This window comes from Canis lupus, chromosome 34 (genome assembly GCF_048164855.1).
Source record: "Canis lupus baileyi chromosome 34, mCanLup2.hap1, whole genome shotgun sequence".
NCBI classification, from domain to species: domain Eukaryota; kingdom Metazoa; phylum Chordata; class Mammalia; order Carnivora; family Canidae; genus Canis; species Canis lupus.
The window spans coordinates 12,327,833-12,471,689 of NC_132871.1; the positions used below are offsets into that span (position 1 = coordinate 12,327,833).

General features: G+C 40.2%; 4 protein-coding genes and 1 long non-coding RNA gene across 10 annotated transcripts; 2 read left to right on the top strand and 3 right to left on the bottom strand.

Moving 5' to 3' along the window:
- Nucleotides 1-342: 342 nt before the first annotated feature.
- On the top strand, nucleotides 343-43,865 carry GPR155 (G protein-coupled receptor 155). Of its 3 annotated transcripts, none has more exons than XM_072810984.1 (16): nucleotides 343-594; nucleotides 4,891-5,387; nucleotides 12,775-13,174; nucleotides 15,260-15,425; nucleotides 16,627-16,782; nucleotides 18,586-18,669; nucleotides 19,229-19,346; nucleotides 23,155-23,239; nucleotides 23,329-23,419; nucleotides 24,480-24,690; nucleotides 29,036-29,140; nucleotides 33,892-34,028; nucleotides 36,096-36,191; nucleotides 38,126-38,190; nucleotides 39,467-39,604; nucleotides 41,880-43,865. In XM_072810984.1, exons 2-16 carry the CDS (start codon nucleotides 4,922-4,924, stop codon nucleotides 41,923-41,925), a joined length of 2,364 nt encoding a protein of 787 aa, XP_072667085.1. In that variant the 5' UTR covers nucleotides 343-594; nucleotides 4,891-4,921; the 3' UTR covers nucleotides 41,926-43,865. The 3 variants fall into 3 exon arrangements, with proteins under 3 accessions (XP_072667085.1, XP_072667083.1, XP_072667084.1); XM_072810982.1 differs by having other exon boundaries at nucleotides 41,933-43,865; XM_072810983.1 differs by lacking the exon at nucleotides 343-594 and adding an exon at nucleotides 1,020-1,261 and having other exon boundaries at nucleotides 41,933-43,865.
- Nucleotides 43,866-49,064: 5,199 nt separating this feature from the next.
- Nucleotides 49,065-72,404, bottom strand: SCRN3 (secernin 3). 2 transcript variants are annotated; one of them, XR_012023753.1, is made up of 9 exons: nucleotides 72,151-72,368; nucleotides 69,435-69,608; nucleotides 66,835-67,016; nucleotides 65,380-65,579; nucleotides 64,722-64,934; nucleotides 57,616-57,778; nucleotides 56,463-56,643; nucleotides 54,979-55,146; nucleotides 51,238-51,395 (listed from the first exon to the last, which is right to left on the bottom strand). XR_012023753.1 is itself a non-coding variant. In XM_072811023.1 (8 exons), exons 2-8 carry the CDS (start codon nucleotides 69,591-69,593, stop codon nucleotides 51,225-51,227), a joined length of 1,269 nt encoding a protein of 422 aa, XP_072667124.1. In that variant the 5' UTR covers nucleotides 69,594-69,608; nucleotides 72,151-72,404; the 3' UTR covers nucleotides 49,065-51,224. The 2 variants fall into 2 exon arrangements, 1 of the variants encoding a protein (XP_072667124.1); XM_072811023.1 differs by lacking the exon at nucleotides 54,979-55,146 and having other exon boundaries at nucleotides 49,065-51,395; nucleotides 72,151-72,404.
- Nucleotides 72,405-72,429: 25 nt separating this feature from the next.
- Nucleotides 72,430-111,735, top strand: CIRSR (corepressor of RBPJ and splicing regulator). 3 transcript variants are annotated; one of them, XM_072811026.1, is made up of 10 exons: nucleotides 72,430-72,611; nucleotides 77,060-77,154; nucleotides 83,470-83,543; nucleotides 84,458-84,522; nucleotides 84,908-84,956; nucleotides 86,068-86,185; nucleotides 96,909-97,004; nucleotides 107,784-107,890; nucleotides 109,211-109,296; nucleotides 110,685-111,735. In XM_072811026.1, exons 3-10 carry the CDS (start codon nucleotides 83,499-83,501, stop codon nucleotides 111,430-111,432), a joined length of 1,314 nt encoding a protein of 437 aa, XP_072667127.1. In that variant the 5' UTR covers nucleotides 72,430-72,611; nucleotides 77,060-77,154; nucleotides 83,470-83,498; the 3' UTR covers nucleotides 111,433-111,735. The 3 variants fall into 3 exon arrangements, with proteins under 3 accessions (XP_072667127.1, XP_072667128.1, XP_072667129.1); XM_072811028.1 differs by lacking the exon at nucleotides 96,909-97,004 and adding an exon at nucleotides 84,361-84,371 and having other exon boundaries at nucleotides 72,435-72,611; XM_072811027.1 differs by lacking the exon at nucleotides 96,909-97,004.
- A 9,118-nt stretch (nucleotides 111,736-120,853) lies between these two features.
- Nucleotides 120,854-124,757, bottom strand: SP9 (Sp9 transcription factor). Its single transcript, XM_072811037.1, has 2 exons — nucleotides 124,590-124,757; nucleotides 120,854-123,521 (listed from the first exon to the last, which is right to left on the bottom strand). The coding sequence occupies exons 1-2, from the start codon at nucleotides 124,608-124,610 to the stop codon at nucleotides 122,079-122,081; spliced, it is 1,464 nt and encodes a 487-aa protein (XP_072667138.1). The 5' UTR covers nucleotides 124,611-124,757; the 3' UTR covers nucleotides 120,854-122,078.
- Nucleotides 124,758-130,057: 5,300 nt separating this feature from the next.
- Nucleotides 130,058-132,206, bottom strand: LOC140624306 (uncharacterized). Its single transcript, XR_012023799.1, has 3 exons — nucleotides 132,070-132,206; nucleotides 131,513-131,650; nucleotides 130,058-131,263 (listed from the first exon to the last, which is right to left on the bottom strand). It is a non-coding gene; the product is annotated as an uncharacterized lncRNA (long non-coding RNA).
- Between the last annotated feature and the right edge of the window lie 11,651 nt (nucleotides 132,207-143,857).

The following is a 143,857-nucleotide window of genomic DNA, read 5'->3' on the forward strand; positions in this document are numbered from 1 at the left end:
AGCCTAGCAGGGTCCCCGCGGCAGCCGCCATGTTGGGAGCGCCGGCGGCCGGAAGTGTCGGCGGCGAGCGCTGGGAGGTGGCGGCGCGGGGGCGGAGCCGGGGATCTGTGTTCCCCCCCACACCCCCGAGCCCCTCCCCTCCTCCCGCCCCCGCCACATCCCGGCTGCCGGGGGCGGAGCCTCAGGGCGGGACCGGGGACCCTGCGGCTCCGAGCCCCGCGGCAGGGGCGGGGCCTCGTGGCGGGGGCGGGGCCTGGAGGCGGGACCCGCGCTGCGAGGCTCGGAGGTGCCCTGGCGGCGCGGCTTGCGGCCTGGGGCGGGGGCGGGGCCCGATGGAGGGGCGGGGCCTGGTGGAGGGGCGGGGCCTAGGGCGGGGCGGGGCCGCGCGGCGGGCGCGGGGAGGAGCTGACCCGGTCCCCGCGCTCCTGCACCTCGCTTTCTCGGAACGTGACAGAGCTGCTGTAGCCGGCCGCCAGCAGCCCGCAGCTCTCGGAGGAGAGAGCTGGGGTGGGAGATGACGGTGATTTCCTCCCTGCTCGGCCCATCACGAGCATCGACTCCCTTCTTGCGGCCTCGGGGCTGCAGACGTAGCAGGTGAGATGGGGCCCCGGGGGCGCCCCCGCCCCGCCCCGCCCCGCTCGGCCTGGCGTACCCTGGATGCCCCCATCCTCGCCCCGCGGGCCTGGGCCGGGGTGGGGGGGCAGTGCCCCGCCCTTAGCACCCCGGCGTGCAGCCCGCGGCCGGAGCCTACCCGCTGTTAGGACCCCGGGAGCCACCCAAGAAGACTTAGCCTAGGGGAAGGGACCGCTTGTCCCCTCCAGCGACAAGCGCGGAGCCCAGTTCGAGGAGCGCCTCCTTGCACAGCCACGCGTGTCATTCTCGGACTCTGCCTTTTATCCCGAGGGGGCGGCCTCAGTATCTGCCCTCCTGGGAGCTCCTGCCCGGTACCTGGAGCGCTGCACCAGATTTTCTCCCTTGCCCCTTTTTGGAGCATGTCAGGTACCGTGACGTTGTGACCTCCACGCCCCGGGGGAGCTGAGAGACCAACTTTCTATCCCAGGCGCAGACCCCAGGCGGCCTTTCCGCTGCCACCGCTGGCTGCCCGGGCCCTGGGTGGCAGCCGGTCTCGGGGCAGGCTGTTTGGTTAAGGACGCTCCGCATCCTTATCTTGGGGGGCCAAAGTCTGCCCCTGCCGACGCGGGAAGAGGCCGTGCTTGGCTCCCACCCGAGGTCTCTAGGGAGGACATTTGGTCCTCTGCAGGTAGGTGGGAGTGGGCGGGTGGTGTGACTGCTGATGTGCAAGATGCTGTAATAATACCAGGCTGTGTTAGGTTTGTTCCCCCGCAGGATAATGGATATTGGCTGTTTGAGGACAGACAGGCTAAGAGTTTAAAGCTTTCTCTGCAATAAATCAGAACCCTCTTCCCCATTTTCACTTAACAGGGGGTAGTGTTTACGGTTTCCTTCGTGTTATCGCCACCAACTGTCAGTGGCTGGCAGCCCTTTGTATATAGCATTTCTCTCCTCCTCATCCCACTAAGCGGCCACCGAGCAGTCTTTTTTATCGGGACAGGTCAACTTGTGCCATTAGCAACTCTTGTTTTTAACGAGATGAAAAGACTGGATACAATTTTTTAAAAACTTCCATTGCTTGTGGTTCCTGTTCATGTTCACAGAATGCTTTAAAAAGCTTATACTCTTCCCTATTGGGGGCAAAAAAAAAAAAAAAAAGAAAGAAAAGAGAGAGATGAGAAACCTTTGTAAGTGCTATTTTGGTTGTTTCGACATTCCCTCTATTGACAAGTATTGCTTTTATACTGTTGAGGAACATTAAAAGAATATTTCGGGGATGGGACAGGTTACTTTTCAAAGTTTTTCTCTTTAATTTTTAACTAACTTAAAGTTAATCCTGGGCAGTCCTACAACTATTTGACCATCACCTTGATAAAAATGAAGAACTCTCCCTTCCCTGCTAAAAACTGTTTTAAGTTCAGACTGGATTAAATTGAATTCCTTTTAGTTGTTCCGTATAAAAGAGAAGCTGTTAATCTATGACCCTTCCCATTTCTCTTATTTTCTTGGAGGATCTTTAATGCCAAGTTTGAAGAGTGGGCATAAGGCATTGAATTATATTTAATGTGTTACCAGTCTCATTATGACCACACTCCTAAGGTTGAAGAAGCTAAGTTTCAGAGAGGATATTTAATTTGCCCAAAGAGTTGATAAGTGATAGGGCCCCAAATTGGGTTCAGGTCTATTGACGCTTTGAAATGAACAATTGCTATTTTTTTTTAAGATTTTATTTATTTATTCATGAGAGACACAGAGAGAGAGGAGTGAGGCAGAGACGTAGGCAGAGGGAGCAGCAGGCTTCCTGAGAGGAACCGATGCGGGACTTGATCCTAGGACCCCCGGATCACAACCTGAGCCAAAGGCAGACAGACACTCAACCACTGAGCCATCCACGTGCCCTGAACAACTGCTATGTTAGTTAAAACTTGGTTAAAAAATTATTGTAATAATTGATTTGTACTACATACAATACTACATATCAATTATTACAAATAAGGGGTAGTGAACAGTATGAGTTACTAATATTCCAGGCGAAGAAATATAGGGAACTTTAAAAAATAATGTAAGACTGCAAAAGTTCATCACCTTATTTTTTAACTTGCCTTTTCAAGTCCACACCTTTTTGGGCTCCAAATGTTTAACACCTTTGTTTACCAGCTTCTTACTTCAACTAATGGTACCTGTCCCAACCATTAGCTTCCCCAGGATATAATTTGATGCTTATTTGGTAAACTTCAAGTATGTGATTATTGTAGGTTTATGTATATTAACCACTCCTATCTAATCCTGGTAGAAAAATACTTGTGCTGATCCAGATTAATTGTAAGGTTTTAAATGGTTCAGTTTATACGAGGGTAGCACAGAGAAAATTATCTTGTCCACACCCCATGTATCAGTTGTTGCTGGTTGGTCTCTGGCCTGCTACCTGAGTCTTTTTTATGTCCTGTGGGTGTTTGAAAACTTACCCGTTGGCATTGTAAATTTCAGGAATCATGAGTGTTTTTACTTTCTACATTATATAAGGCCACTTTAGACGGTTAACCCAGAATAATCACTTAGAAATTGACAATTGTCACCATATTAATTTCAAGTTACTAATTAAGGCTGATTAGTTGTGAAGTTGCCCAAACCTCATATTCATTGTGACCCTGGCAGCAAGAAGGGAGTCTGATAAGTATTGTAATGCTAACATAAAATTTTTTTCCTGCTTTAGCATTTTCTGAACATCGTTAAAGCATTTTACAACACATTTTGTGTTCTTTAACATTTTATGAACAGCTTTAGAACACTTTAGAACACATCTTGTGGTCCTGAGTCTGTTGCTATAGTGAAAGCTTATGATGCTTTATTATTCAGGAAAAAGATTTCTGTCCATGAACTAGAAAGTTCCTAAAAGAGGACATTGGTCCACTAAAAGGTGAGAGATTTAAAAGCAGATTAATATTTTAATCATTCATCAAAAATATATATATCTATTTTTTAATATTTTTTTATTTATTCATGAGAGACATAGAGAGAGAGAGGCAGAGACACAGGCAGAGGGAGAAGCAGGCTCCATGCAGGGAGCCCACCATGGGACTTGATCCCGGGTTTCCAGGATCAGGCCCTGAGCTGAAGGCGGCATTAAACCGTTGAGCCACCAGGCTGCCCAAAATTATATATATTTTATATATAGGTATATATATATATATACCCACACACTCTAACATATATGTTTGTGTCTCCTGTGTACCAGGCACTGTGATAGGTGTTAGGGCTACAATAGTGAGCAAAAATATGCAGAGTCCGTACTTCTGTGGCACTTAAAGTCTAATGAAAAGATAGATGGACATAAATTAAATAGTCACTCTCATGCATGGTATAATTACAAAGTAAGAAAAGTAGCCTGCAGGTAAGGAACATGATTCTACTTGAGAAAGCCCTAGCTATGGGATTAGTGAAGCCTCATGTGGTAAAGCAATTCCTGAACTATATGATTTAGAGGGTGAACAGGTATTATTATATAGACAGTGGCAAGGAGAGAAGAGACTATTTTATACTGAACTGCATGTACAAAGTCCCAGTGACACAAAGGGACTATGGGACATTCAAGAAGCCAAATATATAAGACCGCTATAAAAGGAGCTAAGGGTACCCTGGTGGGATGCCATCACTTTTTTAAAGTTCTCTTTTAATGGGCTACCAAACGTTGTATTTAACTTTTTTTAAGTGATTACTTTGTGCCAGATGTGATTATAAGGACTTGAATAACCTCAAGTCCCAATGAGATAGGTACTATTATTGCCATTTCACAGATGAGGAAAGTTACTGAATAAAGTTACTCTGTGATACTCTTCTATATTCTTCTTCCTGTCCTATATTCAGGTATGACCAGAGAGACAGAACTCTCCTATCCTAAGGTAGTCTTGATAATTGAAATTTCCAGAGAATTTGGATGCAGGTAGACATTCAGGAGAAGCTCTCTGGGTGCCATGCTCTTACCCACAAGGTGGAGCTCAAGTGTGGATCATGGAGAGAGCCATGGGGTATCACTGCAACTGTCGTATTTGTGGATCTTATTTTATTCATGTTTGATACTGAAAATAGGACAGCAACATAAATATTTTGACCCACCTTTGAGAGTAAAGAGGTTATTATTACCAAACACTCACTTTTTTTTTTTCCATTGTATTTTTCTCTGGTGGTTGTTGAAAGAAAATACGTGTATTTCTTTGGCTATTTGATATGTCTGGGCTTACCAGTATATACTTTCAACTAGAATTCTTCTCATTATTGTTTGTCTGAATTGGTTGACTGAATCTTTTCCTTTCTTTCCAGAGATCTGGTTGGAGTTGGAGGGTGAAAGAAAATGGATTCTTTTTCTGATTTACCTGCAGAGAACCTAACCATTGCAGTCAATATCACCAAGACTTTGTCCTCAACAGCAATGCATAGATTTAATTCCACTAATGACCCACCTTCAATGTCAATAACAAGGCTTTTTCCAGCCTTACTAGAATGTTTTGGCATAGTCCTTTGTGGCTACATAGCAGGAAGAGCCAATGTCATAACATCAACACAGGCCAAAGGACTAGGAAATTTTGTCTCCAGATTTGCACTTCCAGCTTTATTATTCAAAAATATGGTTGTACTTAATTTTTCCAATGTGGATTGGTCTTTCCTATATAGCATTTTGATTGCCAAAGCTTCTGTATTTTTCATTGTATGTGTATTAACCTTATTGGTTGCCAGTCCAGACAGTCGATTTAGCAAAGCTGGACTATTCCCTATTTTTGCTACACAAAGTAATGACTTTGCATTGGGATATCCTATAGGTAAGTTATTTTTTTTTCAAGTTTTTAAAAAAATTCAAGTGTTTTAGGAAGTAGCAAAATATAATCCTTTAATTTGTCTAAGCATTTTTTAGTGACAGATATTTACTTATATCTAAAAAAAAGAAAAATCTCTTGGGGCACCTGACTGGCTCAGTTGGTAGAGCATGTGACTTGACCTTGGGGCCTGTGAATTTGAGCGCCATGTTAGAGGTAGAGTTTACTTTAAAAAAAAACAAAAGTCACAAAGCCTCATTCCAAATCTCTGTACTTTGTACCACCCCACAATGCCTACCCCCAAAAGGGACTAAATCTTAAAAAAAATTCAAATAAAAAGATCTCTTATATTTTTTCTTAAATATTTCTTACATTAGGGTGAATTCTATTTTTTCCTCAAACTCAAGAGTTTGAAGCTCTTTCAGATGTTGATCTAAAATAAAGAGTCATACCTAAATAAACTCTATAAATCATCCTTCTAATACATTCTTTTTCTTCTCAGCAACCACATGAAAGAAGTTTAGGTTCCAGAAGGGATTAGAGTCTGATTTAAATTATACTAGAAAGATAGACACATGTCTGTATAAAAATAGTTATTAAATGTTAGCAGTGCAAATTTACGAGACTTTTCTCCCCTCCATCATTTTTCTTGCCATCCAGAATATATATTGCTTTACATTAAATCTTGTTGTTGAGTTTATTATTTAAAATGTCCGTGTATTTCCATTGAAGTTAATTTCTTGTATAAGAACAAAAATGGTGAGAGCTTTGCACCTTTTCAACAATTCCTTCCTAGCCTTTCCAACTCTTTAGGCAGCCTAATTTTATGTTTCTATGTGTGTTTTCCTGATGAAACCTTTGGGATGGTGAGATATCGTGAATGTATTCTTTTTTTCCAAAACACTCTATCACTAAGAACATATCTACCTAGTAGCTACTTTTTATATTTTTATATTTATTTTTTTTAAAGATTTATTTATTTATTTATGATACACGGAGAGAGAGAGAGAGAGAGGCAGAGACACAGGAGGAGGGAGAAGCAGGCTCCATGCCGGGAGCCCGATGCGGGACTCGATCCCGGGACTCCAGGATCGTGCCCTGGGCCAAAGGCAGGCGCTAAACTGCTGAGCCACCCAGGGATCCCCAATATTTTTCCCCCAATATATTTTTATATTTAAATTAAAGTTTATGTTGTACTTTGACCACGTGTCATGATATGAGGACTTGAATATTATGGATGTAGTCATTCATTCATTCACGCATTCATAGGGACCTGTTACATATTAACGATTGTGCTAACAGATGGGAATATACCAGTCAACAAAGTTCTCAAACATTTTGAACTTACATCTTAATGTGAAAATAAAAGAAAAATTAAAATAAATCAGGTAATGACAAGAGTCATAAAAATAAAGTAGCATAGAGGGCTAGGAATGACGAGGTACTATCTGACATAAGGGTCAGTAAAGACCTCTCTGATATATCTTCTGAGCAGAGACTGAAAGAAATTTATTGAAATGGACAGCTGAAAACCACCATTAACTCCCAGATTCCTTATTCAGTAGTTTTAAAACTTTCTCCTCACCCAAACTGTTAATTATTTCCCTTTTCTCCTCCTTTGCCCTTCCTCCATCTCACTAACCAGAAATAGAGCTAAATTATAGAAATTAAATGCTAGGAGTAAAGCAGGAAGTTTATGAGAGAAGAGAAACTGGGCTCTTAGATGAGTGAGCTATAAATAGTAACTATAAAGGTGTTCCTTTAAGGTTATTGAATTTTAAAATTAAGGATGAACCAAGCATTTAAATAAAGACTTTGGAAATAAAATAAGTCCATCTCCTCAGGAGCATTAATAATGTAGATTTGTCAAGGTATTTATGACATAAAGACCTTATAAGTGGCTCGGTATCATAGTGTTAAGTATTTAACAAATATTACATTATCTTAATTTAGTCATGAACTATAAGTATATAGTTTCAGGTTCTCGTAGATTAGTAAGTACATAACTAAACAACTAACATTTGTAACTTAATACTTTATAGAGTATTTTCTTATATACTTAGGTAGGGCAGATACTTTTAATCCTCATTTTCAAATAAGGACACAGGCCTTCAGAGAATTTAATTGTTATATCCCAGGTCACACAGCTAATGTGACTGAGATCCAAACCTAGGTCTTTTGGTTCTAAATCCTAGGCATTCTCTTATGCCACACAGTTATATAACATGCCCATTTAATCTTCGGAAGACCTAACTAGCCTGTAACTCATAAATATCAGAGGGAATCAAACATTTTTTTATCTTTAGATTATTCTAAAGGTATTCCATAAAATGAATAGCAGTGGAAAAAGATGTATTAGATGAGCTTATGCATTTTCATGTTAAAGCAGCATCTCCAAATCAAAATGTAGTCAGCCGTTTTCATTACTGTTTTTCTTATGTCCCACCTTGGATCACTGAATCTGGCAATAATCATGTTCCCAGCAGTGTGCTAGTCCAATTTCCCTGATGATTATCCTTCTAAATTTTGAGTAGTCATTTTTTGTTTTTAAGTCACAAATAATATAAGAGCTCTTGTAACATTAGGTTGCAGACAATAACCTTACCAGAAACCAACAGTATACACAAAAGTGCTTACTTATATATCTGCAGATTGGAAGGTGTGGTACAGAACTGTAGGGCTGTGTATCTGCTCCAGTGAGCTTATTTATTATTGCTGCCCATGCCCATCTGCCTTCTGGGGCTTTTCAGGATGAACAGAGAAGACTGTGTCTCTAGAGAGAAGACCCGTTCTTTCTGTTTGTTACGTGATGTCTCCCAGGAATTCCCACTCTCTTGTTAACAGATAAGCATCATAGCTTATGAGAAATGTCCTTTTTAAGACTGCTTTTGTTCCACAGAATCAGTCCAATTTACAGGTGACTCGGGAGAAGGCAGATAAGTTAATGATAAAGAAAAAGGACATTCAAGTTTCCTTTTTCTCTATATTCTGACAGTTATAACAGCCTGTAATATTATATTAAAATGGTGTATCTATATTCAAGTGGAAGAAGGCTGCAGTGCATTTAACAGAGTAAGAGAGAAGCTCGCTGTTTTTTAGAACAATTCTTTTCAAAGGTACTTTAAGAAATACGAGTTCGAGAAGAAACCAAGAATCTACCACGGTGAAATGTTGATTTCAGCAAGTCAGAATGGTTCCCTACCTCTGTCATCAAAAGATACTAATAAGGCATAGTTAAGTCCTATAATTTATTCTTCAAACAATGCTGATAGCATAAGTGCCTCGACTAATCATAATTATGCTCTAGTGCTTGAGCTGTAAACAGAAAGGAAATGAAGCATTTAACTATATGCCATTAAATAATAGGATGATCTTGTCTGGGTCTTTGTGTTATTTGCTAGGGATTGAAGCCCGGCAGGAATCAAAATAGGAGCCGCAGTGGGTGGTTAATTTTGTCTCTTAGTTTCTCATAGTGGGATTCTCTCCTCCTCCCCCCCACCAAGAGCTTTATTTGTAAGTGTTAATTAATTAGAACTTAATAGTTGATATAATCATTATAAATCTAATTTGTTAGTATAGGTCACTGGTTTTCATATGTGGTTTTCATATTTGAAAAATCATCTTTTGATTGGTGATAAAAGCACTGCCAATTCATAGATAAATATGTAACTTTAATTATGCAAACGAATGGCAGAAGTGTACTGAAATCTCCACACTGAACCCTGTTCTAGTGATTTAACAAGTATTTATTAATTCCCAATTTTTGCTCTCCCACTAGATTGGACCTTTTTTACCTTCATATACTTATTCAACTGACTCAAAATACCCTAATAGTAACTAACCTGCTTCATAAGTATTCAGAATATGAAAAAAGAAAAAAATCGGATATAAAAAGAAACAAGTCTAAGAGAGAACAATTAGATATAAATTGCTGTGTGTTACAAAATACATTTTTACTTTGAAAACTTTGACATTCGTTGATGTGATAATTCCATTCAGGGAGTATTTTCAGATTTGCTCAGCCCTGCGCGAGGGACTGGGTGGGAGTTCTGAAGAGATGCCTTCAAGGGACATTGTGATGAGGTGGCACTAGTAGGACACAAGGTGCCAGAGCCATCCAGAAGAGAGGAGATCCATGATATAGATTGAAGACTTGGTGGAGGCATTGGTACCTGACACAGGCCTTAAACTGTAGGCAAGATTTAAGTAAGAGAGGAGAGACTTCAAGAAGTTGGGGAATGATGATCAGCACGTAGAACGGGTGGTTACGAACCTGGTGTTAGTCCGGCATAACTGCCATCTTTGGCTGGTGGAGGCTTTGCCTTAAGGAATAGTGAGAGATGAACTGAGTAAGTAAAGGACCACTTGTGGAGACTGGACTGTGAATGTCAAAAGAAAGGCTTTATTGCTGTTCTTGTGGGAGGTGAGAACTGTGGGAAAATCCTAAGTTTGGAAAGTTAAAATTTAGATGATATTGTCAGCAGCGAATAGAATGGATCCAGGGAGTGGTCAAGAAAAACCAAAAGAATATAAATTGGCAAACACAATTAATCCAATTTTGAGATTTCTGACTAGTGGTTCAAGAGAAAATACAAAAGATCCTGAAAGAAGACAATAGTTGGTGATTGGTTCAACATAGATCATAAAAGACTGCTGCTCAAATTTGCATTGAGCTTTTAAAACAATCTAAAGTCCATTATCAGATGGTGATTAAGTATTAAGAGTGCCGGGAAAGTAAATTTCTGGAAAAAGGCATTGACTTAAGGGACTTTGTGTGCTGAAAGTTGTTAAAGGAAACACCTTATGCATTTAATTTTGGCCACTTGGGAAAGTATCTGTACTCAGATTGAAAACACAAGGCTTTTCCAAAAATTTGCTATTTTAAAAATTGAGTGGTGGGCAGGTATGGAAGGCTTGCTCTTAGAGATGGAATGTCTGATCAGAAGGAGGGGAGCTGTCTAGAAATAGTTACCAAAAAAAAAAAATGATGCTTTTTTGTACTTTAAAAGATGAAACCTTAATGAAACATGAAAGAAAACCAGTAGGAGATATACAGCTCGGATATCTAATTTGGAAATCAGTGGAAAGAATTCGTGAAATTTTATGTAATCAAATAGGTTTTGTTTAGCCACTGCTTCATTTCGGGGATATTATAGACCTCTGTATGTGCTTAGCTGAGAAAAAAAAAGGGGAATCGAATCCTACACAAAAGTAGGTTTTAGCTAATGAGAGCCAGGTAAATTTCTAAAGGTTATATAATCTTGTTACATAACTTTAACAGGACATGTGCATGACATTAACTGAACTTATGTATCCTGAGTAAGTAAACTAATATATTTTCCTACCTGTGGAACTTTATCTTAATGTAAATTGAGAAATCTAATCTTTTACATTTTTTCACACGATCGCTTCTGTCTTTGCGAATGATTGTGGCTGTTTTTGTTGTTTTTAATCTTTCTTTCTCAACCTTCAATCATCTATGAATCATCCTTTATATGTATTAGGTTGAATTTCACACCTCGTTGCCAAAAAATGTGCCTAAAGACCAGGTTGGTTACTCTAAGGCTCTAGGTTGCTCTGATCAACCCAAGACCAGGCCACCAACTCTCATGTCCATCAACAAACAGCTAAAAGGCTGATCCAACCTACCTGCCCCCTTCCAAGGAGACTCTTTTATTTTATTTTATTTTATTTTATTTTATTTTATTTTATTTTATTTTATTATTTTTATTTTAATTTTTTTTAGGAGACTCATTTTATGCACTGGTTAGGTTCTAAAGTCATCATGTATAGTCAAATCCTTGAAAATCCCTTAAATCACCCACAAAATGCAACGCACATACTTTGTGCATTTTGTACCATTTCTCATAAGTCTAGCAGCCAGATTTGTTTTTCTCTAGCGTTTTTCTTCAATGAACAGGTGAAATAATTAGTTTGCATTTGGGAACATGCCTGATGGGGGAGAAAATAAATCTTTTGTTTTCCTAAGAGTGTATAGTTGAGTTTGTGTTAGTTAAATATGCATTGACATGACTCTATTCCCTTCCCGAATATTCCTTAGACCCACCTTTTCATTCCTAATTCTTCAGCATCCTCACAGGTCTTCCTAAGGCATTCATTCCTTGTTTCTCTCAAATGGAGGCTGTTTATTTTCTCTTCACCTGCATCCCACGTGAGCAATAGTACAATAGGTGATAGGTGGAGCCGGCATCCTCATAGCCATCTAGTACCTCTGCTAGGCCATTATTCTCTGCTCTTTTGTAGGAACTGCTTCTTCGGGGTACGTACTGCCTACCTAGACTGTTCATCCTCCTTGCTGTCATCACTGACCTCATTCTGATCATTCTTCCTCATTTAGTGAAGATTTTAATATATGGCTCATTGTCATCTCGACTTCCAAGTTTTGCCATTATCTTGTTTGAATTTAGCATCAATGGGAACTACCCGTTAAATCCTCCCCTTTCTCAGTTCCCTGACTTCTCCATCTCCAGTGATGTTTTCCTCTGCTCCCTTTCAGCCACCAACTCCTACAGCACATCCTGGACCTCAGCATCTAGGAAAAATTAAATTCAGTAGGTCAACTATCTGACTTTGAACTCCTGACCTTCCAACTACTTGTCATCTTTGGATTTTGGAGGGACTCCAGTCCCTGACTCCTCTGCTTTTTATCTGAGAGCCACCTCCCATCTTCATTTCTTTTCCATTAGAGCTTGGACTCTATGCCTCCAGTGCTACTCCCTTCTCTAACCTTTGTAGTCTGGTTTTGGTTCCCTACTCCAGTGCAACCTCTCTCAAGGGAACCAAACCACCTTGTTGCTATTACTACTTGTATAATTTCTTACTAGATTTGTACTTGGAATTGTTTCTTTTAAGAATTCTGCCCCTTTACTGAGACTAGTCTTAGCCTCTACATATTAAAAATTAGTGGGTTTCACTAACAGTGATTTTTTTTAAAGATTTTATTTATTTATTTATTTATTTATTTATTTGAGAGAAAGAGGGAGAGGGAGGAAGGGGGAGGGGCAGAGGGAGAAGCAGGATCCCCGCTGAGCAGGGAGCCCAACTGAGGGCTCAATCCCCCAGGACCCTGAGATCATGACCTGAGCATAAGTCAGGTGCTTAACTGACTGAGCCACCCAGGGATCCCCACTAACAATAATATTTTAAGTTGATTATTATTTTATAAGCTAAATACCATTTAATATAGTGTGCTTTTCTTCCTTTTCACCTTTATTTCTAAAATTTACTTTTCCAAAGTAGGCTAATGAGGTCATTGTGCACTATTTATATTAATTTAAAATATGTTATAATTAAGCATAGAAAACATTATGTAATTTATTAATGCATTTCTGTGGTGATCATTTTTAAAACACTTTTAATTCATGTTTTGCAGTTGAAGCTTTATATCAAACTACATACCCAGAATATCTCCAGTACATTTACTTGGTGGCACCAATATCTCTTATGATGTTAAACCCTATAGGGTTTATCTTCTGTGAAATCCAGAAGTGGAAAGACACTCAAAATGCGTCTCAAAACAAAGTGAAAATTGTGGGACTTGGACTTCTGCGTGTATTACAGAACCCAATAGTATTTATGGTTTTCATTGGTATTGCCTTCAATTTTATTCTTGATCAAAAGGTGCCCGTATATATGGAAAATTTTCTTGATGGACTTGCAAATTCTTTTTCGGGATCAGCTCTATTTTATCTTGGTCTTACAATGGTGGGAAAAATCAAGAAACTGAAGAAGTCAGCATTTGTTGTGCTAATTCTTCTCATCACAGCTAAACTGTAAGTTTAATTTATTTAACTTGGGAGCTGTATTTTGGGAAAGCCTTATTTAGCCAGTTCATTAGATGTGTCTGCAACTATTTTCTCATTTAAATACTCTGGTAGTAATACTCCCTCCTGAGTAGTTGTGATTTAAAGGAAAATGATGTTGGTATATTGTGGAAAGTTATTGCCTTATTCTGTATAGGCTATTCTTTCCATTTTATTGCCAGAAGATAAAGACTGTTGGCTTCCCCTTAACTTTTATATAGTTTTACTTAGTATCTCCTAATATCCCAGTTTGATCATATATTTAAAGGCAATTTTAGGACAGCCCGGGTGGCTCAGTGGTTTAGTGCCACCTTCAGCCCAGGGCGTGATCCTGGAGATCTGGGATCCAGTCCCACATCAGGCTCCCTGCATGGAGCCTGCTTCTCCCTCTGCCTGTGCCTCTGCCTCTCTCTCTATGTCTCTCATGCATAAATAAATAAAATCTTAAATAAATAAATAAATAAATAAATAAATAAATAAATAAATAAATGCAATTTTACAGGATTTCTGAATCTTCCAAATCTTTTAAAACCCTATTAGTAATGATGAAAACAATAATTTTGAATATAAGCTTTTTTTTCATGCATTTTGGAGAAATATTCTATAATTTTGTGGGTAATTGAACTTTCTAAATAGGGAAGTCCGTACAAATGATTATTACTATCTGATCATAGCCTATCAAATGAAGTTTTTATCAGCTCCTTAGTTAACAGTTCCTTAGCTTATTTAGCTCATTAGCCATAGAACTACACTTCATGGTGCAGGTGACATAATTTTACTGCGACACTACCCCAAGGAACTTGGGGCATACTTAAATATCAGAATTAGCTCTTGTATAGACAGTTAAATTCATGAAAGCAGTGCAATATGAAATAGTATCTATATTTTCAAAATAACAAAAATGAATATAACTTTTGAAAATTTTTTATAATGTGGTGTTATGCTCCTTGGAAACAAAGTTTTTTTTTTTTAAGATTTTTATGTATTTATTTATGAGAGACACAGAGAGAGACAGAGACATAGGCATGTAGGACTCAATCCCAGGACCCCAGGATCACAATCTGAGCCGAAGGCACTCAACCCCTGAGCCACCCAAGTGCCCTGGAAACAAAGTATTAATTAGAATTGCCTCAGTAATGAACATGATTCTAATGTTAATAGTGTTGTCAACTTCAACTGAAATATTCTCATTTTAAAAATTTTTTTGTCTTAAAAAATGTTTTTTTTCTGGATCTTTGATCCCTATTAGATATTTTTAATCTTTTTCCTTAACTAAAAATACATATAAGAGCAGTTTCGTATTTCATACTAGAGCATATCTCTAGGTGCTGCTATGACAATGTTATCAACCCTGGCCTCATTCTTCTTAAAGGAAAGCTTCATTAGCTCAGCTTCCCTTTTATTCTCTTTCTATGGAATCCTGAAAGATTTGTTTAATAATTGACTCTTCACCAGGTCTGGATTTCACTACTTTTCTGCTCTATCTTGGTTGTTTCAGTTACTTCTTTTTGTCTTTATAGTGATGAAGAGGTAATTGTAAGATGTCGATTTTTCTCGTGGCTTTCAGAATCTAATGGAGCCACATTGTTATCAATACCTGAACAATTTAAACCCCAAATCAAAATAAAGATCAGGGTTCTTTCCAAAAAGAAGTTTAGTAATTTTCTTGAAAAAAGTTTACTCAGATTATCAGTCTTTTTCTTTTAACATTTCAATTTTCTAGTAGAGGAAACAAAAATAGCAGTTACAGTTAAAACTTCTAAAAAATTTTTTAAGAAAATTATTTGTAGAACCAAAGCTGAGTTTGTTTCCTCCTAATCCTTGATGTTGAAAGTATTTCTTAGAATATTGTTACATCTAAATGACTTTAGTTGAATTCTTGATTCTTTCAAAATGTTCGCAAGTAGGCATGCAGAGACTCCGTGCATGCAAATAGATATACCTTCTGGGGAAAAGAGGAATATAACCTAATGCCAGGTTCACTAGAACAGTCTCCCCCTTGGGGACCACTGTGCTTTAATATCAAGTGAATGACACGTTACTTGTTTTTTTCAGCCTGGTGCTGCCACTTCTGTGCAGAGAAATGGTGGAACTCTTGGACAAGGGCGACAGTGTAGTGAACCATACAAGTTTATCAAATTATGCATTTTTGTATGGTGTCTTTCCTGTAGCACCAGGAGTGGCTATCTTTGCAACACAGTTCAACATGGAAGTAGAGATTGTATGTATATTACTACTTTCTAAGTTTGATTGTACAGTTAGTAGAAAAAATGAATTTTTAAAACACAGAGATCAGCATTCTTTAATGAGAATTTGATAAGTGAAAGCTACTTCATTGTAAATAAGGAGGCATCATGTAACATCAGGTAATAATAGAGTTATTTAATCTGGGGTCTTTTTTTAGCCATAACTTTTTTTGTTAGTCTTTTTTTGTTTAAGGATTTTATTGTTACGCTAAAGCTTAAAGATTTATTTATAAAGAATGATAACTTTTGAAGTTTTGGGTAAAAATAATCTGATTCATTCACTGATAATTCACCAGATGCAGAACACTACATAATCAATTGCAGTAAATAGCTATAATCAATTAACACTATATTATTAGCTGTGTCTAAGCATATTGTACATGTTATCTATACCATTAAATGTTTTTGAAATATAACATGAAGGAACTTCATTTGTTCTAAATTGTTTAACAAAGGATAGTTCCATTATTTAATCTGTAAAATATTTATGTGGTAATTTTTTTCAAATTGATTTTATTGCTTTATATTTTATGAAATAGTGTGGAAGGAAACTGGCCATCAGTTTTTTTTAAAATTTATTTTTTATTGGTGTTCAATTTACCAACATACAGAATAACCCCCAGTGCCCGTCACCCATTCACTCCCACCCCCCGCCCTCCTCCCCTTCTACCACCCCTAGTTTGTTTCCCAGAGTTAGCAGTCTTTACGTTCTGTCTCCCTTTCTGATATTTCCCACACATTTCTTCTCCCTTCCCTTATATTCCCTTTCACTATTATTTATATTCCCCACATGAATGAGAACATATAATGTTTGTCCTTCTCCGACTGACTTACTTCACTCAGCGTAATACCCTCCAGTGGCCGTCAGTTTAGTTAGATCATTAATATGGCTTACTTTTGAGAACCTAGAAGATAACCATTAGCTTGGGATGTCTAGTTCTGGCTATGTGCAAATATTAATTGAGCATGGATTGGGAGAGGAATCAAAGGAACTTTCTTTTAAGAACTCTCAGAAAGGGGGAGAATGGTATTAGAGAACATGCTGGAATTTAGAATGTCTTTTTATTTATTGACTCTTGCTTTTATTTTAGAATGTACTGTGGCTATTTAAAATTTAGGGTCATTGTTTAATTGAGGCTATGAGTCTTTTCTCAATTTGATTTCATTTTTTTGCAGATAACCTCAGGGATGGTAATTAGCACGTTTGTGTCTGCACCAATCATGTATGTTTCTGCCTGGTTACTAACCTTTCCCACTATGGACCCTAAGCCATTGGCATATGCCATCCAGAATGTTAGTTTTGATATAAGTATTATCAGCCTTGTCTCCTTGGTAAGTACGTTTCAGTGTAAATATGAGTGAAAACAGAATGAGTTTGAAAATAGCTTGGTAACCAGAAAGTTAGGGATTTAAAAATCTATTTTTAAAAATCTCTTATGCCATAGAGAAAGCTAAAGCCTGCCCGTAAAATATAATACCAGCCTTCTGAGTTGTGTCTTTCGTTTTGAGAGTTAGAGTCATGTAGCAGACAAGGCATGAGATTTAGTCAGACCTGGATTGGCTCTTGGCCCTATCACAAACTAGCTGTATGTCTCAGCCTTTCTAAGCTCCAGTTTTCTCAGGTAGGAGCTAGGGATACTAAGTTTACCTATTTCCACAGGTTGTTTTAAGGATTACCTAATGACGATATATGTGAAAAGCATCTGCAAGTGGCAAATCACTATACAAATACTACTAGTATTAGCTAATTGTAGAAGCATGGGGTTGGAAGAAATCGTCCAACCACCCATTTAATGTTAATGAAACTTTCTGGATAGATCTAGTTCAAATTAAATACTTAAACATTTGATGACTAGAGTATCTTGTAGCTCGAGTTGCCTGTGGAGTTCAAGCAATATTCTGGTTGAAAAACAAAAACAACACCTTGTTAAAGGAAGGAGGTAGGGATGAACATGTATATGGACAATGAATAAATGTGTGTCTAATGTATTTTTTAGGAAATTTTACTTCTGTTACATATTCTTAAAATCTGTGTTCTTTGATAAGAGGACAGTCTGGGGAGAGAAGTGATATAAATTTTAATTGATAAGGAGGGGAGAAGAAAGAAAGACATCAACCAGTATACTTAGCTGGGCACTTCAGAAGGAGAATAGAAACTCCATCCTTTTAAATATGAGGAGTGCAAGGCAATTCATCTTAACGTGGGCAATATGTATTGTTTGAAGAAAGACTGCCTGGAATTTAGATACCTCATGAACCAATGGTGGAATCAAAAGAAGAAAACTTAGAAGAGGACTTGTAACTGTATCTCACACTAAAGATCTTTTCCTGAATAGTTGACACTGAGCCTGTGTCCTAACCGAGCCACACAAGTACGGGAAGTCAGAACGTGGCCTTGGTCAAGACATTAGTTCTTAAAGACCTTGTCATTTCTAAACAGTTAATTTATGATAGGATCTCTCCAAAATACAATGACATGTAATTATTAGGTCTTAAAGACCTTGTCATTTCTAAACAGTTAATTTATGATAGGATCTTCCCAAAATACAATGACATGTAATTATTAGTTTCAGGAGAATATCATAGTGATTCAATGTCTTTATACATTATGAAGTGATCCTCATGATACGTCAAGTTACCGTTTGTCACTTATTGAAGTTATTACGATGTTACTATATTCCCTATGCTGTACATTACATCCCCAGGACTTACTTATTTTATAAGTGTACTTCTCAGTCCCTCTCTACCCTTCACCTGCCACCCAACTCCTCCCCTTTCTGGTGACCAGCAGTTTCCTGTATCTATGAGTCTGTTTCTGTTTTGTTTTGTTGGTTTATTTGCACACAGAAGTGAAATCATAGAGTATTTGTGTTTCTCTCTCTATTTCACTTAGCATAATACCTCCTAGGTCCATCCATGTTACTGCATCTCCATGCTATTTATTTTACTTTGGATATAGTAATTTACCTTAATATTCTGTTGGGAACTAGGCAGATTAACATTAAGTAAAATATTGGAATTTCTTTCTGAGCCAAGATAAAGAGAATCCTTTAAAGAAGCTAATCAATGAGTTATTTGATAAGTAGCTATAAAAGTTAAGAAACCTGAATAACTTTTGAACCTTTTGTCTTTAAGATCTGGTCTCTGGCTATTCTTCTTTTGAGTAAGAAATATAAACAGCTCCCACATATGCTCACAACTAATTTACTCATCGCTCAGGTTAGTAAACCTACAGATACTTAGAACTATGCTTTTTTCATTGACTGTTCTACTATAGAGGGGAAAATTATTTTCCTGGGTTTTTCCAGTTATAAGTTTGAAAGTATTTTTTATGAAATGCAATCAATCACAGCTTGATTACAATGAATTTATGCCTAACTTATTATATACCACAGTAGGGCTTGAACTAATAATGTCGTTCAGTGATCACTTTGCATTTTTTAATAGAAACAATTAAGTCCTTAAAAATTGAACTCTCACAATCTTATTCTTCTAGTCAAATCTTTGCAAGTCTCAGTTTATGATGGAAAGAGGTTTAGCATTTTTCATGTAAACCATTACTAAATATAAGGTTAATATTTAGAATGTTTGTTTCAATTGAATATGTATACTGTTAAAGACTATAAGAAGGGCTTTTATCATAAAACTTGAACGTTTAGTATAACTAGCATGATAATCATTCAGCAATCTTTTAAGAAGAATAATTATAATAAATTTGCTGCAAATCAAACATTTGTCTGACTCACATGAATGACTGACTTTGTAATTTTTTCTTTAGTCTATTGTCTGTGCTGGAATGATGATATGGAATTTCGTTAAAGAAAAAAATTTTGTTGGACAAATTCTGGTGTTTGTTCTATTGTACAGCTCCCTCTATAGTACCTACCTGTGGACAGGTAAGATGGATAATTATTGGAAATTTAGGTCTTCTATCATTAGAAGCTATTTGAAATCTGGCAATCCAGGACTAACACATTCTCTCAGGCTCTTACGCTCACTACCATAGGCAGTCTGCAAAGTCAAGTTCTGTTTCCATGATATAGAGAAATAGTACTCTATTTCTGCCTGGGTTTGGGGTTTCCAGTCACATGGTCTTTTTCCTCAGGATCTTTGGCTCTTGGCCACAGTCAGCACAGCTCCCTTTTGGAAACACCAAGATATTTGGTACTAGAAGCAAGTCGAGAAAGGAGGGAGAGAATGGGAGAGAAGTGGGAGATATGTCCCAGAGCTCACTATGAGAATCCAACTGAACTGAGTGAAAAATTCTGACTCTGCTGTCAGCAAACAGTTTAGCTTTTGAAATCTCAGTTTCCTCATCCATGAGACAGGATTATCACACCTTTCAGTTACTTTGAGAGCTAAATGAGATAAGGGGATTTATGCCTGGTACACAGTAGGCAGTCAACAACTGAAACTGTATTATTAAACAGAGGGGAAATGATTACACAAGAACAAGAAAAGTAAGGACTACAAGGGAATGGAAATACAAGAGTACCCAGTAAGAAACTATTTCTCGTTTCAACTGGCTCCAAAAAAAGATACTCAAATATTTTAGCTTATTGTCATTTTGAAGTATAATATTTATTTGGAGGCATACATTCTGGTATGTTTGCCAAACAATCTGTGTGGCTGTTTTGTATTCAGACCACAAACGTGAACCTATAAAATGGCACATAAAAGGAAATTGTAGCATGGTAGGGCTGGTGATAGCCACTTTTGGGAGGCAGGTGTCAGGAAATGGCTTCGAGGGACAGGCCTTTGATTTCATGCCTTCGAGATCAAAAGCAGGGCCCATCTAAGTCAATAGCCTTTTGAGGTGAAGCAACAATGTGGGGAGGAATAATAGAATGAAAAATTCAGTGCTAACAGGAGAAGGTGTGTGCTTTTTAAAGGCAGTACATCTGTAACCAAACCAACGTTGAGTTGGCTCCTTGGTGAGTCACAGATAGAAACCACCAGGTGAGTTGTCGCACAAAGGAAACTTTATTTGCAGCAAATAAGGAGACCACAGGGAATAGCTTCCAAAGCTGTGACTCCCCAAGCAAGGGTGAATGGGTTCCTTTTGTCTAGGGTTAGGGTGAATATTTAGATAGGGAAGCCTTGTCATCATATGTAGAGGCGGACATAAGGTCACGCATGCTCCTTAAGGATATGTGGCTGTACATGCATTGTATGCCCTGTAAATGAGGCTTGTGCTCCTCCTTGGGTGGAGATTTTAGTGTTAGAATGAGGTAAAGGTAAAAGTAGGTCACCCCAGAGGTCACTCCGTAGTCTTTCTGCACGGGTGCATGCAAGTCGGGGATTTTGCTCAAACTGGTGTGGGTGGCCTGGGCCACAAAGCTCTTCCTCTGTTGCTTGAGGGGTAGTTTTGGTTTGCATCAGGCAATGTTATCCCTGGTCCTTTGTCTGAGTTAAGTTGGGAAGAAGAACTTAAGGGAAAATGTGGGACAAAGATCTGTGGGTACAAGCAGATGAGCAGTAAATAACAAAGGTCTTGGGATCTAGCTGGTGACACATCTTGCATAGCATAAGAGTTCTCATGAGATGTCAAGTAAAAGAGCTTAAAGACTTTTATTTCCAAATACACATGGATAACTTGATCTCTAATACTTAGGCTTATCAAGGCTAAATTGATCATATGAATAGGAGAGCAGCCAGTAGATCAGTGTATCAAAAATCCCCAAGGATCCCTGAAATCCTCCTTATGCACACATGCCAAAATCTATCCAGAGACCTTGTTCTGAATTCCTGGATCCCAATGAAGGTACCCTTTAACCTTGAGCTTATTATGCTGAAACAGAATTTTAGACTTACAGTGTCATTTTAAATCATCCTATTCAGCCATTTTTAGTTTCGCTCGTTCGCATACGGTCTTCACAATTTTTGCCGTATCTGTGTACCACTTGTACTTTTTTAAAAAATTTTTCCCCAGAAATTTACTCACTTTTTAAATTTTAATAAATCGAGCCTTATATTAATAAAATCCCAGGGTTCGTGTGCTAGTTTTTCACGCATATGTTAAAATAAACACCCTTATACCACCTATAGTCTCTACACTTCGGAAACACTGGTGTAGTTTACATCCTTTATTTTTCAAGTGTGTTAAATGCAGCTGAAAGAGTTTAACTGATTCAGGCAGGAAGTCTCACCGCTTCCATCTGCAACCCAAGAGAGATCCAGGGCTAGCCTGGGCCTATTTGTCTGTCAGTCTTTTCATAAAGCAAGAACTTTAAAGAGTGCCCACACTACTGGAACAATTGGCACACCGTTGTGTACCTTGTTTCCCTGGCACTTTGAAAACCTACAACTATAGAGTGCACAAAATATATTTAGGAAGGAGCAGTGGTAGTTAAGTGCCTCTTGAACTTGAGTAAGGTGTGGGTTCCCTGCAACGAAAAACAATCTTCAAGAGCCTTGGTGTTGATTTGTATTATTCTAGCACAGTGTTACTTAATCTGTCCAATCCTAGGTCTGGGTATGAATTCCTCATATACAGCTAATACACAACTTTAAAACCGAAGCAGATTCACAGATGAGAGTCCCAATTACAAACTCAGTAATTCTGATTAGCAACGTTCACTGACCTGACGTAATCTGAATCACAACCTTGAAATGTAAAATGGAACTCCTTTCTCTGGTTAGGATTTTTTTTTTTTTTTTTTTTTTTTTTTTTTGCCTGGTTTGCCTTTACTTTCAGGTGTGGGCTTAGGACCTGGTTCATCTCACTGCTTTTCTCTCTTCAAACTACCACAGAACCTTCACGTGGACAGTGTGTTATGATATCATTTGGCCCTCACTTGGCTCAAACTTAATGTAAAACCAAATGTTAGCTCTGAGATCATGAGACTGTGCTTTGGTTATAAGATAGGCATCTAGATGATTATCATTGAAAATGTACCAATAGACTTAAGATTTCTCACAGAGATTTCCAGATCCTGCAGAATAGGTCTCAAGAACCCGAGGGAGCCATGGTTCTGAGTCTTAGAAACACTGAGAGAGTTGGACTTACCTTGAATCAGGTTGGGTTTGTAGTCCTGCTCTGCCCTCTGCTGGCTATGTGACTTGGGCAAACCCTTGTTTCCATATCTATTAAATGAAGGTGTTAATTTAAAAGTGATTCCTTCCAACTCTGAAGTTCTAAGATTCTGTAACTCTGTAGAATTTATTAAATAAGATATTACTTGTATAAATAATTGGGTTTAAGGTATAAGAAGCCCTCAAAAGTTTTTAAATATCTAAATATCTGTGTGAAGTTCACATTATATTTGTATTAAGTTCTGTCATTTAGACTTGAGGCATTTTCCAAAAATTAAACCTGGGTAAGAATTGCCTATACTTTCTTAGCACCAGCAAATGAGGATGTTCTTATTTTTGAGACTTGCTCTGTATCCAGTTGGATTTTTTTTTTTTTAACAAATATACTTAGATTCCTAACATATCAGACCAAAGAATAAACTGATTTGGGCCTTTGAAGACATCCTCATGTATAAAACAAGGAGATATATGAGTAAAGAAATAATACAGGAGGGAAAACATGAATGACTTTGAGTCAAACTGGCTTCAAAATATTGGGGACAGCATTTATTTGGAAAGAGTAAATTCTAGGGCCCAAACCATAGACTACCATTGAAATAAGCATGGTTAAAGTTCTATGAGGTCTGATCAACATCGAGAATCATTTCAATATCTATCTCTTGTTCCTAGGCCTTCTGGCAATTTCTTTGTTTCTTTTGAAAAAGAGAGAGAGTGTACAAATTCCTGTTGGAATCATCATCATATCTGGCTGGGGGTAAGTTGATAGTTTTCTGTTTGCTTACATGTTTTCCATATATTCAGTTACTATTCATCCTCTTTTTCTCTCTCTAAACCTTATTACAGAATTCCTGCTCTCCTTGTTGGTGTTCTTCTGATAACTGGAAAACATAATGGAGATAGCATTGACTCAGCTTTCTTTTATGGAAAGGAGCAGGTAAGAAGAGTTTATTGACAGTTCAGTTCGTGGGAACATCTCTCTTTAGTTTGTTCCTAGGTTCTGCTATACTTACATTAGAAGAACAGATTTAAAAATCTGTTCCAAAAAAAAAAAATCTGTTCCAATTTATTGCATATCCCACTGGTGATCCTATATCACTTTAAGTCACACCTCAAAATGTGGTAAAGATTTTATAGGTCTATATTCATTTTTAGCTGAGGATTTCCAAATGCTTGAGACTTATCGGGTCTTCTTAAACCCAATAAGTGAGTAAAGAAATAATACAGGAGGGAAAACTTATGAATTATGTTTCCTCTACCGGAAGAGCGATTAATTTAAAGATATTTAATGAGTTAGCAGTAATAATAAAAGCCATGTTCTTGACTTTCAATCCTATTATAAATATAAATTTCAGAATAGTAAGTATCTGGGGAAAAGTGTGCTTAAGAAGCTGTAGTATATCAGCTGATCAGAATTCTCTAGGGGTAGGACCCAAACATGTGTGTTTAAAAAAAAAAAAACCTTCAAAAGATTTTTTTTATTTCTTATCCTCTTTTTTCTGTTTTATAATTTTGAATGTTATTGGGTTGTCATGAGAATAAATAAGATTATACATATAAAAGACTTCGACTGGTGCTGGCATATGTTAGTACTCAATTAGTATTAGCCAGAATTATTTATGTTTAATATTATTACCATTGCAGAGTCTCTAGTTGGAGTATGGTTGAACTGCATATTAAAGCAAGGAAAAACTTTGAAATAAAAAAGGTCTGTAAGCAGTCCTTCAGACTCCTTATTAGAGGAAACCAATGACATTGGTGTATAGTGAAAGAAGCATCTAGAAGTCGTATGATTCCAAGCAAATCCTGATTTCTCTTCAAGTAACTTACATGCCTTTCATACTCTTACTCTTTCTTGAGAACCACGGTTCGGGAGCATTTATAGCTGTGGAGATAATGCATTTCCCACCAAACAGCAGTTCCCTTAAGCTACTCTACTAAGATTATCGACCTGGGATTGTGAAAAGTGGCCTAATGTCTTTTTGCGATGTTGGCAGATGATCATCACAGCAGTCACCCTGTTCTGCAGCATTGTGATAGCTGGCATCTCACTCATGTGTATGAACCGCACCACCCAAGCAGGACGTTATGAAGGTTTCGACCAGTCTCAGAATGACAAAGCAGCAGAGCCTGGGAACGCCGCTTTTGAGGAGAGTTCAGTGCCAGTAAATGAACCGGAACCTTTTACAAGTTCTATCCCAGAAACAAGTATGATCCTTACATATAAAGAAACTCTTACATGCCTGTATAGCATGTCTTGTAAATGTTTGGCTTCGGGGAATTTCCTTGAACTATCTTGAATATCACGTGTATTTGTCAAGTGAGGGGCTTGAATAATAGTAATAGAAAGAGCTTGCAAGTTCTTCTTTAGAGTCGACTTCATAAATCTTTGGTGAGAATAATCTTATGTGAATAATCTTATGTTAAATCCTAAAATGGCTTTGGACCTGAGAGTTTAGGAGAAAGTGACAACTGAAGGACGTCCCTTTGTAGGGAAAGAAGGCACTTCAAACACATGCTAATCTGACAATATTGTCTCAGGTGAGCACCATCAACCAAGTGAGCTGAAGGCCTGTTTTGGCAGAATTAATAGTCAGGAATCGACAAACTATAGTCTACAGGCCAAATCTGAGCCACCACCTGCTCTTATATGGCCCCAGAGCTAAGACTAGTTTGTACATTTTTAAAGCCTTGAAGAAAAATTTCTAAAAAAATATTTTGTGACATTTGGAAGTTATATGAACTTTAAATTTTGATTTTCATGATGTTTCATTCGAACCCACTTGGGCTCATACATTTACGTATTGTGTCTGGCTGCTTTCAGACTATGTTGGTAGGGTTAAGTCATTCACCAGAGACCCGGGGGCCTGCAAAGCCTCATCTGGTCCTTTACAGAAAATGTTTGCCAATCCTGTAAGTGCAAATATGTTCCTAACTAGTAAGTTGGTTAAAAAGTGTTAACAATTGTTGTGGGATTGGCTTCAATTCAGGAAGGGAACTCAACAATAGAGTGTGCATTTTGGATTCACTGGTAGATGTGGAGATTTCATGGACCGAAAACATTGTGCCAGGAAGTCTATGCCTGTTTTGTTCAGAGACTTTGTGGAGAAGAGGGATGACTATCTCAAAACTGTTAATTGTAAATATCAGTAAGAAGTAAATGATTTTAAAAAAAGAGAAAGTTTTGAAAAGTTTAACTATCTTTGTCTTAAAAAGAAGAAGATCCCACAAATCTTACCATTTCATATTGCTTCCTCCTCACACCCTCCCTTCCTTCATCCCAGCCTGGAAGTATAGAGCACAGTGGCTAAAAGTGGAGACTGGAGCCTGACTTCCTGGATTCAGATCCTGACTCCTTGATTTGGAGTTACTTACTTACTGCTTACTGTTCCGTGATTTGAGCAAGTTCCCTGTGCCTCAGTTTCCATATCTGACGCTGATGATCCTTACCTCATGGGACAATAGGGTCCTACCACATAGGACTGTAGGTTGCCAACTCCTGACTTAGACCATCCCATCCCTGCTTCTGTCAGGACTCCTTTAGTTCATATTATTAATGGTCCTCGCTCATTTTTCATTTTTCAGCATTCAGAAATTCATTCTTTTGAGCCCTCTTCAACATTTTCCCTTTTATTTTTTTTTATTTTTTTAAAGATTTTATTTACTTATTCATGAGAGACACAGAGAGAAAGAGAGAGAGAGAGATAGGCAGAGACACAGGCAGAGGGAGAAGCAGGCTCCATGCAGGGAGCCTGATGTGGGACTCGATCCCAGGTCTCCAGGATCACGCCCTGGACTGAAGGCGGTGCTAAACCGCTGAGCCACCGGGCTGCCCCAACATTTTCCCTTTTAAAATGGAGATTCAAGCATGTTACTTATGATGTTTTCACTAAAATTTTAAAAGTTGCTTTCCCTAAGTCTGGAGTACTTTTCTGATCCTGCCCAGCACCCTCTTCCTCCTCACTTCCCCTGTGGACACCTAGAATGATCCTATAAAGGATCCTGTAGACTACCACTCTGGCTGGCTCTTTGTGTCTTCGTCCCCCACGAGTGTTTTAGAACTGGCAACAGAAGGCCTGATAATGTGTGTGGGGAACACAAAGTGTCTTAAGCCCAGAGCCTCGTGCTGCCACCGCTACCTGTATTTTATTTTTAAAGATTTATTTATTTTGAGAGAGACAGTGTGAGAAAGCAAGCACATGGGGGAGGGGAGTTGTGCAGGGAGAGGGAAAGAATCTCAAGCAGACTCCTCCCTGAGCACTGAGCCTGGCATGGAGCTCGATCTCACAACCCTGAGATCATGACCTGAGCTGAAATAGAGCCGGTTGCTCAACTGACTGAGCCACCCAGGCACTCTTCTATCTGTATTTTAAAAATAACAAATAAAGTGCACCATTGATGTTCTTTAAACTCAGCCATCATTATCTCCAACAGGAAAACTAGCTTGTCCTGTAATGTAAATAAATAAAGAGCCAAAGGACAGCTATTGCTTGGTTCCACAGGAAATCCTCTGCAGTGTTTCTGTTTTCCTCTCCTCACATCTCACTGTTTTATAATTGCTTTTATTTTATTTTTTTATTTTTTAAAGATTTTATTTATGTATTCATGAGAGACACAGAGAGAGGCAGAGATATAGGCAGAGGGAGAAGCAGGCTCCCTGTGGGAAGCCCGATGTGGGTCTGGATCCCAGGACCAGGACCCCAGGGTCACAACCTGAGCCGAAGGCAGTTGCTCAACCACTGAGCCACCCAGGTGCCCCACATCAGTCTTATTTTCAGTGTTCAGTAATATTTGTTAAATGGATGGGCAGATGCCTGGAAGCTACCCTGCAAATTGCCATAGCAAAGTACTTGTTTATATCCCTACTGACCCATGTTGCTAGGGGGGAAGATCTGTGTGGTTATTCTCCTTCCTCAAATCCTGCTCTCTTCTGCTTCACTAGTAGTGTTAACATGTAACACATTTGATGTCCAGCCTGGCCTCCCCAAATCTCTTTCCAAAATAGTTGACTCACCTCTATCCCTTGCTACACATTTGTCAGAGACCCATGACTTGTGCATGTTATAAGTATGGAATTATGATTGAAAGGGAAATTAACCTATTTTTTTTTTTGAAATTAACCTATTTTAATATGAGATCAAAAGTTTATTTATAGAAGAAAAAGCTAACAGGCTAGTTATTTATCCCTCTTATGTTAGAAGATAAAAACTGCCATAGCACTTCTCATGGTGGCTGTAATCATGTGTGTGTGTGTATTCGCATGCATGCCCTGTATGTATGTCATCGGAATGCGCTGGCTTCATATCTGTTTTCTGAACAATTTCATCTTAGCTGAATTAAGTCTTCCAAGTTTCTGAAGATAGGTGGGCTGAGCCAGATGATCTCTGTATTTTCTTTTCTATCATTCTGTGGTTCCATTTTAACCTTGAGATGGTGTCATTATCTTAAATTTAGTAAGACACTTGTAATAGCTTATTATAGGTTATAATTTTTATACTTTGAAATCTTTTTCTGTTAAGAACACTGCTGAAGATTTAAATCATATTATCAATGAAAGTTTCAGCCTAGGCATTATTCCTTTCTCTGTAGCATATTAAATTTCAATACAGTTTATCACTGAAGTTATTATTCTATTAGAGTCCATGTCAAAAAAAAAAAAAAAAAGCAACCAGAATCCATGTCGAGGAGTATCATGTCTTATATGTGTGAAATGTTTAAAGGACACTGAATGCATTCTCTGACTATGTAGAGGAATAACTGCAGCTTTATAGCAGATGTCTCAGTGCGACTTCTGTAAACCAATCTACCTATAAAAGCAGAGAGAGATTTTTAGCAGTATATATTTGAAAAGACAAAAGAATAGAATTTTCTGTACTGCATTTTCTAGACTAGCAAGAAACACTTTCTTGAAAGAGGCAAGTCTTGGGCTGAACAAAAAGGAAGCAAGGATTTCAAAGAATTAACAAGAGTGGGAATCCCACGCATGTCTAACTAAGTCTGCAGACCCAAAGAGGCATGGGATTCGTGGAGGACACTAAAGAATTGTCCTGAAAGAAGAGAGAGGCCTTGTTGGATAGTTGGGGTGGTTGGATAGGGAGAGAGGAGCCAAGTCCTTGAGAGCTTTCGAGTTCAGGCCAAGGAGTTTGAATTAACTACAGTAAACAATAGAGCATTAATGCATGTTTTTAAGGAGTGATGAAATAAAACCCATATTTGAAGAAAGTGTTCAAATTCTTAGTTCTCAAAGCACAGTGGTAACTAGCATGAATAAAAACACTCTTCCTTGTCTCATGCAATGAGGAGACAATACATAAAGGAGCCGGTCCTTTGTCTGCTGCTCTTTAAATGTTAGCTTCCGTGTAAACACATGTAAAATCTTCTCAATAGGCATCATGTAAAAACATTCCCATTGTGACAGCATGGGAAATTTGTGTGTGTGTATGAGTGGGTTGGTTGTTTGGTTTGGTTTGAGGTTGTTTTGTTTGGCATCTCTTGAAGTTGTCTGTTTTGTTGTGGTTGGGCCTTAATCTCCTATGTTGTTTCATTTATATAGGTTGCTGCTCCTGCTCCATGGGAAATGGCGGATTACACTGCCAATCCACCGAGCCAGTAGCAAACACAAGCACCAGTGGGCTTGTGACTCCTTCATTTGAGAAAAGTAAGTGCCTCCAGGCTATGAGGATGGGCCAGAGGAACAGAAGATTCCTCTCCTTATACCTTAAAAGAGTTCAGCTTAGGATTTCATTGAAGCTGCAGTGCTTATGTATTCTCAAATAAGATAGGGAAAAGTGCTACTAAGATAACAATTGTGCATAGAGTACTCCTTTTAAAAACTAAAGTTAAAAAAAAATAAAAAATAAAAAATAAAGTTCAGGGAACCTGGGTGGCTCAGTTAAATATCTGACTCTTGATCTCAGCTCGAGTATTAGTGTCAGGGTTATGAGTTCAAACCCTGAGTTGGGCTCCATACTGGACATGGAGCCTACTTAAAATAATAATAATGATAATAATAATAAAATAGAGTAATTGGTACTATTAAACACATATTTTCCAATAGATTTAACCCATGTGGTAATTCTGAGAAGTTTGCCTCAAACACCATTCTTTTAGGTTTTTTTCTTATTTTAGCAGCTGAGACTTTTCCCCCAATCATTTCCCCCAGGGCCAGAACCAATTGGTGCTTAATTATATTTTGAATTTATATATTTTAAATATATTCCTTCATATAAAACAAGAAAAAACGTTGAAAGTAATAACCTTTGACATATAGGGTAAGAGACTGAATTACATTTGTGGTCTGAATTTCAGGTTATCTGTTTATTTGACCTAGAATTGGTACGTGACATTATATTAGTGTAAGGTATATAACATAAAAATTCAATATTTGTAAACATTACACAATGATCACCACAATAAGTCTAGTTGCCATCCGTGACCATACAATTGACCCCCTTTACTCTTTTCACCCTCCCCCTCCCCCCTTCTCTGATAACCGCCTTGCCCTAGCTCTTGGTTGTCTCTAGACCCTTTGTGATTATCTAAGTAGCCTGATTTTTTTCTTGATAGTTCCAGTTTTTGGGAGTGTGTTAGGGCCCATCCAAAGGGAGGGACCTAGATTCAGGCTGACTGGGAAGCCAGATCCTCAGGCAGCAGCTTTTAAAGTACATAAATATATACAATCCTGCTGGACCGTGGTCCTAGACCCTGCTGACCTCTAGGCCAGGAGATCTGAAGGTATCCCCTGGGTGACAATTGCCAAGAATCGGGGCTTCAGACAAGTGTAAACGATCCTTTCTGGAAGATACCAGTGAGCTGCAACAAGGCCCGGGTTGGGGTGGGGTGCGCACAGTTGGTGCCTCCCTGCCTGCATCCTCTGAGAGTGCTTCTGTAGCCTGTAGAGGTGGGGAAAGCCTGCAGCTCATCCCTCAGGTTAAAGCTCCTGGACAATTAAATGGGTCATTTTCATGGGCACCCTGGGCGTATACTTCAGTTTGCTATCTGTGTATTGCCCAGGGTATGGTATCCTGTCCAGAACTATCTTCCCAGTTGTTACAGACAGTGGAGCCCAGAAGCCCAAGCCTCCTCGGCCACCAGAACCAGGCAGTAGAGTGTCCTCCATGTGGACTGAGTTCACCCACCAGCTTTAGCAAGGTTGTGAGAAGAGTGTTGGGTGTGGGGCATGCCTGTCCAGTGAAAGAGCATTCGGGGCAGGGCACACCTGCAATTTTAGCAAGGCTGGAGAAGAGCTTTCTGGGATGGACATGCCTTGGTTTTAGCCCTGTTACATTTGCATACACCTGCCTGCCCCAGCAAGGGAGAGGGAGAGTGCAACAATTGGCACTCTCCAGCAGCTCCCCCTGCAAGGAAAAGTCCAGTGAATCTTTAAGATTAGCACTTGAATCTCCTTCACATATAATCCAGTCACCTCTCAAACTGCTGCCTGCCTTTTTGCTGCTTCCCCAGACGGGTGAGTCCACACATGAGCCCTCAAAAGGAGTATCTCAGATCCCCATAGCCCTGGGGTCCCCTGGACGTAAGCCCCATGTTTCCAAAGCCAGACTTTTTTGGGGCCTCATCTGTCTGGTGCAGGTCCCAAGGCTTGGGTGCCTGATGTGGAGCACAAGCCCCTCACTCCCCAGAGAGTTCTAGGCCTGTCAGATCCTTCCCTATCGTGTGTCACTGCGCCCAGAGTGAGCTTTGTGGTGGGACGGCATTTCTGCCTTTCCTACCTGGCTCCATGTGGCCATTTTTCCCGTTGTTGTGGAGGAAGCTGTTCAGCCAGTTTTCAGTTCTTTTTAGGTGGGAGTGATTCCATATATAGTGGTGGGTTTGGTGTGTCTGAGGGAGATGAGTTCAGGGTCTTCCTGCGTCGCCATCTCAGACCATCCTCATGCACACACCAGTGGAACTCAAATTATTTAAAACAACTGAACACACTTATATGAAATTGCAATGTACTTTAGTTGATTATGCTCATTTGTAATCAGGTTAGAAAGGGAAACCCCTGAAAGTCATCTTCATGATAAAGCATATGTCAACTGTATTGTTGCCAAGGCATTTCATTTTTATATACGAAATGTGAGGATTATGAAAACGAAGTATGCAAATCACTTAGCACAGTGTGGGGAATACGTAGTAAATGCTCATTAAACATGCAGTTGCAGTAGTAGTGGTGTTATCAGTCAAACAGGGTTTATATTTGGCTGCTATCTGCTAAGAATGAATCTTGAATAGTGGAATTCACATTTCTGTAGAAAGAAGTGAAAATATATCAGATGTTGGGCCTTCACTGACTTTCTGCTGGGAAACCCCATTTGGCATTCAGTTAAACTGCCTTTCACTTTTTGTATGCCACTGTCCTGAACTAATGTTTCTTTACATCAAAATTCCCAAGGATTTCCTCCTTATGTTTTCTCCCTACACAGTGCACCTAACAGGAAAGTCTGTCGACAAATTCAATATGTAATTTAATATTTTTTTCTCTGAAAATTATGTTATGCTTTTCTTATCTGTCATTTTCTTAATGAGCAATGCTGATTTCTGAAAATTCTTCTATAGGAGCTTCTTAGATTTTCTGATCCTATTTTGCAAAAATTATGAAGATGAAATCCATATACAAAGAAAGCCATTGTATATGGACTTCATTTACTCACATAACTTAGTGTCATTCCTAAGCCTAAAATAAAGACAGGCTGAAGGGAATCAAACCATGAATAAGTGAGAATTTTTAGAATTTAGCAATATAATTAATTCCTCATCCTCAAAACACTGGCACAGCACAAAGGCAACATCAATATGCAATGTGTGAAAAAGGCAAATGAAAGATAATAAGATGTATTTTTATCCATTTTTGTAATATCTGTACACAGTTTTTTAAGGCTGGATTTATTATACATGTACTCATTGAACTTTTCTACACCAAAATATATACAAATAATTTTTATTGAGGTAGGATCACACTACAGAGACAGTTTGGCAGCCTGCTTTCTTTTCACTTAGCAGCACTGCACACCCCCCATGCCGTTAGCCGTCATGTTACACCATGGTTAATGACAGCATATGTCCTTTTCTGGAAAGCAACTCTCAGAAATACAAACTTTTATTGTTACCTTAAGGGCTGAGACCTATAAAATTGTAATTTTCATCTTTTACTTTTTAAAGTCAGACTGTACGTTAAACTAGACATCCATTTGGTAAAAAATGTTTGCCCCCTGCTTTTGAGGCTATATATGTTGTGGAGCTGAGGCGGGAGAATGAAGGTTTCTCGGGAGAGGCCCCTCCCATCTACTCCAGGCCAGAGAAGGCTCATTCATACCTGTGATTTGGACTTGGTTCTGCGTGTGAACAGAATGGTGTATAATAGCTTTTATTTGATTTCTTGAAGGTCTTTTTTTTTTTTTTTTTAAGATTTTATTTATTTATTCATGAGACACAGAGAGAGACAGGCAGAGACACAGGCAGAGGGAGAAGCAGGCTCCATGCAGGGAGCCCGACATGGGACTCAATCCCAGGACTCCAGGATCGGGCCCTGGACCAAAGGTGGCGCTAAACCACTGAGCCACCCAGGCTGCCCTTGAAGGCCTTTTCTAAGGCAGATTTTAAACTCTTTAATGAAAGGCAGCGGGGAGTAGTAAATTTGTGTTACAGTTGGCCAAACTGGGGTATCTGTGACCAGTATGTAGATTTGTTATAGATGAAACATGAGATATTAATTTAGTTTTTAAAAAAGAAATTAAGGGCAGCCCGGGTGGCTCAGTGGTTTAGCACCGCCTTCAGCCCAGGGCCTGATCCTGGAGACCCGGGATCGAGTCCCATGTCGGGCTCCCTGCATGGAGCCTGCTTCTCCCTCTGCCTGTGTCTCTGCCTCTCTCTCTCCCTGTATCTCTCGTGAATAAATAAATAAAATCTTAAAAAATAATAATAAAAATAAAAAAGAAATTAAGATATATATATTTGTAATATATAGTTAATGGCTATAATAACAGCTAATGGCATGAGGGAAGTACCCAGTGTTGGTAAGTTAAAAAAAAAAAAAAAAAAAGACTGCCAAATTGTCTCTGTAATATGATCCTACTTTAATAAAAAGTATTTGTGTATATCTTGGTGTGGAAAAATTCTATAAGCATATATAGTAAACACGGTCTTAAAAAAAAATATATATATATATATTGAATAGTGTAGAAGGGAACTATTGCATCCTACTTGTATTTTTTCAGATGAAAACACTTGACAAGTAGAACTCTTGTGAGACCACAGGAAGGAGCCTTCCTCAGATTTCATCTAAAATAATATACTGATGCTGAGCTGAATGTGCATATGTGCTGGTTTTGCTTAGAAAGTCATTATAAATTTAAAATGCATTCAAATAAAAAGCTCTGATTACAAATTGTTGTACTTACTGTCTTATAGATGATCATTGTGTGAGTCGCTGTAACTCCCAGAGCTGCATGTTAGTCCAGGAAGAGGAACAGTATCTACAGAGTGGAGACCAGCAACTGACTCGACATGTGTTGCTGTGTTTACTTCTCATTATTGGCCTGTTTGCTGTAAATGTTTCTTCTGATTTTTGTTTTAGGGCCATTTCCTTAAATGTTTGGCAAAGATTTGATTCAAGCATCTGGGAGAAACTTGGTTGCTGCTTCCGGGGTGGGGGTGGGGGGTGGCAACTAGGCCAACCTGAATCCTGATCTTGAGCTGTTCTGAGGAGAAAAGGGAATGAAGAGGGACACCTGGGTGGCTCAGTGATTGAGCTTCTGCCTTTGGTTCGGGTCGTGACCTCAGGGTTCTGGATGGAGTCCCACATCCTGCTTCTCCCTCTACCTATGTCTCTGCCTTCCTCTCTGTGTGTCTCATGAATAAATAAGTTAAATATTTAAAAAGAGAAGAGGGAATGAAGAATTCACAGCACTCTGTTGCCTAGCTGCCCCAATAGCCTATTTTGCTTAGAGTCACTTACTTGCTCTATTTTCTGAACCTAGAATTTGGTAAGACCAGGTATCTCCACACCATGCGCAGAGCCGCTTATTCAAACGTATTCCTTCTGTGACTGACCTTGGTAGATAAATGCCCACGTGGTCTCACAGAAGATATTCCTCAGATAAATACACTTTTTTTTAAAATTTTTATTTATTTATGATAGGCACACAGTGAGAGAGAGAGAGGCAGAGACACAGGCAGAGGGAGAAGCAGGCTCCATGCACCGGGAGCCCGACGTGGGATTCGATCCCGGATCTCCAGGATCGCGCCCTGGGCCAAAGGCAGGCGCCAAACCGCTGCGCCACCCAGGGATCCCAGATAAATACACTTTTAAAAAGAATTTTTCATTTTGAAAATAACACAACCACTTCATACAATAGATAGTTATAAAATTGCTGCCTTCTATTTTAAATACATTTTTCATGGTTCTAATTGTCATACAGATTGATACCCTGTTTTGTCACTTATGTCATCCATTTTCGTGTTGCTTGCTACATAGTCGTTCATAACTGTTACTTTAAATGGCTCCTCAATAAACTATAGAGGAGATACATTATAATTTACTCAACCACTTTCTAATGGATGATTATTCCTAGTTTTTCAAAATGCTTAAATAAACATCTCCATGCAATATTTCCATATGATAGATTCTCAAAGTTGGGAAATCTGGATCAAAGAGTATAAATATTTCTGTGCCTTTGGATGCATTCTACTAAATTGTTTTCTGAAGGAGTAGTATAGGTTTGTAAAAGTACTCTCACCAGCACTGAACATTATAAATTTTAAAATTTGATGATTTTATTTAATTTATTTTTTTGAAAAGATTTATTTATTCATGAGAGACACAGAGAGAGAGAGAAAGAGAGGCAGAGACACAGGCAGAGGGAGAAGCAGGCTCCATGCAGGGAGCCCGATATGGGACTCGATCCCAAGTCTCCAGGATCACACCCCGGACTGCAGGCAGAGCTAAACCGCTGTGCCAACAGGGCTGCCCAAAATTTGATAATTTTATAAGTGAAATATAGCACTTTATTTTTCCAATGCATTTCCCTGATTACGGGGTTTTTTTAAAATTAGTTTTATGTCCTCTTTTGTGAATTATCAGTTATTATTATATAATTCTTTGAGATGGTTCAGGTGTAACTTGCCTAGAGATGGGAGATAGGCCAAATAACCTATAAAGGAACTTTTTTACATGGGGATGCTCGTTACATAGAATACTATCAACCAGCACCATTTTAACTGCTATTTAAGAACAAAAATCAAAAAGTAAGAAATGCTGCCAAGAACTGCTGCTTAGTGATGTGATTGTTTTCATTGTGTAGAACTAATTTTAAAATCAGTCCTGTCTTAGGCTAGTCGGCAGTCCTGATGTATTATGTAAGCTTCTGTATTATGGCGCATGTCTTCTTGCTTCAAGTCTGATCAAATTAATTGCTGTTTGAATGACATCTGTCAAAAGGAGAGGTTGAAACCTCTTGTTCAAAAGACAAAGCCTCCATATTCTCTCGGTGTTTTTCCTTTTAGTCTTTTTCTGCCTAATTATTAAGCAGATAAGTTATTGTACTGTGTTCTGGGTAGAGAGAAATGATTTAGCTAGCTTCATTTTAAAACACTATTTTCACCTTCCTTCCCAGAATCTTTCCAGTTGTTTATGGTGGCTATTCAACCAAGAACCTGGAAGACTCTATGTCGAGTTACAGTTTTTCTGTGCTGTGTTTAACTTTGGCCAGGTATTTATTTCCTGGGAATTTTGAGAGCTTTTTTATTTTCCTGGATGGGCTGTTTGGGGGGGTAGCTGTGCGGATCTTGTTGTTTTCTTTTGAATCAAAAGGGTTTAGTTGGTTTGCCAGCTGCTAGCGTGACAGCTGACAGCTGTTGGTCTCCCTGTTGGCTCAAGTCATCAGAATGCACACGGAGTGTTTCAGTCAGAAATACCAAGTCGTTTTTTGCTTTGGTTTTAAAATAAAGAGTGATTATTTAAGCAGGGACAAGATGTTCCCGCTTCTTTTTAAACTTTGTGATAGTCTTAAGAAGTCACTTTGGGAAAAAGACCTACCTTCTCTGAGCCTTTGGTTTAGTCACTTAAATTGAACATCATTTCATTTCAGTGTTTCTTGGACAACAGGTACTTAAATCATTTTTAGAAAATCATGTGGTAGATAAATAAATTTTGGCCAAGGATTGAAGTTACCATACCTTGAGGGCCTCCTATTATATGCCAGCCATTATTAAGCATTTTACATTAGTCATCTTACTTAAACATTGCAAGAATACTTACAAAGTAGACGTTATCATTCTCATGTTTAAAAATTAGAAACTAAAATTCCATGAAAATCTAATAGAATAGGTGCTGTTGTTTTAATGTCACTATTAAAATGGATATTTAAGGATAAGTGATGTTTTATGTATTGGGAAGATATTTTTCTGTGTAAAGTTCAAATTATGATTTTGTTTGCAATCTTTACTTTTTAATTAGGGAATATTAGTCCCCAGATTAAGTATCAGGTTGAAAAAAATACTGTGTTTGAAATCACTGGTTTTAATAATTGAGTCAGTTAATATTTAACAGTAAACACTCCTACACATTGTACCCTAACATTAATTTCTTGAACTATTTCCAGTTTGTTTTACCATTATTGTGGGAGCAAAATGACTATGTCCAGATAGAGAAGTGACCTATTATTACAGGTAGACTTGAGTATCCCAAAGCTACTTGATGCCCACCTCAGTTTGTGATTCTGTATAAAATACTAGGTTGAAAACTCATAGTCTGACTCAGCATTTTGTATTCAGGAAAGACACTCCAGGCTGAGTCACCTCAAGACTGGGACTGAGAAAGCTTCACAAAGAAGCTCATGCCAGGAATGTTGCATTTGAAATGATGCCCCATGACTAATGCCCTAAATATTTCAAGAGAGAGAGAGAGAGAGAAATAAAATCCTCCCCCACAACCACATCCCATATAGGTATTATAGTAAGATCATTCCTTTTTGGTTGTTTCTAGTTTGGGTGAAGAAAGGTAGATCCTTCATGCAATATATTACGTTGCCCATCCCACTTCCCACCAACCTGCATTTAGATCCTTTTCCCATTGAGCCTGACAAATGGCAGTTCCCAACCTCCTGCCCCCCCAAGCTGTCCCAGTTGTCCCAATCTCTGGGTGACTTCTGATGCCAGTTTGCTTCATCACCCCTAAATCCTTCAAACCCTTTCCCTAAGCACCTATCCAATTTCATCTCACATAAAGTTTGTTCAGTTACTTCATTATAATCAGATACTATATAATTCTATAATTTCTGAAGTGTTAACAGAAAAATAATAAATACTTAAGTACAATAGAAGGTAACATCTTTTTTAAAAGGGAAAAAAAGACAAAGGTCATAAATATTTTCATTTTTCTTCAATAAGCTAACATGCAGATGTGGTCGCTCAATACTGGTTTAAACCAGTTATCCAACATAATTAGTAGAATAGGTGACTGGAAAAAGGCAGCCAAATATCATATTGCCTCCAGGCACTAAACTTTTAGAAGGTCTGCTTTGTGTGTTCCATTTAAAATATTGTTCTAATCACTATGGGTTTACTAAATATGGTGGCTTCCATAATCTCGCAGTCTTAACATTCTAGTGTTGAATTCATAACTGCAACTTTTCTTCTTCCATAGGGATTTATTTCCTTTGGCATCTTTGGATTGGACAAACATTTAATCATTCTGCCTTTCAAAAGAAGGTAAATTTAGTTTTGAAATAAATCTATATCTGTCAAGGCAATAATGTCAAGGCCATTCTAGCCATTCTAGTAAGATACTGATATTTTTAAACCTTTAGTAACTGCTAGGAGACCACAGAAAGCTTAAACTAAACACTACAGAAAGGTTATATGTTGATTCACATATTTGTTGTAAATAATTGCAGAGAAAATATTGGAAGAACTCTTAAAAATTCAACATTGTCATTTGCATTTTAACAAAAATTGATGGATGCAGACTTCTATCTATCCCATTAACTACATAAAGCAAAATGACCCTGAAAGTGTATTTAGAAATGGAAATAGTAGATGGTGTGCCCCCAAAGGCCTATATTTGACAATATAGGTTCTCCCTTGACAGTAGGATTTCTCTATCAAACTGACAATTTATAGAAAACTCAAGTTCTCTCCTTTCTAAATTTTTGTTTTTTATATGCTTGGTAAAGAGTTTCTTTGGATTCAGATTAGGAATTTCTTTATAATAATAATGATAGTGTGAATATAAAAATGAAGTGAGAATTCTCCAACTTGGGAGTGGCAGGAAGGGGGGCACAAATATTTGTATATCCTCATTTGTTTTCAAAGTCAAAATTAGTAGAAATGAGAAATGCTAATGGAACTTATCGAACCAGGTATATAAAAAGTGCCCAGTATTTGGTCACTCTTCTTTCTCCTCCTTCTTCTTTTTTGTCATCAACATCATCACATTATAAAGATATACTTGCTGGGTCATAATCACTTCATTAAGGGGGAAAAGTGTAATAGGAAAGTCACTAAACTTAGTTATCAGCTTCATAATGTTGATCAGATAAAATAGTCAACACATCTATTGTCTGAGCTGGAAGAAACAGAATTCTGCTGTATTCCAGATCCCAGTATTGGTCTCTGTGGTACTGAAATTGGAAAATGATTAAATAAAATACTTGATCTCTGTGAGTTATTTTTGCAACTTAAAACAGTAGAATGTAGAACAAGAAAAGAACTTCATTTGTTGGCAGAAACTGAAATGGATCAAATATGTCAGGAAGGTTTATAAAATGTTCAAATCTCCTACCCCACCTCACCTTACCCCCACCCTACCTGCTTGGACCAGGAAACCAAGGGCAGGTTATGTCTTTGCTTTCGAGATTAAAAATATCTGGATGTTGTAGATGGTAGCTTTGGAAAACACATGTTGATGGGGGTAATAGGCAAGAAGGGGTTTTCTCTCCGTGTTTTCCTTTCCTTAAAAGTGGTATCCATAAATTTTGATTTTTAGACTTGAATTCCTATGGAATAATAAAGAGACAGCAGAAAACAGGGGTTCTCCTGTTCCTGAGGAAATAAAAATGACCTGTCAACAGTTTATCCATTATCACCGTGACCTCTGTATCCGAAACATTGTCAAGGAAAGAAGGTAAGTACAATTTCCAGATAATTATATTTTAGATATTAATTTTGGTTTGTAACAGGCTGAGTAATGTGGTTGTAACTAACTGCATGGTTGTTATTTTCAGTAGCACTTTTACATGTAAAAGTTAAAATAGCTTTATAGTTTAAGAAATAACATATATAAGATTTTTACACTTTCTAAATGTTATATAACTTCCAATGTCCATATAAAATGTGAAAACTAATTTAGAATGAACCAAAATGTAGTAAAATATTAACATTCACTTTATGTTGGCCATCACAAAACTATGAGAGACACTGGATTTAGGGTGGCTTTCTATTCTCCTGTCTCCTAGCGGTACATTATTTCATATTATTAATTACATTGTCAAGAAAATGAAATGAAATTTCTGTCTTTTAATTACTTCTGCTGCTTATTTTCCCTTTCAAGTCCTAATCTTCAGTCTATGACATCATATTTATTCTTCTAATTCTCAAGATACAGAACATGCAGCAGGAAATGAATGAATCAGTGCCATGATGTTTGGTTGTCATAAAAGAGGGAAAAAAAACATTAAAAAAACCAAATACTTTTATGTCTATAACTGCAGATTTGAAAATTTATGAAGATTACCATTTAGGATGATATATTTACACATTTTATGCCAGTATATTTTATTATAACCAAAAGGTAGCCTGGAACAGCTAGTGGAAAGGGGACTCACTGGTTGGGCACCGAAACTAGGAGCCAGCCCCTGAGTTTGCCACATATTAGCTACATGACATTGGGGCAGTTCAATTCTCTAAACCTTAGTTTTCCTCTTCTTTAAAATTAGATAACCTGTCCTTGAATCAGATGGCAAAACCTACATAATAGGCCCAGCTCAGGTTCTGGTAAACTATGAAGGAAAGCTTCTTACCCTTAAAGAGCCAAAGTTCCATCTATGGATAGTTTCAACAATTTACAATTGTTTTTTGAAATTAAGAAAGGCCCCCTGTGATCACCTGCTGTCAGAAGCATGGCTCTTGCGCTCTGCAGGGCTGCCAGTGGGCCTCAGTCCTGGATGGCTGAACGGGCGCTGGCTGGCAGTGGTGCTCTGCATCCTATATGGCGGCACATTCTCTGCCACTCGGCACAGTCCCATGGGCTGTGATTGCAGCTGCCTGGTCAGTCAGCAGGAAGCAATATTATTCAATTGGTGTCTGGGATATAAGGTGTTGGGCCATAAATTAAAAATCAACAAGCAGGAAGAAGGATCAGACATAGGTTGTAATGTTCATTCAGGCTTTCTGTTCAAAGTGATAGAGTTTGTAGTTGCAAAACATAAATTAAGACATCTTATTACTAAGCAAAACACTGATGTTAAAATATATTGATTTATGTACTTGAGAAGATTTTTCATGTATATTAACCTCTTTTCTAATTTTTATATGAAATGCTGTATTCATTGGTGGTTAAATGTTCTAAAATTTTTGTCGCCTATTTCTCATTTCATCTTGATTTTCATCCGCTGTTTTCCTGTTGTCAAGCACTTCAGGTGTTACAGCTTGACTAATGCTTGTGGACAGATTCATGTTGTCTCTTACATATTTGTATGAAAATGTACAGACTTCATGTAATTGGTTCTTTTACATTTCTCTTCCCTTTGTTTATTTGTTGATATGTGAGGAACCCCACATTTGCATTAGGAAGACAGATTTTAAATTTTAAATTATCAAGAAATAGATTCATCATCAAAGTACATTTTAAAGACCTTAGATTTGTAGCAAGACAGATCACACTTATTCTTTCCTTACTTCCTAATGCAGCAAATTCTTGACAAATACATCAGTAGGATTGTTTTGCTGCTGAAGGCAAGAAGAAAGACTATTTGTGGGCACTGTGAGAAACAGAAAATAATGATGTTCAATTTGAGTAGTTTAGTAAAAATAATTACTTCCTAAGAGCTTGTAAAAAATATTATTTAATGTTCCTAAGACAATTAAATTACTTATTATACCTATGAATATAATATAAAATAAATAATATCCAGCTGTCTACAGAATGGATCTGAGCATAAAAGGCCAGCTACTATAAAAAGAATGCTTCTTTGTAGATGCACTTACATCATTTTTTTTTACATGTTTCTGTTTTCACAAGCATTATTGGCATATTTTATTTTTTTCTGGTGGATCTTTCTAGGGTCAGGTGAGTTTAACAGACCCTTTATATCAGAAAAGTTTCATTCCTGCCACACTTTTAACTGTCATGCTGTGTTTCCCTGTCTCCTGTTTTTCCTTGCTTGTCCTCTATCATGCAGTGCTCATACCAGGTTTACAGAACATATGGGTGAATCATTCCTTTGACATACAGGTGTGGTGCAAAGACATCTACTGGGACTTTCTGTGGCTGTGACCTGGTGAACTGGCTCATTGAAGTCGGCCTTGCCTCTGACCGTGGTGAAGCTGTGATATATGGAGATAGACTGGTGCAAGGGGGAGTCATCCAACATATTACCAATGAGTATGAATTTCGGGATGAATACTTGTTTTATAGATTTCTTCAAAAGAGTCCTGAGCAGAGTCCTCCTGCTATTAATGCCAACACTCCCCCACAGGAAAGATATAAAGAGATTGAGCATTCATCTCCATCCCCTAAGACCTAAATGATGAAGGAGACAACCCTGGGCCATATTCTAGCCCCAGGTCTGTTTCTTATTAGTTGAGTGACCTTGGGCAAATCACAACATCTCTGAGCATCAGTTGCCTCTTCTGTAAAATTTGATGAGATGTGTTCCTACCCCATGCTAACATTTTGTGATTTCATGTGTATGGAAAACACACAGGAAAACTGACTTAGGAAAAAAGAGAAAACCAAGTCAAAATGTAAAGTCCTAATAAATGTAATAATTACTATAAACTAATTATGCCAACATTTTAAGACATTGCTCCCTGCACCTGTTTGCTATAATTTCAAAGTCAACATCCAACATATTGCTTTAAACTGCCAAATTTGGCAAGTATACTGCTAGCAGGAAATGGACCTTAAATTATGACAACTTTGCACTTATTGATAGCACCTCCTGAAAAAGAATTTTAATGATTCTGATAAAAGACCTTCTTACTCTATTTTCCTGTTTTCTTAACAAATAGTAATTAAAAACTAGAGGCAATATTTTTTTAAAGTTTATCTTTTCTTGCTTTTCTAGCCAAAGTACTAATCTGTGCCACAGGAGGCAAATAAGAACCACCATAAATATTATCTCCAAAATCCCTCAACAGAAGTATAATTTTAACTTTTGTACTAAAAATAATTTCAGCAGTTTTGTTTAAATTTTAGCAAGAATATTATTGTCATATATCAATTCTGGTATTTGCACAAAGCATCACAGTGCAGAAGCATAGCCCTATTAATTTCCTGCAGTTAAAAAGAAAAAAACTATATAGTTCAAGTTGATTAAAAAATTCTAAACCTAACATCCAACTTTTACACCTAGAATTTAGTCTTTTTAAGTATCCATGTATAAAAATCTATAAACTTGAAAATTATTCAGTGTTGCCCTCATGTAAGCTTTATCTTCAGTAAATTAAAAAGAGATCTATTCACATGACCTTTGAACCTCTACTTAATTTTATTAGGTGTCAGTGCTGGTTTAACTTATTTAAAACATGTTTTAAGTATTTATTTTTCTCATACTTTTAATGTGTCATGGAAAAGCCATTTAGAAAATGATTTATAAAGTTAAATCATTGCCCTTTTAATGAAACAAATAGATAATTTTTTTAAAAACCTGCATGGAAGCCTAGTGTATTTAACAAGCAAATTACACTTTATTGTGTAGTATTAACCTGTACCAACTTCATGTTATGATGAGGGAATGGGGATGTTTTTCAGCAGAACTGTCTTGCTGCAAGACCTTTTTTTTTTTTACATGACCACATTATAACTTTCAGATTGCTCAGGAGTAAGCAAAACGCTTCATTGTTATAGCAGGAGACTTTTATAGTCACAGAAATGCAGATATTAATTCACATGCATGCAGGCAACTCAAACTGGAGAATTTGTTTTGTGAACAAGTCATACTACACATGTTCAGTTATTTGCATGAAGGGAATAAGCAGCATCTTTTTCCACAGAAAACACTAAGAGAAAACCCTGGATCTGAATGATCTGAGGTTTCAGATAAACAAAGGCTTTAAGGGATGTTTTTAGGATTACGGATATGCTAATTTTATTAAATGAAAATATTTGTAACTTTTACTCTGACAAAGCAAGTTTCTCAATAAAATGCCTATTTTAACTTGCATTGGCAACATCTTTTCTTTGAGTAAACTGAAAAATGCAGAAGCCATCATAGAGGTCTTTTCTATGTTTTCTAAGTTTACATGTTTTGTTTTGTTTTGTTTAATATTTTATTTAGGGCACCTGGGTGGCTCAGTGGGTAAAGCATCTACCTTTGGCTCAGGTCATGATCCCAGGGTCTTGGGATTGAGTCCTGTATCGGTCTCCCTGCTCCACGGGGAGTCTGCTTGCTTCTCCCTCTGTCCCTCCTCCTGCTTGTCCTCTCTCTCTTTAAGATTTTATTTATTTTTTGAGAGAAAGAAAGAGCACAAGCGGAGGGAGTGGGAAGAAAGACACACAGACTCTCCACTGAGTGGAGAGCCTAATGCAGGGGTGGATCCCAGGACCCTGAGATCATGACCCAAGCCACCCAGGCGCCCCTCAAGGTTTTCTTAAATGGGTCTCCTGAGATTGTTCCATTCTTCATGATCTATGCATAGGGATCTATATGCACAGGATCTTGCTCAACTATTCACTCAGTAAGCACTTTTTATTAATAAAAAATGTGACAAGAGTCCTTTTCACATTTCATAATTTTTAATATGCAGGGTCACAGCTGGGAAAATTACCTGATAGAATTCTGGTTAAAATCTACCCCTTTTAGCCTGGCTGGCTCAGTCGGTAGGGCATTTGTCTCTTGATCACGGGGTAGTCAGTTCAAGCCCCAGGTTAGTTGTAGAGATTACCTAAAAAGAAAAAACTACCCCTTTTAGGCTAATATTCAGTATGGTAAGTTCTTTTCTTTGTTCTGATAAATTTCATGACTAGCTTTTATTTAAACTTCAATATTTTAAAAATAAGGTAAAGTGTGCTTGGCATTTTAAGAATAACAATTAATGACAGTAAGTTTGTAAAAGCAAGAAAAATGTAAAACTATTATTTTACATGTTTGCTATGCAGAATAGAGCTCTTATAGTTTTTGCCCCTTCAATTTTCATATGATGTAAAATATTAAATTGCCTTAGACCACTGGACACAGGTAGTCAAGTGATGTCTGATGGTTGGAACACAGTTCAGGATCAGAAGTGTTATCACCATTCTTCAGGAAAAGGTGAGATGAGAAATTTCTATGATTGGTGTGATAAAGCCTGAAGTAATTAAAGAGAGAAAACATTCACTCCATTGAATCAATTTTTGGCAAATTACACAAGTAGGAACTAAACTTCCAAAATTCTAGATTACATAATTGTTTCTGGGACAAGATTTTTGGTTGACCATGAAAATTAAAAGACAACCTACTGAATGGTGAGAAGATATTTGCAAATCACATAATTGAAAAAGAGTTAGTATCCAAAATATATAAAGAACTTCTACAACTCAACACACACACACACACACACAAATCAGTCCAATTAAAAAATGGGCAGAAGATGCAAACAGACATTTCTCCAAAGAAGACATACAGATGGTCAACAGGCACGTGAAAAGATGCTCAACATCACTCACTATCAGGAAAAATGCAAATCAAAACCACAATGAGATGTCACCTCACCTGTCAGAGTGGCTAAAATCAAAAAAAGAAACAAGTGTTGGCAAGGATATGGAGAAAAAGGAACCCTCTTACACTGTTGGTGGGAATGCAAACTGGTGCAGCCACTGTGGAAAACAGTATGGAGGGTCCTCAAAAAATTAAAAATTAAAAATAGAAAAAAAATTAAAAATAGAACTACCATATGATCTAGTAATCACACTACTAGATATTTAACCAAAGAATACAAAAACACTAATTCAAAAATCTATATGCATCCCTGTGTTTATTACAGCATTATTTGCAATAGCTAACCAATTGTCCATCAACAGATGAATGGATAAAGAAGATGTGGATAAAGAAGATATGTATATATATATATATATACATATATACACAATGGAATATTATTCAGCCATAAGAATGAAATCTTGCCATTTACAACAATAGGGATGGATCTAGAGAGTATAATGCTAAGCAAAATAAGTCAGAGAAAGACAAATACCATATGATTTCACTTATGTGTGAAATTCAAGAAAAAAACAAAAAAAAAAAAACAAAAGACAAACTGTTAACTATAGAGAACAAACAGATGGTGGGAGAGTGATGGTGGTGGGAATTGATGGGTGAAACAGGTGAATAGGATTAAAAGTATACTTATCTTGATGAGCACTAATATCTGGAATTGTTGAATCACTATATTGTACACCTGAAACTAATGTAAAACTGTTAACTGGAATTAGAATAAAAAATAAAATTGTTTTGGTTGAAGATTAATACATAAATTGATGTTTTCACCAAAGATCAAACTATCTTTCTCTAAAGTGCTCAGTTCATTAGATTATTGATTTATTACATCATAGTAAATAATAACCACATCATTTGAGGGTTAACCAAAAACAAAACAAAACAAAAAAAAGCTTAATTTTGGCTACTATATTTTTTACTTAAGAAACACATGAATTTTAAGAAAACCTTAAATTTTCTAAAATATGCCACCAGGGATTAATTACCCACATAATTACCAAAATGCAAATACCATATCAGATTTATGAAGTGAAAGTCTCCCAAACTTTTTTTTTTCTTAAGATTTTATTTATTTATTCATAGAGACAGAGAGAGAGAGAGAGAGAGAGAAAGGCAGAGACACAGGCAGAGGGAGAAGCAGGCTCCATGCAGAGAGCCCGACATGGGACTCGATCCAGGGTCTCCAGGATCATGCCCTGGGCTGCAGGCAGCGCTAAACCGCTGCGCCACCAGGGCTGCCCCCAAACTTTTTTTTAAAGAATTTTTTTATTTTTTAGATTTTATTTATTTATTCACGAGAGACACAGAGGCAGAGACACAGGCAGAGGGAGAAGCAGGGGAGCCTGACGTAGGACTCGATCCCGAGTCTCCAGGATCACACCCTGGGCTGAAGGTGGCACTAAACCGCTGAGCCACCCGGGCTGCCCATCCCAAACTGTTTCTTAGTTAACTCATATATCCTTCTAATAATCCTTGTATTTAGGGAGCTGTTATTCCCATTTTGTTTTTTTTTTTTTTTTTTTTTTTTTTTTTTTCCCATTTTGAATATGGAAAAAGGCAACAGGTTGACCTGTGACTTAACAAAGGTACTAAGTTGTACAGGTAGATTGTCAAGGTAATTTGCTCAACTTTACAGAGGACTATATAAATTATTTCCATGAGCACTTGAATGCTCATTTAACAAATATTTATTGAGCATCTAGCTTGTGCCAACACAATGTTGACTACTGAGCACACAATAGTGGGAACAAAGACAGTTCCTAACCTTATAAAGCTTCTATTATACTGTGAAAGACAGATGTTAGACCTATAATTACACTTGTGATCAGGATCACATGTGACTCTGAGAGTGTGTAACAACAGACTTAACCTTGTGGTGTGGAGAAAACTTTCCTGAGGAACTCATGTTTCAGCAAAATTCTAAAGGAATTTACATAAAGGAATTACATAAAGTGGAGCACATGAAATGAATGGTGCAAACAGGGTACAGCCATTGTGAAGGAGTTGGGCACATTAGAGGATTGGAAAGAGCAGCATAGGAAGAGCTTTTTAAAAGGCACCAGCTGGGGCACCTGGGTGGCTCAGTTGGTTAAGTGTCTGCCTTTGGCTTTGGTCATTATCTTAGTGTCTAGGGATGGAGCCCTGCTTTGGGCTCCCTGCCCAGTGAGGAGTCTGCTTCCCTTCTGCCCCTCCCCACCCCCACTCATGCTCAAGCGTGCTATCTCTCTCTCTCTCTCAAATAGTCTTAAAAAAAAAAAAAAAACCGGGATCCCTGGGTGGCGCAGCGGTTTGGCGCCTGCCTTTGGCCCAGGGCACGATCCTGGAGACCCGGGATCGAATCCCACGTCGGGCTCCCGGCATGGAGCCTGCTTCTCCCTCTGCCTGTGTCTCTGCCTCTCTCTCTCTCTGTGTGTGACTATCATAAATAAATAAAAATTAAAAAAAAAAACAACAAAATTTAAAAAAAAAGGCAACAGTGTACAAGGGTTCCTTTTACACTGTCAGTGGGAATACAAATTGATGCAGGCACTGTGGAAAACAGTATGGAGTTTCCTTCAAAAGTTAAAAATAGAATTACCATAGGACCCAGTAATTCAATGACTGGGTATGTACCCAAAGAAAACAAAAACACTAATTCAAAAAGATATATGTACCCCTCTGTTTATTGCAGTATTATTTACAATAGTCAAAATGTGGAAGCAACCCACGTGTCCAATCATAGATGAATGGATAAAAAAGATGTGGTATATGTATACAATGGAACATTATTCAGCCATAAGAATGAAATCTTGCCATTTGCACCAACATGGATGGACCCAGAGGGTATTATGCTAAGTGAAATAAGTCAGGAAGAGAAAGATAAACATCTTATGATTTCATTTATATGTAGAATTTAAGAAACAAAATAAACGAACACCAAAAAGAAGAAATGGACAGAGAACTGGTGGCTGCCAAAAGGGAGGTGAATGGGGAGATGGGTGAGGGATTAGAAAAAAAATGGATAAAAGTGTAGTAAGATATAGATGGGAAAGATCAGCAGGATCTTGTTGATAGTTGTAAAGGATTGGAACTCATCTCAATGACTCTTGAGTTTTAGACTCAACAATAAGAAAATGAACAACCTGATTTTTAAAATGAGCAAATGATCTGAACAGATTATCTCACTAAAGAAGACATACAGATGGCAAATAAGCATATTAAAAGATGCTCTGGGGACCCCTGGCTGGCTCAGTGGTTAAGTGTCTGCCTTCAGCCCAGGGCGTAATCCTGGAGTCCCAGATCAAGTCCCACATCAAGCTCCCTGCATGAAGTCTGCTACTCCCTCTGCCTGTGGCTCTGCCTCTCTCTCTCTGTCCCTCGTGAATAAATAAATAAAATCTTTAAAAAAAATGAAAGACGCTCTGCATCGTATGTTATCATCAAATTAAAACAAGGTACTACTATACACCTATGAGACGGCCACAATCCAGAACACTGACAATACCAAATGACAAGGATGTGAAGCAACAGAAACTCTCATTCACTGCTGGTGGGAATGCAAAATGGCAGTCACTCTGGAAAATAGTGTGGCCGTTTCTTATAAAACTAAACATACTCTTCCCATACCATCCAGCGCTCATGCTGCTGGGTATTTACCCAAATAAAATGAAAAACAGTCTACACAAAAACTGGCATGCAGATGTTTATAGCAGCTTTATTCATAATTGCCAAAACATGGAAGCAACTAAGATGTCCTTCATAGTGGATATCAGCAACCAAGATACCCAATGTAATATTACTTGGCACTAAAAAGAAATGAGCTCTCAAGCCATAAAAAGACATGGAGGACTCTTAAATGCATATCACTAAGTAAGTTAAAGAGCAAATCTGAAAAGGCTATATTCTGTATGATTCCAACTATATGATATTCTAGAAAAGGCAAAACTATGGAGACAGTAAAAAAGTAGTTGTCAGGGTTAAGCAGAGGGAGAGATGTATAGGTGGAACACAGATGATATTTAGAGCCGTGAAACTACTCTGTATGATACTATGATCATTAATACATATGATTATATATTCGTCCAAACCCATAGAAGGTACCATGAGTGAACCTGATGTAGACTATGGATTTGAGGTGATAATGATATGTTAGTATAGGTTCCTATATGTTAATATAGGTTCCTTGCTATATATAGCAAATATACCATTCTAGTGTGGGATGTTGCTAGCGGGGGAAATTGGAGGTGGGACAGGAGGTATGTGGGAACTCTGTACTCTCTGTTCAGTTTTGCTCTAAATCTTAAATTTGCTATAAAAAATATTTTCTTAAAAATTTCCAGGACAGCAATTCATGATTAGATTTACACTTCTAAGAGATCACCTGGGCTGCAGTGATCTGTATGAATAGAGATAAAAAACAAAAATGGGTGTAGAAAACAGCTGAAATTGTCCAAGTAAGAGATGGTGGTAGTTGAGTCTAGTTTGGTGTGGGAGGAGAAAGGGAAAACATGCTGGCCCAAGGGAGAGAGTAAGATTCAAGTATGTGTCTCTAGATAAATGAACAGCCTGCTTAGTTTCCTCATATTAAAAGAGAGATAAGAGGTGCAGGGGTTGGCCAAGGGTTTTCATGATTTGGAGAGAACCTAACACTGAACCATAACTGAGTACCTGAGATAAGTCTCTCTTTTGTAATGGCAGCCCTCAATTAAACAAGAGCAATATCAGGCAGATTATGGTTTTTATGAGGGAACTTTTTAAGAAACTTCCTGGGCACTCTTTAAATATAATGATTTACTGCTTTAGTAATAATCCTAATTACAATGATAGAAACCAGTAAATATAATATAATCAAGTACCTAAAAGAGATATTTATAGAAACCAATAAATAGTGTTATTTGGAGTTGGAATTTTCTTTTGTTTTAAATTTGCAACTTTGAGTCTTATTTGTAATCTCTATGTGACTTTAACAAAGTTTTATAAGCTTTGGGTAGATATTACTCAGTTACAATGCTTATAATACATTATACACTATAATGTTCTTAATGTTCATAATACACTAACAATTCTATTTCGTTGCCACTCTCACTCGTGTTGCTGTTTTCAAGTGAATAGAAATAAAATTTGAGAAAGATTCAAGACACAGAAAGAGTATTTCCTAAGGTCTTGGTTCCCTTAGCCATTTCCTAATCTCCAGATAAGCTCTTCTAAAAATATTAACATAAAAGCCTTTAAAGGTGCATAGCATAGCTGAAAAACTTTGATAATTAGAGGTAATCGCTCACTGGTCAGCCAAACTTTTTTTTTTTTTTTTTTTTGGTCAGCCAAATCTTGACAAAAAGCATGTTTGAGTTTAATAAAAGTGCATTTGCAGAATTAATACACTGTAATAAGACAATGTATAAACCTATAAAATTTTGCTAGATATGATTAGTATTTGCCTAATGAGAAAAAACTCATTACTCAAGAAACAATAATTTCCATTACTAAAGAAAAATCTGCTTTCTCGCTGTAATTGAGAAAATTATTTGAGGGCTATAATAAACATAAATCCATGCATTATTTCAATGTTTTATACTTTGTAGAATATTTAATTATTTTAATTTTTAAAAGGCATTATGGCTAAAAAAAAACCCACAAAATATCTGAAATACATCCTGACTATCCCATGATATATGTGACTAATTCCAATGTTTTTTTCTTTCTTAATATTTCAGCAAAGCTATATGTAGTTTTAATAGGCCATTAACATAAATTCTATTAAAGAATAATCAGATCTGCTCAAGCTAGGTTCTATCATTTACCAAAGTGATAGATTCAGACTTTGAAGATTGCTGACCATTTATATGACCACTAAGGACTAATGTTTGACTTATAAATTCTAATTTCATCTTTTACACACTGAGGAAAGAGATTAACAATTTTATCCCCATCAAGGTGCTTGTTTTGAAGAATTGATTCTATCTCTTTGAATAGTTCTTTCTCCAGTTTCCTCATGTTATCCAACAATGTTTTGGCTTTTTCCTGAAAAATTAAAAAATAAAAATAAATAAACACACACAAATGTACAAGTCTAACCAAATTCCAACTCACTTCTACAGGCAAGATTTGTTCATTCTAGTTTTCACTTCTATTTTAGTTCCCCTCCTCATATTCTTTAAATATAGAAGGAATGAAATTCTTTGGGAAAAATCATTGTTCTAGATTAAGTTAATGGATTAACCCAAATTTATTAGTTTTTTTTTTAAGATTTTATTTATTTATTCATGAGAGACACAGAGAGAGAGAGAGAGAGGCAGAGACACAGGCAGAGGGAGAAGCAGGCTCTATGTAGGGAGCCTGATGTGGGACTCAATCCCGGGTCTCTAGGATCAGGCCCTGGGCTGAAGGCAGCACTAAACCACAGAGCCACCCAGGGATACCCCTATTAGGTATTTTTAATAGAAAAGATAATAATTGTGTAGGATTAGTCTATAAGCAAGAAACCTAAAAGACAACAAGGACCATTGAAATTATGATGTTGTACATGGGGAAAGTTGCTGAAAATTGAGGCTAGGATATTTTTATGAAGTTAGATCTTCTATTTTTTTTTAAAGATTCTATTTATTTATTCATGAGAGACACAGAGAGAGAGAGAGAGGCAGAGACACAGGCAGAGGGAGAAGCAGGCTCCATGCAGGGAGCCCGACATGGGACTCGATCCTGGGTCTCCAGGATCACACCCTGGGCCAAAGGCAGCGCTAAACCACTGAGCCACCCAGGGATCCCAGATCTTCTATATTTAAAACCAGTTTTATCAGATTAAACAAAAGAAAAAGAACAGCAGTATTCAAGGCAAAGAACAACTAAAAGAAAAGACATTTTCTCTATGATTCTTCCATTTCAAGAAGTGGGGGTGGGGGAAGGCCATGGTTCTTACAGAATGAAGCAATTTTTAAGTTATTGATGAATTACCATGACCAGTTATAGGGTAGGTACTGAGAGAAAAAGTATAGAAGAAGAAAGTTATTAGAAAGTGAGCATAATTTTAAAACTGTGAACCATTATAGGGCAGAACTCCACAAAACAAAGATTCTTAACCTTAATGTATACTTTAAAATCAATTGTACCGACTTTTTCTGAAGAAATGCTACATTACATATCAGTAGGGAAAATGTATTTTGTCCACAAATGGTATTGAAATAATTGGTCAGCTCCTAGAAAACAAAGTTAGAATCCCTATTTCAGGGCAGCCTGGTGGCTAAGCAGTTTAGCGCCTCCTTCAGCCCAGGGCATGATCCTGGAGACCTGGGATGGAGTCCCTCATCTGGCTCCCTGCATGGAGCCTGCTTCTCCCTCTGCCTGTGTCTCTGTCTCTCTCTGTGTCTCTCATGAATAAATAAATAAAATCTTAAAAAAAAAATCCCTATTTCATAACATACACAAAAATAAACTTCAGACAAATTAAAGAACTAATTTTTTTTCAAATACACACATATACTAGAATAAAATACAGAAGTTATATTTATTTTGAGGTGAGGCTGGCCTTTTGAAGCATGAAATCAAGATGCCTTAAAGGTGAAGACTAACAAATATAATTGACTAGACTTAAGACTTCTGACAAAAAAGTTAATAAACTGAGATGAAAATTTTGCAGTATAACAAAGACTCAAAATTCACATATTTTTTTTCTTTTGAGGCAAAGACAAAAACAACCAAGAAACAGTTGAAAAATAGGCTATGGAAAAAAAAGCAAGTCATTTGAGAGGAAATACTAATGGCCAATAAACATATGAGAAGATTTTTAACTTCTTAGTAATCAAGAAATGTAAATTAAAACTACCAGTAGCATTAACCCTATCTAAGACATAAAAATAGAGGGACACTTGCGTGACTCAGTGGTTGGGCATCTGCCTTTGGCTCAGGACGTGATCCTGGAGTTCCGGGATCAAGTCCCTCATTGAGTCCCTCATTGGGCTCCTGGTGTGGAACCTGTTTCTCCTCCCCCTGCCTGTCTCTGCCTCTCTCTCTCTGTGTCTCATGAATAAATAAAGTCTTTTAAAAAAAAGACATAAGAGTAGAAACCGAGAAAGACAAATACCATATGATTTCACTTAGATGTGGAATCTAAAAAACATTGTAAACAAAAAGCAGAAACAGACCCATAAATACAGAGCAAACAGATTGATGGTTGTCAGAGAGTAAGGGAGTGGGCAAAATGGATAAAGAGGAGAGGGAAATAAATGTGTCCAGTTATGGAATGAAGAAGTCATGGGGATAACAGGCACATAAAGAATATAGTTAATGATACTGTAATAGTGTAGGGTGACAGATGGTAGCTACACTTGGGGTGAGCATAGTATAGGGTTGTCCAGTCACTATATTGTACACCTGAAACTAATGTTAACACTGTGTGTCAACTATAGTTCAATTAAAAATAAGTAGACTAGAACCCAGCTCTTTTACACTTCTTCCCTCAAATTCCATTGTTTTTCTACAACTTTCTGCTATCAATCAATATTTAATGCCTGCTAAATAAAGTCTAAAATAGTAACAACAGCTTTTAAATTTTAATTTCAGAATTAATTGGAAAAATGTCAATGAGCAATTTAACAAATATTTAATAAAAAAGTGTACAAAACCAACCTCCCAGAAGCAATTGTGGGGAAAAGGAAGCTGATAATTCTTGAGAGCTACAGTAAGCAATGAGTGCAGTATGGAGGCTGCTCAAGGAGGAATGAAGGAAAATCCCTCCAGAGCAGACACTCTGGAAACATATCACTCAGGAACTTGAGCAAAGGCTAGAAGAACCAGTGGACTCATCATTTTTCACAGGGGTGTGCTGAGTCTGGAGGGTAAGCCAAGCCCATGCAATGTATGACACCACGGCCACTGGAGTGGGCTCTCATCAGCACATTTAATGGGCTCCTAGAACAAATTGTTTGCCTCTCACTCCATGCCACCAGGCTACAAAAGTGTTTTGGCTCTAAGCTTCTTGTTGGTGTTGTTGTTTTAAAGATTTACTGGCTGGGTAGGGGCAGAGGGAGAAGAAGAGAAACTCTTAAGCAGACTCTGCACTGAGCAGGGGGCCCACACGTGGCCAATGCTACGCTCCATGTCAGGCTCAATCTTATGACCCTGAGATCATGACCTGAGCCAAAACCAAGAGTCAGACACTTAACTGACTGTGTCACCCAGGAGCCCCTATGCTCTAAGTTTTAAGTTAAAACAAAGATAAAACAAAAATAGTGTCAAGAATTCACAGCAAGGGGATCCCTGGGTGGCTCAGCGGTTTAGCACCTGCCTTCAGCCCAGGGCCTGATCCTGGAGTCCCAGGATAGTCCGACATCGGGCTCCCTGCATGGAGCTTGCTTCTCCTTCTGCCTGTGTCTCTGCCTCTCTCTGTGTGTCTCTCATGAATAAATAAATAAACTCTTTAAATAATAAAAAAAAAAAAAGAATTCACAGTAAATAGGTCTGGACAGAACTCTCTGCTTTAAGCATAAGGAAAGCAGGGGGGGGGGAATGGCAACCATTCTAACATACCACAGACAAAAGTAAATAAATAATTACCTGGAGGACAATTAATTTAATTCACTTTATGTGGAAAAAATGTAAATGTATATACCTTGATGAAGTTAAAGGAATTATAGGCAACAGAAATCAGGAGCTGGTATAAACAGGTGAGAAAAGGTATAAAATGGCCAATCTTTTCCTTCATTGAGGGAAATCAGTTGATAGTTCTTTAAAAAACCTTTAGGGTGCTCTTCCATTTCCTTCTAGTCTATTTTTATCTCTGGGGGAGAGAGGGAAGAGGATAAGAGGACTGAAGAGGTATGGATATTATAAAATTGTCAATCTATCCATGTATCTGTCCCCCCAAAAATGTATCTGCTTATTTCTAGAGATGAGATTTTGCATATGTTAATCTCCTATAATACCTACATTTAAAAAACACAAGCATTTATCTTTTTTTTTTAACTCCAACTCATTATTATTATTTTAAGTCTAAGAGGTGTTAAGCACTTTGCATTAAAATTCATCTACGGCTATATGATTAAGAACGTTAACTGCCCTCCAATAGCTTTGTTAGGAGATATAAACTAAGCAAACTGCTTAAACTCCATAAGTCTCAAATTCCTTATCAGCAAAATAGACATAGTAATAGTAGTTACTCTTTTTTTTTAATTCTACAGTTTTATTTTTTTATTTTTATTTTTATTTATTTATTCATAAAGACAGAGAGAGAGGCAGAGACACAGGCAGAGGGAGAAGCAGGCATCATACAGAAAGCCTGATGTGGCACTCGATCCAGGGTCTCCAGGATCACGCCCTAGGCTGCAGGCGGCGCTAAACCGTTGCGCCACTGGGGCTACCCAGTAGCTATTCTTAAACTGGTTGTGAAGATTAAATAAAATACTCTGTGTAACAGTACCACGGTGCTGAGTGGATAGTAAATGCTCAGTAAATATTAGATACTGTTATTACACTTAATATACTAAATTTCCCTATAAGACTCAATGCATTCTTAACCATTATTTTTAACCTTTGGTTATAGCTCTCCTAGAATCTAAACTATTTTTAGCATCTAAAGCACCTAAACTTTTTTTTTTTTTGAGACAGAGAGACAGACAGACAGACAGACAGGCAGAGGGAGAAGTAGGCTCCATGCAGGGTCTGACATGGGACTCCATCCTGGGTTTCCAGGATCACACCCTGGGCTGAAGGTGGCGCTAAACCGCTGAGCCACCCGGAATGCCCATCTAAACTATTTTTAGGGATCCCTGGGTGGCGCAGCGGTTTAGCGCCTGCCTTTGGCCCAGGGCGTGATCCTGGAGACCCGGGATCGAATCCCACATTGGGCTCCCGCTGCATGGAGCCTGCTTCTCCCTCTGCCTATGTCTCTGCCTCTCTCTCTCTCTCTCTCTCTCTCTCTCTGTGTGACTATCATACATAAATAAAAAAAATAAAAAAATAAAAAAAATAAACTATTTTTAAACCTATTTTTACATAAAGGAAGGAAAGAAAGCTGAGATTCCAAAGTTCAAAATATGGATTGAATCACATTTGAAACTCTTCTTAATGATAAAACAGAATCTAATTTAGTCATACCTCCTTTTTATCTATTACTTCCAATGCCTGTTGATGCTTTTGGTAGAGTGGGTGCCTTCTGTCAGGCTTATGCTGGAAACGTGGCTTCTTCTTAACTGGATCTTCAAGTCCAAATGTTGGTGAACTGGTATCCAATAGTTGTGAAATATTTGGCACAAATATGAAAGGCTTAAAAACGGACCTAGAAGAAAATGTCTTCATTAAATTGGCTTGCGGTGATATAAAAGTATTAAGCATTATTCTAAATCTTTTAAGATTCCCTCTAGTTAGAAGTTTCTATTAATTTGTTACATACTAACTGTTCCTGTCATACTAGCTATACTCACATCGGTCTTTCCTGGTACACTGGGCTCTCTCCTTTGGGGCTGGGGATCGTACTTTCTTTAGCCCTGTATTTCCACGAACCTAACAAAGGGCCTGGCACAGAAACAGTGTCAAATGAAAACACAGCTCATCATTTTCTACTGCAAACTCCACAGGTGAACGGTAAGAGCAACCCACAATGTTATAGATTGAGGATTGGGATTTGGAATGAAAATCAACAGCAGTATTAATAAAGCATTCACAAGTCTCATTCCATCTTCTTGAAAATATCTTTAATAACATGAAAGACTATAACACTAGGAAATAGTGAACATAAGATCATTTCTAATGTCATGTGCATTGAGTTCTGTGGGAGACATTAATGACTAAAGATAGTCTGTATAAATCCGACTTTAGATATAACTTCAGCTACTGATAGTTTAAATTTTATATGCATGTATTTTCTAGATATGAGTAGATAAGTAACCATCTAAATCCGGCACAACTACATCATTTTATCTTTTTACTGTTATTAATCATCTAATATTGTAATGCTGAATCTGCAAAAGAAAACCATCTTCTTTTCTTGACAATTTTAAATATATTTGGAGAAAGAGAGTAGGGATAACTGCATACAAGAAACTATTAACATTTTTGTCCTATAAAAATGAGAATAGTTATGGCAATTATACACATATGGAAATGGCAGGCTACAACTTGAACAGAAAATGCTTCCAAAAATTATTGTCATTTTTGTGTAAGAAATATTTAGCCTGGCAAAATCACCAACAGACTAGTGACTACCCTACTCCCTGAGCCCTTGTTGGTTTACAGTATTTTATGACTTTACCTCTCAGGATCAGGAGTCCCTGTAAAGAAGTGAATGCAAGGAAGGCTGGAGTCTTGAGGTAAAATAGAAACCATGCTTGCAGTGGTCAGGAATTCTCCTTCCATATTAATGCCACTTGGTTTATCTCGGAGAATTTCCATCATTGTTTCAAAAGTTATATTTCCTAGGGAAATCATTTTAAAAATCACCAAATACATACGAATTTGCATACTGACGTAGTGTAAATACTAACTGCTTTCTTTCAATAATATATAACATGAGATAATGGTCTAGGTATAAATTAAATTAGAGATTGACTATAAACAAACATTGTATCATAACTATTAGTTTCATTCCACTGTCGTAGAAAGATTTTTTAGAAAAATATAAAATACAAAGTCTCAAAAACCATTACATCAAATAAAATCTGTAACTTCCTCAGAAGGAATAAAAAAATGCAAAATACATTCAATCTGGTTGCTCTTACAAAAATCTTTAAGGTGTATTTAGTTAGCATTACTGACAATATTCAGTAACTATTATCTGAGTGTATCCATTCTTTTTAAATCTTTAAAAAATTTTTTTTAGATTCTATTTATGTATTTAAGAGAGAGCGAGCACAAGCACAGGGAGTGGCAGGCAGAGGGAAAGGGAGAAAGAGGCTTCCCACTGAGCAGGGAGCCAGCCATAGGACTTGATTCCAAGACCCTGGGATCATGACCTGAACCAAAGGCAGACAACTGAGCCACCTAGGTGCCCTGCTTACCCTTGCTTCTATGGGAGAACATTTTTTTCAACCTGAAGAACGACCTTTAGTATTTCTTTATGCCAATTAGTGACAACTTCTGTTTTATTTCAACTTCATTTTTGGAGGAGATTTTCACTGGGTATAGAGCTCTAAATAGGTAATCATTGTTTTTCTTCTTCACTTTAAAGGCATCCTTTACAGTCTTCTGGATTCTTTTCCTTCTGTTGAAAAGTTATTTGTCAGTCCTATATTTGCCCCTTTGTAGCTTTCCCTCACTGCTTTTAAGATTTTCTCTCTTACTGCTTTTAAGATTTTCTCTCTATTGGTTGTTGTTTGGGTTTTTTTTTTCCTTCAGAAATCTCACTAGGATGTGCCCGGGTATGGTTTCTTTTTATTTCTTCTTGTGGTCTGTAGAGCTCGAAGCTGGGGATTAATGACTTTTATTAGTTTGGGAAAATTCTTGGCCAGTATCTCTTCAAATATTGATTTTGCCCCTTCATATTCTCTCTTTCCTTCCCTGCCGGGACTCCAACTCCATATGTGAGATCTTTTCACCAAGTCTGAGAAGGCTCTCACACACTTGTCTACATTTTCTAAACTTTTCTCTCTCCATTTCAACCAAGATAGTTTCTACTGACCTTCCAATTCACTAATTTCTTCTGCTATGTCTATTCTGTTATTAAACCAATTGGTATCTGTTGAATTCTTAACTTCAGTTATTAGAATGTTACAGTTCTATTATTTCCATTTGATTATCTTCATAAACTCCAGTTCTGTAATGAAATTCTCCATCACTTCATCTAATTTTTTGAATATCTAAAATATACTAATTTAAGTCTGTCTGATGAAGCTAGTTTATGGATACCAGTGGATCAGTTTCTACTGTCCACTTTCTCTTGGTTTTTAGTCATTTAGTCTAATACCTTGGCATGTCTGATAATTTTTTATTGAATGTTAGACACTATGGATGAAAATTTGTAGCAGCTCTTCATGTTTTCCTCAACAGAGGATTTAATTTTCTTCTGGCAAACAAACAGAATATAAGTAGATTACCTATTGGTCCAGTTGAGACTGGCCTAGTACCTGTTTCTTCTTACTCCTAAGGTGTAGCTTTCCTGGGGTGTTTCTTAGGCCTGGTTGACTATTAGATCTAAGTTTTGTCCCTAAGGCCTTGTGAGATTCCCAAATCTTACATAGCTTTTTAGACTTTTAGCAACTACTTTTGTCTTGATTTCTCAATGTCTCATTCTACATTTGTGCTACTTACAAGTCAACAATTGCTTTCAGGAGAAATTGTGACATAGAAGGTCAGGTGCTTCTCAAAGTGTAGCTAGTCATTGCTCCATCTCTTGGATCTAGGCCCTCATGTCCTGTCTTGGGTGCTCACCTATGTCTTCATATTTTATAGTTTTTATAGTTATTCTTTGGGGGGGGGGGGAGGTTAGCCTACGACCACTTATTCCTTGATAACCAGAAACAGAAATCCGGCTCAGTGCTTTTAACCACTCCACTATTGTGCCTCCCATCAGTCTCTTTTTAGCCTCAAATAGTATCAATTTTCCAATAATAGTAACAAACATGATAGGCCCATATTGTAACAAGCACAGTTAAAAAAAAATTTCCTGCCATCAGATATTTTCAGATACTTTATATTGGAAACATTTAACTACTGCATTAAAACTATTTCTAAAGAAACAAATAACTTTCATTTAACACAGTTGGTTGACCACAGGTATTTGTTTCCTCTCTCCTAATACCCTATGACAATGACTGTAAAGGAATAAAATATGAAATAACTCACAAAGACAAAGAGAGCATGAAAAGCAAGAATTTCCCCCTACCCCATTCCCATGATATATGGGAATAATTAAAAGGAAAAAAGCTTACAGAAAGTCTGTACTCAAAATGTGATTCTATGACATTTCAAATTAAAATAAAATTGACTTCCATATAAAATAATCTAATGTAACGCCCTCAATCATTACATGTTACCAACTGTTTTATGTTAATAGCAAATTTTCTGTTTCTCTTTAGGAGAGCTATGACTTCCAATTCAAGAAAAATAATTTATACATAACTTGTTATAAGAGCAAATTTTTCTGTTAATTTTGAGAAAATGCAGGGGAAAAAAAAAACAAGACTGCACCTGAAAACAGCCTTTAACTTTAAAACTAAACAATAAAGCAAAAGCCTGCCATCCACACCTATCTATCAGACATATAGCTTCTGCACCTAGTGAGATTTTAAAATGATTCAAATCTAAATTCCTGTAAATGGCAAGTTTTAATGAAAACAGTGTCAGAACCATAACACTGCGATAATACAGGTATTATGAAAATGTTTTCTGTATTCAAAACCTACAATTCTCAAAATGAAGGGAGGATTTACATGATCACTTGAGTAGGATAGCTATAAGTAATCCACTAGCAAGCATTGAATAAGTACTGAGACTGCAGTAGCAGGGTTCAGTAAAATGAATGCAAAACACAGGGTGCAATTTCACTGCAATTTAAACTAGTTATTTAAAATACATGAGTGAATACAGATACAATTTGGATATACATGCAGCACAGTTAATAGCTATCAGGTAGCTGAAAAGAAGAAAGATAGACTCTTCCATCTAGAAAAATCATAGGAAAAATTAACTATAATATGTACTAGTAGACAATTTTCTATGAAAGTATTGGAAAGACATTTATTCCTTTGGCAAGCACAGAAAGCTAGATGAACTGTACTTTATACTTGGGGAGAAAAAAGTTTCATGTCAGATGCAATTCTTGCTGTAATCACATATGCATTTCAAATCTATATATAATTCAATTATTTTGTAAATATAACAGAATTAATTATTATGATTCAGTGGCTAATTAATTTATTTATTTTATTTATTTATTTTTTTTAATTAATTTAGTTACTTCTACTTTTCTTTCTTTTGTCCAATTACTCTAAACCCTAGGATTCTTGACATTTTCCTCTCCACCTTAATTATGTGTTGTTATTCTTCATTTTTTTTTAGGAATACCTGCTAATTTATGTCCCAAGCCTCTAAGTTTATTGCCAGAAAAAAGTATACAACAGCAACCTTTGTTAAATTATTTATCTGTAAGTTACAACTTAATTTAATTCAATTAAATTTAACAATCCTGGGATGCCTGGGTAGCTAAGCGGTTGAGTGTCTGCCTTTGTCTCAGGGTGTGATCACCAGGGTCTGAGATCAAGTCCTGCATCGGGCTCCTTGCAGGGAGCCTGCTTCTCCCTCTGCCTGTTTCTCTGCCTCTCTGGTGTGTCTCTCATGAAAAAATAAATAAAATCTTAAAAAAAAAATTAACAATCCTTTGTTAACTTAATAAAAAAATACTTATTTTTTTTAAAGATTTTATTTATTTGTGAGAAATACACAGAGAGAGAGAGAGAGAGGCACAGGGAGAAGCAGGCTCCATGCAGGGAGCCGGACATGGGACTTGATCCTAGGTCCCCAGGATCAGGCCCTGGGCTGAAGGCAGCACTAAACCGCTGAGCCACCCGGGCTGCCCAAAAAAATACTTACTAAACACATGGAACATACTAATGCAAGACACTGAACTAGCTGCTGAGAGAATAGAAGCTCAAAAAAGAGAGTCTGGGGATCCCTGGGTGGCTCAGCGGTTTAGAGCCTGCCTTTGGCCCAGGGCGCAATCCTGGAGTCCCGGGATCAAGTCCCACGTCGGGCTCCCGGCATGGAGCCTGCTTCTCCCTCCTTCCGTGTCTCTGCCTCTCTTTCTCTCTCTATGTCTATCATAAATAAATGAATAAATCTTTAAAAAAAATAAAAGAGAGTCCATTTTTTTCAGTTTCATAGAGGAGATAAATGAAGAACAGTTTCCTCATTTGTGAAATGAAGGTAATACCTACTTCACATAGTTCCTTAGAGAAGATAATACAATCACTTAGCACAGTGTCTACCCATTAACAGCTTTTAACAAATGGGAATAGGTACTGCTACAATTGCTACTCAGTCTCTACTTTTACAATAATAGTAAGTCTAAAAATCCTTAGAATAATATATTTTAGCATTCTCTACATATCCATCACATGAAAACAAAAGATAGTCTAAATAATCTATTTATAAAATGACAAACTAACATTAAGAAATTTTATTTAAAAACCTTTCAAATGAAAAGACATTCTTCTGGAAAGAAAAATATAAGTAAAATACTAAATATTTTAAAACAATGATATTAAGGCATTCAAAAAACATTGTCACAAACTTTTTTCTGTCATACCAAATAACTAACATATTACTAATGTGTTTAATGAATACCTAAGAAGTAAATATCAATCATTGATCTATCTCGGAGCAGTTGCTTTCTGATTGGCTTAAAGAATCATTTTATCCTTCAAGTGAAACAGAATATATTAGTCACATATTTTGGAATACTGTGGAATGACCCATTAGTAGTTAATTGGTACCCAATAATCTTCTAAATACAAGTTACTTTGCTGGAGATATTTGGAAGCAAAGGGGCAAAGACACACTACAATTTTTTTTAAGAGTTAATAGTAAAAAATAAATAAGTAAAATAAATAAATAAACAAACAAATAAATAAATAAGAGTTAATAGTAACTAAATTTAAAAATGGAAAAAAGACATACTAATAAAATACAATTTAAAAATTACAGCTTTTCAACAAACTTAATTCTAATTAAGAATAATTAGACAAGGGGATCCCTAGGTGGCTCAGTGGTTTAGTGCCTGCCTTTGGCCCAGGACGCCTATATCGAGTCCCACAGGCTTCTCCCTCTGCCTGTGTCTCTACCTCTCTCTGTGTGTCTCTCATGAATAAATGAATAAAATCTTTTTTAAAAAATGAAAAAATTCTAAATACATTAAATAGAATCACCTACATTATATATTGTTAACTAAAAAAAAATTATGTGCGGAAAAGTGTATATGGCATACTTCCATTTCTTTAAAAAAAGAGAAAAAAATTACATATATATTTTTTGTTTCATTAAGCATATATTATCTCTGGAAGAATACAGAAGAGATTGCCTATGGAAAAAAGAAATTAACATTTAGGGACAGGATAGGAGGAAATGACTTCACTGTATACTCCTGTGTGCCTGTGGATTTTGAATCATGAGAACATATTTCTATAAATAAAATAATGTCATGGAATATTAAATGACATAGGAAGGGGTTCTGCTTTCAATTAAGCTAAGTAAGCTCCTATCAGACCAACCCTCCCTTAGGTAGCTATAAACTTGGGACAAAAGACAGACTACCTAAAGGTTCTTTACAGTTAACAAAAGTAGGAAAATTATGGACAGGGCCTTTTGGAAGATGGGATGAAGCAGAGGATAAATTTCCTATTTTTGTTTTGGCTTCAGCCCAAGGGAAGGCCACAGTCAACAGTGTGCAATATTGTGCAATTATTTACAGAAAACCTCTGGCCTGAAGAACTAGAGGTCAACCACAGGTATTAGAAAGTGAAGGAGAAATCCCTTAAGAGACAGAGTTAGAGATAAACCCCCCAAATTCTGTGGGGGGAAAAAGCTACCCAAATTTCCATCTGTTTTGTGAATCAGGATGTGGGGTAGACTGTAAGCAGCCTGCTAAAGATAAAAGAACTGAGCTGACGTTTGAGCTGCCCACCAGTAGTTTGCAGGTTGAATACAACCAGTTGTCTAGCAGACAATTATCAAGAGTTACTCCTTTCTAGGTGAGTTTTGGTGGTTTGTGGCTTTCAAGGAATTAGTTCATTTCCTCTAAGTTTGTAATATTCCTGTCATTCTCCTAATGCCATTGGGGTTGATATTTTTCTTGCACATAACTTGTGCTGTCTTCCTTTTTTTTTTTTCAAACTGTCTAGGGTATATCAATTTTTAAAAAAGATTTTATTTATTTATTCATAAGAGACAGAGAGAGAGGCAAAAACACAGGCAGAGGGAAAAGCAGGCTCCATGCAAGGAGCCCAATGTGGGACTCGATCCGGGAACTCCAGGATCATTCGCTGAGCCGAAGGCAGACACTCAACCGCTAAGCCACCAGGCCCAAAACTTATAATATTAGTTCACAAAATTTCAGTTTAGTAAAACTATGTCTTACTAAGAATAATTTCTTCAGGGACACCTGGGTGGCTCAGCGGTTGAGCATTTGCCTTCGGCTCAGGGTGTGATCTCAGGCTCTGGGGGTTGAGTCCCGCATCAGGCTCCTGTGGGGGAGTCTGCTTCTCCTTCTGCCTATGTCTCTGCCTCTCTCTGTGTGCTTCATGAATAAATAAATAAAATCTCAAAAAAAAAGAGAATAATTCCTTCAAAACCAGATTTTATCATACCAACCTTATATTCAGGCAAAATATAATTTTTCATTCTGATATTTTTTAAATGATAAAATACCTTTGTGTTTATTCAGAAGCCTGTAGCCTTCACAGTATCTGCCTGGTGAAATCTTCATCTTGGCTGTGTCAAGGTAAGAGTATGTTGCAGCAAAATCAAACTCCTTTTTACCATCCCACCAACCTTTCTGCTTAGCGTAGTTTCTCAGGTCTGGATGTTCCCGATCAATCTTGGTTGTTATAGAAAGCTGATTAGAAATATTACGAACTCCCTCTATTTTCAAAGAAGAGTGGAAGGAAAAAAAAATCACATTTAACATATTGTATTTATTTGTACATTATGATTCCTAATCACTATTTAAATGTGAATATAGACCTCTAAATTTTGTACCATATGCATTTGATGAACATCTATTACATACTCAGAAAGATAAAGAGGGTGCCTGGGTGGCTTGGTCAGTTAAGTGTCTGACTCTTGATTTAATTAATATCATAATATGAAAAAGAGAGAACACCACCTTTTTCTCTTTTTCAGAAAAGCTCTTTGTAGTACTCTTTCACTGTTACATTCTTTCAAATTTTTCATTTCCCCTGCAGTTCAACTCTGCATTACACTGGATTATAAATCTTGAGAAATAATTAAATGTAATGTCTGTAGTTAAGGGGTTATTTTTTTAATTGTAAAACAAATTTAAAAAATCATGAAAAGTAGTCCATACCTTGTACTTTTTCTGCTGCCCAGTACTTCCCTGCAGTCTCCAGAATCCAGGCTTCATTCCTATCAGCTATCAGGAAACTGTTGTGATAGCTAAATACCATCCTACCCTCTGAACAATTTCCACCCTGGCCATATTTTTCTAATAGATCAACAATGACATTGAGGGCTTTTTCAGCTGTATCAGCTCTTTCAAGGCCAAGTCTAAAATAAAAATATAAAAGTTTTCATATTAAAATAAATTTCCATCATTTTTCTTAAATAATTTCATGTACATGAGATTTTTTGTTTCTTTTTTTTTAAGATTTTATTTATTCATGATAGACAGAGAGAGAGAGAGAGAGAGAGAGAGGCAGAGACACAGGCAGAGGGAGAAGCAGGCTCCAGGCAGGGAGCCCGATGCAGGACTTGATCCCAGGACTCCAGGATCATGCCCTGGGCCAAAGGCAGGCAGGCAGGCACTAGACCGCTGAGCCACCCAGGGATCCCCAATTTTTTTGTTTATTTCAAAGTAAAAGTTATTTTAAGTTAATGGATAAACTAAAATCCAACTTCTAAGCCATTCCTTCTGAAGTCAGTTTAGAATCATGAAAACAAAGTTTCTGGAGTCAAATAGATCAATGTTCAAATTCCAACTCGGCAACTTATTAGCAAGTTGCTTTATCTCAGAATCTCATCTATAAAATGATGATAATAATATGTAGTCTATGAAGTTACTGTGAGAATTAATTATGGTCTGATAAAGTATGTTAGGTATTTCATATAATTCACATAAATGAATCATAATTTTCAACTCTTTCCCTTCTCCCAATTAATAACCTTGAGTCTTCAAATTACATGCCTATATAGGCATATGTTGGAGATACTGCAGGTTCAGTTCTAAACCACTGGAATAAAACAAATAGTGAAAAAAAAATAAAATGAATTTTTTGGTTTCCCAGTGCATATTAAGTTATGTTTACACTATTCAATAGTCTATTAAGTGTGCAACAGCATTATGTGTAAAAAACAATTACATCCCTTTATTTAAAAATTAATTTTAAAATACTTTATTGTTAAAAAAAATGTTAACCATCATCTGAGCTTTCACCAAGTTATACTCACTAATCACAGATCACCATAAAAATATAATAAAAAGTTTGAAATGTTGTGAAAACTACCAAAATGTGACATAGACATGAAGTGAACAAAATCTGTTGGAAAAATGGTGTCGATAAACTTGCCTGACACAGCATTGCCACAAACCTTCAATTTGTAAAAAATGCAGTATCTATGAAGTATTATAAGGCAAAGTATAATAAGATGAGATATGTCTGTACTCTGGAGCATTTTAATACAAACTATAAAGGATCAACGTCCAAAATATGGGGAAAAACAGGAAAATAAAACTTATAAGAGTTACACCAAAATTAAAAATTTAGACAAGTTCTATACTGGAAAAATATAATTAAAAAATAACCTGACAAGGTCCATGCCCAGTAGCGCCTCTTCATCACAAACTTCTTCTCTCCCCCATACAGCTTCATTCCCAATGCAAACTCCATGCTCATTGGCTCCCATTTCTGCCCCCCATAACCAAGCTGGGCGACTAAGGACAACAGCATAGGTTTCAGGAACTTGATCAATTTCTATATAAGTACACTGTAAAGAAAGCCATAGCAACAACCAAAAAAGAAAAACTTATTAAATTCCAGAATCTTAAAAATCAAGCAGAAGACATGCCCATTATGAAATAAAGTGCAATTTAAAATTTTCAATCATAAAATCATTACCCTTTAAACATATTCAGAATTTACCCTGAAGCTTTTATTCATTGAAATCAAGCATCTCCTATCACAAAGCATTCTAAGAGATATGGTAGTTACAAAGATGAATCAGATACAGATTTCCTTTCAAGAAACTAAAACTTTTTTTTAAACAATATCTTTTTTTTTAAAGATTATATTTATTTATTCATGATAGACACAGAGGGAGAAGCAGGCTCCATGCAGGGAACCCGACATGGGACTCAATCCGGGGTCCCCAGGTCACGTCCTGGCCCGAAAGGTGGTGCTAAACCACTGAGCCACCTGGGCTGCCCTTAAAATTTTTTTTTTTTAAGATTTTATTTATTTATTCATGATAGTCACAGAGAGAGAGAGAGAGGCAGAGACACAGGCAGAGGGAGAAGCAGGCTCCATGCACTGGGAGCCCGATGTGGGATTCGATCCCGGGTCTCCAGGATCACGCCCTGGGCCAAAGGCAGGCGCCAAACCGCTGCGCCACCCAGGGATCCCTGCCCTTAAAACTTATACATTAACTGAAATACAACAAAATATAAAGTATAAGGCCCATGAAGAAAAGTAAAATGAGGTGCTAACAGAAGCTTAAGAGAGAGATGGTTTCTAGTTGTGAAATCATGAAACATTGTTAGAGGAAGATGTATTGACTTAGGCTTAAAGAGAGTAGATCTCAATCTCAATGTCCAGTATTTCTTTTTTTTTTTTTTAATTTATGATAGTCACACACAGAGAGAGAGAGAGAGAGGCAGAGACATAGGCAGAGGGAGAAGCAGGCTCCATGCACCGGGAGCCTGACGTGGGAATCGATCCCGGGTCTCCAGGATTGCGCCCTGGGCCAAAGGCAGGCGCCAAACCGCTGCGCCACCCAGGGATCCCTCCAGTATTTCTTAATTAGTGACATAAGTTCCATATAGCAGCGCTTATATACAATAGAATTGCTACAGAAGCCTCTGTAACATGTGGAAGTCACCCATCTCGTGTGTCCACCATAGTGAAAGAATAAGAACCACTGGTTTACAGAACAGGAGAAATTTAAACATAAAGAGAGAAAGTGGAAATGGATTCAAGATGAAAAAATAGTCTCAGAAAATAAAAGGCCTGTATACAGAAAACATCTAATATTTAACATATTTTAGTATTAGAATATCAATAAAATGAAATCTAAAAAATATATACCTTAGCAATAAAAGCATAATATGAAACTTTTACTTTAAGTTCCATGTTGAAAGGAGTTTTTTTGAAAGGATTTTTAATAAAAATTTTTAAAGGTCTTTTAGTTAATGAGTATACTACAAAATGACTGCATAAAATGCATGTGCTTTTTTTAAGATTTTATTTATTTATTCATGAGAGGCACATGGAGAGAGGCAGAGACACAGGCAGATGGAGAAGCAGGCTCCATGCAGGGAGCCTGATGCAGGACTTGATCCTAGGACCCCAGAATCACCACCTGAGCCAAAGGCAAACACTCAACCACTGAGCCACCAGGTGCCCCAAAATTCATGTTAATAGTGTTATCACAGGGCCCCAAAAGCCTTTTTTGAAGATAAAACTTTTATTTCCAGAGACTGTAATTACTTTCCCTTTTCTACACCAATCAGAATCCTTTCTGTCCATCAAACTCCAGCTGAAACCCTAGTTCCTGGTGAAGTCTTCCTTGATCTCTAATCTGAAAAAACTGCTTTCTCCACTGTTGTCACAACTTATTGTTCTTATTTAAATTTAGCATTTAAACCACCCTACTTTATAATGGGGTTAGTTACATGTACATCCTATTACTCTACTAGACTCTAAACTCTTAGAAGACAAAACTAATCTTGACAGCAGGCTTTAAATCCTTGCCCTATTTGACATGCTTGCATAAAATAAATATTCAAATACTTGATCAAAGAAATAACAACGGTTTTTATTGTTATTTCAGCTTCCTTCAAATCACTGAAATAAAAGACCAGATAGTATAGTTCTGATTCAAATTATTTTTCAAATTTAAATCCTTGAATTTTTAACTTCTATAATCTCTACCAAATAGCTAGCTAATGATCAATACGAAAGCTGTTTATGGGCAGCCCCGGTGGTGCAGTGGTTTGGCGCCACCTGCAGCCCAGGGTGTGATCCTGGGGACCTGGGATCAAGTCCCACGCCTGCTTCTCCCTCTCCCTGTGTCTCTGCCTCTCTCTCTGTGTCTCTCATGAATAAATAAATAAAATCTTAAAAAAAAAGAAAGCTGTTTATTTTATTTTTAAAGAAAACTTGCTAACAAAACATGTACTTTACTTACCTGAAGATGTTCTCTCGGGTTATCATGAACTGCGGCAGGAAAATAAACTATCTCCTGTACTTCATCGCACAGTCTGTCTGAATTTTTTCCAAAAATAATCCTGTTATCAACCGTTGCCGGAGGTAATGCCACAAAAGTATCACAGGAACAAGGTTCCATTTTTTTTTTTAAAAACTATAAAAACACATAGAAAATTCAAAATAAAAAGAGAAAAAACGTTTTTAGTATACACAAAATAGAAATTTCACTCGATGGCCAAGGGATGTTATACCTAATAAAGGGTATTCATTGAAGTTTTAAACTTTATGCTGTCTACAAAAATCAGTAAGAAAATGACTTAGGAATGCATTTTGTAGTACAAAAATCAGTAAGAAAATGGCAATGACCAGTACCTTCTTCTAGTCTACAGGTCAAATTTATTCTCTAAGATCTTCCTTTCCTGATGTGTTCCCTGAATCTCCCTTCACTGTTTCCATACTCGGAAACCCCTGCACTTTACTACTATGTAGACCATATCTGTGTACACATATGCATTTCCATATCTGTGTACACGCATGAGTCTCCTTCTAGACAGTAAGGTTCTTGAGGGCTGGGAGTACGCTTTATTAATTTTTGTATTCTCACCACCTGAATTTATGAAAAGTCCCAGTATTTCCTCAAACGAGAATACCCACAGATTGTAATACTGAGAACACTGAAAGTTTAAAAGCTTTTTAAAAGCTGACTCGCTGAATCAGACAAATACAAAACCATGTCAGTAAAATTCCTAATTGTTGATACTTCCAGGAAGAAGCTCACAGAAATAATTTGTAAATCCTGACTGTAGAATTTAGTATCAAGATTGTGTCTTCATTTGTAACTTGGAAAATCTTAAACCCCTGATTTCCCATAGAACGTGTGTGCTTCCAGAGTGGACATACTGTTTTAGAGTTTCCTGCTCTCCTTTATTTTATAATGACCAAACTTTAGAATGGCTTTACACAAACATGCTAGCAATTTAAAACAGAATATAAATCTGGTAAATGTTTTCATTCGAAAGAGAACAGCACGACTCAAGAAAGAAACACCATGAGCAAAAAAAAAAAAAAAAAAAAAAAAAGAAACACCATGAGCCTGAAACTCTTAAAGACTTTTTTCTCTTTTCCTGTTATTGGAGGAGGGAGGTCACTAGCCGCTGGGTGAACTTCAACCTTTGTGTCCTGGATCGCCTTCTATTTGTGTTCTGAGCTTAGCTCTACCACTGCACAACCTGGGGAGGCTCCTTAATCTCCATCTAAGCCTTCCCCCTCCTAGGTAAATCCCTCAGGAGGCTCTTATTAGAATTTAATAAGACAATGTATAAAGCTTTTTTGGATTTTTAAAAATATTTAATATTTTAAAAATATTCTATTTATTTATTCATGAAAGACACACAGAGAGAGGCAGAGACATGAGCAGCAGACTCCCTGCAAGGAACCCGATGTGGGGGACTCGATCCCAGACCCTGGGACTGCACCCTGAGCCAAAGACAGACGTTCAATCGCTGAGCCACCCAGGCTTCCCCCCGCCCGGGGGGGGGTGCATATTTTATTTTATTTTAAAATAAAAATATTAAACATTTTAAAAAATATTTATTTATTTATCCAAGCTTTTTTGCATAGTGCATGGAACAAATCAATACAGGCGAGCTCGGTTCTTGTCTCTTGTAGTCCAAGAATGAATCTTGCGGACAAGAGAGCGAGCAAAGCGATGGAACTTTATTAAGCAGAGATACAGAGAAAGCTCTCAAAAGGGAGAGGGGTCCAGACAGGGTTACCACCCAGGGCTTTTAGGGTCTGTCTTTTATAGGAAAGTGACCAGGGAACTTGGTAAATTTCTTATCAATATCACGGTGGATATTTAGAAGGAACACAGTGGGGGCCTGTGAGCATCATCACAACAAGATGTTTTTGTAAATGTCACGAGCTCAAACCAGGGGTTCCCCTCTGGTTAGGATCTCCTCCATAACATCCCTCTACATCTGGATCTCTGGGATCGCTTAGCAGCCAGGTAAAGGGGGATAACTCCCTAACATTTTGGAGCTAGGGAGCTAGGTTTTGTTTTTTTTTTTTTTCCCTGTCTTCACCGTCTTATCTGTTTCCTCGGGGTGGGTAGGAGCCCGACTCTGGGGGCCTCTCCCTTATCCTTCCCTGCAAGCTGTTATTATTATTGGACAAAAGGGTAAACTGCTCCCAAGAGGTTTATTCTCGCTATCGCACCCCCCGCCTCCCTGCCAGAGGGCTTGGTTGCTGGAGCCCCTGCAGCAGTAGCAGCTCCGGGCACCCAAAACCCTGGGGTCTCGGGGCAGCCCGGGTGGCTCAGCGGTTAGTGCCGCCTTCAGCCCGGGGCGTGACCCTGGAGACCCGGGATCGAGACCCACGTCGGGCTCCCTGCGTGGAGCCTGCTGCTCCCTCTGCCTGTGTCTCTGCCTCTGTGTGTGTGTGTGTGTCTCTAATAAATAAAATCTTAAAAAAACATGGAGCTGCACGACGGGGGTCGCAAGAGAGGCTAGGGAACAGGCCACCTCGTTGGTAGAGCAGTGGGGGAAGCTCGGGAGCCCTTGCCAGCTCCTAAATACGCATTCATCATTCAACAAATGCCTATGCACATCAGGCACACGGTACAGCCGGTAACAAAACATAAACCCTCTCGCTCCTTGTGGACCTTGGCAATTTCCAGGGCACAGGCTTTAGCTCACCGAGAGCTTTCAGAAGCATCCAGAGTTTGCACGAGAATTCGCTACTTCCACAATGCAGACGAGACAATCGGTGCGGAGAACTTTAGGTAAGTCGAGTCAGAGTCCGCGGAAGGGACACCTTCGCACAGCCCTGCCCACCCGCAGCCGACCCCCTCCCGGAGCCCCCGGGCCGCCACGCAGCACCTCCCGGCTCGGCAGCTCCACTGCGCACGCGCCCTCTGACAGGGGGCGGGGCCTGCGGGGCGGGCGAAGGCGCGAGTTGCCGGAAGTGGTCACCTTTGACCGCGGAAGTTCCCGCCGCCCCAGGCGGCGCACTTCCGGTTAGGCGGCCGCGTTTGTTTACGTTGTTCTGAGACCCGGCGTCCAGCTTCCCCAGCTCGGGCTTTAAGATGGGGAAATCTTTCGCCAATTTCATGTGCAAGAAGGACTTTCATCCTGCCTCCAAATCCAATATCAAAAAAGTGAGTAAGGGAAGCCGGGGAGGGTCCCGGCCGGGGGTGCCTGGGCTGCCCGGGGCTGCTGGAGCTGACCGTGGCGGTGTCTTGGGATTCCCGGGACAGTCGCCTCTTCCCCGGGCTGAAGCCCTGGTCTTCTCGCCCCTTCTCCTCCCCGGAGAAGCTCGCCGGCGAAGCTGGCATCAGCCAGGAGACGGGAAAGCTCGGTCGGCTCGTCAGCTAGAATGTAAATCTGTAAGATAACGAAGAAGTCTGATCGTAGTTACTTCCTCAAATGATTCTGGTTTTGTCTTTTCGGATCCCAGGGATCGTGGCTTCTGAGCTCTGCCATCCTGTCCAAAGGTGATTCCCTGTTTCCTTCAGATCTTGAAAGGGAAGTAAGATCACCTCTTGCTTCCCCTTTTTTTAATTTTTATTTTTTATCCCACCCGAAAATGTAGCGTCTGTCTCATCTCTTTGAAGTTGGGCTATTTTACGTAATATTTTTAAATTGAGGTGTACACAGTGTTACATTAGTTTCAGATATACAACGATGTTTGGCTTTATTTATGGAGTTAATGATTTTTTTTAAAGTAATCTCTGGGGCAGCCCCGACGGCCCAGCGGTTTGGCGCCGCCTTCAGCCAGGGGTATGATCCTGGAGACCCGGGATCGAGTCCCGCGTCGGGCTCCCGGCATGGAGCCTGCTTCTCCCTCCTGCTGTGTCTCTGCCTCTCTCTCTCTCTCTCTCTCTCTCTCATGTCTCTCTCTCTCTCTATCATAAATAAATAAATAAATCTTTAAAAAAAAATAAAAAAATAAAGTAATCTCTGCACCCAACCCGGGGCTCCAGCTCACGACCCCGGAGAGGAAGAGTCACATACTCTGCGGCTGAGCCAGCCAGGCGCCCCTGTTGGGCTTTTTAAATGATCAGTTACAGGTCTACTCGGTGCAGTACGGAAAAACCCGTGCTGAATAGTATGGCCGTGGAAAGCAGAGTGGTGAAGTAGGAAATAGGAAAGTCTGACCTTTCTGGAATCCGACCAGGATTGTAATTATTTCAGTACAGTCACTTTTAAACTCCAGACCTTACACAAATATTTAAAATCCCTTATCCTCAGTCTCCTAATTTGTAAATTTAAAATGACAAGTATCCGTTACCACGAAATTGTTAGGAATAAATAAGATGGTGCAGATAAAGGCTGTGAAACAAAGCACCACCTAGCACCGGGCTCACCACATGGAGGGATTGCTCAATAAAGTATTAATTGCCCCCCCCCCCCCCCCCCCGCCTCCATACACACATTTATTTTTAGCCTGCTCTTAGAATACATATGTTATCCAGAGCTTCATCCTTGGCCTGTGCCTTACTTTGTTTACCTTATATGCTTTCCCAGACAGTCACATCCACTTTCATGGTTTTAACTACTACTTTACAACTCTGAAATCTGAAGTCTCACTTTTCTCCCCCAGCTCAAGGTACAAGACAACTGTATGATCTAGACAGTATCATCCTGGCACATTACAGGCATCTCAAACTCAGGATATCTGAAATGAATATATATCGCATCCTAAATCTGCTTATCTTTTTATACTTCCTATCTCATATGGGTAGGAAATAGAGGTAGTAACACATTCCTTCATTCTGTTACCCAGGCCAGAAATTCAGATTCATCCCTTTTCCATCACCCCTTTATCTAGGTAGCTAATAAATTCTGTTTGTCTTACCTTCCAAATATCTTTTGAATTCATTTCTCCTCTTTGTCACTACAGCCTATTTCTTAGCTTAGACCTTCATTATCTTCCACCTAAACTTAAATTTCCTATAAATGGAATCATGCAGTATTTGGCCTTTATGAATGATTTTTTTTCTTAGTGTGTTTTAAAAGTTAATCCATGTTGTAGAATGTATCGGTATTGTATTCATTTTTATTGCTGAATAATTCCATTGTGTGGATATAGCACATGTCTTACCCTGTATTTTCCTTGTCAAAATTTTGAACTTCTTCAAAACCCTGCTTAACATGTATAAAGTTACTTGTGTATGGGGTTATTTGTTGAAGCAAAGTTTATAATAGCAAAAGATTAGAAATTGCTTAAATGCCCATCAGTAGAGCGGGAGATTGGTTAAATAAATGGTGCGATAGCTCCACGGTAGAATGATATTCGGCCCCTTCTCCACCCAAAACCAAGAAAGTTTTTTTTTTTTTTTAAACTAATCTAGAAATGATCTCCATAGTATTCAGTTTTATTTTATACATATTTTGTGTGCAAGTATGCAGTATATGTTACCATTTATGAAAAGATTGAGAAAAGAATGTATGTTTGTTACATATATTGGGTGTGTGTGTGTGTGTGTGTATGTGTATATATATAATCATATATATAAGATTATGTGTATATGCATTAGAACATCTTTGGAAAGATATATAAGAAATGATAACTTTGGCTACCTGAAAATATAGTTACCTAATTTAAAAATTAGCTTCTAGAGATACCTGGGTGGCTAGTTCAATATTTAACACTTGGTTTCAGCTCAGGTCATGGTTTCAGGGTCATGAGATCAAGCCTGCCATGGGGCTCTTCAGATTCTCTCTCCCTCTGCCCCTCCCCCCTCATGTGAGCATGCTCTCTCTTCTCTCTCTAAAATAAACAAATCTTAGAAAAATTAAGTCTAAAAAGCAAAACTTGCTATAAAGCATTCCATTATACCAGCCTTCCTCCTATCCTCCAGTCACTGTCTTGTTTTATTTTTCTTGTATATATTTCTATTATCCAGATATCAAACTTTATTATTATTTGCACAGTTCATTTTCTTATCGTGAAATAGTTTAAACATACAGAAGTTAACGTGATTTTTTTATCAGCATATTCTGAGCATTTTGAAGGCAAAAATGTATTTTATTTTTATTTCAGTCCATGGTACTCAAAATGTATTTAAGCACTTGAGCAATTGAGATTAGTAAAATAACTTTGTAAAATTTAGAGCTTTAAATAAATGGTAGTTATTCTGTTAGAAATAATATGTTCTCCACTTGAAAGTTATTATTAATGTGTTATTCTATGAGACAGTGACACCCTGCGTGTCTTTGTTGCAGCTGTTTTCACTTTGAGCTACAGTAAAAAATTCCAAATGTGCCTATCTTAAATGTAGGTGTTTCTTGTACTGTAACATTACATTGCTAAGTATGAAGTCAGTGGGAGAAACTTTCAGGGAACATACCAAAAGAAATTTCTGGTATATTCTGTCCCTGGAGAATTGCCTTTCCATTTCTTTTTTTTTTTTTTTTTAACTGTATACTTTTTTTTTTAAGATTTTATTTATTTATTCATGAGAGACACAGAGAGAGAGAGAGAGGCAGAGACACAGGCAGAGGGAGAAGCAGGCCCCATGCAGGGAGCCTGATGTGGAACTCGATCCCAGGTCCCCAGGATCACACCCCAGGCCAAAGGCCACGGTAAACCGCTGGGCCACTGGGGCTGCCCTGCCTTTCCATTTCTGTTTTTGCTTTTATTTCCATATGAATTCCTTCTTACCCACTTCTAAAACAGTGTCCCCTAGAACATTCCTATTTCATCATTATTAAAATACTGGTAACTACACCTGTTTTGCTTCTAGAATTTAGTAATGGCAGTCTTGTCCCACACTCTCCTCTGCATACCTATCTGCCCCCATAGTTAATAATTATAATTTTATCAATGTAAGTATTTGTCCTCCAATTTACCTTCCTAAAACAGCATATTTAGAGAGAAAGTCTTGACTTCTTGTTTACATTGAATGGTTGTCAAATACTGTGTCCTTTACTGTAAAGGCAGTAGGAAGGCACTGATACCTTTGAAACCAAGAAATAACCTGATTAAGTATTCTTGTATAAGTTGTGTGGGCTTTTTACCTCCAGTACTTTTATGATTTTGAGGATTTCACCTAGAGACACAGTCAGCCTGTGGTTTGATACCCTTGAGCAACTCAAGACATTTGACACATCTCTGTTACCTGTTTTCTCTCTTGTCTCTTTCCTTTTTTCTACAACTACCTTTCCATCTCTTTTTTTTTTTTTTCTATTCCTTATCCTCCATTTCTCCTCTTTTGGAGTGTCTGTGATACTCATGGGCATTGTTTATTCCTACTGGTTGTGCCGTAGGTGTTTTCTAGACTAGACATATTCCATATAGAGAGATGGTCATTCTCTTCTCTAGGATGATATGGAGACTGCATGCGAGAAGCTGTTGTACTGCAGGTGCTCAAAGTGGTTCTTAAGTTTGATAGTTTTGCATGGAAGTTTAGCTATTTTGAATGACTAGATTTAAGGACCTGTATCAAGGCACAAATCAGACTTTTTAGCTGTTATTTTGTGGTGATGTCATTATGGCCAAAATAGGTTATGTTGTAAACCATATATGATAGCATTTTATATTTTGTTATAAAAGAAAAGAAAACTTAGTATTTAACTTAAATTTCTTACTTCACTAATTTAGGTATGGATGGCAGAACAGAAAATATCATATGATAAGAAGAAACAAGAAGAATTAATGCAACAGTATCTTAAAGAACAAGAATCATATGATAATAGGTAAGAAATTTCACTATGCTAATGTTTTTAGAATAATCAGTTGCATGAGAATAATCACTTACTAAATCATACAGTAAATGAGCTTTTTTGAATTGAATTCCCCAATGGTAGGATTCTATTTCCTGTGTACCCTCTTTACTCTTATATCTGTACATTGCCACTTTTTCCAGCCTTACCCATAATTCACATAAAACATATATTGATGTGACTCCATCACACAGTTGGTGAGCAAATCCCAACTTAGGTAAAGCTTGGAAGAACAATGAAAGTCTACACTCAAACTACTGAGATTGCTTACAAAGATACTTTTTTAGCGTACACCGAAATAAAAAGATGTACAGGACGCCTTCAAAAAGTAAAATGAAGTGTCTCTACTTGACCTGCATGTCATTGCCCTATTAATGGCAGAATCATAGTAGAGTTCTGTTTTGATGTATTCCAGCAGAGTACTTGCCCTTCATCTATTGTCATTTTATGTTTATATTAATATGTCTAACTCTGAAGCTAATTGCTCTTGATTAATTAAACAAGTGAATGATAGTGCTTTAATTACATAGACCATACTATCTTCAGTTCATTTCTGTTTTTCATCAAACTATGGAACATAAGTGAAGTACTACTTAACTCTTACTAAATATTCTCTTTAAATATAGTATATCAAGGGGCGCCTGCATGGCTCAGTTGGTTAAGCATCTGCCTTCGGCTCAGGTCATGATCTTGGGTGCTGGGATCAAGCCCCACATTGGGCTTTCTGCTCAGCAGGGAACCTGCTTCTTCCTCTCCCTCTGCCTCCTTGTACTCTTGCTCTCTGTCAAATGAATAAAAATCTTTTTAAAAAAAGTAAAATAAAAAAATATAGTATATCAAGAGTGAAATTATAGAAATAAAACTTTTAGGTCAATTAAGTACTCTTCTCACTAATTCTATTTAATTTGGTTAACTTTTATTGAGTACCTAATTTCATGCAAGGCCATAAATAGCAGGCTGTTTAAATAGGGGCCTATACAACTGTGATATATAGTTTGTCTCTGCCCTCAGAAATATCTATGTACACATAGTTCAAAGCTGAATATAATAGCTTGACATATTAAAAACACAGTGTTTTAAAAACTATAGCATGCTAATGTAGGACAGATGATTCCATTTGGGATAACAAAGTAAAACTTCATGAAAGAAGTGACAATTGAGCTGAACTATGAAGAATGTTAAGGATTTAGATCATCTGAAGGCCATTATTTCCCCCCACTGGCCACACTCCTGCCAGGGGACATGTGACAGCATTCGGACACTTTTTTGATTGTCAGAACTCAGAGGTTGGATGCTACTAGCATCTAGCGGGTAAAGACTAGGGATGCTGCAAAATATCCTACAGTGTATAGAACAGTCCCACACAGCAAAGAATGATCTGGTCCAAAATGTCAGTAGCACCACTGTTGAGAAACCCTGATTTCCATATAGTAAAAGCTTATTAAAGATCAAAGTGGGAGAGTAGAGAGGGTGTTTGGGGAAGCAGTCAATAATTGAGTTAGGCTGATAAAAAGATAGTGGAGATGGAAAAGTAGGTTTGCAACAGACTATGCTGGCTCTTCTTTCTTCTTCTTTCTTCTTTCTTCTTCTTTCTTCTTCTTCTTTCTTCTTCTTTCTCCTCCTCCTTCTTCTTCTTTCTTCTCCTCCTCCTCCTTCTCCTCCTCTTCCTCCTCCTCCTCCTCCTTCTCCTCCTCCTTCTCTTTCTCCTCCTTCTCCTTCTTCTCCTTCTCCTCCTCCTTCTCCTCCTCCTTCTCCTTCTTCTCCTCCTCCTTCTTCTCCTTCTCCTCCTCCTCCTCCTCCTTCTCCTCCTTCTTCTCCTTCTCCTCCTCCTCCTTCTTCTCCTTCTCCTTCTCCTTCTTCTCCTTCTCCTCCTCCTCCTCCTCCTCCTTCTCCTCCTCCTTCTTCTCCTTCTCCTCCTCCTCCTTCTTCTTCTTCTCCTCCTTCTCCTCCTCCTCCTTCTCCTTCTTCTCCTCCTTCTCCTCCTTCTCCCTCCTTCTCCTCCTCCTCCTTATCCTCCTCATCCTCCTCCTCCTCCTTCTCCTCCTCCTCCTTCTTCTTTCTTCTTCTTCTTCTTTCTACTTCTTCTTCTTCTTTTTTTCTTTTTTTTAATTAAGTAGGCTCCATGCCCAGCATGGGGCTTGAACTCAGAACCCTGACATCAAGAGTCACACATTCTACCAACTCAACCAACCAGGTGCCCCCTGTTTATTCTTGATCTTAAAAAAGAGTTACTTTATTCTCTTTGTAATTAAATATTTGAAGCTATACAGATATCCTGGGTTTTTTTGAACATTTGTCCACTAAGCTAGCATTCACTGGTGGATATTGCCTGCATCAGTTATTACTGTGGTATTCCAATAATTCTATTCCTCTCATTCCCCCTATATTTTAAAATTTGAATTCCTCTGGAAAGAAGAATTTTCCCTTTCTCTCATTTAGTTATGTATGTAATTACTTCTACCAGTATGGACTCAGTGATACTTATTCAATGGATTATAATACAGTATTATTGTTACTTATTTTGTTGCTCAGATTGTGTCAGTTTTGGCCTTTGACTGCTCTACCAGCTTGGTTCCTAAATCCATTTCACATGCTGCAACCTTTTTTTTTTTTTTAAGATTTTATCTATTTATTCATGAGAGACACAGCGAGAGACAGAGAAAGGCAGAGACACAGGCAGAGGGAGAAGCAGGCTCCCTGCAGGGAGCCCAGTGTGGGACTCGATCCCAGGACTCCAGGATCACACCCTGAGCCGAAGGCAGGTGCTCAACCGCTGAGCCACCCAGATGTCCCGCTGCAACCTTTTTTTAAAACCACTTCCTGGCACCAAGATGGGCCAAACTTGTCTTTTGTTTTTCCCTGCTCTAGCATTGGAATCAACCAAGTTCCAAGGAACCTGGTTCCTTTTACTGAAGAAAGATATTTAGAAACCAGGTTCTGGATACTAGGAGTGTTCATTGCTTCTGGGTTTGGTTAGTTGAGTACAAATTTATGAGTAATTGGTGATTGCAAAGTTTTTTTTCCCCTTCATTCAAAATGGTCCTTTATAGACAATTTTATTCTTTAGTAATCTAATTTTTCTCTTTTAAGTTGTTACTGCCATAAATGATTCTTAATGTTTATGAATGTCAATTTGTACATACTTTTTTTTTAAAGATTTTATTTATTTATTCACAAGAGACACAGAGAGAGAGGCAGAGACACAGGCAGAGGGAGAAGCAGGCTCCATGCAGGGAGCCCGACGTGAGACTTGATCCTGGGTCTCCAGGATCATGTCCTGGGCTGAAGGCGACGCTAAACTGCTGAGCCACCCGGGCTGCCCTGTACAGACATATTTTTTTTTTAAGATTTTATTTATTTATTCATGAGAGACACAGAGAGAGGGGCAGAGACACACAGGTAGAGGGAGAAGCAGGCTTCATGTAGGGAGCCCGATGTGGGACTCGATCCTGGGACTCCAGGATCACGCCCTGGGCCAAAGGCAGGTGCTAAACCACTGAGCCACCCAGAGATTCCCCACCCCCCGCTTTTTTTTACATACTTTTTTTTAAAGATGACAGTCACATTTATTATTTTGACTGGATAAAAACAGATTTATTGGAATGTCAATACATTCACTCTGCATATAATCAACAGCAAAAAAATAATAATTTTTACAAGTTTTTAATTGAAATTAAAACAAAATGCCAGTATCATATCTTTACCTTTTATTTTGTTTACTTGTTGAATTTTACATGAAGTGGAAATTGGATTTTCCAGTTTTTATTTTATGTTATTTTTGTTTCAGTATAAACTAAATGTTTTTTTTTGTTTTTTGTTTTTTGTTTTTTGTTTTTTTTTTAAGATTTTATTTATTTATTCATGATAGTCACACAGAGAGAGACAGAGAGGCAGAGACACAGGCAGAGGGAGAAGCAGGCTCCATGCACCAGGAGCCCGATGTGGGATTCGATCCCGGGTCTCCAGGATCACGCCCCGGGCCAAAGGCAGGCGCCAAACCGCTGCGCCACCCAGGGATCCCCTAAATGTTTTTTTGCAGGGGTAAAATATATAGAACATTTTTAAGTGTATAATTCACTGCCATTAATTTCATTGACAGTGTTATGTTATCGTTACTATTTATTTCCAAAACATTTTCCGTTACACCAAATAGAAACTCTGTACCCATTAAACAATAATTCCCTATTTCCCTCTTCCTTCAGCCCCTGGTAACCACTATTTTACTTTCTGTTTCTATGAATTTGCCTATTATAGGTGCCTCCAATAAGTAGAATCCTAAAATATTTGTTTCTTTGCAACTGACTTGTTTCTCTTAGCACAGTGTGTTCAAGATTCATCCATATTGTAGCATGTGTCAGAACTTATTTTCTTCTTATGGCTATATAATATTCCATTGTGTGTATATACTGTATTTTATTTACCCATCCATCCATGAATGGACACTTAAGTTGCTTCTACCCTTTGGCCGCTGTAATGCTGCTATACACATTAGCATGCAAATATCCATCTGTTCAAGTCCCAGTTCCTTTAGATATATACTTAGGAGTAGATTTGCTAGGTCATTTGGTAATTCTGTGTTTAGCTTTTGAAGAACCACTAAATTCTTCCATAGTAGCTGCACCATTTTATATTACCACTAGTAATGCACGAGAGTTCCATTCTCTCCATGTCCTTGCCAACATTTATTATTTTCCTTTTTTTTTTTTTAAATAACAGCCATCTTAATTAGTGTGAAGTGCTATCTCATGGTTTTTATTTCTTTTTAAGATTTTATTTATTTATTAGAGCACATGTGAGACAGAGTGAGCAGGGGCAGAGAGAGAGGGAGAAGTAGACCCCCCACTGAGCAGAGAGCCTGATGCTCAGTCACAGGACCCTGGGATCATGACCTGAGCTAAAGGCAGACACTTCACTGACTGAGCCACCCAGGTGCCCCTAATTTCTATTTATCTGATGACTAGTGATGTTGAGCTTTTCACGTGCTTGATTTTAACTTTTAAGATGGTGTTAATCTAAGATAAAATTTTTACAGTTGTTGAAAGTGTACATTGGCTTTAAGTATATATCATTACAGAGTTTGGGAGCCATCCTAATCTAATATCAGAACATTTTCATCATCTGGAAAAGAAATATTGTACCCGTTAGCAGTTACTTCCCATTCTTATACCCTGTGCCTTCTACTTCTCAGCCCTAAGCAACCATTAATTTCTTTTCTGTCTCTATAGATTTGCCTACTCTGGGCATGTCATATAAATGAGATTACACATATAAATGGTCTTTTGTGACTGGCTTCTTTCTCTTAGTATAATGTTTTTGAAGTTCATCTATTTTGTAGCATGTTTCAGTAGTTCATTCCTTTTTATTGCAAAATAATATTCCATTATATAGATAGAGATCCTGTCATCCTTTTGCTGTCTTTTTTTTATAGTTCCTTAAAAATTCCAATGGAAATAAGTGAAGAATTATAATTATGTAATACATCCTTTGTGATTGCCTTTTTCAAATATAAGAGGTGATTCTATTCACTCTTTAGCTTTCATCTTTATAATCAGTACTTTACTTGGATCTTATGAATTAAAACTTTAACTCAACCAGTCATTCAATTTATTGCAGAGCTTTTTAAAAAATTATATCGCTCTAAACAGAACTCAAACTGGGAACTTTCAGTGTTAGACTATAAGGAAAATGATTTTTGAGGTGCAGCAGACATTGATTCTATCATAGTGATTAACCTGTTGTAGGATCTCTTTAAACTGTTCTCTCCTCTGTGGCCTCATCAAAGAATTTGATTCTCCTATTGACTTTGACCCTTATTACAAGCACTAATTGGATTGACTTTCTAAAGAAATTCCAGAGAGACTCATTTTTCCAAATGGTTTGATCCTTCACAATTAAGAAAAAATGTTGGCACTATTTAACTTAATTCCAAATTTCTGCTGGAATATAGAATTTCAAAACTGTCATTATTTCCATAGCATTTCAGGGTTTAAAAAAAGTATGTGAGGGCGACCATGGCATTTTTCTCCTTTTCTGTTGGGAGGGCTAGGATCTCTCAGGTAATGAGAGAGTCTCAAAAATTAAAACCAGTTACTAAAGAGGCAGCACTGTTTGAATTTCCATTCATGTATTTCAGAAGTTATCTAATCAGTGAAGTAAAGTTTTGGAACTTTATCTCCAACAAAAATATTTTCTCTAAATTTCCTTAGAGTTTTAGAAGATGGAGAACAGTTATTCTGTAATTTTTTCCTCCTATATAAAATTGTTAATTTTATTTCTTGTTTTATTTAGGTTGCTTATGGGCGATGAGCGTGTAAAGAATGGCCTTAATTTCATGTATGAGGCCCCACCAGGAGCTAAAAAAGGTACTTGCCTCATTCCCTTTTTTTTTTTTTTTTTTGTCTTTGATGTCTTTACAACTAAAGCTTGAGCACTGTTAGAACAGACATTTTTTTAAAGTTGTTCTTCATCTTTGGGGCTCCTGGGTGGCTCAGTTGGTTGTGTCCAACTCTTGATTTTGACTCAGATTATGATCTCAGTATTATGAGATTGAGCCCCCACTTTGGGCTCTGTACTCAAGACTGCTTGGGATTCTTTCCATCTCCCTGCTTGTATTCTCTCTAAATAAATAAATACATAAATAATCTTTAAATAAGTAAATACATACATAGGTACATAAAAGTTGCTCTTCATCTTTAAAATTGCTATTTTTTCCTGTAAAGATAATCGTAAAATACTGAATTCAGTGCAATAGAATAAATACTAAAAATACCTGTCTAATCTAGTAATATTTTGTGACTTGACTTTTTTAGTGACTTGACCTTTGAGGAGGAAAAAATGTCAACATCAACAGAAGTGCATTTATTCTTTTATACTTTGTGTATACATCTTTAGTTCTTCCTGCTGAATATGCTTATAGGTAGCATAATATTTTTTCAATGAAAAATAAAAAGGTTTAAAAATTAGGAATTAATGTGTTATAACTATCTCACTCAATATTGTATTTATCCTTTAGCAATTTGAATTTTATCTTGTGAAAGAAGAAAAAAAGTCAAACCAATAATTTCTTACAAGTTACAACTAAATACTGTGATATCATAATATATGATAGGAGACTTTAACGTTGAAGTTTTTAACTTGAGCTACTTTTTTTTTCTCCTATATCTTTGATATGCAATCAAGAAAACAAAGAGGTAAAGTACTATTTAATGTGCTTCAGTTTACTTGGCAGTAGATTGTAATTTTATGAAAAAATTGAAAGACTTCTTAATGTTTTTAGAAAGAAGAAACAGAAGGAGAGACTGAATACAAATTTGAATGGCAGAAAGGCGCTCCACGGGAAAAGTAAGAGCCAGTTTTCTTTTAAGATGAAATATATATCATTAACTTTATCTGATATCCCATCTTACATCGCCTCTTCGTTCACTAGAGTAGGTGACTAATGTAAAAAGATATTTTACATGATTTGTTTTATACAACTAATTTACTTGGTCATAGACTTTAATTTTACATAGTTTTACATTTTTAAAAAATCACATATCATCAAACTGGATAATTAGTAATAAAGTGGTATTTGGAAATACTAAATATATTTCATAGTTCTGTGTATTTATTGAAGTTACACATTTTATAATGTATTTAGAACCATAAAACTATTTTCAGGATTACTGCTCTCTAATTTATTAAACTGTTCTTAATATTGTGTTTATACATATTCTCTACACAATAGATATGCCAAAGATGACATGAACATCAGAGATCAGCCCTTTGGCATTCAGGCAAGTGACCCATATTTTACTCTGTAAAAAATAATTCTTACTTAATAAATACTTCTTTATACTGTTGTCCAAAAGGTATTTCAGCTGAAACAGGGCTCTGTGGTTTTCATTTGTATCCAGATAGTAAAAGGACTCGGGGATAAAACATTAAATATAGTAGACAGATTAAAGATAGGAATCAGAAATTTCATGTCCATGTGGATTCTCTTTACATATGCCTATTAAATTTGATTTTCTCCTGGTAAAAAAAAAAAGAGAGAGAGAGGAATCAAAGGTTTGTATTGAGGGTTATAATGATATGGGTCTCTGTAGTTTTCAGGAATTTGGAGAATTAGCTCAAAGTTAAGAAAAGATGTAAAACTATTTGTTTAGAATTGGGACAAAATATTACCAGAGGGCCAGGTTCTTGTTGGAAATAACATTTTTTGGAATCCTGCCTTGCTTATTCATTTACATATTGTCCGTGGCTTCCTTCTGCTACATTGGCAGAGTTGAGTAGTTGCAACAGAGACCTCTGGCCCATAAAGCCTATAATACTTACTATTTGGTGTTTTACAGAAACAGTTTGCAAACCTCTGGTTAGGCAACTAAAACTTCAAAGGTTAACTATTATAAATTAGAGAATTTAAGATTAAGCCAGGACATAATTCTTTTTTGATATTTTATCATTTCTTTTTAGATGACATTGTTCTATTGTCACCAAGTAACAGTCAAAAGGAAACAGGATTCAGGTTAGCTTTTAGGCAGAATTTATAGAAGATTTTAGTATTTATGTTAAATTACCAAATATAGTCAGGGAGTCTCTTTCCCTGGAAATCTTTTATGAATGATACTACTAAGAAGTAGGGATTTGAACATTTGTTAGATTCTTACAATCTGGGCAGCCCCGGTGGCTCAGCGGTTTAGCGCCGCCTTCAGTCCAGGGCGTGATCCTGGAGACCCCAGATGGAGTCCCACATAGGCTCCCTGCATGGAGCCTGCTCCTCCCTCTGCTTCTGTCTCTGCCTCTCCCTCTCTCTCTCTCTCTGTCTCTCATGAATAAATAAATAAAATCTTAAAAAAAAAGATTCTTACAATCTTAATAACTGAAATAATGTTCACGATTTCTCAGGTTCGAAACGTGAGGTGCATTAAATGTCACAAATGGGGTCATGTCAACACAGATCGAGAATGTCCTCTATTTGGTCTTTCTGGAATCAATGCAAGTTCCGTTCCCACTGATGGCTCAGGTAGGCACTAGACATGATTTGTTTGAGAATTTGTATCAAGGACAAACAAGGAAAGAACATTTTTCTTTTTTTAATCTCCCTGGGTGGTGGTTTCCTTTGGTTTGGTTTTTTTGGACCAAGTCATGTGCTCAAAATATGACCAGTGGGAACTCTGGTCATATATTTTGAATTTGAAATGCTGTGTATTAGAATTAAATTTAATTTTTCTAGCCAAGGGCCCTATAAGCTTGATTTTATTTATTATTTATTTATTTATTTATTTATTTATTTATTTATTTATTTTAAAGATTTTATTTATTTATTCATGAGTGACAGGGAGAGAGAGAGAGAGAGAGGGAGGCAGAGACACAGGCCAAGGGAGAAGCAGGCTTCATGGAGGGAGCCCAACATGGGACTCGATCCCGGGTCTCTAGGATCAGGCCCTGGGCTGAAGGCAGCGCTAAACCGCTGAGCCACCCGGGCTGCCCTATAAGCTTGATTTTAAAGGTAAAAGACAGATTAAGCATAATCAGGTTAGTAACCTAAAAATAGTTATTTTTCATATTCATGTCTCCAGAATTATAAATGTAGGCTAACTAGAAGACTCAGCAATTGCCTCATTTTAGTTCAGAGATAAAATCAAAACTGAATTTAAAAAGATGTTAAACATGTTAAAATTGAGTTTTACTTGAAAGTTATTTACCTTCCTGCATATTATTAACTACTTAAAAAAACTGGTCTAATTTGGTTTGGATCATTTGCACACTCAGATATTAAAGCTGAGAAGTTTTAAATTTGCAGTGCCATATTAGTATATTACTGATATAGCCACACTAATCCAACTGTAAGTCATAATAAATTATAAATAGAAATAACCAGAATAAATAGAAATAATAATACTTAACTGTAACCTTAAACAAGTTACTCCACTTTTATGAGCTTTACCTCATCTTAAAATATGGATGATAGTATAACTCAAGAGATTTTTCAGCATTATTTAAGAAACTGCAGAACCTTTTTAAAAAAGAACTCTTATGTGAAACCCCAGTATATAGAACATATATAAGGCAGAGCTGCTGTACTGAAGCAAGTGCTCTGAGCATTAAGCCCTATCCTTCTCACTAGCCCTGTGATGCACTTTTTTGGACTCCCTATGGCTTTCACTACCACCTTTGAGCCCAGGGTTCACTGTCAATCAGCATATGACCTTCAGCTTTTATTCTCTTACAAGAGATCCTGCTTCCTTCCAACAAGCCAGAGGCAGGCTTTATGATTCAAAATGCTAGTTCTCATATTAAGATTATAGGAATTTGATCCGTTGTCAAGTTTGACACTGGAGTTTTTGTTTTTGTGGATTTTTTTTTTTTTAAGTTTTTTTAAGGGCGAGGAGCCCAGTATGGGGCTTGAACTCATGACACTGAGATTAAGATCTGAACTGAAATCAAGAGTGAGAGGCTTAACCGACTGAGCCACCTGGGCGCCCCTTGATGCTGTTCTTAAATGGCATTATGGATATTAGAATGGGTAGAAGAAGTACACAGAATATTACAATTGATTTTTTTTTTAATCACTGCTCTAAAGAAGGATAAGAAACCACATTTTACATAGAGGGAAACCATTAGCTCAGTGGTGAGAGAGTATTAGTACAGACCTTGGTCTGGCAATCTCTGACAAAAGAACACTCCATGATGCCACTGTGCAGGTACTCTTATAACCCACATATTGATGTTCCCTCCCCTCCCCTGCCCCCACTAAACTGGTGAAAGAAGAGGGAGAGGTCCCAAAAGAAAGCCCCAAAGAACATGAGGGTAGACTAGGTCATATATGAAGAACCCATTGTCTCAAATATTTCTGACTACAGTTTTAGTAGTCATAGGAATCTAAGTTATTTCTGAAAAGTATATATGTTTTTTGGAAGGCGTTGCATCATTCTCGTTTTTCCTTACAACTGCATGACTTCTGTATTGGCTAGGGGCAGACAGTAGTAATGGCTGCCTTTGTAATCCCTAGCCTCATTTTACTTTGATCCTGCTTCTGAGAGGATGAGTAGGATAGACTCCAGACTTAGCCTTTTATTGAGTAATCAGTAGACCTGCTTTGTCTTGATTCTATATTAGGGAATATAACAACCCCTGAAAGAACATACGCCATTGACTTAACCTCTTTTTAAGAGTATTGGATGGTGAATTCAGATACAACAAAGCTGGTTATTAGCTCTTCTCCAGCCGTCTGTTTACATTCATAGACTTTAAAGTATAATCATTCATTTTATACAAAGTTTTTGGAGCGCACTTACGGTGGGATTATACTGTAGTTCTGTTCTTCAGTCAAATGAACTTTTTCAAAATAAAGTGAACCAAGTAGAAAAATACACTATTTGTGGCTCCTACTAAGTCTTTTTTTTTTTTTTTTTCCTACTAAGTCTTAATATATATGTAACCAAGCCTGAACTGTCTACAAATTACTATTACTCTGTATCTAAATGAATTGAGTAGTGGGTGATAGAGGTTAAAAATGTATTAACTTTTTTGAAATACTATAGTTGATAACCCTAATATATAAAATGCTCTTTCGGGATGCCCAGGTGGCTCAGTGGTTGGGCGTCTGCCTTTGGCTCAGGGCATGATCCTGGAGTCCCCGGATTGGGTCCCACGTTGGGCTCCCTGCATGGAGCCTGCTTCTCTATCTGCCTATGTCTCTGCCTTTCTTTCTCTGTCTCTCTCATGAATGAATGAATGAATGAATGAATGAATAAATAAATAAATAAATAAATAAATAAATAAAATCTTTAAAAATAAATAAATGAACATACAAATGGGAAAGGAGCAAAAGATATAAATACAGGTAGCTTACAAAAGGAGGACTGCAAATGGCCATGAAACCTATAAGGACATTTTCAACAGCATTAATAACCAAAGAAACGAAAACTAAAATAATATATTATCTTTTTGCCTATCAATTTTGGCAAAGATGGATCCCTGGGTGGCGCAGCGGTTTGGCGCCTGCCTTTGGCCCAGGGCACGATCCTGGAGACCCAGGATCGAATCCCACATCAGGCTCCCGGTGCATGGAGCCTGTTTCTCCCTCTGCCTATGTCTCTGCCTCTCTCTCTCTCTCTGTGACTATCATAAATAAATAAAAATTTTAAAAAAAATTTTGGCAAAGATTTATTTTTATTTATTTAAATTCAGTTAATTAACATACAGTGTATTATTAGTTTCAGAGGTAGAGGTCAGTGACTCTTCAGTCTTATATAATGCCCAGCACTCCATTACAAAGATTTATTTTTTTATTTTTTATTTTTTTTCCATTACAAAGATTTAAAAGAAGTATACATCCACTGTTGAAGCAAGTGTGGTAAATGAACATTTTAATCCACTGTTGATAGATTGGAATCGCCTTTTTTAAAATATTTTATTTATTTATTTGAGAGGGACTGAGAGAGAGAGAGCGCACAGGCAAGGGTATAGGGGCAGAGGGAGAGGGAGAAGCATTCTCCCCTCTGAGCAGGGAGCCTGCCTGATGCAGGCCCAGTCCCAAGACCTCGGGATCATGACCTGAGCCAAAGGTCAGGATGCTTAACTAAGCCATTCAGGTGACCCTGGAATAGCCTTTTTAAAGAGTCATTTGATGATATGTATCAAAAGCCTTAAATGCATGTCCTTTTACTTAGAAATTCAGCTTCTAGGAATTTAGAAGAAAGTGATAAGAGGGGCGCCTGGGTGGCTCAGTTGGTTTAAGTGTCTGACTTGTGATTTCGGCTCAGGTCATGATCTTAGGGTTGTGAGGTTGAGCCCTGTACTGGGCTCCCCACTGAGCACAGTGGGGAGTCTGCTTGAAATTCTCTCCCTCTCTGTCTGTTCTCTCACCCTCTGCTCACAGGTGCATTCTCTCTTAAAAAAAAAAAAAGTTAAATATTGGTTCCCAAACCCCTTTCAAATCAGAGTCCCGAGAGAAGTCTGAGACTGTCACCCCTAGAGGATGATCATGATCTGAAATTTTGGGAAAATGAGCTTAAGCAAAAATGATGCCATGGAATATTCTCTGTGGTGTGGTATGTGTTCTTTTTGGAAGCAGGATAGTACAGTGGAGAAGAAAAGATGGTAATGTGCTGAAAAACCTTTTTTTTTTTTTTTAAGGGAAATGTTCATTTCAGCATCATTTCTTGTTTTTCACTATTATAAATTAAATATCCAGCATTAGGGGAATGCAATAAACTGTTGATATATTTAGTGAATTAAGGAGTACTAAGTGAATCTACATTATTTTGGTAATGTAAAACTACATGCATATATATTAGGACTGGAAGGAAACACAGAAGAATGAAAATAGTTTTATAATTGATGAAATTACAAGTAACTTTCTTTTATGTTAAAATTTGTGGTTAAGGGGATCCCTGGGTGGCTCAGCAGTTTAGCGCCTGCCTTCCGCCCAGGGCGCGATCCTGAGTTCCGGGATCGAGTCCCACATCAGGCTCCCAGCATGGAGCCTGCTTTTCCCTCCTCCTGTGTCTCTGCCTCTCTCTCTCTCTCTCTATCATTGAATAAATAAATAAATAAATAAATAAATAAATAAATAAATAAAATCTGTGGTTAAAATTGGGAAAGAAACTTAAAATTTAGGCTTTACAGATGCTGAATATCTCATGATATGCTTCAAAAGGCAAATGTTTTCCTTTGTACTCCTATATTAGATTTATTTTCAGAATAGTTGTAACAGCTAAAGGAAGCAAAAAGTTACTGGTATGTTGTAAACAGTATGTTTATGATGAGAAATATAAGTAGCAGTCTGAATTCTTTGCCTCATTCTTTTTTATTTTTTTTAAGATTTATTTATTCATGAGAGACATAGAGAGAGAGGCAGAGACATAGGCAGAGGGAGAAGCAGGCTCCTCACAGGGAGCCCGATGTGGGATTCAATCCTAGATCCCAGGATCATGACCTGAGCCGAAGGCAGACGCTCAACCACTGAGCCACCCAGGTGTCCCTCTTTGCCTCATTTTTTATAGAAAAAAGTATTAGGAAAATTTCCATTAACAGTTTTTCCTTTAAAACTGGCAAATGGGGATCCCTGGGTGGCGCAGCGGTTTGGTGCCTGCCTTTGGCCCAGGGCGTGATCCTGGAGACCCGGGATCGAATCCCACATCGGGCTCCCGGTGCATGGAGCCTGCTTCTCCCTCTGCCTGTGTCTCTGCCTCTCTCTCTCTCTCTCTCTCTCTGTTACTATCATAAATAAAAAAACAAAAAAAACAAAAAAACTGGCAAATGTAAGTGTGAGAACAAATACTGACAAATACACAGGATATTTTTTATTTCTTTTAAATCCTATATCTTACTCATCTGAGAATATCTCAAACCTCTGAACTCTGTGATAAAATTATGGTAAAAATGGATCACTAGCTTTCACCATCTGTGATACCCCAGAAGATGATGAAGATGATGAAAGTTACAATCTATTCTAATGCACTATGAAGGTTGAGAACCATCAGCTTCAGCTGTGTATAAGAACAATTGATATGATAAAAAGACTTATTAATGATATTGATGTCCTTAACATTTGGTCAAATAAAAAAAGCCAAGTTCTAAAACATAGTAGCTACCTGGATTCCATTCCTGTTTCTCTTGCTATCTTTAGGTAGATATATAGACAGATACTCGTGGGAAAATGTCTGGCAGGAAGTAGATGAATATATTAACATTGATTGTACACTTATAAGTTTTATAAGTGAATATTAGAAAAATTAAAAATTTTGTACATAGAAGTAAATTATTAAAAATTTTATTACTCAGTTAAAACATTTGAAGTTTGACCTGAATTTAGCAGTGCCACTTAACTAACAGTAATAGAAACTCTTAAAGGTTTCTCAAAAACAAAATAAAAAACTCTACAGTATCAAATAGAAAAGCAAATAATAAAGATGTTGTATTCTGAATTTGAATGCAATGAAAAATAAACTGGCCAATTTCCTAATCCACTTGCTGATTCAAGCTAAAAAATCTTTTCATTTTAAAAAATCACCTATTGAATAATGTCTCACCAGTGAATAGAGCTTATTTTTGCAATAATGCAATTTCAGTGGATGTGGTTATCATGGGATAATCACACCCCTGGGGTACAGCCTTGTGCCTGTAATCTCCCAGGAGTGTAATTATTTCATGATAACCGCACCCCCTGGTGTTGCATTATTTCTATTATGAAATTCTTAGTTTAGTATATAAAGTAACTTACTTTGATCACTGGAAACTGCAAGGTGCTGTTAGAATGTTCCAGCTGTGAGGTTTACAGAGACCAGCTATAAGATTTACTTCTCCTTTACAAAGTTAAATTAGGCAATCAAAATGCTTCTTTTGGCTAAGCTGTTTAGAATATCTTTTCTACGGATAAGATCATCTTAACTTTGTAAGTTTCTGTGCACTCTAAATACATCAGAATTATATATAAAACTTGCAAGCCTCAGTGGTGACTGAATTTTTATAAAATATTTTTATATTACAGTACAATCAAATGGCCTGCCCACCTGCCTTTTATCTACACTCTTGGCCCTTAATTTTATCATTGACTCTTACTATCTGTCATTTAAGTTTTTAGTGTATACTGAAATTAAACATTTTTTAATCCACAGTGACAGTTTTCAAAGTAAGGAGTATTTTTGTTTTTGTCTTTTGCTTTCTTAATAGATTTAATAGTTACATATATCTGTGTGTCTCCTACTTAATCTTTTTGTTTTGTTTTTTGTTTGTCCTTTTAATAGACTTTATTTTTTATAGAAGTTTTAGATTCAGAGAAAAATTGAGAGGGAGGTACAGATTTCCCATAGCACCCTGCCCCCACAAATGCATAGCCTCTCCTATTATCACCATCCTCTATAAGAATGGTACATTTGTTATAATTTTTTAATATTTTATTTTTAAGTAATCTTTATATACCCAATATGGGGCTTGACCTTACAACCCTGAGATCAAGAATTGGCACACTCCACCAACTGAGCCAGCCAGGCACTTCACGTCTATTATAATTGATCAGCCTACACTGACCTATCATTATCTCCCAAAATCCGTAAGTTTACATTAGAGGCACAGAAACAAAACCAAACATGAACTATTGGGACTTCATCAAGACAAAAACTGCACGGTGAAAGGAAACAATCGACAAAAGGCAGCCTGGAGCCCCTGGGTGTCTCAGTCAGTTAGGCGTCTGACTCTTGATTTCAGTTCAGGTCATGATCTCAGGGTCATGAGATTGAGCCCTGCATCAGGCTCTTCACTCAGCATAGAGTCTGCTTGTTCATCTCCTTCCCTTTTTGCCATGCCCTCTATTTGTCCTCAAATGTGTGTGTGCGCGCTCTCTCGCGTTCTCTCTCTCTCTCTCAAAGAAAAAGAAAATTTTCGAGGATTTAAAGACTCCCTCTGAGGAACTGGGGACAAAGTCTAGCCAAGTTCTTTTTCATTTAGTTCAAACTATTTTAAATTTTCTCTTGAGACTTCTTTAACTCATGTGTTATTTAGAAGTATGGTGTTTAATCTCCAAAATACTTTGGGATTTTCTGACTGTTACTGATTTCTAGTTTAATTACATTTTGGTCTGAGAGCTTTGTTTGAATGATTTCTATTCTTTTATGTTTGTTAAGGTGTGTTATATAGCCCAGAACCTGGTCTGTCTTGGTGAATGTTCCATATGAGCTTGAGAAAAATGTGTATTCTGCTGTTGATGATGAGATAGTCTATAGATGTCAACTAGATACAGTTGAAGGATAGTGCTGTTCAAGTATATCCTAATTTATTTTGCCCACTGGATCTAATTCTGAAAGAGTGGCACTGAAATCTCCAACTATAATAGTAGATTTGTCTATTTCTAAAAACGTTATCAGTTTTTCCTTATATTTTGATGCTGTATTGTTAAATGCATACACATTAGAAATTGTAATGTCTTACGGAGAATGAACCCCTTTTTTCGTTGTGTAATTGTCTCTATGCTTGATAAATTTGCTTGGTCTGAAATCTGCTTTGTCTGAAATTAATATGTATACTACAGCTTTATTTTATTAGTGCTAACATGGTATATCTTTCTCCATTACTTTAATCTATTTGTGTCTTTATATTTAAAGTAGGTTTGTGGGCAGCCCTGATGGCCCAGTGGTTTAGCACCGTCTTCAACCCAGGGCGTGATCCTGGAGACCCGAGATTGAGTCCCACGTCAGGCTCCCCGCAGGAAGCCTGCTTCTCCCTCTCCCTGTGTCTCTGCCTCTCTCTCTCTCTCTCTGTGCCTCTCATGAATAAATAAATAAAATCTTTAAAAAATAAATAAAGTAGGTTTGTTGGGATGCCTGACTGGTTCAGTTGGTAGGGCGTTCTACTCTTGATCTTGGGGCAGTGAGTTCAAGCCCCACATTGGGCATAGAAATTACTTTTAAAAATTAAAAAAAAGTGGGTTTGTTATAGAGAACATTAGGTCTTATATATATAATAACATATTAATCACACAACTGAATTAAGATCTATTATATCTATAATCATTTTCTATTTCTTGCCCTCATTCTTTGTTTTATTTTTTGTGTTCTGCTCTTTTGCTATTTTCTTTGGTTTTAACTGATTATTCCATTTTCTCTCTTCTCAGTGTATCAATTTTACTTTGTTTTGTTTTGTTTTATTGATTGCTTTAGGATTTGCAATATCGGGACACCTGGGTGGCTCAGCAGTTGAGCGACTGCCTTTGGCTCAAGGCGTGATCCCGGAGTCCTGGGATCAAGTCCCACATCGGGCTCCCTGCATGGAACCTGCTTGTCCTTCTGCCTGTGTCTTTGCATCTCTCTCTGTATCTCTCATGAATAAATAAGTTAAATCTTTAAAAAAAAAAAAAAGTTTGCAGTATAAGGACACCTGGGTGGCTCAGTGGTTGAGCATCTGCTCAGGGACACTGGGATCAAGTCCCACATCAGGCTCCATGCACGGAGCCTGCTTCTCCCTCTGCCTGTCTCTGCCTCTCTCTCATTGTGTGTCTCTCATGAATAAATAAATAAAATCTTTTTTAAAAATTTGCAATATGCATTTACAACTAATTTGACTTTAAAATAGCAGTGTACCACTTCACAAGTAATACCAGTACTTTATAACAGAGCAAACCAACTCCTTTATATAATACAATTCCTTTTTTCTGTCCCATTTAACATTGCTGTCAGACATTTATTCATAGGCTATAATCGTCCAATATATTGTTGCTGTTATCATTTTCAAAAAGATATTATCTGTTAGGTCAGTTAAGAATAAGAAAGAATATTTTTCATTTATTCCTTTTCAAATGCTCTTTATGTAGATCCAGATTTCTGATCTGTGTCATTTTCCTTCTCTCTGAAGAACATCTTTTAATCTTTCTTGCAAGGCAGGTCTATTGGTGACAAATTCCTCAATTTTTGTTTGTCTAAGAAAGTCTTTATTTCTCCTTCACTTTTGAAGGACAGTTGCACTGGATACAGAATTCAGTGTTGGTAGGTTTATCTTTCAACACTAAATATTTCTCTCTCCTATTGCTTGCATGGTTTTTTAAGAGAAGTATGATGTCATTTTTATCTTTGTTCCTTTCTAGGTAAGGGTTTTTCCCCCTGTGGCAACTTTTAAGATTTTCTCTTTGTCTTTGATTCTGCAGTTTGAGTATGCTATACCAAGGTGTAGATTTTTTTGGTATTCATCATGCTTGGTGAGCTCTGAGCCTCCTGAATCTGTGGTTTGTTGTCTGTCATTAGTCTTGGGAACTCTTATCCATTTCAGATGTCTTCATTTCTCTCTTTTCTCTCTTCTGGTATTCCTGTTGTGTATATGTTGTACCTTTTATAATTGTCCCACAGTTTTTGAATATTCTGGTTTTCTTTTTTTCATTTTCTTCCCCTTTGCTTTCAGTTTGAGAAGTTTCTATTCACATATCTTAAAGCTCACTGATTCTTTCCTCAGCCTTGTCCAGTCTACTGATCAGAGGCATTCTTTATTTCTATTAAAATCTTTTATTTCTAGTATTTCCTTTAGATTGTTTATCTTAGTGTTTCTATCTCTGCTTATATTACTCATCTGGGTTTGTTTGTCTTTTTTTTAAGAATTTATTTATTCATTTGAGACAAGAGAGAGCATGAGCAGGGGGGAGAGGCAGAAGGAGAGGGAGAAGCAGACTCCCCACTGAGCAGGGAGTCCAATAAGGGGCTCGATCCCAGGACCCTGAGATCATGACCTGAGCCAAAGGCAGGTATTAACCATCTGAGCCACCCAGGCGCCCCTACCCATCTGTTTTTACATGTTGCCCATTCTGTCCATTAGAGCCTTTAGCATATTAGTCTTCTTTAAATTCACAATCTGGTAAGTCCAGAATTTACATCTTAGCTAAAAGTCTGATTCTGATGTTTGCTTTGTATTTTAGCATACTTGTAATTTTTTTTGTTGAAAGCTAGACATGATGTATCATCAGGTAGATGAAACTGAGGTAAATAGGTCTTTAGTGGGGATCCCTGGGTGGCTCAGCAGTTTAGTGTCTGCCTTCAGCCTGGGACGTGATCTGGAGTCCCGAGATCAAGTCCCACGTCGGGCTCCTTGCACGGAGCCTGCTTCTCCCTCTGCCTGTGTCTCTGCCTCTCTCTCTTTCTCTCTCTTTCTCTCTCTCTCTCTCTGTGTGTGTGTGTGTGTGTGTTTGTCTTTCATGAATGGATAAATAAAATCTTTTTAAAAAATAGGTCTTTTTTTTATTTTTTTTTATTTTTTAATGATAGTCACAGAGAGAGAGAGAGGCAGAGACACAGGCAGAGGAAGAAGCATATGCCTGGGAATATTTCAGAATGATTACTTTTGTTTCTTACTGTTGGAAGGTAAGTACAAGGAGATATTCATAGTGGGAACCTGGTGAGGCTCCTGGAAGTAAAACTTCTAGAAGTGGTTTTAGTCCTCAAGCTAGTCCTTGCTCAGTCCAATGTTTCCCTTTTAAGGATTCCTAGTAGTTGCTGACTCTATTGGTCGTTCCTGGTCCCATTAAACTGTGATTCTGTGTGTCACCTATCTCCTGTTTTAGGGGCAGTGTTTTTACCCTGTGGCCTCAATTCTCGAATACCTCTAAGAAGATTTGTTTTTTTCACCTCTTTGTTGTTGGAAAGATGAGAGGATTTTAAGGCTCTTTATATATTGTACCAAAATCTAAAAGTTGTTAAAGTAACATAACAGTAAATAAACATTGAGTCCAAATTTGTTAACATGAGTTTCATATTCTACTAATTACTTGACTTTTGGTTTTTTAGGCTTAAATTGCTATATATGTAAAGTACTTTGCCTTTTTTTTTTTTTAACTTAGCTATGATTTTTTTTTAAATATTTGGGCTTTTTAAGATTTTATTTATTCATGGGAGACACGTAGAGAGAGAGAGGCAGAGACATAGGCAGAGGGGGAAGCAGGTTCCATGCAGGGGGCCGATGTGGGACTTGATCCTGGAAGTCCAGGATCACACCTTGAGCCAAAGGCAGATGCTCAACCACTGAGCCACCCAGGTGTCCCGATTTTTAAAATATTTGGAACTGACTTTATATAATATGGCAAATTACACATTTTTAATAAAAGTAAATTTCAAATTCAAAAAGGTGTCACTGGATAATTTTGATATAGACAAAAAAAATTTTTTTTTTTGGTGTGTTAGCATTTTATTTCTTAAGCTGAGGATGGCTTTACAAGTTTCTGTTGCAGTGTTCTTCAGACCATTTTGAAATCTTAAATGTTGCAGACAATTCATTGTCATTATTAATGATGCATATATCAAGATAATATATAAAAGAAACAGAAATCACCCGTGTTTCTGCCAACATGCACAGGAAATACAACTTTTAACATTTTGGCCTATGTCCTTTCAAGATTTTGTGTTCTATTCTCTCTATATATGGTATATGTGTTTATTAACATATATAGTTCCCTAGTGAAATTTATTCATATAGAAAGAGACAATATACAATACATAAATGGGCCATACTCTATATTCCATTTTTATAACTTTTTAAAAATTTCATTGTGGAATTAGTTATACATTAATAAATATGACTGTATTATCATTATAATGGGTACATATTACCCTACATATGGGTAATTAACATATATTGTATTATTGGTTTCAGAAGTAGAGATCAGTGATTTATCAGTCTTATATAATACCCAGTGCTCATTACTTTATGTGCCCTCCTTAATGTTCATCACCCACTTATCCTATCCCACCATCCCCTCCCCTCCAGTGACCCTCAGTTTGTTTCCTATGATTAAAAGTCTCTTATGGTTTGCTTCCCTCTCTAATTTTGTCTCATTTTATTTTCTCATTTAAATTCTACTTATGAGTGAGATCATATGATAACTGTCTTTCCCTGATTGACTTCTTTTGCTTAGCATAATATCCTCTCGTTCCATCCATGTTGTTGCAAATGGCAAGATTTCATTTTCTTGATGGCTGAGTTGTAGTCCGTGGTGTGTGTGTGTGTGTGTGTGTGTGTGTGTGTGTATACACACACACATATACATACACCACATCTTCTTTATCCATTCATCTGTTGATGGACATCTGGGCTCTTTCCATAGTTTGGCTATTGTGGACATTGCTGCTATGAACATTGGGGTGCAGGTGCCCCTTCAGATTACTACGCTTGTATCTTTAGGGTAAATGCCCAGTAGTGCAGTTGCTGAGTCGTAGGGTAGCTCTATTTTGAACTTTTTTAGGAACCTCCATACTATTTTCCAGAGGGGCTGCACCAGCTTGCATTCCCCAAAATTTCTTTTTCTTTACAATGTCTACGCCTGAGAACTTAGCCACAAATGGCTGAAATGATGTTAGGTGGGTATTTAATGTTTCACATGTCTCTATCCAGTCTTGTTTACACGATAGTTTTTAGTGTGTTTCATTCAATATGAAAATGAATAAATAGTTTAAATTGAGGAATGTATTATTTTACACTTATTGCAAAGATTCGTTTGCCTATGAATGCTCTTTTCTGGGACACCTGGGTGGCTCAGTGGTTGAGCACCTCCCTTCGGCCCAGGGTGTGATCCTGGAGTCCCGGGATCGAGTCTCACATCGGGCTCCTTGCATGGAGCCTGCTTCTCCCTCTGCCTGTGTCTCTGCCTCTCTCTCTGCCTCTTTGTCTGTGTCTCTCATGAATAAATAAATAAAATCTTTTTAAAAAAAAAGAAAAATTGGGGATCCCTGGGCGGCGCAGCGGTTTAGCGCCTGCCTTTGGCCCAGGGCGCGATCCTGGAGACCCGGGATCGAATCCCACGTCAGGCTCCCGGTGCATGGAGCCTGCTTCTCCCTCTGCCTATGTCTCTGCCTCTCTCTCTCTCTCTCTCTCTGTGTGACTATCATAAATAAATGAAAAAAAAGAAAGATTTAAAAAAAAAAAAGAAAAATTCCATTGACATTAACAAATTAATTGTTGTGATCCTGTTCTATCAGTAAATGACTCTGGTCTGTGTTAAAGCCATGTGTGGGGCAATGGGGGCTACACTTTCCATAATCTCCAAGGGGTATTACAATTTTCAGATCACAGTCGTAACTCTCTTTTACATGATTCTTCCTATTAACATCATTCTGTCTACTCAAGGTCTGCCAGCTTCAAGTAAAGGAAATTAGCTAGTGATTACCTGGAAAAGGAAAACGAATGAAATGTAGTCCACGTAGTAAATATTAATTCTACGCAAATCAAACTTAATGAAGTTAACAATCTTCATCATGTTCCACTCACTTAGAATGCCATACTTTTTGCCTTTTCCAAAATTGTATGACAGTTTGAAAATCAAATTCAGTTTCTTGTTCTTTCCTGGAAAGTCTAAGTTTTTCTGAATTGGGGACTGTATCTTATTTATCTTTGTATCCCAATGCCTTGTACAATGTACATGCTTAATAAATAATAGTTTACTGGTTGAATGGAAAGGTTTTGCTAACTATTATAAGCATCACTGTTTATCATCTCTCAATATATCTTATAACACAGATTTATAATTTATATTTTTCCTGTTCTTTGATATGAACTAGTGTTCCCCAAAAGCTTATAAGCTTGAGGACAAAAATTAAGTTCTCTGTTCTCTAAGAGGCCTAATGAAATAAAATAATCTTGGATTCCTGGGTGGCTTAGCGGTTGAGCATCTGCCTTCAGCTCAGGGCATGATCCCAGGGTCTAGGATCAAGTCCTGCAAGTCCTGCACCGGGCTCCTTGTAGGAAGCCTACTTCTCTCTCTCTCTCTCTCTCTCTCTCTCTCTGTAACCCTCATGAATAAATAAATAAAATCTTTAAAAATAAATATTTAATAATAATAATCTCTCAATAATACATGATTTTTAAAATCACTTTGTATGTTATATAGGAGGGATGAATAAGTTGAAATTCCCTATGCCAGACTCTCTCCATAGTTAGAGATGTAATACAGAAATGTAGTTAAGAGTCTATAATTGAGTAATTACTGTTGACTGGTTTAAAATATCATTTGTAACTTTAAGCCAAATGCACTGGTTCTTAAGTGTAGAGTTCAAGTCTGACTAATGTTATGTACCCATGTAACCAATGTCTCTGACAAAGATTCAGAGCATAGAGTATTGCCATAACCTAGAAAATCCCCTTCTGTCCCTTACCAGTCAGCCTCCTCCACCCACAACTGCTGTTCTAATATCTAATTTCATATGTTAGTTTTACCTGTTCATGAACTTCATATAAATGGAATCATACAGCATGTATTTTCTGTGTCTGACTGCTTTGATTCAGCATAATGTTTTTGAGGTTTGTGAATGAATAATTTTCAAGAGCTCTCATATTCTCTCTCAGGAGCATTCATATTCTTAGAACTTAATTAAAACATGGTGCTAACTTCTAGCACTTCATGTTCATCACAGCACAAATGATTTTTCTTAGTCCTCTATGGACTGTGAATTCACTTTATTATCACTGGATATAGCATCACTAAAGTATTTGCATGTAAATTAAGTTGAAGATATAAAATGTAAGTCATATATTTTTAACTATTCTGAAAGGGAAGGTTGTTTTTAATAAATATTGTTCTTTACTGACATACAATAAGAGAAGTTTTATCTTACCTTGTTTCTGTGTATTTTCCAGAGACATAGACTAAAATGAAATGTTCAATTTTTCCTTTACGTTGTATGTTTTAATATAGATCAAATTAGCTGTCTTCAGTATGAACTTGGGATAGGGCAATAAGAAACCCTATTGTTTCCAGCCTCCACTAAGCTAAACTGGCAGTGTGTCAGGAAAATTCCCAGTATGGAGCAGTTTTATTGCAATTCAGTACAATTGGTTCTTGCATAACCTTTAGAAAATCATACATAAAACATTCTCATCTATATAAATAAAAATCACCCACACACTTTATTAATAGCTTTGTTCACTGTTTCCCTGGGACTTGTGCTGCATGTTCCCACTGTGCCCCCTTTTTCAGTCTTTTTTAAGATAACTTTCTATAAGCTTTCTTAAAAGCAAAAAGGTTAGGTAATATTAGGAGTCATATATGAGATTCTTGATAGTTCCCACTAAACACAGATCTCCCTCTCAGTTGTGTACTCTAGTGTCTCTGTGTATCCTTTTTACATTTAGTAACAAGGAGTGGCTTTTTTACTAGATACAGTCAATTTAATTTTAGGAAAGAAAGAAGGTTGTACTTTCACAGAAATACAGATCATATTTTATTTGTGATAATGTTAGGGGGGTTATTTTAAAACACATATTTTGGGGATGCCTGGGTGGCTCAGCAGTTGAGCATCTGCCTTTGGCTCAGGGCGTGATCCCAGAGTCCCAGGATTGAGTCCCACATCGGGCTCCCTGCATGAAGCCTGCTTCTCCCTTTGCCTCTCTCTGTGTCTCTCATTAATAAATAAATAAAATCTTAAAAAAAAAAAACACATATTTTTAAGGTTCTACCACTGTCACTATGACTACATGGTAGCACCAAAACATACTGGTTTGAAGTCTCAGCATTTTTTCCCTTAGTCTAGTTCATTAACCAGAAATGTGTTTCAACTGTCGTTTTTCTAAATCTAAATTAAAGAATATTTTCTATGTATTCTCCAAAGTATATGGTATACAGTGCCAAGGTAATTTAATAATAAACCTCTAGATCTAACTACCGACTTATAGAAAATATAGTGACTAGAAGAACACATTAAATGACATCACTATCCAGAATATGGAAATTTGCAGAACAAGTGACCCAGTTTTCTCAACAAATGAAAGCAGGTAGAGGGTAAGGGTGGTGAATTTTTTTTAGATTAAAACAGACTTAAGGTATGTGTCACTTATACCTCAATTTAAAAAGTGAGAGGGGGATTTAAGAGATACATGAACTAGATGCAGTGTGTGGACCCTGCTTGGATCCTAATCTGGACAAACCAACTGTGAAAAGATACTTGTGAGACAACCTGAATGATGACTGGATATCAGATGATATTTTTAAAATGCCAATAGGGACAGTTGTAATAAAGGTATTAGGGTTTTGTTTTTAAGATATACTCCTTGGAAAAAAAAGAAAATGAAATACTCTTTGGTGGGGCACCTGGGTGGCTCAGTCAGTTAAATGCCTTCGGCTCATGTCATGATCCCAAGGTCCCAGGATCAAGGTCTTCATCAGGCTCTCTGCTCAGAGGGTAGCCTGCTTCTCCCTCTGCCCCTCCCCCTGCTCATGCTTGTGCTTTCTCTTTCCCTGAAATAAATAAATAAACAAACAAATAAATAAATAAATATTTTTTTTAAAAAAACGCCAAGATATGGAGAAATACTCCTTGGGGGACCTGGATGGCCCTGTCAGTTGAGCATCTGCCCAGTTCAGGTCATGGGATCAAGCCCCACATTGGGCTCCCTGCTCAGCAAGGAGTCTGCTTCTCCTCTCCCTCTGCCCCTCCCCATGTTTGTCCTCTCTCTCAAATAAATAAAATCTTTAAAAAAAAAAAACACCTCCTTGTTTATTAGTAATTACCAAAGTGATATCTGAGATTTTATCTCTATCAAATAAACTTAGCTCTATCAAATACTCTTATCAGTAACTCTATCAAAAAGTAAAGGAAGTTAGAAGTAATAAGAATGGCAAAATATAATTGTTGAAACTTTGAAAGGAGTACATAGGGTTCATTACATTATTCTCTCTAGGTTAGGAATTCTTCACTGTATAAAGTTAAAATCAATGGGAAGGAAAAAATTATCATTTTTTAAAAGATTTTATTAATTTGAGAGAGAGGGAGAATGCAAACAAGCACAGGGAGTCGCAGAGGGAGAGGGAGAGGGAGGGAGGGGCTCCATCTCACGACACTGTGATCTGAGCCAAAATCAACAACAGAGGCTTAACTCTGGCTGAGCCACCCAGGTGCCCCTACCAGTTTTTTTTTTCTTTTTTAAGATTTTTTTTATTGATTTTAGAGAAAGAAAGCATACCAGTGGGAGAGGCAGAGGGAGAAGGGGAAGGAATTCCAAGCAGATTCCGTGCTGAGCCTGAGCCCAATGCAGGACTCAGTCTCATAACTCTGAGATCACAACCTGAGCGGAAAGCAACCTGACACAACCGACTGTGCCACCCAGGCGCCCCATCACACTTTAATAGCAGCAAAACTATGTTCACTTTAGGAATAGCAGAGATTTTTCAGCAAACAGTAACATCCCATAAATTAAATTGATGTGTTATATTTAGGGGAAGGAGGAAAAGGCATTTGTAATACAGCCTTACCTAACCTACTATTATTCAGTGCCCTCCCTTCTCCCACTTAATACCATGAAATTGTAGAATGCTTCATTTGAAAGGAATGATACATCTGTCCTTGGGAAGAGCAGATGGACTGTGCTAGCAGTGAAACACGTGTCTTTTCCTTCACCATTTAGCTTTCTCCTTGGGAGTCACTTGGGACTGCTATCCAGTTTTGTGAAGTCAGTGATACGGCCTTTCTCAAAGCCAGAACTTTTGGCTTCCTCTGTTATTCTCTGATAAAAATATCTGTTTTACTATGGAATACTTTTTACCTTCCATTATTTTTACTTAGTTCTATAAAAAATGAATGCTCTAAATGAATAGACTAGGGCCTTTACATAATTTTGTACAACATAATTTGCCGCCTTTTTTTTCCCCAGAGACACTGACTGCATGGTATTTTCCTAGTAGAAAATAGTCTAGGTCTAATTGGGACATAAACTGAATACATTAATCACAATCAGTATTTTGACGGTTTCATATATCACAGCAAAGAAAGTTTGCAAAATTAGTGAAAGTTGAAAACAGTTTCTAAGTTGTAACATTGGTTTTCATGCTGTGGAGGCTTATTAACCCAACCTGACTAAAGTGATCTAGAAAGGAGCCCTAACAAATCTACATTTTAAAGCAAAACCCTTTTCCTGAATTCTCTAGAATTATTCAACCATAGCAAATCTAAGAGCAAATCAAACATTCCTGAACCCCAAATCCAGTTGTCATTTAAATTATTAAGGCACTACACATGAAAGTAGTCATTTTGCATTTGAATATATTTTTAAAATCTATTTTTCCAACATATCTGTATAATCTATTGTATCAACTAAATTTTGAGTTCTCAGAACTAGAGTCATTTATGTCAATTTAACTCTTCATAGCCACTGTCACAATAACGGGAAAGTATAAAGATATCTTGCTAAATATATCTTCATTAAACCTGACTTGTCACATCTTCTAAACTCAGAACTTTTGATGATAGAAGGTTTAAGTAGGGGTGCCTGGGTAGCTCAGTTGGTGAAGCGTCTGCCTTCAGCTCAGGTCATGATCTCGGGGTTCTTGGATCAAGCCCAGCATCAGGCTCCCTGGTCAGTAACAAGTCTGCTTCTCCCTCTTCTCTCCCTCTGTGATCTCTGGCTCTCACTCTCTCTCAAATAAATAAAATCTTAAAAAAAAAAAAAATAGAAGAAGAAGGTTTAAGTATTAGAATATGTGAATAAGACTGAATTATGGGCAGCCCTGGTGGCTCAGCGGTTTAGCGCCACCTTGGGTTCAGGGCGTGATCCTGGAGACCCGGGATCTCGCGTCGGGCTCCCTCCATGGAGCCTGCTCCTCCCTCTGCCTGTGTCTCTGCCTCGCTCTCTCTCTGTCTCTCATGAATAAATAAATAAAATCTTTAAAAAAAATTTATTTTTTTTTAAATAAAAAAATTTTTTTAAATTTATTTTTTTAAATTTTAAGAAATACTACTCTAAAAGTACTTTTTAAATTTTAAAGAATATGTCAAAATAATTAAATGTTTTATAGGTACTGGTAAAAATAGTAATTGTTACTGTTTATTGAATATGATTTGTCAGGTAGTTCCCTAAGTATTTAGTCTTACAGTGTAGAAGTATATGCCAAGCATATGTACTACACAGAGTTCACTTGAGGTTTTGGAGCAATATAAATGCTGGAAGAATAATGTTTGTTTCATAACCTATATAATCTGTCAGACTGGCTAAAGGGAGGTCATTTTCTTGAAGTAGTTTTAACTACTGTAATGAAAGTGTAAAAAGCATGTTTTTTAAAAAAATTATTAAAATTACCCATTTTTTTAAGATTTATGTATTTATTTATGATAGACAAAAAGAGAGAGAGAGAGAGAGAGGCAGAGACACAGGCAGAGGGAGAAGCAGGCTCCATGCCAGGAGCCCGACACGGGACTTGATCCCGGGACTCCAGGATCGCGCCCTGGGCCAAAGGCAGGCGCCAAACCACTGAGCCACCCAGGGATCCCCTAAAATTACCCATCTTTTGATGAAATTAGTAGCCTCTCATCATAATGGCCAAGCTCTTTGGCCCTTTACTGGAGTAGTTTTTATCCTAAGTCTTAGCAGGTTTGTTTTCTGGATTCGTTTGACATCTAAAAAAGTTGTTAACAAGGAAATGTAGTTTTGATGCTTCAGAAACACATTTTCTTTTTTTTTTTTTTTTTAAGATTTTATTTATTTATTCATAGAGAGAGAGAGGCAGAGTCACAGGCAGAGGGAGAAGCAGGCTCCATGCAGGGAGCCCGACATGGGACTCAATCCCAGGTCTCCAGGATCACACCCCGGGCTGCAGGCAGCGCTAAACCGCTGCGCCACCAGGGCTGCCCAAAAACACATTTTCTACTTTATAAAATTATGTTCCTACTTTCAGTTGTTCTTGGTGGTATGAATAGAATAGTAAAGCCCATAGATTCTAATAAAAGATAGTAACATACACCTGAACTTTTCTGACCAAACTTTTTATTTTTTTATTATTATTTTTTAATATTTTATTTATTCATAGAGACACACAGAGAGAGGCAGAGACACAGGCAGAGGGAGAAGCAGGCACCCTACAGGAAGCCTGACGGGGGACTCGATCCCGGGTCTTCAGGATCACACCCCAGGCTGCAGGCGACCGCCGCACCACCAGGGCTGCCCTGACCAAACTTTGTAAACAAAGATGTTACTAGCATTTGAGATTTGAATTTTGTCTTTTGTTTTCCATGGTAACATGTAAGTGAACATGCAAATAACTAGTAAAAGATCAATAAAGTAGTGAAAAGACACACAGATGAAGTATTTAATCAACAAACTAGAGAATCTGTTTCTAAAGTTTATCCCCCATCCTCCCTTATGAATTCCTTCTTGGCAGGAACTTTCTTATTCTTCCTTATATTCTGGATAGATTACCCAGGGAAGTTCATTTAAGACAGTATAGATAATTTAGGCCAGAAACTTCAAACAGCTTCATAAAATGTCCTTATATGCTACCTGCAGCAGGGAAAACGAAACTGAAATAATATGAAAGAAAGAGGAAAGGATCTCTGCTTCCATATGTTAAAGATAATAATGTTAAGCAAAGGGCACAGACTTTTTTTAATTGTTTTTTTAATGTTATCTATCTTTAGTCCATGTTATTTATCTTTAGTATATACTATGTGACCCAAAAGAAGCTTGCTATTCAGTTTGAGATTTTGTAAAAGTGGAAACAGCAGCTTGTGAAAAATATAACACACACACATACACACACACACACACACCTATAGCCAGCCTAAAATTATCATCAACTCCAAATTAATAACTAGAAATTTCAAACTCTGTATATATGAGAGATTAACAAAAGTGCTTAATAGTGATGGATAGTGTGCGTGTACATGCCTGCATACATACGTGTTTGTGTGTGTGTTCTCTTGATAATTAGCAACTACATGGCAGTGTATTCAGTATTGGTACTTGATAACTAAGGGTGAGGAATTTTGAATTGGAAACTACAATAACAAATTGCTCATATACCTTTAAAAGTATGTTTTTTGAATTCTTACTATGAGAATAACTATTAAAGTTTAATCGCAGTTTTTTACTATTTTTCTTTGATTTTATCCTAAAAACTGCCAAGCAGCTAAATGTATCTTTTTCAATGTGACAAAGTTACATAAGAAGAGAATCCCCTAGCACGTAAAGAAAAATGCAATTATTTTCTATTCTGAATCTCCAGACTGCTGTTTTAGAAAATCATATCTGATTATTTGCTCAGCAGAAGATTATTGAGTTGATTTAGCTGTGATTTTACTTAACAAAGCTTCAACTGCATTCCTACTGTGGAGTCCAAAAAAGGTAGAGAGATATAAATGATACATTCAAACTGCGATTTTTGTGAACAGGGCCATCGATGCACCCCTCGGAGCTAATAGCGGAGATGAGAAACAGTGGGTTTGCACTGAAACGAAATGTACTGGGGAGAAACTTGACCGCAAATGATCCATCACAGGTAATGATCTTTTTATCGGTAAGCTGAAAATGTCTATAAATCTAAATGTGATTGCTTGTGAATTGCTACTTAATGTTTTCCAATATGCATATATCCATAGGAAAGCAAGATAGAGCAAAGAAAATGCCTAAAATGTATTTTGATTTTGGTTCTTTATTATTTTAACCTAAATGAGAAATTGTTTTTAAACCTATATTTTAATAAATGAAACTGCTCCTCTAGGTTTGTGTGGATAAAATCGCTAACTGAACTGGTGATAAGGTTGGTTTTTTTCCTTCCTGCTAACTTACATTAAATAGAACGAAAGGGAAGAAGTGTATGGAAGCAAACTCCTAAAAATTATTGAAAATATTTTAAATTTACTTAATTTATTAAACTGGACATAGATCCAGAAAAATGATTGCATTTGAAGGATTGTTGATATCCTAATGCAAACTATTTTATTTAATGAGGAAACTGGAGCCCAGAGAAGTGAAATGATTGCCCTTGTGGAGCATGTGGTTGTTGAGAGACAGAACCAACGTGAAAATCCAGACTCCCATTGGCAGAAAGTTGTGGTACTGTGCAAAGAGGCACATTACTTTCCAGGCACTGCTCGGGACTGTACATATAACCAATATAGTCGTTTATTTGTACTGTTTGATACATTGGTATGTGTTTGATAATCATATATTGGATAATGTACTGTTGAATTTATAAAGGCTAAAATTGTGGATGGTTTGACCTTCTTATAAAAGTTCATGGTCGGGATCCCTGGGTGGCGCAGCGGTTTGGCGCCTGCCTTTGGCCCAGGGCGCGATCCTGGAGACCCGGGATCGAATCCCACGTCGGGCTCCCGGTGCATGGAGCCTGCTTCTCCCTCTGCCTGTGTCTCTGCGCCTCTCTCTCTCTCTCTGTGACTATCATAAATAAATAAAAATTAAAAAAAAAAAAAGTTCATGGTCTTCTTGGCTTTAACATTTCATTAAGTTAAAAATAAAATCTTAAACACTTAAGTGTTTAAATTCAAATGCAAGAGATGGAGAGCAGAAGCCATGCTATAAATGGTTTTGTCTGTTTCTCTATCTTCCTCTTCCTGGGAAAGTTTGTTAATGCCAACAAAGCAGTTATCTCAGCCTCTTAGCGTGTTATAATCCTCTTTGGCAGGCAGACTATAAAACATTTTTTAGTCTACCCCCCACCCCACTTCCCAATCCAGGATGTCATACTCATCTATAGTATGTCCCTAACACAAAATTTCTTATTTGTAAATGTTTTCCTTCCCATCTGATAACTAATCTGTCTTGAATCTAACAATTTATTGATATTTTGTCGACTCAGGAATATGTCGCAAGTGAAGGTGAAGAAGATCCAGAAGTCGAATTTTTAAAGTCACTAACAACCAAACAAAAACAGAAACTTCTCAGGTAATTAAAAAGTGTATATTAAATGAATTCAACTATTTTCTCTTATATTTCATCTTAGAATCCTATTTAACCCTGATCCTAAGAACATATGAAGCTACTTTAAGCCACGCAACACATCTTTGTTCTTCAGCTTAGAAATACAATTTTGTCTTTCTTTCAATAATATGAAAAGGAGTGTAAGATTATATACTCAGATTATGACACAAATTCATTATACTTTTTAGAACATTTAGTTTGGAAATAGCTTTATTTGTAGGTTTTACTTTTCATAAAATAGATTTGTATATATCTTTGCACACAGTTCTCATAAAATATAGGGCCATGGATTACTCTTTTTGTAAGATTTTATGAGCAATGCTGAAAAATATTTAAATTTAAGGTAAATATGAATCTTGTTAAACAGACTACCGCTGGATTAAAGAATCCAAGAAATGTCTGCTGAGTCCAATAGAGGGAGCTCATGATGTTTCCAGTCTGTGAATTTTGAGAATGGCCGGACAGAACTCAGTGAAAACATTTATTTCAGACTAACTCAAACACATAAACAAGTTACTCTTCTGAGATGTGAAGTACTCTTCAGAAATTCAGACTGACTTAGTAAAATTGTCCTAATTATTTTTAAATCTAAACCGTTATTGAAAACTAGTATGTGATTATTTTATATAACAAAACCAAGAAACAAAAAAGTGTAAAGTGTATTCTTTTTTAGAATTTCTGGAGAATATACCCTTAAGTTTTGGTAATGTAATATTGGTTAGTATTTCCATACTTTAAAATAGTACATACATATAATTAATTTTTCATCTGATTATAGCTATATATTTGAGTTTACGTTACCACGTAACTAACGTTATAAAGCCTCCTTGAGGTCAGGCTGACCGTTCATTCAGAGTGCTATATAATTTCAAATTCTGATTCAGTAAGAATTTTCTTTAATAGTCATTACCATTGAAGGAAGTATAGTGAGAGAATTGGGCCTAATGCATTTAATTTTGTGTGTGACTTGAATAATTTAAAGAAAGAAAATTGTTATTTAATAAAGAATGCATTTATATTTGAAAACCACTTTCAATAGTGTCAAAGAAAATATATCGTCTATTTAAAATTTTGTATTTGGGGCAGCCCCGGTGGCGCAGCGGTTTAGCGCCGCCTGCAGCCCGGAGTATGATTCTGGAGACCTGGGATCGAGTACCACGTCAGGCTCCCTGCGTGGAGCCTGCTTCTCCCTCTGCCTGTGTCTCTGCCTGCCCCTCTCTCTCTCTCTCTCTCTCTCTCTGTCTCTATGAATAAATAAATAAAATCTTTAAAAAATAAAAATAAATAAAATTTTGTATTTGTCCACACAAGGACTATTTTTACATAGTGTGTTACTATTTTCCCAATAACAGGAAATTGGACCGACTTGAGAAGAAAAAAAAGAAAAAGAAAAAAGATAGGAAAAAGAAAAAGCTTCAGAAAAGCAGAAGTAAACACAAAAAACATAAAAATAGGTCTCCCTCCTCCTCATCCTCCTCCTCCTCCTCCTCCTCCTCTTCTTCCTCCTCTTCTAGTGAGACTTCAGAAAGCAGTAGTGAGAGTGACAACAAAGAAAAGAAAACACAAAAGAAGAAAAGAAAGAAAATTAAGTGTTCAGGGAATAACAACGATTCTGAAGAGAAGGACAAGTCTAAGAAGAGAAAACTTTATGAAGAATTTTCTAGCAGTCATCATGACAAGGATGAAGCCAAGGAAAAGCCTAGGTTTTTAAAACAAGAGAGTGCTAGGGAGAATAGCAAATGGGGCCATTCTGATTCCGACAGAAAGTCCAGAAGCCATAACCAGAGCCCAGAGAAGAGAGGATCTGAAAGAAATGAGAGGAGCAGCAGGAGCCAGAGCAGGGATGAGAGGGGTAGGAGAAGCCGAAGCAGAAGTCACAGCAGTTACAAGCAAAGGGAAAGCAGAAAACGGCCACAGCGAAGTCCCAGTGAAAAGCGGAATGGAAAGAATGATACCAGGAGCCATGGCACAGATGCATATAGAGGAGGAAAAACACACAGGGAGAACCCAGGAGATAAGCATACCAGAGTGACACAAAGAGAACGAAGCAGAAGTAGAGAGAATAAAGAGAGACTATATGTGACGATTACCTGGGAATAAAAATATCTCCACTCCCTCACTGAATACCTGTGGCAAGGGCTAAATTATATACTATTGTCTTTCTAATAAAAAAGCTCTGTTTTAATTTTCCATTCCTGAAAACTGTCATATCAAATACAAAAACCATAGGAGTCCTGTAAGAATGAACTCTGCAAATATTTCTAAGTAACCTCTTTTGGGGCTGTAAAAATACCTTCTGTTGATGAATGTTTCTTGTGCTCTATACTAGATTAAAAAGCCCATATAACTCTGTAACATTTTCTTTGTTCTGAAACATCATTAAAAGAATGACAGTACACTGAATTGATTTAATTTTTGTTTTTTTCTGTTCAAACTTAGTATTTTTAAGATTTGAATTTACTTGAAGCAAAGTATAATCATTGCTGAAATTCTTACAGTATGAATTCAGTAGTGGAATTTTTAAGGTTTTATTTATTGGAGAGAGAGCACAAGCAGGGGGAGCAGCAGACAGAGGGAGAAGAAAAAGCAGGCTCCCTGAAGAGGAGGCAGCTGACACAGGGCTCCATCCCAGGACCCTGAGATCACAGCCCAAGCTGAAGGCAAACGCTTAACCAACTGAGCCACCCAGGCGCCCCTCAGCAGTGGATTTGATCAGTGTTTCCTTAAAACATTTAAGCTCCCTTCAGGTGTTTTTGTTCTCATGTTTACCTAGGGATACATCCTAGTTTTCTGTGCTACCATAACAAATTACCTCAGACTTCAAACACCACCAATATACTGTACACTTCTGGAGATCAGAAGTCCGAAATGGGTCTCCCTGGGCTAAAATCAGGGTTCAGCAAGATTGGTTCCTTCTGGAGGCTCTCGGAGAAAATCCATTTGCTTGCTTATTTCCAGCTTCCGGAGTCCCGGCTGCACTCCTTGGCTCCTGGCCCCTTCTTCCATCTTCAGCACTGACAAGGGCAAAGTTAAGTCCTCACATCTGATCATTCTGACACTTTGATATTCTGCATCCCTCTTGCACTTTTAAGACCTTTCTGATTAGATTGGTTCCACCGGAGAAACTCCCTATTTTTTTTTAAAGATTTTATTTATTCATGAGAGACACAGAGACAGAGAGGCAGAGACACAGGCAGAGGGAGAAGCAGGCTCCATGCAGAGAGCCTGCCTGACACGGGTCTCGATCCTGAGTCTCCAGGATCAGGCCCTGGGCCCAAGGCGGTGCTAAACCGCTGAGCCACCAGGCTGCCCAGAAACTCCCTATTTTAAAAGAAACTGATTAGCAACCTAATTCTGTCTGCAACCTTAATTCCCCTTTGCATGTAACCTAACATATTTACAGTTCCAGGGATGAGAACGTGTACTTCTTAGAGGGCCCATTATCCTGCCTACCACTTGATGGCCTTTCTGCTACTAGCATAGACTATTAAATATTAAACATTTTACTTCTAAAGGTTATGCATTTATATAATGTCATGAACGGACTATTATAAACTATTAAATCTATTTCATGAGCATAGGTGTATAAGGCATATTTAAATTTAGCTGCAGATTTTCCCTTGTGCTTCAAAGGATACGGTACAGAAAAACTGCAGAAAAAAAATTTCTTAGTACAAATTACAAGTAACATGCAATTCCAAAAAACATGTAATAAAACATTTCGGACTTAGTATTTCTGTTTTTAAGGTTCCACATTTGAAAAAACATCTGTTATTTAATACAATTTTAATACAATCCGAATATTGGTTAGTTTGGATGATTTTAAGGGATGGCAGTCATAATTTCATAAATTCTATAAGTAAGTTTGAAAGGAGTTATCGCGCCAGGTAGCCTGATAGATATGTCTTTGTCATGTATATGCACACACACAAATGCCCTCTTATTTAGAAGAAACTAAAGGCATAAGGAGCCCTTTGATTACTTTAGATTTTTAAGAGAGTTGGTGGGAGAATTTGAGTGCCTTCTACAGTATTCCTTACTTAATAACTTAAACTGTGCACCTCAAAGATCCCTTTCCTTCATTTAAAAAAAATATGCATTTGAAGTTGATAAAGACTGCTAATTTACACCTTGAGTTCATCAGTGTTGCACTGATTATTTTCTATCTTCCGCCTTTTTAGACTTTATAATTTTTATAATGTCAAAACCTATGCAATACTTAACTGCCTCAAAGGGTTCCTGAACCAGTACAGTGTTCATGAAGAGAAATGTCAAAATGCATCCTATAATTAAAAGTGAGTTAAAGAAACACACTGTCATTTCTTACACTTTTTTCATTTGACTTTCACAAAAGTGTGATCCACTTTTTAAGAACTTTGTAAGTGGCCATTAAAAACAAAGTGGCTGTGAGGATTTTTTTTAAATCTCTGGTTTAAAAATCCTTCATTGTTGAGCTTGAGAAACTATCAAGCCTTACCAACAGCCCCAATAATCTTGCCCATCTCCTGGTGAGAAAAACTCCTCTGTGGTTATCAAAGATGTTGATTTGCTGTTTGGCTCTCAGCTTTGGTCACTGAAAGGTGCTGGACAGCACCCCGGGGGCCAGCATTACAATTTTGCAAACTTAAAACCCGAAGGGAGGAATTTTCCCGTAGAATCATAACATGGTAATGGCTTTAAAGAGGTTCATTTGTCCTTCCTACTTGTAATGATAAGGGTATAAGGCACTGAGAATGATTTTTTTAATAAGAAAAATGTTACACATCTAATTCTGCTTTTGTTTTTGAAATACAAGGTAGAAAGTAAACACCACAATGAAAAGGATGTCTAGTTGTATGTGTGGAGACGCCTGTAAGTTGTGAAAGCCAAAGAGGCAGCCTCCAAGTTCAATGAATCCATGATTCAAGAACCCAAACAAGTCTTCAACGGTGACATACTGTAGAAAACCACCAGAAAAGTCTGGTTTTAATGTTTGTCGTTCTCAGCCTTACCAGAGAGATTCTTGTCAAGAAATGCTGGGTGTGCCTCGAGACGTCTACTTGTCTGTGGGCCTGACACGGGGCCAGCTTCTGGGGTGCGCTCCCCGCCCCTTCCCCTGGCCTAACATTTAACATAATTTAACACTAGCAAATTAATTCCTGTAGGAGGTGCTGTCGATTTACAAATGGCCAGGAAAGCTCAGGTTACTGGGTTAGGACTTGTTTGTTTATCTGAACGTCTCTGTGGTAAGTTAGTCCTGACTCCATTTAATGAATGTGCCCAATAGGCCGAGGCCGCCGCAGCAGAGCGGCAGGTCCGCTTACCTTGCCCTGGGAAGGGGGAACCTTGGTGTGAGCCACGCGGTTCTAAGCCGAGGGACGCCTTTTCTCTGCAGGGCCCGGAGACACCTTTCTGGCCGTTCTTCCTTGAGACGGCGGCGGCGGCGGCGGCTGCTGCTGGATCGGATCAGGCCACGCTGCCGGCGGCCCGCCCTTCCCAGCCTCAGTCACCGAACATTTCCTGTTCCTCACACCGGAGCTCGAAGACTGCAGAATCCCCCCGAGCCGTCTCCCTCTCCTGCCTGCGCGGTGCCCACGGGCCCGGGTCGCGGGGGGCGCCGCTCGGGAAGGCCGCGTCCTCGGGCCTCGGGGCCGCGCTCCGGGTCAGGGAGGAGGCTGCAGGGCCGCTTCAGGAGCCGAGGGGCGCGCAGGGACCTTTTTTTCTCGGTTTCCTGAAAGAAAACCTTGGTAGTTACCACTTCTTAAAAAGAAAGGCGTGCAGTAGCTGCAGGCCTCGGGGAGCGGTTTTTTTGGTTTTGTTTTTTTTGTTTTGTTTGTTGACTAACAAGGAGAAACGCTTTTTAAAAAGTTGGGAGAAACAGGACGGAGGGAGGCCTGGGGTCTGAGAATTCTCCCGCCCGGGTTCCCGCCGCCACAGAAAGGGACGCGGATACTCCTCACCTCCGCCGCCTTCTCCTCCCTTCACGCGCCCCGCGGCTTCCCTCGGGAGGCAACCGTGACGGCGACGGCGACGTGCGGGAGGCCAGGGGCGCCGAGGACCCGCCAGCCCGGCGCACCGCCCGCGAGCGGCCTTCCCGAGGGGGCGGACGCGCGCAGGCCCCGGGCTCGGCCGCTGCTGACCCGCCGACCCGAGGGGGCTCCCGGAGCGGGGGGGGAGGGGGAGGGGCCGCGCCGGGGCCGCCCCAGGGGCCACGCCAGCCCGCGGGCGGCGGCGCTTCCCTCCTGGACGCGCGCCTGGCGGCCTTGTGATCGCACCTCAAACCCAAATGCAACCCGGGGATCGGGGGGCGCATCTTGCCCCCTCCCTGGAGGATGCGCCGAGAGGCCGCCCCGAGTGTCACGGGGAGGGGCCCCCGCCGGTGCCCCCCCCCCCCGCCCGGGAGCGGTGCCCCGGCCCCTCTGCCCGCCGCGCCCCGCCCGCCCGCGCTGCTCCCGCGGAGGCCGGACGGCGCGCTCGCCCTCCGGGGCTGGGAGAGCGAGGCCCCCGCTCCCGCCGCCCCGCTCCGCAGGTGAAGAGGGCGCTGGGGGGCGCTCCTGCTGCTCTCGCCCCGCGCCCAGGTGGACGCGGCGAGTCCCGCCTGCGCTCGGCCGCAGAAAACCGCCGGGGGGAGACGGCCTGTCCCCGCGCGTTCCTTCCTCCCTGCAGGAGCCACCCAGAAACGCTTAGGGGCCCGCAAAACAATGCAAAATCCCTGACAGGCGTTTCCCAAGGAAGAGAGCGCAGGGAGCTTAGAAAAATCTAACAACTTCGGTGTTTTTCCTTCCCGGGTCTCAGGGAACAGGCCCCGGAGGAGTGCGTCCCTCCGGACACCCTGAAACCTTCCCCTTCGCCGGAGTTGCAAACACACTGTATATATATTTATATCAATAACATATAGGGTAGGCATGTCTGTATGTATTTACCTCATACATATTTCTATAAACTCCAGCGTCTAGAAGGGGTGGGGGGTAAATAACACGGAACGGTTAAAATTATGGAGAAGGGATAATAACTGATTACTAATTTGAAAGTAAATAAACAGGTGACTTTTTCAGATCAAATTCCTCCTTGGATCGTTACAATAAATATCTCTGAAGGAAGCTCTCTATTTATGTTGTCATTGATTAATTCTTCACTACCTCATTTGATTTCGATTTAGAACGATTTGATTCTAATTTAATTAGCATGTAATTTGGATGTACATAATTACTGTAATTATGACATTCAGGTAAGGCAGCTTTAGGCTGAAAGGCAATTTCAAATTTTCTAGCAACCTACTTTGTACTGGGAAATGGACAAGGACTTTGCGCCCTGCTATCCAAGTAGTAATTAGCACATCTTTGAAATAGGCAGTGCGGCGGGGTTTGTATTAAAACAGCAAATACAAACCCAGCCGAGCTCCTCGCCGCAAAGGTGGCTGCGAGTTCCCGGAAACGCACCGCTTCCCCCGGCTGCAGAGCGGGGGAGCCCGGCGCCCTAGCGCCTCGGCGGACTCTGGCTGGCGCGGGCCCGCGCTTTGGGCGCCCTGGGCGCGGCATCTGGAGGTGTAGCTTTTAAGATCAAAATACAATAAAGGCGCGGGGGGGGGGGTTCGGGGGGCGGACGGGGGGGCAAGAAAGGAGGGGAAGAAGCCACCGCGCGACGTCTGAAGATGAGGGGTGGGGTAGTGGCCTGGGGAAGAGGAGGGGAAAGGGGCGGCGGGGGGAGGGCGATGCACAGCCTGGAGAGAAAATTGGTCAACGCCTCCAGCTGTTATCCGATTTTTAGATTTGGGTTTCCAAGGGGGAAAGGTGGGGCCCCGAGGGGTCCGTTTCCGCCCGTAGGCAATGCGGACCCTCCAGGAGGGGCTGGGCGAGGGGTCCGGGGGGCTCGTGGCCGCCGTCGGGGGGTCCCTGCGTGCGCCTCCAGGCCCGGGCCTGCTCGGCAGCCCCCCAGCACCCATCTCGGGCGGGGACGGCTGCCTGCAGGGCGCCCGCGAGGCAAGGGGATGCTTGGGCCATCCCCGGGCGGCAAGAGGATGCTTGGGCCTCCCCGCGGGGGCCGTCTGGGGACGTGGGACGGCCTGGTGGCCCGGCTTATCCATCTCGGCTGCGGTGGGTCCCGGGGAGTCCCCGCGGACGGGCCTCGCCGACCGGGAGCGCTCGGATCCCGGGTCCTCGCGCCTGGAGCCCGGGGGGCTGTGCCCACGCCGGGGTCCGCGCGGCCGCCGACAGCGCCCGGCGCGCCCACCCGCGGGTGCGGAGACCCCGCCGCTCCCCCGAAAGGCGTGTTTACGCGCGACCGCGTCTGCGAGTGCGGCCAAGCGGGGCGTGCGTTTTGCTGGTTTTGTTTGCATTTTCAGTTACTGCGGCCCCAAAACGACCTCCTTCCCGGAAGCGGTCGTACCGGGCATGGCTAAGTGGCGCCCCCCCACCCCCCAAGAAGCGGGGCTCGTCCGCCTCCCCCTGGCACATACACACACAAAAAACTCGCTTTTCTTTGCCCGCCTCGCTGGGCTGCGGCGTCTCCCGGCGCTGCCAGCGCGACCAGGCGGGCGGACGGCGCGGCCTTCCCGGCCCCGAGCTCTAGGTGGCGCCAGCGAGCCGCACTCGCCGGGCTCCTCTTCAGGGAATCAAGAGCGACTGTCAAACATAAAAGCAAATCAGAGTTTTCAGTTTTTTTAATGTGTTAAGAATGTTATTCCTTAAGAAAATTTGTAGCTAAATTATTCTCACTTAAAATAAACACTTAGTATACCAATTACACAAATGGGCGGGATTTATGTGAGATTTACTTCATCTGCATTTTTGTAGTGGGAGAGAGAGCCTTGGTGAATACAGATAATAGATGCAAATAAGATTAGAGTTAAAATAAATAAAGTTTCCATCTGAATAACAAGAAATTCAATTTTACACGACTTATAGCTATTCGACGGAGTGTCCAGACACGCCGCTCAGGTGCACAATCTAATCTCGTCAAAATAACGTGGCTGTCTCTCCTTGAGGATAGAAAAATCTTTCCCTTTTCTTCTCTTTTTCTCTTTTCCTCAGCAGGTAGGCTCCAGTGCATTCCACGGTGGGGTGGGGGGGCACACAAATAAGCAGACCCAGGAAAGGTGACCTCGGGGAGGTGGGGCGGTGTTGGGGGGCTGGGGGGGCCGCAGGGTGATGAAAAGTCGCTCTGCGTTCCTGTGCTGCGCGGGCAGCTCAAGATCAGGAACCGCTTGGGAGAAACCGGCTAAAGCGAAATCGCATTTCAACCTCGGCCCGGCCGCGCGGAACTCGCAGACCGCGCCCCCGCGCCCCCGCGCCCCCGCGCCCCCGCGCCCCCTCCTGCAGGCCGCTCCCGGGCGGGTCCCGCGGCCTCCCGCTCCTCCCCGGCCCCGGAGCCCCGAGGTGGCCCTGGGGAGACGCGGCCCCACCTCGGGCGGACCCCGAGCGCGTCTCCCCGCCCCCGCGCGCTGCAGCCAATTTGCCCGGCCTCGGCAGGTCGCCACCCGCTCGGGTCCCCGCGTCCCCGCGCCCCCCGGGAGCTCAGGGTGGGAAGGACGGGGCCGGGGGGGTGCCGGGATCTGTTTTCGCCCGTCGGTTTGGCCCGGGGTGGGTGGGGGTGGGGTGGCGGCGGCAGGGGCCCCGCTTCCTTCGGGTGCAGCCCGGGCGAGCGCTGGTCCCCGGCTGGACGCGCCGCCCGCCGGCCCGGGAGCCGCGGTGATGGACGTCCGCTGACCCGCGGGGCAGAGGCCTTGATCACTGGGCTGCGGAGGGAGCCGCGCGGCGAGCGGACCTGCACCGCCAGGCCCTTTGATCTGCCTTTATTATCCACGAGAAACAAAGCTGCCTGGGACAGACGCCCGGGCGCCCTCCCGCTCGGAAACCCCACCGCACGCTCACCTCCGGGCCGCCGGCGCGCGGCCCCCAAACCGCCGGGCACCCTCTCGGCCTCCAGCGCCGCGGCCCGACCCCCGACCCCCCCCCCCGCCCCCCGGAGCAGAGGCTCCCCGGGCGGCGTCTGCAGGAGGCCGGGCCTGCCCCGGGAGGCGCGCGGGGGGCTGGGCTGGGAGGTCCTGGCTCTGAACTGCTTGAGCGGGGAGACAAAATGGTCAAAGAGAAGGAAAACTCGAGGAAGCAGAGCGGGGTAACCGAGGCCGTGGGGACCGCAAGAAGGAGGAGAGGGGCGAGGACACCGAACCTCACGCTGCAAATGCCCCTCTGGGGACCTCAGCTCCATGTGTTATCGCTACTTTGCTACTTGGCTTTGCAGAGCAGAGTTTGCGAGAAAACATTTTGTTGGCTGTTAGTGACAATAATTTCTTTTTTTTTTTTTCTTCCCTAAAAATCATACCTCCATTCAAGTTCCCAAGATGGACAATAATTAAAAAAAAAATTCCACTGGGGGCTGACTTTGCTTGTGTTTCCTATTGTGTGGGGAGCCTTTCAGAAATATTTTTATTCTGTAAATATGTACTTTATTTTCTAAATTAACATTTTCGAATTGCGAAATTATCTCATTTACCAATTTTCTTTTTCGTCTCTCCCTCACTTCTCCCTCTCTTTTAAACTGGGGCTGTTAAGTTGGTGGTCAGAAGACAAAGAGAGTGAAAATAATTTTCATTTCAATAATTGCCTTCTGGTCAATTTAACTGTGCCTTATTTTGAAAGAGACTGTCTAAATGAGATTCCTGTCCCAAATGTGTTCCCAGGCCTGATCCCAGCCTTTAATTATTCCTGAGTTTTTTTTCTTCAGAATAAGACGCCGCACTGAGTAATCACAAAGAAGTCAGAGAGCATCCTTGAACCTTTTCAGAAGCAGTGCCACTGATATTCAAATAACCTGCGAGGGCCATTTGACGGCGCGGGGACCTAGGCATTTCCAATTCACTATTTGCATAGATCAGCCGTCTTTGAAAAGGAAAGGAGCAGTTGTCTTCCATAACATTAAAAAGCCTAGTTATCAAATCAAGTGCTTAGTTTGGGGGCTTTTAAAACGTTTACATTTTATCTCAGGTTGCCCTTTACCGTTTGACATGCAAATTTGGTGCAGTTAATTTAGACAATTAAAAAGATCTTCAAGGGAGCTTTGTCACGGAGAATATTTGGAGTTTTCCCCGTGGACCAGCTGAGATAAAGTTGGCCAGAACAAATGATGTCTAGGAGATTAATTAGATATTTGATAAGACATGAATCCCTAATAAGGGAATACAAGGCACAGGGGGCTGCTGTGTGCTCTAAGTCAAAATTAATAACATTTAACAAGATTTTCATTTAGGCATGAAATGTCTTTTCCGGGGTATTGACTCTAGCGATTTATTCCCCTGAGTCGCCTCCCAACGTAGAGGGCCTTGGGAGCTAAAAGACTTCTTTTAAAAAGCTTTTTCCTTTCACAGATTGTTTTTAAATCGCTTTTTAAAAACAAACAAACCCACTGGAGTTTTGTCCGACCCCTCCGGGAGGTGTAGCCACCTCCACAGTTAAAGCTGCCAAGGATCTTTGCTTTATTTTAGGGGCTCCAGAGTTTTAAAATGTCACCTTTTGAGAGCTGTCTCGTTAAGTAATACAACTACACGTTCTTATAACCCAATTTAATTTACGCTATTGATATACAAATAAATAATTTTGACTTCTCAAAAATGTATATGTATTATGGCTTTTGTAACTCACATAAAACCTTACATTACCTAAAACTAACATTAAGGGAATTTTTTCCCCAACAACAAAAAAAAAGTCGACCCATGTAAAGGTTATTGACAGGGGAACAGGATTAAAAAAAAGGAAGTGTATTGTTCAGAGTCCTTTAATAATACCAAAATGAAAATATGATGTCAAGATTTTCTTCATACAGATAAACGCATTTAATTTCTTTAGATGACCTTAACTTACGTGTTTGTGAGTGAAATGATAACTCAACATTTTAAATATCTTTTACATATATACTGACTTTCACAAAGTGCATCAGAAAATTAAAAAAAAAAAACTCCCTGAATTTCAGGAATTCACCAAAAAAAAAAACCCTCTATTCGAATGAACATTTACAAGAAAATAAAAAAGAACACAATCTTTTGAACCCTATTTATACAGATGTTATGAAATACAGAGAAACTGTCACTAGACTTCCAGTTTAATTTCTCACCTTAAGCCTTTTTTTGATGCTTCCTTTTTTAGGAAAAAAAAAAAGTCTCATTGTAAGTAGATATCAAGCAGGACTTGGAGCATTTTATATATAATATAATCCACACAAAGGGTCTGTTTTTATAGGTCCCGTTTGTTTTCAAATGTTCTGACAGTCCTTTGCAGAGTGGTGGCTTGGGTTTTGTTTTTTTGTTTTTTTGTTTTTTTTGTTTTTTTTTTTTTTTTTGAGAAAAGGAAAGAGAAGGGTAGTGGAGGGGAGGGTGGGCGGTGGGGGAGGAGGGAGCGTTTCTGTGTATTGCTCTTCGCTGGAGAAGTTTGTGTGAGTGGTGTGTGTGTGTGTGTGTGTGTGTGTACGCGCGCGCGCGCACGAATGTGCGTGCTTGTGGTTGTGGGTCTCCGGTGTGTGTGTCTGCCTGTGTGTGCAGTTTTTTAAAGTGGTGTCTGTGTCGGAGGATGGTTTGCTTTTGTTCCTGGACCACGCGTTCGATTCCGGTCGGGGCTGGGCCAGCGAGCAGGGCCGAGGAGCCGGGTGCCGCTCCCCTCCGCGCCGGCCCGGGCGCGTCCCTGGAGCCCCCGCCCGTCCGTGCCCCGCTCGCTGGCCCCCCGAACCTCTCGCTCGCTCGCGGCGTCTCTACTCTGTCGCTCGCGCTTCCCGGCCGGCCTCTAAGAGTCGTTGGGGCCAGACGCGCCTTCCTTGCCTCCCGCCGAGGCCGCCGCGGCCGCCGCGGCCGCCGCCGCCGCCGCCGCCGCCGCCGCAGCCGCCGCCCGGGCGGCACTGACGCTGGAGTCGTGCAGGATGAGGTCGGGGGACTCGGAGCGGGGCGTCTCCAGGTTGCTGGCGTCCGTGTCACTGTCGCTGCCCTTTTTGCCCCCGCCGCCCCCGTTGTGCGTCTTAATGTGTTTGCTCAGGTGGTCGCTGCGCATGAAGCGCTTGTTGCACACCGGACAGGCGAAGCGCTTCTCGCCCGTGTGAGTCCGCAGGTGCCGCTGCAGCTCGTCCGAGCGCGTGAAGCGCTTGCCGCAGAAGAGCCAGTTGCACACGAAGGGCCGCTCGCCCGTGTGCCAGCGCAGGTGTGCCTTCAGGTGCGACGTCTTGCCGTACACCTTGCCGCAGCCCGGGATGTGGCAGCTGTGCAGGCCCTTGCGTCGCAGGCTCGCTCCGGCCGGGCCCAGCCGCTCCGCCTCCTGGCAGTTGGGGCAGTCGCAGGTGGCGCGGCCGGAGTAGCGGCGGGCGGAGCGCGCCGAGCTCCCCCCGGCGGCCGCGGCCGCGGCGCCCGAGATCATGGCGCTGGCAGCTGCAGCCGCCACGGCGGCGCTGGAGTCCGAGTAGGAGGGCAGCACCGGCTTGAAGCCGTCCTGGGCCAGCAGGTGCTGGCTGGTGGAGAGCAAGTGCGAGGCGGCGGCGGCCGAGGAGCCGAGGCCCGTGGAGCTGAAGGCCGAGTGCGTGAGCGAGCTGAAGTCGGGGTTGTAGGTGCCGAGCTGCGAGTGCAGCGAGGCCTGGGGGGCGCCCGAGTGCAGCGAGCTCTGGAGCCCCCCAGCGGGGTTCTGCACCTCCAGCCACGAGCCCGGGCTGCTGTGCACGTCCCACCACGACGACGCCGCGCCGTTGGTCACCTCGCCCGCCGCCAGCGTCGAGTGGAAGCCTGACTTGTACCACGACTCGTACGGGTGCGCCATGCCCACGCGCGGGTACAGGCCGTCGGCCGCCGTCGTGTGCACCTTGGAGATGAAGGCCGACTGGCCGCCCGCCTCCTGCGGGGACACTCCGGCCGCCGCCGCCGCGGCCGCCGCCGAGTTGGAGAAGAGGCCGCCGTAGTCGCTGCTGAAAGCGGACGACGTGGGGGACGTGGAGGCCAGGCAGAAGGCGCTGTTGGCTGCGCCCGAGCCGCCCGCCAGGCCGCCCGAGCCGCGGCCACCGGTGGCCACGGCGAAGCCCGAGAGGCTGGAGCCGAGGTTGCAGCTGGACGAGGAGCGCTTCCAGGGGTGGAAGCCGCCCTTGGCGAAGGCGCTCGACTCCGGCAGCGTCGTCAGCGGGCTCGTGTTGCCGATCTTGTTGCAGGTCGCCGCCAGCATGGCCAACGGGGTCGTTCCGAAGCGCGGCTCTTCCTGGAGTGGGTGGGGTGAGGGAGGGAGCAAGGAGAAGGAGGGCAGGAAGAAGTGGGAGGAAGACACAAAGTGCACCCGTGAGCAGCCTCGTTTCCCCGCGGCTGGTCCCGGGGGGTCGTGGCTCCCGGGCTCGCGCCTCCTCCCCGCGCGCTCGCCAAGGATGCGCCGCGCCCCGCGCGGGGCGGAGGCGATCCCAGGGGCGAGGGGCCCGGCGCTGCAAAGTTGTGTGCTTCGGTGGGGGCTACAGATCAAAGACGTCTCCGTGCTCCCCGGCTCGGCCGCTGCAAGCCCTACCCCGGGCCGGACTGGGGCCGCTCGCCTCCCGCGCGCCGTGAGCCCGCTCCTCTCCCCGAGGCCCCCACATCGCCCTTCGGAGCAGAGCGCGGAAGTAAACACAACGACGACCAACGCCGAGTGAGGGCGGAGGCGGCCGACACTGCGGCTCGGGGGCTGGAGAAACTTGGGACACTGCTTCCCGGCGTGGCTACGGCTTGACTCTTTTTTTTTTTTTTTAATAGAAAACACTGGTGTGTGTGTTTTCTTTCTTTTTTTTTTAATGTTTACACCCCCGCCCCCAAACCCTCGATTATGAAAACAAGAATCCGCGAAGGGGACCCAGCGATGGATTTCAAAGTCACAGGCGAACTGGGGAGCCAGAGAAGTGTAGATGTTTGTTAACGTGACTACACGGACTGCAAAAACGATTAAGGCTGTTTTCTGGAAACACCACTGTCGCGTAATTGCAACAATCCCCGGAGCAAGGGGGGATGGGGTATAAATCACCAGGGGGAAGAAAAGAAACCTCTAGGTTTTCTTTAAAGCCACATTAAAAAAGGAAAAAAAAAAAAAAGACTTGCTTAACAAATCATTTCCTTACAAAGGCATCTCCTAGGTTTCAATAACTTGGAAAGAATCAGTCCCAGAAACGTGGAAAGTGCTAAAAGGAGCTGAAGCTGCAGCTTGCAGTCCGGCAGCAACAGTTTCTCCAGAGCCGCGGACGCGGAGAAGCCATAACGAAAATTCACTGCAGTTAAAGCAAGCAAGCGCCTTGCCGCACTTCCGACTTACCCCGAGTATAGACGTGGCCATAGCAGGTCCCTTGGGCTGCGCGGCGGGGCCGGGAGCGGGGCTGAGCCTGGCGGCTGCTCCGGAAAGCTGCTCGGATCCCGCGCAGCTCCCGCGTCCCCGCGCTCGCGCCGAGCGGACTCCGGGCTCCCGCCGGCTAAACTCAGCCTAAGTGCGAGGAGCGCCCGCTTTGAAGTGCCGCTGGCTGCGCCTCTCGCCCAATGAGGGCGCAGGCGGAGCAGACGGGAGCTGCCCCGCAGCCAATCAGACGCGCCGAGGGGCCCAAGCCAGGGCTCCCGGCGCGTGCCAGTCAAGGCGGCTAGCGAGGTGTCGGGAGGGGAGGGGAGGGGAGCGTAGGGGGGGGCGCGGGCTAGAGCCCGGAGAAATTACAGTGCAATTAAACATTTACACACACGCACCAAGCCAGGTTGAAGTCGCGCCGAGACCCAGCCACAAGCCCCCCGAACCACCCCGAGATGATGCAAGTTAGAACTGACAGCCCCGCTCCACTCCCCACTTGTGGGAAAGGAGGCAAGAGGGGAGGGGGCGCCGAGGCGGAGGCCGCAGCAGCGAGGCCTAAGTAAAGACGGAAATGTCAACGCTCACTTGGTGTGTCTAGGCTCTCGCCTGCAAAGCACAACTTCAGCTGGAATCCATCATCCTCGCTCGCAGTTCTATCGTTGTCGTTTGTCTTCTACCCAGTTCGTCTCTCCCCACCCCCCACCCCCGGTCCCCCCACCCCGCAACTGGGATTCGGTTTTACCCACTCCGGAGTCACATTGAGGAGAGGGCGCGAAAGGACAGCTCCTCCGAGAGGAGAGAAATAGGCCTCTCGGTCCAGGTCTACACCCACAGACTTGTTGGGAGGGCCTGGAGCCTGCGCATCCCGCTCCTTCCCCCAGAGGTCTAAGTGACTTCCTAATTGTCGCTCTGGCCTCTGACCCGGGGGGTAATACAAGTGCCACTCACACCAGAAGCTTCTAGTGGTAATTGAGGGCACCCTTTGTACCGTTTCGCCAGCGCCTAGATACCAGGTTAACCCAGTTGTCAAATACGACTAAACAGTGGGAAGTGCTGATTATCTGCCGGGTTTCGCAGGGGGCCGGCGTGGGGGTGGGAGGCATCAACCCATACAACACGCTGCACGAAGCCGCTTATTTTCACGCTGTAACAACTTTGGAAACATAGACCCGCGCGAGCTGCGCCCGCCCCCACCGCCACCCCCGCCGAAGCAGCAGCTTGCTCCGCTGTTTGTTTAACCCGGTGAAGATTTGCACGTCACGTTTCAGCCTGGAGTCGAGTTTTCTTGCCCCAGCTTCCGCCCACTCCCAGCCCAGACCCCCTGGGCCTGGAGGCTCTCCTGCGCAGCCCAGGCACTGCGTGCAGAGATGGGCTCTCCCCACGCAGCGCCCTGCTTTCGTGACCGTGCTCCTGGAGCCTCTCCTGGGGACCTCCATCCGCCAGCGCGGGGCACAAGGCCACACGTGGGCGCCTCCGCATTTCGCAGGCTGGAAGCATCCTGAAGTCCTCTCCGGATCTTGTCGGTGTGCAAAGAGGTGTCCCCAGGCAGACAACTGCGCGTGCTGGAGCCCCTCAGCGAGCGCTGAGCTGGTCGCTTTGCTCTCTGGGTCTCGCTTTCTCTTTCTTCTTCAGGCCAGTTGGAGCTGCTTTTGAACCAGAAATACCAGCGTCCTCGGACAGACCTGGGGGCTGGTTTTTAATGTACCACATTCCCCCCTCCAAACCCACATCCAGCTTTTCAGAAGACATTGTAACCAGGACCCCCGAATGCTTGGGTGCAAGAGAGGAGTCGCTGCTGAGGGGACCCAGTAAGGAGGAGTGGAAGCGTGCCCCGAACTGTCTTCTCTCCTCTTGGCAGTATGGCTTGGCCCAAAAGTGCGACCCCTGGGGCTCTTCCCTGTGCCCTAAGATGGAGCCTGCGTGCATCCCGGTGCACTCGGTGGGTGGGAGGGCTGCATAGGTTGCTTTCTTTGCTTTTCGTTATGATACCTTTGCTCAGAATGGTCCCCCCCCCCAACCCCTCCACATACACACATTGTTTTAAGGGGGCGAAAGCACCGAGGAGATTGTGAAGGAGAAAGGGGAAGGAGAGGAGAGGGGAGAGAGTGAGGAGACCCGCGCGGCTATCCCGAAGCACTGTGCCCTGGGGGACTGCGGTGCAAGGGAAGGGGGGGTGGCCTTGGAGAAGGTGTCAAAAGCCCCTGGGGGACTCAGGCTGGAAGGTTAAGGGGCGGGGGGGCATCCAGGCAGCCTGGAAGAGCCGGGAAGCCCGGCAGGGGGACCCGGGAGCCGTTCCCAACAGGTGACTTCTGCCCTGGAAGGGGAGACTGGTGCTCGGCTTCCCGTAGAGTCTCCGCGTCGATTTACTAATAGGGGGATTGTTAAGTGGCAGCGAGGCGTTTCCGACTCACCCACTGCAGCCGGGGTAGGAGAAGCGCGGAGGTTTCCCCTTACCACCTCCTCCCCCACCTCCAGCACACCCCCTCCTTAAGGAAACCTGACAACGTAATAAATAAGACAATCCGAAAAGCCACTTAGCACTAGTGACATTTTCAAGTCAACCATTTAAAACAGCTCACGCTGGCACCTCGGGCTCCGGGAGCCCCGGCTGCCTTCCTCTTCTTCTTCTCCGCTCCTCCCCTCCCCCTCCTGCCGTTTCCAACGTGGTTCCAGCTGTCAGACTCCCTACGTGGGCACTCGGATATTCCTTTAGATGCACGCGTCCGGATCACAATAAAAGTTAGGGAAATCTTCCAAACGAACGCAGGCGGACACCCGGGCCACTTCAACTCTAAGGTGGGGCCCCAAGGAAATCTTCCCAAAGAAGTCCAGTTTTTTTTTTTTTCCGTGTGACAGATTTTTTCATCCTCTAAAAAATCTAGTTTTTAAACAAAGATCAATGTGTTATGCTAAAGTGTTGAGCTGACTGTTAAAACATTTGGGGAAATAATGACAATGTAACAAAGGCCTGGTTTGGAGTGAATCATCACCCTTTTAAAAGTTAAAGCAATTTTCGGGAGAATAGCTTTCAGCAAACGCTTTACATTATTCAAAACGGCCAAATAATGCTCTATTATAGCGCCTGAATGCTGCCAGTCAGCCCCTAAGTGCAATTTGTGCAAAGGCCCCGGTGCCTTATCTCCACTTCTTTATAAAGAGGTGAATATAAAACAATTTCTTCCAAACCCAGACAGAGAGCACGAAAATTGCTTCCCTTTCTGCAATCAGGGCAATTTAACTGGAGTGCAATTAGCACTATTAAATGTCGATTCTGCATAAACAAATCTGACTGAGCAGCGAAAGTGGGGTGAGAACCTCATATACACTGAAACTGATTTTTTAAAATTATGTATCCGGGTCCTTTACAATTGATCCGTGACGTTTTCATCTTGGAATATATTTACATCGCAAATACACTATGGTTAAATCAACATAATTTTTTTTTGCAAAAAAAAATTCAATAGGAATCCTAATAAAGAAGAATAGGGTAATTAAAGGGAAGAGTTCACTTCCTTTGAACAAATATTGTTTCTCCCATCTTGCCTCTCCCGAGAGCTTTGATCTGAGCAACTGCTCAAGTTGCTGCGTTTAGAAGGCAGAGCCGGGGAAACAATTCCGTCATTAGCGCTGATCCGAAGGACTGGAGCTCCTACACTACAGGGGGAAAAAAAAAAAAAAAAAGCTTCTCCCCGAAGCACAGGAAGCAGGGTGGGGACGGGAGGACCATCTATCTTCTGAATATTTCGAAATATTAGGTGTCTGCCCAGACTCCCCGGGGCTTCGGCCACTCGCAGAGTTAGCAGCGCACGTACAGCACCAGGGTGTGGGGGGGGGGGTGGACTTGGGGAGACTTGAAGATGTGGGCGGGAGAGGAGGCGTTGGGGGAGGAGGAACCGAAGGTTCTCGCACGGGCCCTGCTGGCTGCTGCCAAAGCCTCGACCACCAGGACCGGGATGCCCCGGGGGCGGAGACAGGGGAGAGGGAAGAGAGAGGAGCCCGGGAAAAGCATTTATCTGACCTGTCCTCCTCCCACCTGCCTTTATTTACTTATTTGGTAAGCCACGGCGCTCCCTTTTTGAATCATTTGCTCAGTTAATTATGCTTTTCATTTGCATGATCTACACTAGAGCAGTGATTATCAGGTCAGCACGATGTGGGGATTGGGGAGATACATTAATAACTTGGGTTAAAAAAAAAAAAAGCTGCCCCCTGTGTACCATAGTCGCCTGCCACGAACAAGGGCGAAGGAAACGGGTACAGACGGAAGCGCCTGTTGAGTGCAGTGAATCCTTTCCACAGTTGGAGCTTGCCAGTTGTGGGTGCAAATGAAATGCAGCTTTTGATTAGAAGGGAATCTTTTCTAGTTAACACATATTTATATTTTAAAAAGCGCAAGGCTTGAGATCAAATGAATGGAGAAAATTAATTGAAAATTGAGGAACTCTCCCACAATTTCTGCTGAGCTTTCATTTAATACTTGTTCTATAACGCCTTAATTCCAACCCAACCCTCGCATAGAAAAGAGCCTGGAAGGATCTTTTCTCTACCTCAGAAGTGATACTGCTATTTAGGGGTGGCAGGAGATGCAAATCCTTCTTGCCTGCGAGGTCTACTGGAGAAAGTGAAAACCCCTAGTGTATTAAGTACACTCCAAACATTTGCTACACAACTAATTTTCTGCTGCTGGATGTATCTGGGCCTTATATTTTAAGCCTGCCTTGATCTGTTTATCTGAGCCAAAAATGCATTAACAATTAAAGGAAAGACTCTGGTGTGTCAAAGGAAGGAAGGTGACTGTAGACTGTGTGATGATTTTAATGACTGCAATTATTGGAAGATTATTCAACAAGCATCATAGATTTGTTTACTGCATTACTCGGAAACTATGGGGGGCCTATTCGGCTAGGAGTTTTACCTTCCTCCCTCCATTACCAACTACCACAGAGGGGTCTCAGACCTAAGCAAATGTGTCATTCGGTGTTGGCTTTCTTCTTTTTTAGAGCATCTCTATTAAAATAAGGCACAATTTGTTCAATTTGTTGTCTCAGCCAACTTAAATGGAACCATCTTGGGAACATTAATCTTTCCAGCTAACAAAAAAAAAAAAAAAAAAAAAAAAGCCAAAGGCCAGAGGATTCCGATGATCATCGTTTAGCAACTTCCAGCCAGGGTACCAGTTTCCTCAGTTAGACTCTTTCATAGGCAACTTTTGAGGATACTTCCAACTCAACCTTCTCCCTCCAGGGCTTGGAGGAGACACTACAAGCACAGGATGTTAAACAGGAGTGTAGGCATATCTCCAGGACTCCATACTGGAGAAAGTTTGGCTGCTTCTTCCTTCTTTTTAGCATGCCCCTCCCCCCCTATGATTTCCTATCACAGCTTCCCGGGGTTACCATGTTAGAAATAAATAAATAAAAAGAAAAGGTATGCCTAAGACAATACCAGTGTGCCGCCAAGGAGATTTTTACTGTACAGACAGACATAAAGGATGCAAATAAGGAAGGTTTCTTGTCTGGTATAAACAATAATCAATAAATCATAGCCTGGGCTTCGCTCATTAGAGAATTAGTAATTTGTTAAAGAAAAGGAGAGAGAGAGAAAATTGCTAATTTGGAAGTGGGCTTTGAAAAGAAAAGAAAAAAGAAAAGAATAGTAAATATCTCCAGCAAGCCCCCCCCCTCCCCTCCTCCCTCCCCTGAGGCACTGAGACTGCAGTGGCCTGGCCACTGTGGTGCTCTTCCTGGGTCTGTAATCATCCAGCCTCAGGATTAAGGTGGGCTTTGGCTGGAACCGAAACCTTCCCTGTTCAAACAGGAACCTGCAGAACCCTGCAAGTGGCAATTAGGAGCCTATTACAAGCCATTAGATTGATCAATGTACCTTAAACAATGCGAATGATTTATATGGCTGATTTACAGGGGGGAAGAAAAGGGAAAGGCTGGGGGAAGGACGGCTCCAGCTTCTTTACATCCATTGCACTGTTCTGCAGAAAGCCCCCGGGTTCAGCCTCTGTTCATCACCGCTTGGAACCACCAGAGCAATTTATTTAGAAAACTTTTCAAGCACAGACACAGGCTCGCCTGGCTTGTCCGGTGGGTGGCGAGATGCACATTCTTTGCCCCTTTCTCTACTTTCTAAGGAAGAGCTTAGAAAGACCGAGGCCGGGAGGAGCAGCCGGGGGTCACAGCGAAGCCACTCCCCCAACGGAGGACACCGCCCGGGGCGGTCCCAGCTGCCGTCCTTCCCCGGGTCTGTCCCCGGAGAGGGGGAGGAGGACTCACATACTTGTGTAACGCAGTGCTGGAGAGCTGTGTGGCCTCCTAATTACGGCAGGAACACAGGACCAGGAGCCCTTGAAGTTTCAGGCGCGACTGGGGAGGAGCTGCGACCCAGCTCCCCGCGTGCACAGGACGCGGGGGTGGAGGGGTGGGGGGGAGGGGACTCCGCCGAACAGAACCCCTAGCTAGGGCTGACTATTTTGGCTAATGTGGAGAAGACAAAATTACAACAGAGTTGAAGCGATCAAAGCTGGCCCCCGCCACCCCTCCTCCCGCCCTCCTCCCGGCCCCAAGTCTGTTTGTAGTTGTCTCCACCGCTGCAGACGCCCGTCGGTCTTCTCACGACAAGGAAATTCCTGCCAGTGTTTCCAGAGCCTGCAAGGAGAGGACAGATGCACTTGGCACTTCCCGGAGGAGAATTCCCTTTGTCTTATCTCCCCCTCCCCCAGTCCGCTCGGGCTCCGCGGGCGAGGGAGACCCCGGGCGCCCAGGGGGGCGGCTGCGCCCAAGCCCACGTCCGCGCTGCCCCTGCTGCTCCCTCCTCTTCCTCCTCCCTCGCTGTCTCTTTCCCAACCTTCTCTCTTCCTTCCGCCTCCCTCCTCGCGCTGCTCTAGGTCCTCTCACCCCTCCAGTCTTCTCCCGGGTTCCCACTCCCGGAGTTGGGGCAGGCGCTGCTTGTCTCCCAGCCTTCCGTGGTTTGGCGGGAAAGGGCTTCGTCCTGGCTTGCTCGTGGACGTCTGGAACCAATCCTTGAACGTGTGCCTAAATGTGCAATGGCAAGCAGAGCGGGCTGATAGTGGGGCTCAGAGGGAAGAGGGAAAAACAAACAGGGAAACCACTTGCTTTGGGAGAGTTGCTACCCGGGTCTTTTGCAGCCGGTATAAGGTGGGAATCCTGGGTTCCTTAGGAACCCTTCTAAGGGGATCACGATTTCACACCCCCACCCCACTACCAACTGCTCTCATCTGCCCTTTATTTTTTTTTAAGAATTTATTGATTCATTCATGAGAGAGATAAAGAGGGGGGGGGGGCAGAGACCCAGGCAGAGGGAGAAACAGGCTCCGTGCAGGGAGCCCGATGCAGGACTCGACCCCAGATCTCCAGGATCACGCCCTGGGCTGAAGCTCGGCGCCCAACCGCTGAGCCACCAAGGGATCCCCCCATCCTCTGCCCTTTATTACCCCAGATCTCGCTCTCCTGAGTTCTGCTCTCAGTTCCTTCCAATCGCCTGCTTCCAGGGATTTCTCAGGGCCCTCCTCCGGCTGAGGAAGGAGTTTGGTTATAAGCTTCCCACCCAGGAGCCCTGTACTGTGATATCCCCGGGAACAGGCCAGTCCGGGGGTTGGAGGGCGGCACCCGTCCAGGCCCTCCGGGGTCCTCTCCTGTCTCACGCACCGAGGGATGTCACACCCGCCCCCGGGGCGAGACCAGACTGACCCCTCCACCCCGACTCGCTTCCAGGCGTACACGGGGGCAGAGGGAGGCCCGCACACAGCAGCCACGTGCGCCCCCGCCGCCGCACACTTCCGCGGGCACGCGCCGGCCTGGGGGCAGGTGACACCGCCGCGGGGAGGCGGGCTTGGCGCTCCGGGCGCCTCTCCGGGCGCCGAGACCTTCAGGTCCCGCAGAGCCCGCCGCGCCCCCGCCCCCGGCCTCGCCCCCGCCCCGCGCGGGGCCCTGCACCTCTGCCCGCGGAGCCCCCAGCGCCCCTCTTCCAGAAGCCTGCGCCCGCCCCCTGGCCAGAGGCCCGGCCACATCTGGGATGCATTGCCCCCTAATCGCCAACCCCATTATTGTGATCAAGCGAACGTCGCTAATCTCTACACTTATTGTTTAGGTAAATAGAGGCTGCGTTTAATCAATACGCAGGGCCCCAGCCCTCGCTGCGCCAAGTAACTTAAGTCAACGGTGAAGATTTCAGCGTGTGCGCAATTACCGAGCCCAAGGAATAGTCACTCCAGCCTAATCCCACGGCCCCCTCCGGGCCCCGGGGGGCGGGAGGACGCCACCGGGGAGCCTCCACCCTCCACGGGATCGAGGGGCCGCTCCCTCCCGGGAAGAAAAGGATCTTGCGGCCGCGACGCCGCTCGCCCTGGCGCGGGGGCCTGCGGCTGACCTGGGGGCCGCCCTCTCCTGCGGGCTCCGCGCTCCCGCCACTCGGAACCTGCAGCTGCGGGGGGGGGGGTGCTCCGCCCCCCGGGCCCGGGCGGGCGGGAAGGCCGAGGGCGGGGCGCGGGGGCGGGGCGGGGCGCGGGGTGCAGCGCGGCCCCCGCCCGCAGTCTCGCTCCCCCCTTCCCCGCCCGAACTCCAAAGCCGAGCCTGGGCGCGCGCAGAGCGCGCTATTTGTGCAGCTTCTTAAATAGTTATTGTTTCTTAATTAAGAGGACTTTAGCCCAACCCATTGGAGGGGGCGGGGGGGTGGGGTCGGGGATCCGCAGCGGGGGGTGGTCGGGCCCGGGGAGGCCGGCTCGGGAGGCGGGCGGCTCGGGCGCAGCCTGGCTGCTGCAGCGCCTGAGAGCGAGGGCGAGGGCCTCGGGGCCACGGCAGGGAGAGTAGGTCAGTGGGAAATCTGCCCGGGGGCTGCAGAGAGAGCCGAGCTCGCCCGCCGCTCTGCACGGGGGCCCAGGAGGTTAACCCTACAGTCGGAGGCACTAGCGCTTTCTCCTGGGGCATTTCGTCGCGGGCCTCATCTGTGTCTCCTGGTGCCTCTCTCTGCCGCTGCATCCCCGGGATGTTGGATATAAACAACCAATAACTCCGGTTGTAATCAGATACCCGCCCTTCGTGGAATGGGCCCGCTTGATTTAAATAGGCCGGATTCTAAAGTCAACTCATCATTTGCAAGTTTAGGGTGTCGGCGCAACCACCGAACTAAATCACAGCTGGAGCTGGAAGGAAGGCCGACAGTATTGGATGGCGCCTGGCTGTTTTTAATTTTTGGATTTGAACAGTTCTCCTATAAGGTATCTCTCTGCTTTCTCTTTCCCTTAAAAGTTAAATAGCATTTAGAACACGAGGAAAATTAAACACAAATGTCAGTGCAATCCTGAAATCCTTTTTCTCTCTGTTCCTTCTTCCTGAGTCTCCCCTCTGCGGGCCCCCAGCTTCCACCCAAGCCCGTGACTCTCCTCATCAGACATTCAGATCTTTCACCACCCTGTTGCCAGTTAGTCCAGAGGACATAACTATGACTTCAGACTCTTAATTGGGAATATCGACTTAACTTTTTCTGGGCTGTGGTTGTTTTTAAGCTAGGACAAGGAGAAGAGAGGCAAGGGGGCTGAAGGCCAGGACTGCTCAGCCCTTTGGGACTTTTAGGAGCTCCATGTGAGTCAAGGTCCACCACTGGAGGCTGTGATCCTGGGCAGACCAGGAAACTTCTCAGTTTCCTCCTCTCCTAACAAACTAATAATTTAGACTTGGAAGGATTGTTACAAGAGTTAAATAAAACTATGTAGGACGATCCTGGCAATATGCTCAAAATGTAATAGTTGAACTTTAAAAAAGTTCTTGCCTCCTATTTTCCACTGAAATAGCATTCCCACCTAAAACTCACTGTGGAACTAAAGCCAAAACCAATAGCTTACCTTAAGATAGAACTTTTGTTTGTGTGTGGAAAGCCCAGGGCCTAGTACAAAATCAGGTTGGGTGAAGATGAACATAGAAACAGTTCAGAGTTTCTGTTTCGGAAGGAGTGAGGTTTTAGCTGCTCCAATCTGCAGCACATTTCATGGGCCAGCTTTCAGGTCTGCACATGGAAGAGAGGAGGCCCTGTCTCTACTAGAGATGGCTAACATTTATCCAGCACTTATTATATGCCAGGCACTCTGCCAAGTGCTTTACACACAGCATTTCATTTAATCCACGTAATAAATCTTATCAGGTGAGTATTATTGCTATCTCTCTTTTTAAAGTTTTATTATGGAAAAGCTCAACTATATATTTAAAAGTAGAGGAAATATGCTAATGAGCCCCTCTGTATTCTTCAGCCAGCATCAACAATTGTCAGCTCCTTGCCAACCTTGTTTAATCTCTACCCCATCCATATCCTCCTCCCATATTTTAATGCAAATCTCAGACGTCATATTATTTATTTGTAAATACCCTAGTACGTCTTAAAATATCAAAAGACTCTTTTAAAAAACCAGAACCGTACTACTACGTTTTAATCGTACCTGAACACATTTGAAATAATTCCTTAATATTATCAAACATCAGTGTTCAAAGTCTCCCCAGTTGTCTCATAAATGAGTTTTTACAATTGCTCTTTTTCCTTTCAAATCAGATCTAAGCAATATCCACACATTTAGTCTCTCAAATCTCTTTTAATCTATAGGCCCTTCTCCCTCTATTTCTTTCCTTGCAATTTATTTATTGAAGTAACCACATTTGTCCTGATATCCTTTTTATAAATGAAAAAACGGATCAGCAAAAGGTAGAAAAGGAGTTCAGTCCTAGCTATGTCTGACTCCAGAGTCCAAGCCCTAATGGCTTTATTATATTCCCTTTAAATCAAGTGATGAAAAGCAAGACACAGGAAAATACAATCACCCATTAAAGATTTCAGAACATGCATGACTCTCCTAAGTAACCAGTTCCTTTACCAAGTGCCCACAGAAAACCATTCACTTAAAACCCAGGCAGGGTTTGAAATGTGGGAAAAGAAATTGAAAACAGGGTAGCTCAGTATCCTCCTTATGTTTTGAATCTAACTAAATAATTCTTGTATGCAAATGTATCTGTAACATGGTGAAAGGATTTTTATTTCCAACCAATATTTGGCGAAGCAAAAACATCTCTTGAATCTACCAGTTTCCTTTTCCTCTCTTTGCTTCCTTTAGTTTCCTGCTATTCTCCCCTTTTTTTCTGCCCTCTATAGCTAGATAAGGAGAAAATATCTCTTTTAAGTAGTTATTTTAAAATACCAGTCAAATTAACAATTTGGTAGTTTGATATGTGATATCTGGCTTTTGTTACAGTAGTTTTGAAACCACAGTTACCCTAGCAACTGTGAATACATTTTTTTCTTTAAAAAATTTTTAGCTGTCGAGGAGAAAAAAAAGAAAAAGAAAACTTCTTGCCAGAATTTTCCCATAATAGCTTCCATTAACTGCAGTGACTTCTATTGGAGAGGCCAGCACTGCTGTCTCCTGCTGTCACCATTCACTGATCTAGCAGATGTTTTGTTTGATAAGGCCAATTTGAGCTTTATAAAACATTTATTTTTTCACCTCCAAGGAGCAAATACCAGTAAGGATGGGATTCAGTGTCTATCACTGCATACCCTACAAGGGCCTCAACCTGCCAGTGGAGTTTCTAGGTGAGAAGAAATACTAAAACAAACCTAAAGGCTTCATTTATTTTTTTTTAAAGAGGGGGGATGGTTAAACACATTAGATCAGTCCCTAGAGACTTAGCAAGAGGAAAAGAGTGAGAAGAGCCAACAGTCTACTATGGAATCTTTCTGGAAAACACCTGGTGGATGTGTGCCCAAAGGTGATGCTAGTTAGTGAGATGAGGGAATAAGATAGAGAGTGATGCACATTGCATTGAGTTTTATAGATTCGAAAAACCGTGTGTTAGCATTTCCAGGAGGTGAAGTAGAGAAGAATCAGCAAGGGGAAAAGGTGTCCATTGGAGCTTTGGGAGCAGTAAACTTTGAGCATTTGTGAGAATATTCACTTGCTTTTGAATAAAATTCCTCTCACAATCGTGCTCCTAACACACGTAGCTCTAGATTACTTTCTTTTTTTAAAAGAATTTATTTATTTATTCATGAGAGACACAGAGGGAGAGACAGAGACATAGGCAGAGAGAGAGAGAGAGACAGAGAGAGGGAGAGAGAGAGGCTCCTCACAGAGGACCTGCTGTAGGACTCGATCCCCAGGACCCCGGGATCATACCGCGAGCCAAAGGCAGACTCAACCACTGAGCCATCCAGGTGCCCCTAGATTACTCTTTCCAAAGAAACGAAACAAACAAATTAAAAGAAGTGCTGGGTGGTTCTGTTCTTATTGGTAAGGTGCTTCCTTTCATGAGTCTTCTGTGGGATTGTTTATTTTGTCCTTCTGCAGAAGACCAAATAAAAGAAATCTGGTTCAGGAAGTCCAGAACCTCTGCAATATAATGGCTCAACAAAATGAAGGTTCCAGTTCTTCAATTTCACTTTAAATTGCTCTACCTGGGTAAAATAATGTGACTTGAGGGGCACCAGGGTGGCTCAGTCGGTTAAGGATCTGCCTTCAACTCAGGTCATGATCCCAAGGTCCTGGGATCAGCCCTACATTGTCCCGGCTCCTTGCTCAGCAGGGAATCTGCTTCTCCCTCTGGCTCTGCCCCTCATGCTGACTCTCTCTCTCTTTCTCTCATAAATAAATAAAAATCTTTAAAAAAAAATCTTTCAACTCGAGGAATTACATTTTTAGGCAGGATGAGAACTAAAAAGAGAGAGGAAGAGAATATCAATTCCATTTGCAGAAAATGTAATTTCTCTACTGTAAACTCATCCTGAACAACAACAACAAAATTTTTGCAAATATATGCACATTCCTCTCTAAGTCAAAATAGAAGATTTAAAAAAAAAAAAAAAAGCAGAACCGGCAATGTCCTAGTTAGGGCTTTTTCTTAACTACTTGAACAATTAAAGAAATGTACTGCTTCTTTTTTTTCCCAGCTTCTTTGGAGATATAGTTGACATATAAAGTTGTGTAAGTGTAAGGTGTACAACATGTTGATTTGATGCACAAATATATTGTGAAATGATTACCACAATAAGGTAACAGTTAAGATATCCATCACCTCGTGTAATGTGAGAACTTTTAAGACTTACTCTATTTTAAAAATTTTTTATTTTATTTTTTAAAATATTTTATTTATTTATTTATGAGAGACACAGAGACACAGGCAGAAGGAGAAGCAGGCTTCCTGTAAGGAGCCCGATGTGGGACTTGATCCCAGATCCTGGGATCATGCCCTGAGCTGAAGGCAGATGCTCAACTGCTGAGCCACTCAGGTGTGCCAAGATCTACTCTTCTAGCAACTTCCAAACATACAATACAGCATTGTTAACTACAGTCCCCACGCTGTACATCCTTAGATCCCCAGAATTTACTCATCTCATGGCCAGAAGTTTTACCTTTCCACCAACATCTCCTCATTTGTCCCCCAGCCAGCCAGTCAGGAATTCAGAGAGAGTACAGTGGGGAATGGATGACTTGTCTCTGCTCCACAGAGAAGCATCAGCTGAGAAGCCTCAAGACTGAACTGGCATCTCCTGGATGAGTCTTCATTCACATGTCTGGCAGTTGATGCTGGCCCTCCGCCAGGGTACCCATATGTGGTTTCTCCTGGTGGTTTCTCTGCATGGGCTAGTTTGGGCTTCCTCACAGCCTGCATATGAATTCCTGGAGTGAGTGTCCCAGGAGAGCAGGATGGAACATGTGGCATTTTTGTGATCATTCTGCAGAGCTCTGTTCTTTGGGGCAGTCACAAATGTTTGCCTAGTGGTTAGGGGAAAGGACATAAACTCTTCCTCTCCATGGGAGAAATGTTTAGGTCACATTGTAGAAAGAGCACATAGGATCCGAAATACTGTTTCAGCCCCTTTTGGAAAATATTGTCTGCGACAAGGTACGTATATCTGTGTAAAGGAGCCTCCTAACAGACTGCAGAGAGTTGACATCTGAGTGCTACTTTTTATTGCCTGTGGCAGTTGAAAATTAAATTTTTTCCTCAAAGACTGAGACATAAAGCAGGATTTTACATACTCCCTATGCTTTCTTTTATTTTTTTCCCTATGCTTTCTTTATTAGGGATTATTTTTCACTAGTTTCATAGAAGTGTAAAATTTGCAGTGTTTTAATATTTTGCTTTCACCTGCACAATTAGTAAGTACATTACAATTCTTTAAATTTCTTTTTTTTTTTTCAATTCTTTAAATTTCTCATCAGCAGATAAACAACCTCAGGTCCAGACATTTCTATACCTATGGAAGTTTCTGTTTTGGCTCAAAACACTGCAATGAAGAATGAGAATATTGATATAATAACTCCATTATTCACATCTCTTTAAAATAAAATTTGACAGGGACCTGGGTGGCTCAGTGGTTGAGCGTCTGCCTTTGGCTTGGTGCGTTGTGTTGGGATCGAGTCCCACATCAGGCTCCTCTCAGGGAGCCTGCATCTCCCTCTGTCTATGTCTCTGCCTTTCTCTGTGTCTCTCATGAATAAATACATAAAATCTTTAAAAATAAAATAAAATTTGACAGACTGCTTTAATAGAGGACTGTTGATAATAGGAAAAATAATGCTCAATTACTCAGCTGGGCTTTTTTTTTAATTAGCTTCTATTTGATTATATAATGCAGAGGTTTGGACTATTGGAAATCAGCCTACATCTTTGAAAGAAACTTTAATAATTTTAATAATTTTCTTTGTCACTGCAGGTCTTTTATAAAATATATATTATAAATATATATATATATATTATAAATATATATATAAAATATATATTATAAATATATATATAAAAGACCTGCAGTCATATATAAATATAAATATATAAATATATATATATATATATATATAAAAGACCTGCAGTTAAAAGAGACTGAGGAGATGTCCTAATGTTTGGTTAACAAATTAAAAACCCATGTTTAAATGCTTTAATATCCTGGTCCTCTTTCACTGTGTCATCAGGGGTTGATTTACTAGCTGTAAAATTACATAAGAAATCTTTTAAATGTAGAACTGTTGACAATGTTTACAGTATTTGAACTTCTGTACATATACTGTGATCTTCTGATAATAACTACATCAATTGTGACAGCTCACTTTAGCTCACCCAGACTAGCTCTGAAATCAGGGATGCATTTTCAGAGATCTGAGACGGATCATGAGGCGGGGTTTGATTTCAGTATCCAATGCTTGTTATAAATTCAACAGTTCTGGCCTTTTCCACCCTTCTCCAAGTCCTTTCTGCAAACTTTATGAACAAAACACCTCTTTTAAGAACCAAACCATTGGTATATTTGGATAACCTATCAAGTAAGAAGGCAGAAAAGATGTTGATTATATAGCAAGAACAGACCCAAGGGAAAGGAATTTTGGAAGCTGACGGTCTATCACTTTAAAACATTAAGTTGAATGTAATCCATTTCAGTTAATAGTTATATCAGATGAGGAGACATTAGCTCAGAGCTAACCCATTTTTGCTATATGCCTAACTCCACCATAATGGAGAAACAGAGAAAGAAGTAACAGAAATGTGAATAAGTTCCGATTCATTTGGTTACATGTGTCAAAACAACGAGAAACCAAGATAAATGTATTGGCTTGAAGTTTAGAAAATAGAAGTTTACTTCTAAACTGATATGGTGGAAAAACAAACGAACAAACAAACAAACAAACTGATAAGGTGGGATCCCTGGGTGGCTCAGCCTAGGACGTGATCCTGGTGTCCTGTCCTGGGATCGAGTCCTACATCAGGCTCCCTGCATGGAGCCTGCTTCTCCCTCTGCCTGGGTCTCTGCCTCTCTCTGTGTGTCTCTCATGAATAAATAAGTAAAATCTTAAAAAAAGAAAAAACCTAAACCTGATCAGGGATTCAACTCCTCTCTTTTTTTTTTTTTAATTTTTTATTTATTTATGATAGTCACACAGAGAGAGAGGCAGAGGGAGAAGCAGGCTCCATGCACCGGGAGCCCGACGTGGGATTCGATCCCGGGTCTCCAGGATCACGCCCTGGGCCAAAGGCAGGCACTAAGCCGCTGCGCCTCCCAGGGTTCCCTCAGCTCCTCTCTTGATATCTCACCTACTCAGTATACAGTCTTAAAGATCAAGATGCTTAAGTTCCAGCTACTGATTCGACATTCTGGTCAGCAAAAAGAAGGAAAAGCAAAGGGGCAACCCTGGTGGCTCAGAGGTTTAGTGCTACCTTCAGCCCGGGGCCTGATCCTGGAGACCTGGGATCAAGTCCTGTGTCAGACTCCCTACATGGAGCCCGTCTCTGCCTGTGTCTCTGCCTCTCTCTCTCTCTCTCTCTCTCTCAGGAATAAATAAAATACATTAAAAAAAAAAAAAAAAAGAAGAAGGAAAGGCAAAGGAAACATATTCCCTCCCCTTAACAACAACTTCCCAGGAGCTAAACTCAACACTTCAGTTAAGACCTCATATAGTAGAATTTACTCACATCCAGGTGCAAAGAAGACTGGGAAGTAGTCTTTATTCCTCATGGCCATGTCTCTAGCTAAAAAAAAAATCTGTAACCAAGGGAAAGGGGGAGATGACACACAGGAGGGCAAATAGTGTACCCTACCACAAAATGAGTGTTTTGGGGGAAGAGGGATGATCTGGAAACCAAGAACTTGCTGTGCTGAGACAAGTTTATACTCCATTTGTAAACTTCGTTCTATCCAGTTGAACATCCAGGATTATATATAAATGAGACAAAGTATTATCGATGTTGGTAAGTGTGAAAATGGCATGTGGTCATGTTAAAATAACTCTCTTTTTAAAAAATTTATACTGAGGGATGCCTGGGTGGCTCAGCGGTTTAGCGCCTGCCTTCAGCCCAGGGCGTGATCCTAGAGACCCGGGATTGAGTCCTGCGTCGGACTCCCTGAGTGGAGCCTGCTTCTCCCTCTGCCTGTGTCTCTGACTCTCTCTCTCTCTCACTCTCTCTCTCTTTGTGTGTGTGTCTCTCATGAATAGATAAATAAAATCTTTTTAAAAATTTATATTGAGATTGTGAAGAGATGAAATAATATGATCTCTGGGATTCACTTAACTTTTTTTGTTTATTTATTTTTTTGCAATCTCTACACACAATGTAGGGCTCCACTCAATCCCGAGATCAAGGGTCCTATGCTCCTCCAACTGAGCCAGCCAGGCATCCCTGTTGGATTTGCTTAAAACAGTTCTGCAAGGAAAAACACTGGTGGGGTAGAGGAAAATGAAGGAAATATGGCCAAAATATTGATAATTTTAAAATCGGGTTTATAGGTATATGGGATTTATCATCCTACTATATTTTAGTATGTTTGAAATATTTCACAATAGAATTTTTATTTGTAAATAACCAGAATCGAAATTTCTAAATCCTAGATGGTAATATGGGTTCCTTATAGCCTTGGCTAAATTACTGAATGTTTCTGAGTCTCAGTTTCTTCATCTGTAAAATGCGGATGATGATACTTATTCTAACCAGTTAACAGCATTACACTAAAGGTCAGATGTAAAAATCCTGAAAGTGTTTCAGAACCTATAATGTAGGATGGTATCAGTTGTTAATGATATGCTTGCTATCATTTTTGTTATCATTATTAATGTGAGAGCAGAGGGCATGTCTCATTATTCACTGCCGTGAATCATTTACCAGTGACTAGTAAAATGCCTGACACAGAATAGATAGGAAATAAATGCTGGATGTGTAAGAACAACAATTGTTAAGAAAAAAAAATAGGTACCTGAAATTGACAGGGATAGAAGAGATCTGAGAAATAATCAAATAACCTCATATGACAGTTGAGGAAACTGAGGCCCAGAGCAATTAAATGGTTGGCTTAAGTGACGCAGGATGACAGAGTTTTAGTACAGTGGAAGAGGCAAAGGCATAGTCTGTCTTAGAATCACAAGGGAAATACCAGAGACCCAAAGAGAATTTTACTCCCTTTTTCGCTGCTTTGGGAAAAAGTACCATAATATAATCATGCTACTTCTTGTTACAGTTGGAAAGAACAGTGCGTTCTCTAGCAGTACTCAGAGTTTGTTCTCTTAACTACCGTTTCCAAACAGGAGGCTAACCAGTGGGAACTCATAAATCCTTTTGTCATGCAAACCTGTTGGTTCTAATAATGGCCCCATCATAAGAATTGGTCTTGTAGTAGGAACAAGTATTTACAATCTTTTCTTTAAAAGTTCTCATAATACTGTTACATAATCTTTGTGGTCAAAGGCTGTGAATTTGGTCCAATTCTTTCAGAGGAAATTCTCCACATGAACATGTATCTGAATTGATCATTTCACCAATGTCCTGTCACAACAGGGCTGAGTTAGGACCACATTTTCAGATGAACACTCTGTTTTAATATGTTGGATACGGATGCTCAACACTCTCTGAGAGAATAACAGCAGATAGCAACCATCAAGTAGCCAAGATTCCAATAATAGAAATGATCAGATATTATTTATTTTGGCATACAATAAATATGTATTTTTGCTCATGAATCTATGGTTCAGTTAGGTAGTTCTGCTGCTCTGAGCTGGGCTTTGTTGGTCTCATCTGGGTTCACCTGAATCTGTGATCAGCTGGCAGGTCAGCTTGGAGCTAATTGGACTAGGACGGTCACGGAGAAGGTGACTTATTCCTGCACACTCGTTCCCTAGCAGGCTAACCCTGCTTTTCCATCATGTGAAAGCAGATTTTCAAAAGCACCAACAAAAGCATGGAAGGCTACTTGAGTTCTCAGCTCAGAACAGACACATTCACTTCTGCTGCGTTGTATTGGTTAAGCAAGCAACAAGTCCAGTAGAGTTTCAGAAGTAGGGAAAATAGATTCCACCTCAGGATGGGAGAAGCTCAAAGTCATATCATAAGAGGCATGGATACTGGGAAGAGAGGAATTGAGGCCATTTTTTGCTATCAGGCTACCATAACAAGGATGGGATTGTGCTAGGGATACCTTAGTGAGGTTTCTCCTTGGAGTAACCAGACACAGCTTTCAAAGTGCTTTACCTCTTGAGTTAGGAGAAGGGGGAAATTTCATGGGAATAATGGAGAAAATCTTAAAGTCAGGCAGTCTGGAAACAGGTATAAGACTTTAGAAGGTTACAAAAATAGGCCCAGGTGTTATTTTTCTGTGCTTTCCAAAGCTTGCCTATAGCCAATAAGAACATAAATTTCTGTGTTCCAGGCATTAGCTCTTTGCAAATAGCAGCTCATTTAATCCTTATAACCACCATATGAAATATC

Coding starts and splice junctions, on each gene's coding strand:
- SP9 (XM_072811037.1), bottom strand. CDS start 124,610: ATGGCCACGTCTATACTCGGG. Junction 123,522..124,589: donor TGGCCACGTCTATACTCGGG/GTAAGTCGGAAG, acceptor CACCCACTCCAG/GAAGAGCCGCGCTTCGGAAC.
- GPR155 (XM_072810982.1), top strand. CDS start 4,922: ATGGATTCTTTTTCTGATTTACCTGCAGAGAACCTAACCATTGCAGTC. Junction 13,175..15,259: donor CTTCTCATCACAGCTAAACT/GTAAGTTTAATT, acceptor TGTTTTTTTCAG/CCTGGTGCTGCCACTTCTGT. Junction 39,605..41,932: donor AACATTGTCAAGGAAAGAAG/GTAAGTACAATT, acceptor TTTGACATACAG/GTGTGGTGCAAAGACATCTA.
- SCRN3 (XM_072811023.1), bottom strand. CDS start 69,593: ATGGAACCTTGTTCCTGTGATACTTTTGTGGCATTACCTCCGGCAACG. Junction 65,580..66,834: donor CTGGGCATGGACCTTGTCAG/GTTATTTTTTAA, acceptor TTTTTATTTTAG/ACTTGGCCTTGAAAGAGCTG. Junction 57,779..64,721: donor GCTTCTGAATAAACACAAAG/GTATTTTATCAT, acceptor TGATTTCCCTAG/GAAATATAACTTTTGAAACA.
- CIRSR (XM_072811028.1), top strand. CDS start 72,540: ATGGGGAAATCTTTCGCCAATTTCATGTGCAAGAAGGACTTTCATCCT. Junction 84,957..86,067: donor ATCAGCCCTTTGGCATTCAG/GCAAGTGACCCA, acceptor ACGATTTCTCAG/GTTCGAAACGTGAGGTGCAT. Junction 109,297..110,684: donor CAAAAACAGAAACTTCTCAG/GTAATTAAAAAG, acceptor TCCCAATAACAG/GAAATTGGACCGACTTGAGA.